At 40.4% G+C, this 130,219-nt stretch overlaps 10 protein-coding genes across 16 annotated transcripts; 6 read left to right on the top strand and 4 right to left on the bottom strand.

The window, feature by feature from the left end:
- Positions 1 to 203: 203 nt before the first annotated feature.
- LOC120413926 (ATP-binding cassette sub-family C member 4-like) lies at positions 204 to 50,270 on the bottom strand. 5 transcript variants are annotated; one of them, XM_039574911.2, is made up of 7 exons: positions 50,152 to 50,270; positions 24,744 to 25,063; positions 5,217 to 5,384; positions 3,512 to 5,153; positions 2,841 to 3,457; positions 876 to 2,156; positions 204 to 813 (listed from the first exon to the last, which is right to left on the bottom strand). In XM_039574911.2, the coding sequence occupies exons 2-7, from the start codon at positions 24,926 to 24,928 to the stop codon at positions 546 to 548; spliced, it is 4,161 nt and encodes a 1,386-aa protein (XP_039430845.1). In that variant the 5' UTR covers positions 24,929 to 25,063; positions 50,152 to 50,270; the 3' UTR covers positions 204 to 545. The 5 variants fall into 5 exon arrangements, with proteins under 5 accessions (XP_039430845.1, XP_039430846.1, XP_039430848.1 ...); XM_039574912.2 differs by having other exon boundaries at positions 24,744 to 25,039; positions 50,152 to 50,259; XM_039574914.2 differs by having other exon boundaries at positions 24,744 to 25,039; positions 50,200 to 50,223.
- A 14,821-nt stretch (positions 50,271 to 65,091) lies between these two features.
- Positions 65,092 to 73,881, top strand: LOC120413930 (probable multidrug resistance-associated protein lethal(2)03659). Its single transcript, XM_039574921.2, has 9 exons — positions 65,092 to 65,590; positions 69,613 to 69,801; positions 69,856 to 70,238; positions 70,307 to 71,240; positions 71,302 to 71,506; positions 71,565 to 72,061; positions 72,122 to 72,462; positions 72,514 to 73,459; positions 73,518 to 73,881. The coding sequence occupies exons 1-9, from the start codon at positions 65,406 to 65,408 to the stop codon at positions 73,762 to 73,764; spliced, it is 3,927 nt and encodes a 1,308-aa protein (XP_039430855.1). The 5' UTR covers positions 65,092 to 65,405; the 3' UTR covers positions 73,765 to 73,881.
- Positions 73,882 to 74,029: 148 nt separating this feature from the next.
- Positions 74,030 to 75,320, top strand: LOC120413931 (sex-determining region Y protein-like). The gene is made up of 2 exons (XM_039574922.2): positions 74,030 to 74,166; positions 74,233 to 75,320. Exons 1-2 carry the CDS (start codon positions 74,161 to 74,163, stop codon positions 75,181 to 75,183), a joined length of 957 nt encoding a protein of 318 aa, XP_039430856.1. The 5' UTR covers positions 74,030 to 74,160; the 3' UTR covers positions 75,184 to 75,320.
- A 3,630-nt stretch (positions 75,321 to 78,950) lies between these two features.
- On the bottom strand, positions 78,951 to 80,382 carry LOC120413941 (sex-determining region Y protein-like). The gene is made up of 2 exons (XM_039574941.2): positions 79,993 to 80,382; positions 78,951 to 79,926 (listed from the first exon to the last, which is right to left on the bottom strand). The coding sequence occupies exons 1-2, from the start codon at positions 79,996 to 79,998 to the stop codon at positions 78,976 to 78,978; spliced, it is 957 nt and encodes a 318-aa protein (XP_039430875.1). The 5' UTR covers positions 79,999 to 80,382; the 3' UTR covers positions 78,951 to 78,975.
- A 3,049-nt stretch (positions 80,383 to 83,431) lies between these two features.
- On the top strand, positions 83,432 to 85,777 carry LOC120413911 (uncharacterized). Its single transcript, XM_039574886.1, has one exon. The coding sequence runs from the start codon at positions 83,432 to 83,434 to the stop codon at positions 85,775 to 85,777; it is 2,346 nt and encodes a 781-aa protein (XP_039430820.1).
- Positions 85,778 to 86,684: 907 nt separating this feature from the next.
- Positions 86,685 to 88,770, top strand: LOC120413910 (uncharacterized). Its single transcript, XM_052709956.1, has 2 exons — positions 86,685 to 87,885; positions 87,971 to 88,770. Exons 1-2 carry the CDS (start codon positions 86,685 to 86,687, stop codon positions 88,768 to 88,770), a joined length of 2,001 nt encoding a protein of 666 aa, XP_052565916.1.
- A 2,091-nt stretch (positions 88,771 to 90,861) lies between these two features.
- On the top strand, positions 90,862 to 91,857 carry LOC128093389 (uncharacterized). Its single transcript, XM_052709955.1, has one exon. It carries the CDS (start codon positions 90,862 to 90,864, stop codon positions 91,855 to 91,857), a length of 996 nt encoding a protein of 331 aa, XP_052565915.1.
- Positions 91,858 to 92,669: 812 nt separating this feature from the next.
- On the bottom strand, positions 92,670 to 96,353 carry LOC120413953 (protein Mpv17). Of its 2 annotated transcripts, none has more exons than XM_052710912.1 (3): positions 96,023 to 96,353; positions 95,736 to 95,922; positions 92,670 to 93,299 (listed from the first exon to the last, which is right to left on the bottom strand). In XM_052710912.1, exons 2-3 carry the CDS (start codon positions 95,919 to 95,921, stop codon positions 92,859 to 92,861), a joined length of 627 nt encoding a protein of 208 aa, XP_052566872.1. In that variant the 5' UTR covers position 95,922; positions 96,023 to 96,353; the 3' UTR covers positions 92,670 to 92,858. The 2 variants fall into 2 exon arrangements, with proteins under 2 accessions (XP_052566872.1, XP_039430890.1); XM_039574956.2 differs by having other exon boundaries at positions 95,736 to 95,951; positions 96,023 to 96,352.
- LOC120413952 (glomulin) lies at positions 93,328 to 95,448 on the top strand. Its single transcript, XM_039574955.2, has 2 exons — positions 93,328 to 94,149; positions 94,274 to 95,448. Exons 1-2 carry the CDS (start codon positions 93,363 to 93,365, stop codon positions 95,389 to 95,391), a joined length of 1,905 nt encoding a protein of 634 aa, XP_039430889.1. The 5' UTR covers positions 93,328 to 93,362; the 3' UTR covers positions 95,392 to 95,448.
- A 4,824-nt stretch (positions 96,354 to 101,177) lies between the features above and the next one.
- Positions 101,178 to 121,945, bottom strand: LOC120413935 (cAMP-dependent protein kinase inhibitor beta-like). 2 transcript variants are annotated; one of them, XM_039574933.2, is made up of 4 exons: positions 121,723 to 121,945; positions 114,162 to 114,215; positions 105,373 to 105,621; positions 101,178 to 105,072 (listed from the first exon to the last, which is right to left on the bottom strand). In XM_039574933.2, exons 3-4 carry the CDS (start codon positions 105,593 to 105,595, stop codon positions 104,972 to 104,974), a joined length of 324 nt encoding a protein of 107 aa, XP_039430867.1. In that variant the 5' UTR covers positions 105,596 to 105,621; positions 114,162 to 114,215; positions 121,723 to 121,945; the 3' UTR covers positions 101,178 to 104,971. The 2 variants fall into 2 exon arrangements, with proteins under 2 accessions (XP_039430867.1, XP_039430866.1); XM_039574932.2 differs by lacking the exons at positions 114,162 to 114,215; positions 121,723 to 121,945 and adding an exon at positions 113,557 to 114,146.
- Positions 121,946 to 130,219: the final 8,274 nt, after the last annotated feature.

Raw genomic sequence — 130,219 nt, 5'->3', positions numbered from 1 at the left:
CGGCACGCCAAACAATTCGCCGCCAGCATGCAGACAAATGCTGAGAGACGACGCGACTAACGCAGGCGATAGATGAGTTTGCATTAAAGTGGAATTGAGCTGCGGCAGAATGTGACCATCATGATGATTTGTCACACTTGTTGAAATGTGATTCTAATTTGATTTGCGGGATGCTTTCGGAGTGTGGAATTGTCGAGCGGGCGTTTTTGTTTAAATACATTTATTATTTGCTGTTGTAAATAAGGTTGTACGTACATAACATTCGGATGAATTCGCGCCTGTTTGTCTTAAAATCGAATTAACATAATTTCAGATGAAGCAGATTGATCACATAATGATGATGATACAACTTGGCCTTAAGTAACTACTACCTCGGTAACTAGTCGAGTTTGACACTCAAGTTCCGTTTAATAATAAGTTAAAATATAGATTCATAACAAATTGTTCTTTGTTTGATCACTGGGTTTCATCCATTCGAACACGATGAAGATTGTGTGCGCATTAATCTTAAGGACACTTTTTGTACCTTCCCCTTGCTCCGGGACTCACGCCGCGGCCATTTCCTCGTACTTTTGCTTCGCCGTCGCAATGAGTCGTTCCGATTCGGCGGGCCCGGTCGCCAGGACCATCTCCTTGAACACGCCGACGGGCATTTGCAGCAGGTCGTGCGGCGTGCCAAACTCGACCGATTCGCCCGCGTCCATCACCAGCACCCGGTCCGAGTCCATGACGGTGTGCAGGCGGTGGGCGATCGTCAGGACGGTGCACTCGGCAAACTTGATGCGGATCGTCTCCTGGATCAGGCGGTCGGTGCTGGAAGTAAAGGTTGAGGTTAGGAAAGGGGTTTGTGGGAGGGATTGAGTTTGGAAACTTACGTGGGATCTACGTTTGCGGTCGCCTCGTCCAGAACCAGTATCCGGTTGCTTCTCAGGATGGCACGAGCTAGGCAGATCAGTTGGCGTTGGCCAACGCTGAAGTTGGAACCCCCGGCGGCCACCGCCATCTGCAGTCCCAGCGGACCGTTGGCGATCTCCTTCAGTTCGACCTGCTCGAGGGCACTCCAAAGATCCGAGTCGGGGAAGTCCTCAAACGGATCGAGGTTTCTACGCAGGGTTCCGGAGAAGAGCACCGGATCCTGGGGGATGATTGAAATCTTCGACCGAAGCGTCTCCAGCGAAATTTCACCGGTGTTGACTCCGTCAATCAGCAGATCGCCCTCGACTTGGGCCAATCGGAACAGGGCTCCGATCAAGGAAGATTTTCCGGCCCCAGTACGTCCAACGATCCCGATTTTCTCCTTCGGGTTGATCTCAAAGTCCAGGTTCTTCAACACCAAGCTACCGCCCTCAAAGTAGCGATAGCTGACGTTCTTGAACCGAATCCGCCCCGACTCCGGCCAACTCTTGTTCATCGGCCTCGGTTGATCGGGTTGCTTTTCCGGCTTCAAGTCCCGGTACTCCAGCAACCGCTCGACGGACATCATAAAGTTGGCCACTTCGGCGCTCTGTCGAATACCCCACTGCATCATACCGGTGAGGGTCATCGCCTGCGTTATGGCCAATCCGACGCGATCGCCGAGTATGCTGGTGTCGATCAACAGGAAGCTAAACACCACGATCAGCACGAATACCAGGCAGAGGAGATCCAGCGCAAATCCGAACGCCGTGGCGCTCGTAATGAACATGTAGAACGACGCCGTGTGCAGGTCCTGATGCGAGTCAAACTCCTTGATCAGCTCGCCCTGCGCCGCGAAGGCACGGATCGTGGGAAGACCCGCCAGCGAAGCTGCCAAATGTGAAAACACCGGCGATCGCGTAATTCCCTCCAGCCGCTTGATGTTCTTCGACGTCTTCAGGTAAATCCTCCTCAAGTAGATAAAGATCACCCCCAAAAATGCCAACGGGACCAAAAACATCGGATTGACAATCACCGTCACGACGATCGTCCCGACCATACTGAGGATTATCTGGGTCGCGTCCAGGATCGCCTTCGGCAGCAGCTCGTCCACCGAGCCCATGTCCTTGGAGAAGCGGTTCAGAATTCGACCGGACGGGTTCGTATCGTAGAAGCGCATCGACGTGGACACGCACCCGTTGAACATGCTGTCGTGCAGGTTCTGGGACGCCCGCACCGACGTCTGGTAGAAGCTGATTGATCTGCGGGACAAAATGGCATTCAGATTTGGTTAAATCAAATTTCGGTGATTCGTGCAAGGTGGGACACCCGAAAATTGCATAAAAAGGTTGTTCTTTTGAAATAAGAAAAAGCTGAACACAGCTTGCAGAAATATGGCTGATTGATTAATGGTGGGACGGCCACATGAAATGAGATGGAATTTTGCATGTTGTAATGAAACTCATTGTTGCCTGACGGGTCACCAACTCAAATCTGCAGGAAATGAACTTTTTTGCGAGGCGGAATGTAGACATAACATGACAATGAGACTGATTGTTTTATGGTGGGACGCCCACTTTCAATGAGTTTGATTGCAGCGAGCTGGGACAAGAAAAGTGCATGATCGATAGCGTGGTAACAAGTCAGTAACGAAATTTTATAGTAACGAAGTGGGACGCCCATATGGAACGAGATGGCTTGGAAGGTGGGACGCCCGCAGGAATGAGACTGACCGTTAAATTTTTAATCGCCCACGTGTAGTTAGTTTGATCGTTTCAAAGTGGGACCCATATGGATTGTCGATTACTTTTCTAAGGTGGGACGCCTACCATGATTATACTGGTATTTGTTAGGTGGGACGCCAACATGGGTTAGAGTAAGAGTCAAGCTATGTTACTGCTTGTAGTAAGGTGGAACGCTCGTATGAAACAAAGTAAACTACTCACCTTGAGATTGCTATCAGGAAGACGCTGATCACGAGGGCTCCGTGCACGGCCATGCACAGTTCGGTGCTAAGAAGTGGTTCCTCCACGAAATCTCCCTCCGGCACCGTCGCTTCCAGAACTCCCGAGCTGTTCGCCCTGACCGACGCCACTGCATCGGTCCCGTTCTGCCGCAGGAAGATTCGCTGCTCCTCCTGACTGGTCCAATAGGCAACCCAAAAGTCCGCTCCACTGGCCGCAATCTGCGTGGCGATAAACAGCAACAGCAGCCCAAACACGACGAACGGATTCGCGCCGCAACGCACGTAGTTCAGCAGTACCGATCCCTGCACCGTGCCCTTCGAGCTCATCTCAATGTTCTGATTGTCCTCGGGAGATTTGGACTTTTCCTTCTCACTCTTGTCGCCTTCAAGCGTTTCATCGTCGAAATCGTCCAGCGACTGCGACGACGAAGCGATCGATCGCGAAGAGGCACGGGAATCCCGCCTGCTGCGCTTGCCGGACGTTACGATCGAGCTTTCGCCATCTCCCGTTTCCTCCTCCAGCTTGGCCAGCAGTTCGACAAAGTCGATCCCGTTGCGGGACAGATCGTGCGGGGTGCCTTGCATCGTCACTTTACCCTGAAAAGAGAATATTTTGAGTTGATTGTTTTGAAACAGCTTTGAAGAACTCACCTCATTCATCACCACGATCCAGTCGGCCTCCTTCAGGAAGTGCACCTGATGGGTCACCAAGATTCGAGTGGTTTTCATCTTGCCCAACCGCCCGCGCGGTCCAATACAGATATCGAACAGATGCCGTCCCACGTGGGCATCCACCGCACTCAGCGGATCGTCCAGCAGGAAGATGTCCGCCCTCCGGTACACGGCCCGTGCCAAGCTGATTCGCGCCTTCTGCCCACCGGACAGGGCCGCTCCGCGCTCCCCGATGATTGTCTTGTCCGCGTGTGGCAGCTGCTCGAAATCGCGAACCAACGCGCAAGCCTGCACGACGGCGTCGTAGCGTTCCTTCTCCATGGGTTGGCCGAACAGGATGTTCTGGCGGACCGTGCCGGCAAACACCCACGGTTCCTGGCTGACGTAGGCGTGCTTGCCTTTGCTGACGATCGACCCGGACTCGACGGGGAGTTCCTTGAGGATGGCTTGCAGGAGGGACGATTTGCCGGCGCCAACGGGACCGATGACGCCGATAAGGATGCCTTTGCGGAAGTCCAGGTTGACGTTGGCGAGAGTCGCCGACTTCCACGATTCGTCCTCTTCGTCCATTTGTTTTACGGTTTCGACAATTTTAGGAACTTGGGCGGTTCCGTTCTTTGACGCCGGATTGGATGGATTTTCTTGCTGTTTCACTGCACCCCACCGCGCGGTTACGTTCTTCATTGAGATTGCTACATTCGGTGGGAGTTGGGTGTCGGACTCGATCAGTTTCTGCTTTTCTGAAACGTCCCCGTTGACCCCAAGTTCCTGGAGGAACTTGTCCTTCACCGAGGGAAGCTCGCCGGGTTTTTCCTCGTACTCCAAGAATCGCTGCAGGCGCTTCATCGCGACCATGGCTTCAGCAATCTCGGCGATACCTCGCACAAACATGGCGGACATTGTGTTGGCGAGGATGCCAAAGTACATGGCCACCACGAATACTTTGGCCGCGGTGAGGTCATTCCCTAGCAGGACCATCGCCATCATCGTACAAAACAAAGCCGTCCTCGTAGTGAACAACAAAAATGTCATGTACAAACCCCGCACGTACGCACTCTTCTTGACGATTTTCAACTCCATCCTACGGGCCAACTTAATCAACTTTGCAAACGGTTTCTCCCAAGCGTACATCTTGATCACCTGAATCCCGGAAATAATCTCATCCATCAACCGGATCCTCTCGTCGGTCCTCAGCGCCGTCTGCAACCGAAACCGCGAAGTCAACTTGCCCGTGTACGCCTGAATCGGCGTTACGATAAAGATCACGATCATCCCGATCAACCCGGCCACCCCAATCTCAACATACAACAACACTCCCACGATGATCGCCAGCAGCGGCGCGGACCACATCGAGTGCAGAAACACCGACACAATGTCGAACCGGTTCACGTCGTTCGATAGCAGGTTCACGACCTTCCCGGGTGCCGTATCGCCCAGCGCCGTCCGCGACAACCGCAGCGCCTTCCGGTAGATCACACTGCACACCGCAATGCGCACCTTCATACCGTTCTGGAAGCTCCCCAGAATGTACTGGTTGATCGAGATCACGCTCAGCGCGTTCAGCCCCACGATCACGCCCGCATAGTACAGGGCACTCTCGCGGCTCACGTTACTGTCGCGCCTGGAACGTGCGAGAATTTCACGTTAGTCAACCTGTTCTACAATGTCGTAAAGCCCGCCTTACCTGAAATACTGCAGCAGCATGCCCAGGAAGATCGGCTGGGCCAGCCGGATAAAGATGTCGTTGAAGACGGCGATGAACCCCAGCACGGTGTACTCCCACCAGAACGTCTTGAAGATGGCCTTGATGAGGGAGGGTCGGCCCGGGCCGGACTGTTGGGCGAACCATTTTCTGGAAAAAGCGGCGAGAAAATCATCATCATTTCAATTATCATCAATTATTAAAAAACAGTATTTTTGAAAAGCTGAGAAAATGTTCTATATTCTGAGACTTTAAAAATCGGGCAATTGGTTCCTGAGATACAGATTTTTATAAGTGTTTCTTAATTGGCCTGTAATTTTTAACCTTTTCAACTGACAATAGGTCTATTCAACAATAGGCAGTGCGTGGCTGAATGGTTACGCTGTCCGCTTTGTAAGCGGATGATTCTGGGTTCGATTCCCATCTGCTCCAACCTTCCATCGGATGATGAAGTAAAATGTCGGTCCCGGCTTTGGTTGTTGTTAGGCCGTTAAGTCATTCCAGGTGTAGGAGTCGTCTCCATGCCCTAAGTACAAACAACACACCAAACCAAACCTACTCCGGTGGAATCGCTGGCGGCGGTTGGACTCGCAATCCAAAGGTCGTCAGTTCAAACACTGGGGTGGAAGGTTCCTTGGAGTAAAAAGAGGTTTGGGTGCTCTCCCCATTCAAGCCTTCGGACTCATAGGTTCAAGCAGAAACTTGCAATAGAGACCACAAAAGACCCGGGGGTCGTTAATGTGGATGGTTTGATGTGTTTTTTAGGTCTATTCCCGTACTAAAGAATTCTGCAATTCTGCACGAAATCGGCAGCAGAGCGTTCCTGAAATGTTCTGCAACAAAAGTAATTTTTCTCTCAGACAGAACTTCTGCAATGAGAGAGGCTGAAGTTGCAGCAGAATCGTTCCCGTACTTTTCTGCAAGCACTCTCTTCTCTTTCATGTTGAAAAGTATCTGCAAGTTGGTGTGATGGATGTTGAGTACACACAAAAAAAGGTTGAATTTTGGAATGTTGAAAATTTGGTAGGTCAAATATTACCTCTTTTTTGAGTAATATTACATAAAAATGTTTAAAAATGTAAACCTGATGAATATTCATCACAAATTGATGAAAATTAATCATTTTCTGAGGTAAAATTAACCTTTTTTTTGACTCAAAATCTGTCACCATTTCCTCATGAATATAACCATCCTTTTTTCTGTGTACACGCTACACATAAAATTTGCAAGTTGGGTGAAATCAAGCATTTTATTATTTGTTGTAATAAATTTGATGTCTTTTTTATTTCTAAATTGAAATAGTCTTTTCAAGGGGACGTTTGTATATTTTGAATTGATGGATTTTTTTTAATCAGGTTTTATTAAGAACGATATTTTTTATAATAAATTTCAAATTAATATTTGTTGAGGGAATAATTTTTGATCTTGAATTGTTTTTTTAACAGACTAAATATGTGTGTTAAAATAATAGGTACATCAAATTGGAAAGTTATTAATCATATCTGTAACGGTCCTACCAATCTGTACTCTAATATGAACCAAAAAAATAAAGTAATTTTGTCGAACTTTCAATAAAGGAATCATGAAGGAGGTATTAGTCTATGCCAGACAAACAAACAGGCTGACGTTTCTGCAAAAAAATCAGGCAAACTGTTAAAAAGTGCAAGTTTGTTTGTTTGTCATAGTCTAATGGGTAATTCTCCGCCAACTCACACAGCAGTTGCCCTGACCCCTCTTCGATTTGCGTGAAACTTTGTCTTAAGGGGTAACTTTTGAAAAATTTCGAAAAAACGTATTTTTCATCGAAAAAAACACTAAAAAAGTTTTAAAAATTCTCCCATTTCCGTTACTTGACTGTAAAAAAATTTGGAACATGTCATTTTATGGAAAATTTAATGTACTTTTCGAATCTACATCGACCCAGAAGGGTCATTTTTTCATTTAGAACAAAATTTTTCATTTTAAATTTCGTGTTTTTTCTAACTTTGCAGGGTTATTTTTTAGAGTGTAAAAATGTTCTTCAAAGTTGTAGAACAGACAATTACAAAAATTTGCATATATAGACATAAGGGGTTTGCTTATAAACATCACGAGTTATCGCGATTTTACGAAAAAAAAGTTTTGAAAAAGTTGGTCGTCATCGATCATGGCCGTTCATGGTCAACCGGCGACAGTTACGGACGACGAAACAAAGAGAAACGCAAAAAGTAACTTTTTAAAAACTTTTTTTCGTAAAATCGCAATAACTCGTGATGTTTATAAGCAAACCCCTTATGCTTATATATCAAAATTTTTATTATTGTCTGTTCTACAACTTTGAAGAATATTTTTACACTCTAAAAAATAACCCTGCAAAGTTAGAAAAAACACGAAATTTAAAATGAAAAATTTTGTTCTAAATGAAAAAATGACCCTTCTGGGTCGATGTAGATTCGAAAAGCACATTAAATTTCCCATAAAATGACATGTTCCAAATTTTTTTACAGTCGAGTAACGGAAAATGGGAGAATTTTTAAAACTTTTTTAGTGTTTTTTTTTCGATGAAAAATACGTTTATTCGGAATTCTAAGTACGCCATCAAATCGGGCGTCTACTTTTACATAAAAGTCCCTTTGACACCAAATTTCTATCTCATCACCGTTTCAGGCTGCAAATTATTGAAAAACACCTCTTTTTTCGCATGTTCAAAAATGGAAGGGGTCGTACCGCCCCTCCGTCACGAGATATCGAAAAACGGACCTCGGATTCGTGATCAAAGACAAAAGTTACCCCTTAGGACAAAGTTTCACGCAAATCGAAGAGGGGTAAGGGCAACTTTTCCCGATTTCGTGTGAGTTGGTAGAGAATTACCCTAATACCTTCTAAGGTTATATAATTGACATACATAACATTTTTGCTGAAACGAATGTTTCGTTGTTTACACATTAGAGTGTAACAAAAATGACTTTTTGGCGGGCATTCAAGGGTTTGTTCCGGTGGGCATACTAAGCCCAAATCCAAAATATGAGCTTGATTGGACGCAACAGGAGCTGGCGCTCCGCCCTTCAATTTTAAATGGGATTTAACCCGTAAAAAAACATTTTTTTCAAAAATGTCACTTTTTGAGGCATTTTGGCTACCAATGCGTTTACCAAAAACATCACTGGCGTGTAGGCCAGATCCTTGCGCATCTTTTGGTATAAATAACATTGACATTTGGAGCACCCTGGAGCTCGGTACAGGCCTTCAAAGTTTGGCATTTTTTCGAAAAATCGGTCCCGGCAAAAAAGATATGCGTCGCGCCTCGCGACGCCCTAGACGCCATTTGATTTTGCCAGGGCCGATTTTTCGAAAAAATGCCCAACTTTGAAGGCCTGTACCGAGCTCCAGGGTGCTCCAAATGTCAATGTTATATATACCAAAAGATGCGCAAGGATCTGGCCTACACGTCAGTGATGTTTTTGGTAAACGCATTGGTGGCCAAAATGCCTCAAAAAGTGACATTTTTGAAAAAATCTTTTTTTACGGGTTAAATCCCATTTAAAATTGAAGGGCGGAGCGCCAGCTCCTGTTACGTCCAATCAAGCTCATATTTTGGATTTGGGCTTAGTATGCCCACCGGAACAAACCCTTGAATGCCCGCCAAAAAGTCATTTTTGTTACATCCTATTACACATCATATTTATATCCTTTGTATTAAAAATCTAGACTTTCGGTATTTCCAATTCTAAAATTCTTAAATAATTAATTATTAAATTATTAACCTTTCAAATTCTTAGATGCCGCCATCTTGAATCACAAAAAATAGACATTTTTAGAGTAATATTTTAGGTTAGAAACTCAAATTTAGCGGATTTAGAGATTTGAAATTTCAACGAGGTCTTCGGACAGTATAATACGAACCGTTTCATTTTTGAGTTTTTTGTGCAAGATTTTTAAATTTTAATTATTTTTGAAATTATAATTTCTTTGTTTTTTAACTGTTGTTTTTGATTTTTTTTGATCACAGGGTGTGACAACTGCCCCACCATCCTCAGAAATTTGTTCTAAATTTGGTCAGGGGGTGTCCACAAATGACGTATGTTACAAAACTTCCAAATTATTGCCCCATCTTCCTCAAAGAGCTGAGCACGCTAGTGGGTCTGATCTCTCATTTTTTTTTTTAATTTTGATATTGGATTTTATTTCGAATTTTCAAATATTTGAATTTAAATTAAAAACCTATTAATTTTTTCAAGTCTAGATTTTTTTATTTAGATTTTTTACACCCAAAGGAAATATATAGCTCAAAATCTGCAGCAGTGGATTTGCTACAGAAAATGTTATATTTTATAACATTTTTTGCAGCAAGCTCATAGTTCAATTTTGCCCGTGTGTAAACATGTCAGCGATCTGCAGATCTCACCAACACATATAATGCTGGCGCGTCCCCGAGCAACACTCCAGAGAGAACATTATGTTCGCGCTTTGTCCCTCACAATTCATCAAGCGTCTTTGGCGCAGTGGTAGCGTGTCGGATCAGCAACCTAAAAGTTGATGGTTCAATCCTCGTTCTGTTAAGATTTTTTTTTCTGCAATACAATCAATCAGCCGTCGGTAATGTCGATAATTGTCGGTAACGGGCAAAAATGTCATACCCCTATATCGCAAAAAATGCATGAGGACAGATTTCATGCAGATTCTGATATACTTTCATGCCGCCATGTATCACAATCATGCGACCACCAGTTGGGTGTAGAATCAGGCTTTTTAAATTTTGAATTATGAATATGAATTATGAACTCAACTAATGTAAAAGTTTTGAACTGTTTGTAATGTATAGTTTCTACCAATGCATAATTGATTTCTAGTGAATAATAAATGGTACTTGCTTGATTTTTAAAATAAAATGTTCAGTTGCATAAAAATAATACCACCGTTCTTGAGATAAATTTCTTTCAACATTTTTTGAAAATAATTAAAAAACTTAAATACCCAATTTGAGTAAATACACTCAACTGTGTACAATATTGCAGAAAAGTACTGGAACGCGCTGCCCAGGCAAAAGTTTTGCCGCTTCTCTTCTTGCAGAACTACTGCAAAAAAGAGAGTTGAAGAGAGCGAGCTGAAAAGAACGGGAACGTGCTGCAAAAAAGTGGCTGCAGAAATTCTGCAATTCTGCAAGTACGGGAATAGACCTGATATCTCGGAAATTATAGGTCCGACTTTCAATGTTAAAAAACTTAACTTTTGTCAGATTTTTTCAATTCAATTATTTCGAGATTATTGTGGTTTAGTCTGCACTATGAAATTAGGAAAATTATTTATTTGCAGACATTTTCAAAAGTAAGGCTTGATTATAAAATTTTGAAATTATTTCTGCAAAAGTGTTCAAAACTACAGGATAATTAGGTAACAATTAGAAAAACTCATTTTCATCCATTCGAATTTCGCAAAATCAAACTTTTTATCAGTAAGTTTGCTGTTTCTCGTCAATGGTTCATTTTAGTTTGGGTTCTCATTGATTTTTATGTGAAATTGTCCGGGAAACACAACGTTTATAACATAAAAAATCAACAAAAAAAGGGAATGGGTCTAAACCGCATTTTAAAACTTAAAGTGTAAAAAAATAGTTGGAATTTAATTTTCATTAATCCCATGGACAGTTTCCTATAAAGGCAACTTGAAAAAATTCTTATGGTATAATAGTTGCAAATTTTTATGAGAAAAACAATTTTTTTAAAGGGGGATGAGGATTCCCATCGGCACCAAACTTGGCATTTCTGTTAACTATCGATAGATGAACGTTTTCTCCAAATTTGGTCAAGCACGGTGAAAATAAAAATGTGACTATATAAATGCACAGAAGTGCATTTTTTTATTGGATATTTTTAGTTTCACGATATTATCCAAATTCACAGCCAAGACCAAATTACACGGAAACGATTTCGGTAAAATAGTGAACAACCACTAGTCCTAGACTTCTTTTTTAATATGTGCAATGTCCATTTTGGCATTTATAAAATCTATACTCCAAATTCAAATTGAAAATGTGTTAAAAGTAACCCTTCAATTTTCTTTTAGCACAGCACAGAAAAAAAATGATGGTAATATTCATCAGGAAATGGTGACAGATTTTGTGGCAAAATAAATGATAAATTTTACCCCAGAAAATGATGAATTTTCATCAGTTTTTGTTGAATATTCATCAGGTTCACATTATTACACATTTTTTATGTAATATTACTCAAAAAAAGAGGTAATATTCAACCTACCAAATTTTCAACATTCCAAAATTCAACTTTTTTTTTCTGTGAGTAGTATTGCTAAAAGCCAGCAAATTTTCAACTCATCGGAGGGTTACACCTTTATGCCAGAAAAAATGTGTAATTTTACCACTTTTCTGGTTTAATGACACTTTTTCAGTATAAATTGAGATAAAATTACATTATAAAAGAGAAACGATTCAACCTTCCAAAATTAAACCTTCCAAATTTACACACTTTTTTTACTGTGTACGCGTCAGAATAGTGGTGAAATTACACATTTTTAGAAGAAAAATTTCTGACGCAAAAAATGTACCTCTTCCGAGATGTAAAATTACCATGACTTTTTTTATGAGTAGTAAGAGAAAATAATGTCGTCTTCCAAGTACATTTTATCGCAAATCGACATACAATTAAAACGAGCAGCACTTTTCGCAACCTCACATCGTACTGTGAAATATTCCCACACCCAAACTCACACACTCGTCTATCATGTCACTCAAATGTAACGGTTTTCTCAAATTCAGCAGACATCATCATCGTTGTCATGATCGGCGAGTGCGAATGTCCTCTCCGCTCCGGGACCACGTGCCAGGTGCTAATAATTGCACAAATAGTACAGACAAACACACACACACACACTTGTCGAAACGGGCCCAGACAGTGGTGGGTACCAAATCTGCCTAGTCATCGTCACGCCGCCCGGCGGACGACCGACATACAGTAAGAGAACTCGTAATTTTCGATACTTCTTTTTTTTATTCTGTTTGGCTTATTTAAAACCAGTCGGTTCAATCCCTAGGGGAAACTTGAGATCAAGCCAATTAGTACAAAAGAAAAGTATTAATTTTAGTATTTTTGAAACAAAATTTGAACTGATTAAAGTAATTACAATCATCTCAATAAACATGTCTTTTAAGTTATACAAATTTTTAAAACAACAAAAAAATCCAATTATTTTACACCTTAGCTTTCATCCACCCCGGGATTCGAACTGACGACCTATGGATTGTTAGTCCAACTGCCTACCAGCGACTCCACCGAGACAGGGACCCAGGGAGACGACTCCTACACCTGGACTGAGCTAACGACCTAACCTTTTTAGGTTAGTCCGGGGCCAACATTTACTTCCCGTCCGACGGAAGGCGTGATCAGACAAATCTCGTCTCGAAAAATGCCACCGGGACCGTCTGGGATCGAACCCTGGCCGACTGGGTGAGAGGCAATCACGCTTACCCCTACACCACGGTTCCCGGCAAATTTTTAAAACATGTATTTGAAAACTTCTTCACAAATTGCCAAATCATCGCCGATTTCGCTAAAATTCTAATATTATTTTTACTCATCAATATTCTATAGGTGCGCAGTAAAAAATGTGTAAACTTGAGAGGTGTAATTTCGGAAGGTTGAATATTATCACTTTTATCGTGTAATTTTACCACCAGCAATTGCAATTCCGGCTTGAAACTTCCTACTTTTCCTGTCATTCTCGCGTGACGAGCAGCCTACTTTTATCTAGGGTATATGACCCCAGCGTTGCCACAAGTACAGATATTTTTGGCACAGACCAAACACTCAAACGAATTATTTTTACAGTTAAAATACACTTGAGTAGTTTTTGTAAACTGCACTAAAAAGATAAACATTTTTTGCATCTTTTTACTTGTTTAGTTTTTGATAAAAATGTTTTTCTTTAAAGTTATACTTGATTGAGTGTTTGGTATGTGCCAAAAATATCTGTACGTGTGGCAAGCCTGTATGACCCTATTTTGGACCTAGTACCTATTTTGGACCTATTTTTATTAATCGAGGTAGTTCAGGCTTTTAAAGTACGAATTCACTGAATCCAACCAACAGAAAGTGTAGGCAGGATCGTTTTGTATCTTACCTCTTCCAAAAATGTTAACATTTTGGATTATTTCCGCTTTTTCAGCCACTTTTTCAAACGCCATTCGAACTTCCTTTCATTTTCCTAGCACATCGATTAGGTCCAAAAATTCCGGCCTCGTTGCTTATCAGATTTGGCTCGCGACACCTTAATGATTTTTTCTGTTTTGCACTGACACCAAGCAATTTCGTCCGGTTTCCGAGCAATGTAACTGTTGTTTATTTAATTCTTTCTTGTTTTCCGTCACTAAACCATTGAAATAACTATTCTATTATCGAAAAACACTCATTTCAAAATATTTTTTCAAATCAGCCGCGTTGGATCAGTTTTTGGACCTACTTTGCCGTCGATTCAAGGCTATATATCACCAACACATGCATAACAAGGTGTTGCCAGTTTTGTTTATCAATTTATTTCGATATTTCATTGAAATTGATTGAATTTTTTTAATTTAATATTTTGAATTGAATTTCTTTACTGTAATTATTTGAATGAAATCCAAGCTTTAAAAAGCAAATAATTAACAGAAACAATGAAAATATGTTTTTTAAACGATAAAAATGCAAATTGATTCTAGAGATTTAGATGATTGTTAGGACCGATTTCAAAGTATCCCAAAATTTAAACTGATGTTGATTTATTTTTGTATTAACATCATTATCACCAATTTAGCCGCATATATTTTTAATTTTTGCTTCAAAAAATCCAAACTGGCTACCCTGTTGGAATTGAAGGGGAAACGATTGAAAAACCTAAAGGGTCTAGTTCATTAAATCGTCAGCTGTCACCGTGACAGGAGTTGTCAACATCGCTTACGAGTGGTTTTTGAAAAAGTCGTAAGAATTAAATTTAAAAAAATCTTGAGTTAGTTTTAAAAAGATCCTAAGCGCTAGTTTTAAACAAATCAATTTTTCGATTGGTTCTCGATCAATTTACAAATTATAAATAAAAAATGCTTTGAATTATCATCTGCACGTCTTTTAAATGCTCTTTACTGGAAAACAAACAAAATTTGGTTTGGTTCAGAAAACAATCAAATATGTGTCGGAGATCGTGATGGCTTTTAAGACGTATTGCAAACTAATCAGAAAAATATACATATGGAAAATATATTTTTGTAAGTTTTATCTGATTTTTGCATATTTATCTATATATAATTTTTAAAAATACAGGTATAACGATTTTTTGCGCAATTGGCAGCGTTGGTTTATAATAAATTACACTTTTAAATTTTACCGTGTCAATCATGTTAGAAACACAATTAAACCAGCTAGAAAAATAAAAATCTTCGAAAAAGAAATAAGCATAAGAGGTTAATGCGATGTTAACATTATGAATATTATGATTTGAGATATATAGCCGGGGTGACTTTGATAGGTTTGATATTTTTCCGCAAAATGAAGAGTAAAAATTGAATACGTACGGAATGGTATGGAATCATACTGACCGTGGTAGAGAAGTGCTCAAAGTACCTCATAAAGAACTTTTTATGAAATTTTGAAAAGTTTAAAAAGTTAGTTAACTATAATTAAGAAAATGTTGATAAATACCATTATTTTCATCTTCTCAACGTGTCATGATTTTTTCAATGAACATGATTTTGAATCGTAAAACGGAATGCATTTTCGGATTCTTCGGACAATCTTCTACTAGGAAAAGGTAAAATAAGTAATATAAATATTATTAAATATTATTTGTTTTTGAAACATAATTTAAAAAAATCTCATAATTTAAAGGCATTTCCAGTAAAACAAATTTCATATAAAATGTGAAAACTTTTGATTCATTCTTTAAATCCAGTTAAACATGTGATTTAAATCCATAATTTAATAAACAAAACTAGTTTCAACGATTTCAGGCAAAGTTCTGAATTTTTAACAATATTACCTAAAATTTATATGTATTATGCACAGCAAATAAAGTAGTAATCCAGCTGCGTGTAAAAGGCCTGGGTGTAAAATAAATGTTGCATTATTTTATGGAATTCTATGTACTATTACACCCTGAAATATGTAGCCCATCAGTATGGGAAACCTACTTGACCGAAATGTCAAGCTCATATATGCGTTTATCCTTTCAATTCTTCATCGGTTTGATGGCCGAGCGGGCTAAGGCGCCAGCCCTTACTGTTGGTGCTGGGTTTGAATCCCGTCGGTTGCAACTTTTTTTTTGTGAATAGAAAGATTGTACATGCAGTGTGTAATATTAAGTGTTTATTTTGACGAAGGTGATGTGCATGCTTTTGCATGCGATTTTACCATCGGATTTTTTGCTGTGTGTTAAAAAAGCTTAGAAACATAGTTAACTAAGTATTGACATAAATGATTTTCTTAAAAATTATATCAGCAACCTGAGTGATGGTAAGTTCGAAGTAAAAATAATGTTTGAAAACCTCAAATCTGCTTTTAACAAGACAAACTATGACTAACAAAGGCACCCTGGTATTCAAACAAAGATTTTTTTCAAATATTACATTGATTTTAAAGTGCACCATGTAGTTAAACTTTTTGTCAAGCAACTGTAAAGTTTAACATGACAGATGAGAAAGTTTTACACCAAGTTACAAGCTATAATCTCCCTTTAAAATTTCTTGATTGTTTAATAATGTTTGAACATAAGCTCTGCGTAAAATTTAGAGCCTTTTTTCATTATAACTTGTTATGTATCTGTGTCATTCATTTAGTTTTAAGATAAGGTGTTTTTATTGCGAGTAATAACGGGTTGTCTTTTATGTTCTAATGCTTGAACAATTAGGTCGTAAGAATATGCAAATTGTAAATAGGACAGAGACCTGCTAAAGATGCGTGAGTTTCCATTCAATATGATTAAAACACGTTTTCAAATTCAAATCCATTGTTTCATCATAATTGTTTAATTTCTGAAATAAATATTTTCCAAATTATAATCGTGGATAGGCCCTTTGGTTTATCAAATCGAGTTTTTGTAAATGTGCGTGTTGCCGCCGCACGCCGCAATACGAGTTGTCCAAATTTCAACCAATCAGAGTGTGGGTCCAAAATAGGTTCAGCGATGTCTCCAAAATACATTCAATAAGTCCAAAAAGCATCCAAAAAATGTTTTACTTGAAATGCTGAAATGTCCCGCCCGTGTGGATCAATCGGACCGCGCACTGGACTCCAATCCAGAGGTCGCCGGTTCGAATCCCGCGGCGGGCGCTCTAAAATTCTTTGTGTAAATATGGGTATTCGGCGCCGTCGCTCCGTGCCATACTTTCATACACTTAGGAGCCCAGGGCGGCGAAGTCCTTGTAGATAAAAAGGAAGACATTAGTGGTTGGTACTAGCAATGGTGGCCGACAGCTATAAAGTCAACTTCGTCGTTTTTCGTCGCTTATTGCAATGGAATGGTTAAATTATTTTAAATTTTCAATAGTACACTTTGTTAAGCATAAATTAAGGCACAAAACAATCCTGAAACGAGCCAAATTAGTTAGACCGTTCCTGAGTACTATGCGAAATATGTTGACGCTTTGCATAGTAGGTCCAAAATAGGGCCATACACCCTACTAAAAATAACAGAATCGAATAGAAACACATTTCAAAACAAATGCTGAACATACGACTTATAATTTCACTCACTGGGTGTTTTTAAGAAATGCAAAAAATGTTGTATGGAACTCGTTGCAAACCCTGACTTTTTCAGCACTTGTCGTATTTATCCAACTCGGTAAACCTCGTTGGATAAATGTACGACACGTGCTGAAAAAATCTTCTTTTTGCAACTTGTTGCATAAACTACTATTTTCTGACATAAATGATTTACACCAGGGGTGACCAAAGTATGGCCCGCGGGCCAAACGTGGCCCGCGAAGTGATTTTTTGTGGCCCGCGGACCAATTTTGAATGATCATGTAAAATGGCCCGTTAATTGAAAATAAACCATGATTGTATACTTCTCAAACTCAAGGGTTATTTTTAAGTTATGTTTTTTTTTATTTTATGTTATTGTTAATTTTCAAAAACCTTTCTAATTTAAAACAATTTCACACGTTACAATATGAATAAAATTAGTAAATATCAAAATTTTCAATAATTTTTTTTGGAAATGTATGTGAAATGTTTAAATTTGACTGAAGTAAAAAAAAGGAATAAGACTGTTGCAAATATTTTTCAAAGCTTTTTTCAATCCAACTCTTCCCCGGCTCGAAAAATCAGAGACAAAAATATTTTTTCAGGCAAACTTACAAATTTCAATTGAAAATAATGTGCAATCAGCTGAAACCATTTTAAAATTCTTACCTCTGCGTTTATTTTCAATTTGAGCATGTTCGGGTTTACTCAAAAATATCTAGAAATCTAGAGCGAAAGAAAATTCGCATAAATTTTTATTTTCGTTCAAATTTTACACTTTTTGAAAATAATACATTTTCTATTTTTTTTTTTCATTGCAAAGTTGTTTAGGTATTTGAAAAAATACAAAAAAAGCAATAAAACTGATGGAAAACTGTCTTTTATTTTTTAAATAACGAAAATCTAGAGTTTTTTGAAAAGATCCTATAAGCTATTGTGTTTCATTTGTTTATAAGACCTAATCAAAAAAAGTCTGGAAATGTTCAAAAAGTAACAGCAAATTCTCAAAACTTCAATTAATAGATGTAGTTTTTTGCCTTTTAAATTAAAATGAAGTTATTTTTTTTTTTTAAATTACCTTTTTAATACATTTGGCCCGCAAGCTCATTTGAGCTTCAAATTTGGCCCGGCATCCAAAAACTTTGAGCACCCCTGATTTACACGGTAATGTGTGCACCGTTAAATGTGTGTTTTTTTTCGAAAATTGGCAAGATAATCATTTCGGGGCATGATCCCCTAGGTGTACTGAGCCTGAATACCAAATATGACCTTGATTGGTTGCGACCGGACCTGCAGGCCATGGCGCTTTGACTTTGAACTTCGAATGGGACAACACGTAAAATCGGTGCGTTTTGGGTTTTTGCCTGTTTTGAGTCCCCTAACAGTTTTTGCATTTTTCAAAAACCTCATGAGCTCGATTAATCAGATTGTAATGAATTTAGGGTCTCGAATGTACCCTAGGTTAAACTCAAGTCTCAGGACTGCGTACTCGAGAAGACACCGACTTCAACAACCGCTCACATCCGAAGAGGTTGAAAACTGTTCAAATCTCCCCTGTCTCCCCTACATCACGTTTATTGCAAACAACTTTTTTGATGAGAGGAAGATTCATCAGTCAGTCTCAGTTTGGTGCGGTTTTAACCGGTGTTTGCTAATGTCTAGGCGTACCTGCGACGTCTAAACGCGAAGTTGATGGTGATGGGGCCATAGAATGGGATAGATTTTGGAGTGAGAAAAAAAGCTCGTAACCAGTTACCATTCATGGCTGGTTTCGTTGCTAAATGACGAAACCGCAGTGACCACATCAAGCGAGGTTACTGTTTCGGAAGTAATTAAATTTGGCTTGTAATGTTAGACTTGACTTTGTCTTTTTTCTTCAAAGGAAAACATGTCCTTTTTAATCAAGCTACAACTCAATTGGATAGATTGCCAATTATCAAATAGTATCATTCCCTGTTCTATTAGTATCAATATATCAGAACTCTTCCCCTCAACGACAACGACGATGATGTGGCAGTTTGCTTAATTGATTGTTTTTATTGCATACCGCAGACACTCACTTGGGGAAGCAAATTTAGACTAAGAACCACATCGGAGTCGACGTCGTCAACGATCATATTTCATCGTGACTCGCGGCATCACCAATAAATACTTTACTGAAACTCCGTTTCATTTGCGTACATCGTTTCGCACACTCTCATATTCGATGAGAATGCATCAGATGGCGGACTATCTATTTGCGTTTTTTGTTGTTGTTGTTGTTGCATCCATCGCTGTGACCTTATAATTTCCCGCGATGCAATTGTGTAATATACGCTGCTGATGATGGGTGCGGTCGTGGGATGCACTTCGAACGATGACGACTTGACAATTTTAAGTTGTTGTATTCTATTTAATAATTTAATCAAGTTTGTATACAGTCCAGACTCGATTATCCCATGTGACACTGTCGATTACTGACCTACAAAAAATGACAAAAATGACTGCGCAGTAGGCTGACAAAAAAAGTTTAAAATTTTGGCAAATCTGAAGATTCTTCAGGCAATAATAAGTTACTGTGTCAATTTTGAGCTAAATCGGTTAAGGTTTAAGGGTCGCTTTTCGATTCTCTGGTTGTCAATATCCAAGGGACCGTCGAGGAAGAGAATCATCAGTTTACAGAACGATGCAAAATGAAGACTCGATTGAAAATATTTTTTTTCTTGATACCCTGCTATGGGAGAGAATCATGGCAACGTCCATCAAACAAAAACAAACTTATGTCAAACACGCTTCAAAGCTTCATTTCGCGAAGAAAAATGTCTATGCAAGCCATGAGAAGGTGAAATTATTGACAACCGGAAGAGATTTTTAAAGCAAACAGAATCCAAGGGACCGTCGAGGAAGAGATCCTTCAAGCAAGGGAAAATATCGAGGAACGAAGATAATTGAAGTATGCAGATTGAAGGAACTGAATAATTCATCGATAGATGGAGAATTATTGATATCGAGAAGATCGACAGCCAGAGAGTCGACTGTAGTTGAAGTTTATATGAGAAACATCGCGAAAATGTATGGGAAAAACATCGCTTCAGGGTTTTGGTAACAGGTGGTGCAGGTGTTGCCCAAAATTGTTCAAGTGTGAGATTCTTGTAGGAAATTTAATTCCCTACAACTTTGTCGAAGGGTGCAAGAAGATCTGAGTTGACGTAATTTCCACAAAAAAGGTTTAAAATAGATTTAAGATCGCTTCCATTATCCGTTACTCAACTGTCAAAAATCGTGAGACATGTCATTTTATGGGAAATTTAATGTAATTTTCGAATCGAATTTTTTCGTTTAGAACAAACATTTTCGTTTTAAATTTACGTATTTATTAACTTTGCGGGGTTACTTTTTAGAGTGTAGCAATGGTTTACAAAGTTGTAGAGGAGAATGAAACTAAAAAATTTCGGTTTGCATGTATTCTTTAAGAGTTATTAGAATTTGACGAAAAAGTTTTTCAAAGTTTTACCCCGAAAACTCAATCGTGTGCTTTTGAATGTATTTTTTGGAAAAGTTCAGCCAATTTTGCATAAGAATGACCCTTTGGACGATTTGTGTGGCTCGTGCAGCCAATATGAGGTATTTGAGTTCAATGACCCAAAACAAAACAACGGATAATCGAGTCCGGACTGTAATTCTTTTTGTAAGTAAATTTAAGGTGCACAGAACTAGCAAACAGTGAAAGGTGATTTTTAATGCTCATTACAATGTTGAGTCGTTTCAGTTAACCCTCTACTGCCCAATTTTTTTCGATTTTTTTTATTTTTCCTGTGTTCAGGCTGTCAATTTGAGCAACTTTTGTTCTACGAAAACCTTTACTTTTTTTGTTTTATGTTTTTCTTGTTTAATTTTATTATTTTAATTTGCGTTTATCTTGTTTAGTTTATGTTTGTTTTTGGTAGTACTTAGCTTAATCTACCATTTAATATATACATTTTGCCTATCTATTTTTTCACGTTTTTACAGTCACTTTTTCAATTTTTTGCTTGTTTTTACATTTTCTGCTATACAATGGCACCATCATTATTTAAATTGTAAAAAAAGAACCCGTAGAGGCTTAGTCTGGGACACTACAAAAATTACTGCTGTTTTTTTTACTGTTTTCAGTAAAAAGAAGTGTCAAAGTTGATCCCTTAAAAAATGTCATTTTTAAAAACATTGGCAAAGTCACATAAAACAAGTTAAACTTCCAACCCTAAAATTTCCTAAAATTTTAAGAGTTTTTCTTTCCAATGCTTTCAAATATCAAAAACGGGTTGAAAAATGAATTTTTGGTGATTTTTTTAGATCGAAGCCCGTCTAGAGGCGGGGTTATGTTGTAGAGGGTTAAGATTGAGCATAGGTTATGCAAGGACGAAGTTATGCAAAATAAGGTTAACGCTAACGATAACGTTCCCAATAACGTTCAAATTTATGTCGCCTCCCTGTTTCAATCAGGCCGTTGCAAATATTTAATGATTTTTTTTTATGAAAATAGACATGCTATGAACTGAAAATAATTTGGATTGCATTTTTCTCCGTTGATTATCATGTGTAGCAGTTTTTTTATTTTGTTATCTCGCATTTTTTTGGGTTTGGTTTTTACCTTGTTTTTACTAACATTTCCTATATTTTTTGTATGTATGTAGTTATTTTTGTATTACACAGGGTTATATTTTTGAATTTGAACCCAAAAAAAATCAGTTTCAGTTTCTTTTCAGTGTCGGCATTCTAACAGAGTTCTAACAGAGGTGGATATTCTAACAGCATTCTAGCTGGATTCTGGAAGAACCTCCTCTGCTAGAATATTTCGTGACTAGGTTAGGATATTTTAACGATTAATGGACATCTTAGTAGGATCAGCAAGCATTTTTTTAATATTTTAAGCACTATTGCATAGCACAACAATCAATTTATTTTATGCTATTGCTATTTAAAACATTAATATTGATGTTTAGTTAAGTTTTGATTCAATGTAAATTCTTACGATTTCGGCAATTTTGGTACCTTTCATAAGCGCAAAAAAATCTAACAGGTAAAACAGTACTTGTTCGATAACAGGGTCGAATTGAAAAATTAAAAAAAAAGTTAAGACCGTTGCAAATATTTTTCAAACTTTACGTCACCCCTCCGCCCTTTAATCGGCCCGAAAACTCAGAGAACAACAAACATATTTTTTCAAAAAACTTCAAAATTTTAACTAAAAACGATTTGAATTGCATTTTTTGGCATTATATATAAATATGATTATTATATATAATTTGTAATTTTAAAATCTGTATTTGCAAAACCACACTTTTTCATTCAAATTTAGGAACTGTGGCTTGCAATTTCAGTTTTTTTTTCTCGTTTAGTTAATTTTTCGACTGATGTTATAGCCTTTCCTCAGTGAAGAGAGCAAATAATACCTTTCCTAAATTAGCACGATGATAAGGTGGTAAAAAAATTCCGAAGCAGTAATCTCTTCCGAATTTGTGTTGACTCTTTATCTGTCGATCGACACGAAATTAGCCAGCTGCTAGACACGCTCGATGAATGACACGCGATAACAATGATTCACCAGAATACCCATTACGGTACTGCAGATTTTACGAGCCAGAAGTTGTAATCGATAGGTAGTAGCACTGTTACAAAAGTCCACCAAGTAACCAAGAGAGAAAATTAACACCAACTTTTTGTAGTAAAATGTAATTAGTAAGTGTACGTGCCGGTTCATTCAAAGCAAACAGACGATCGAGCCCCTGGCATCAGTTACGCTAGGACAACATATCTAAAGTGAAGAGTGTTTTCTAGTACTTCAGTCGACTCTCTGGTTATTGTTCTTCGCTATCTCAATATTACTCCATCTTTCGATGGTTTTTACCAGGGCTGTGGAGCCGGAGCCGGAGTCGAAGCCGGAGTCGGGTTGTTTTGGGGACCTGTAGTCGGAGTCGGAGTCGTCTAAACTCTAATGGAGTCGGAGTATTAAATTTCGGATAGATCCGGAGTCGGAGTTGTCAAAAAAAATTAATATAATTTACGAACTTATTTATTGTTCAATATTTGTTATAATTCAGGTTAATTCCCATTTTTTTTATATTTCAAATTTATTTATTGAATTGCGTGCACTGCGTTGACATTTTTTTGTTTAATTTATTTTTTGGTTCAAGATATTTATCTGATATCATGATGTTTTCGAAGCATTTTTATTGTGATTGGAAAGCTCACTACCAGTATTTAACAAAAATAATTATGTTTTTAAAACATTATCAACTAGGGGAACAGCATCTAATTCCAGCGTGCCTCTAATGTTGGCAGGTCAGAACTTTGACATTCAATTATAGCTAATTAAAAGCGTTTTCAACTGAAATCGAGTGATAAATAGCTCAGTAAGAAGTGAGCAAGCAAGATTATATCAAAAGTTTTGCAAAATTAGTTGTTTAAATAGTGAAAATCAGCAAATTGGATGGAGTTAGGAGCAAAAGCTTAACCTGCCAAACATAGAATTTCCCCTACTATTATATCAATCTTCTACTTGGAACGCAACATGCTCATTTTGTATGTAAATAAAAACAAATCAAAGTGTCGTGCTGAAAACATTTCAAGCTGACAAAAAATATCGAAAATAAGTTGCAACTAATTTTGAAATACAGCTAAACCGGCGCTTTTATGCCTTGCATATGCAACTTTGCATATACGAGTTATTGAATTTATTAGATAAATCGATTACCCCAATGTTTACAATTTCTCTACAAAACTCTTTAAGTGATGATCCTTAAATAATATCGTTGAACAAGTCTAATTTTTTTAGATGCCCTAAATCGGGGTGATATAATTGATATAATTTAATTTATTTTTCAAATATTAGATTTTTCTCATGATTTGTATGTTTAAATTGTGTACTGGGCTGGATCACACAATGTCTATGTACGTCTTCTCAAATAAATTCAAAAAAGCTTTAAAAAATAGTTACTTTGAAAATTGTTTATTTCAAAACCAGGGCATCAATTTCTCATTTCTCAGTTAAATTTATTGAAATCTACTAAAATTTTCAGTAAATGAAAAATTGCTGAAAAAACAATAATTGAAAATGAATGTAAATTTAAAATAGTTAAATAAAATGTTCCACTTTTTCAAACAACAAAATTCAAATTTACTCAGAAAATTGTTGTGCTAAAAATGCGTTTTTTTTAATATTTAAAATACAGATTAGGTGTCGGAGTCGGGATCGGAGTCAACAAATTTTGGAAAGCTGGAGTCGGAGTCGGCTAGAGTTGGTAAGCCGGAGTCGGAGCCGGAGTCAACAATTTGTGGAAAGCCGGAGCCGGAGTCGGCTTAACTCAGAAAGCCAGAGTCAGAGTCGGAGTCGGAGTCGCTTGAAATATGACCCGACTCCGCAGCCCTGGTTTTTACAGTCCCTTCAAACTGCATGCTCTTCTTTCCTCGATATCCTCTGTAGCTCGACGGATCTTTCTCATGGCTTGCACAGTTATTTTTTAATAACAACCAGAGAGTTGGCTGTACTAGAAGTCATAATTTGACAAAAACGGTTCCAACAAAGTAATTATGTTATCGCCTAATGACGATGACGCGTCGAATTTCATAACACCATGAAATATCTCGCGCCTTCACGTGGAGATAACTCAAAACATTCTGACGTTCGCAATTCGATCCCTCGACGGTACAGTACAATCTTCAAGCAAGCATAACGTACACTTCGCTAAAATACCAGTTTCCGCGTCATCGTCCCTATCATTAGACCCGGCGCGATTATAGTATAGCAATTCGATCTAATTAAATCCCCCCCTTAGCCTGCTCTACTTACTTCTCCAGCCGATCGCCGAGCGCGTCCGATTTGTCCACCTCCAGCGGCCGGAACAGGTCCTGCAGTTCCAGCACTTTGGTGTAGCCCTTCTTGAACAGGTCGATCGTCCACCAGAACGTCAACACCGACAGGAAGTTGGCACTTTCCCGCGGATTCGGAGCCAACTTGCGCCGAATTGACTCCATTTTGGCATGGTAATTAAACCTAACTAATCACTTTTGGGTTGCAACTTCGTGCGTTTCACTTGACTTAATCATCTACACTTTGGCCGACACACTGATTAACGCTGCCTGCCTCTGTTGGGGTAGGGAAATTCCAAACTATACACGGTAAAGTATCACTCGAACCTTCAAGAGAGCTCCCGAACACGAACTTGACTGCTCGGCAGCCACTGGCGGAATGATAACACTTGACTTGGGCAGGTCCCCTGGGAGCCGCGTGAGTTATAGTCTTGTCACGGGCTCGACTCGCGGGTGACTTGCACATTGTGCTTATCTTGCTCGGCGCTCTAACTGAGCGAGCTGTTTGAGGTTCGTCATCAGGTAATGACCGCGCGGAGCAGATTGCGGGTCAAAAATTGACACTTTTGTTTGAATAATTTTTAGATTTCTGGTAGAAAAAAAAAAGACCAGCGATCAATGAATTTGTGGTCAAGGTTAAATTTATTATCTCCCGAGTGGTTGAGACGACGTTGAGAGAGATAGAACGTGAGAGTCAATTAGAGCCAAGTCACTTGTAAAAGGAAGTGTACCTAAAAGTTCGTTATCTTATCTCATATGAATGTAAGTTATTTTTACTTAAAGTTTATGATTTGTGGGTTTCACGTGGAAACTACTTTTTACTGGTTGTTGGCGGAAGTAATCTTTTCGTGTGATGTAGTGTTGTAGGAGAGCAAAACTGTTATAGGAGAAATATACCCTTTCTAATCAAACACCTATCTTCGTCATATGGAGAGTTTGATGCTCGATTATAGCTCCAAAAATACTATTTGGGCTATAAACTTACCAGCAACAGCACCGCCTCGAGTAAGCACGCAAATTTATGCCATTTACTGGCCAAAAAGATCAAATTTAATGCACTTTTGATTATAATTTCTATTTTTCGAGACCATTTCTCATCATTTTTTCCCATTCCCATTCCAATCGAAGATTAGAATGCATTTTTGAAATATTTTTTTTAAATGCTTGTAAAAGGAATAGCATAACTTTTAATAAAAGTGAAAATAAACAGAAATGTTCACAAAAAGTTGCTCTACTCGTTGGTGTACTAGGTTTTAGTGAATGTCAAGGAACAATCCAGATTATCCAGCATCATTTAATCACGACCGCTTATTAGGCTTAAAATGGGCATATTTCCCCTATGCCAATTTGCTTTTGTAAGATACCTCTTACAACAATATGTATAGCAATAGAGTATAAAAATGGTTCTAGCTGAGGACAGTTTTAAGGCTCTGGAAGGCATCATTCCCAATCGATCATTTGGCGGCCATGTTTGTTTTAGAAAAAAACATTCAAATCTTGATTCAGAATGTTTGAATCAAAAAAAGGGTTTCTTTGTGATGTTTGTAGAAGCATTTTACAAATCGTGATTAATTTTTCATTTCAATTTACTATTCTTGGACCCTGAATTCAGAACCATCATTGACAGTCATTGCCCCAAAAGTGAAAGATACCATCTACCACCTTAAGAGCTCCAACAGGGAAGGTAATCTAGAATCAATCAGATTTGTCCATTTGCATAATCGATAGAGGTAACAACAGATTTTGCTATGCCTGATCATCGATTTTGAACTCCAAAGTTCCTGTCCAGGGACATTTGAATCGTTCTTTTGTTAGCCACTTGTTTCACACGCATCACGCCAGATAACCAGGTACCGCCGCCGTGACAAGACAAAGTATTCTATTTGAACGCGCTGATTTCGCGTCATCGGCGACGACTCTGTAACCGTGATGATGATGGTGATGATGCGTCACTTTTTGGCCCACCACATTACGGCACCTATAACCAAATCGCGCGCAGCGTTATCAGTTTGCGCTCGAAAATGACTATCACGACAACGTCAACCGAGGCTCTCAGTAAGTGCAAATATTTGCGCCACTTTTGGTCCACTCACGGCGATTGTGGGTTTGTTTTTAGTTGAGGTAAGAGCCCAAGTAACATTAGGAGCGGCCGTGGCTGACTGGTTACGGTGTTCGCTTTGTAAGCGAATGGTCCTGGGTTTGATTCCCATCTGCTCCCAACGAGAAAGTATAGGAAATATAAATCTTGAAACTCTGAACATGAACGAAAAATCAAAGTCGCTCGAGTCGGGGTTCGATCCCTCGTCCTTTGGATTGGTAAGCAAAAATGCTAACCACTAGGCCATCATGGCTTGGTGAGCGATGCCTGGAATTAGGAAATACTGTTACTACCAACTATATACGCGCTGGGTCCTTGTCCATTTGACAAGGGTTCGGAAGTTCTAAATAACGTTTGAACCTGATTGGTGCAAACGTTCTTCAGGGCGGGGCTTGTCGATAAAGCTGAAGTACCTCGCGCTCGGCTAGCCAGCGTAGAAATGGGTCACCGAAGCTCGGCAGAGCTAACACCTTCCAAATGCCTATGCGAGTTATTTGCATGTATAGAATGTAGATCTAAAAATACATGGAAACAACTCAATTTGTAAGAAGCGACCGCGTGGTCCCGTTTGGTTGGTTGCACACACACACACAGGTAAGAGCCCAAGTAACATTTTTTTCCAGGAGTTCTACAAGAGCTCTTCAAGATAGCTACAGCATAGCAGTTTGGACCGCGGTAGGATAAAATTCTCTTCAAAACTTCTTCAGGAGTTTGGAAGAGTACATGAAGAGAGTTTTATCCTACCGCGGTCCAAACTGCTATGCTGTAGCTATCTTGAAGAGCTCCTGGAAAAAAATGTTACTTGGGAGTGCTTCGGTACATTTTCTGTTTTTGCCATCTTCACCTTAAAAGGCTTTACCTTCTGCTAGACCCACCTTCACGTATACATCAAGGTTGTTAACGTTAAAATGATCAAGGTTCGATAACGATAACAATTTTTCGACGAACAGCCCTGATCCTCCATACAAACATTGGAGAAAACCCATTTGGCCTGGCCTAAATATTTTTGAAAAAATGCTACGTGCACATGTTTCAGGGGACCCCAAAGTACATAAAAAAAATTAAATTATTCGCTCTACAGCATTGCCTTGGCGTTCTCGATTGCGAGATTTCTACTCGATACTAGGTGTCCGAAGGCTTGGTTGTTGAGGCAATTGCAAACCTCTTTTTACACCTAAGCTTCCATCCACCCCGGGACTTGAACTGACGACCTTTGGATTGTGAGTCCAACTGCCTACCAGCAACTGCACCGACCCAGGGAGACGACTCCTACACCCGGACTGGTTAGTCCGAGGCCAACATTTACTTCCCGTCCGACGGAAGGCGTGAACAAACAAATCTCGTCTCAAAATTTGCCACCGGGACCTTTTGGGATCAAACCCAGGCCGACTGGGTGAGAGGCAACCACGCTTACCTCTACACCACCATCAAACGAATTTAGTATGCATTTTCACTATTTTAGAGTTTTCGCAAAAAAATGATCAAATTTTCTCAAAATATCTTATATTTTCAAAAAAATTTAAATATTCTTAATTTGCATTTGGTATCAAACAATTTGAAATTTCGTTTGCGTTTTCACTGTTTCAGAGTTTTTCAAATAAAATACTAGAATTTTCACAAAATATCGTATTGTTTCAAGTACTCAAGTTTTCATAATTTGCAATATGTGTATAAAAAGCTTGGGAATTGAAAATTGAAGTACTTTTAAAAAAAGTTATAGTTTTAATTTCAAAAACTCTAAAACAGCGAAAATGCAAACGAAATTTCAAATTGTTGAATAATTGCAAATTATAAAAACATGAGTATTTTCGAAAAAAAAAAGTGTTTTTGTGAAAATTTTAGTGTTTAATTACAAAAACTCAAAAAAAAATATGAAAATTTCATGTTTAAAAAAAAAAAAACACGCTATTCTGTAAAAAAAATTAGTATTTTACAAAAAATCTCTAATAAAAATGAAGAAGCATTAAAAAATTGTTTCGTTTGATACCTTCATTGCAAATTAGGATTGATAATTTTAGTATTTTCGAAAAATATGGCATTTTGTGAACACTTAATATTAAAAAAAATCTCTTTTAAAAGTGAAGCTTCATTTGATACTCATATTGCCAATTATAAAATTTATGTACTTTCAAAAAAATACGGAAATTTTAGTTTTTTTCAAAAAAAAACTCTAATAAAAGAGAAAAAGCTTTCACAATTTCGCTTCGTTTTATACCAAAATTGCAAATTATGAAAATTTTCAAAGTATTGTTGAGTATTTTTGAAAAAACGGAGTTTAGTGAAAAAAATGAGAACTTATACTTTTGTAACGATTCCTTTTGCTCCCTCCGAAACACCCAACAGCTTCTGCACTAAGTGCGGCGCCACTCCAACAATTGTGGAGGCTGTTGGAGCAAGATTGAATCCCCGGCGAGACTCTCTGGGCGGGTTTATAGAAAACAAACAGATCGTACACTTTAACTTCCGGAAACGTCTGACCACAACACCAAATTTAATGCAAAAACCAAAGAATGAGCGGGACCTAAAAGATGTCGGAACCACTGGGCGTGCTTATTTAAAAAAAACAAGGGACAACCAAGTCAGCCAAGCCACGTCAATACAACCCGCCAATTACTCCATCAGAACATAGCGTTTATTGCTGTCGGTTGGCCTAATTCTGTTTCTGGACAGCTTGGGGGTTGACGTCAACTCTAACTTGTCTTGAGCTCTTAATTCTAACAATTTTGGGTCTGACCTTATTTACAGCTACTTCCGGTGCGTCCGAGGCACCTCCAGGAACGCCACGACCAGCACGGGTCGCGAAGCTTGCTCAGGTTCAGCGGGATGATCACGTGCGTCTACACGTGCAGATCGGGAGGCTCGGCGTCGCCGCAGCGAGGCCGGTTTCGTTCTCTTTCCCACGTGTCCCGAGACACGTTGCTCGACGTGACGCGCTCGGTAGGCGTCAGCAGCACGCCAGTTCGTCGTCCACGTGCACCAGCCCGGGTCGCGCGCGACGGTTCGCTCGTTCGGCAGCAGCCAACGGTAGATGGCGCTTCTCCCGTGTCCGCAGACACACCGACTGGCCGAAAACACTGGTTTGGATTCCACAACCAATCCCCGTTGCCGCACGGCGGTTTAACAGCGTGCAGATCGGTTGATCGCACGGCCCACAGGTCCCCGTCACGTGTATCACTTTAACGCGCCCTCTGGCTTCGGTCCTCTCCAGTTGATCTTCTTCTCGCACGTGTCCCAAACACGCGTAACGACGTCGTCACTCTGGCTCCGGCGTCGGTTTTCCACGTCGCAAGCCGCCGTTAGCCGAGACACACACCCGTCGTTCGCCGCTGCCAGCCGCCCTTGGGACGACTCCACTTCCAAGATGGCGCTCCACCGAGGGGTCCAAGCACGTGTTTCGTCGACTCGAGGTTTGGCGATGATTTTCGACGAAATCCGGGACTGCAACCAGGCGCAAGTGGGTTCCGCGAGTGCAAGGTTCGGTTGCTCACAGGATTTTCCGACGCTCACGCGTGGGCGGATGCTCGAACGTGGGTGGCGGAGATGTATCGGTACCGCACAACGACCACGTGTCACGAATTCGAGGCTGGCTTTCGGCCCCAGATCAAGACCCACGTTGAACAGTGGGAAAGACGCTGTTCAACGACCACGGAGTTAGTTCTAGCTACATTTCTGGCACAATTGATTCTTACCTGAGCACTAATCTGACCAAACGTCGCGCCAAATCGCGGGCTTGATCGAAGATCAATTTGTTGACCTGATTTTGGGAGAATTTCTTCTAAACTAGTTGTTATACAATGTAAATTGTTTCTAACTCACGTTTAACCACTCGATTTGTCTCCTGGGCGCTACTAATTTCAACTGTGCACTAACTCGCGTGGGTTTAAAGAACGGTTTGAACTTCTGAAGTCACCAACGAATCGCACAGAAATGACACGACCTTCCCAATTGTCCCATAACCGAGCCGATAATCAAATCGTCCGATTATAGTATTAATCGTATGCTACGAACACCAGCGAGATGCATCGTCTCCCCTGTCCCTCGTGTGCAAAGCTATATCTTCTACTCATTCTAGCTCAAGCAGCTTACGCTGGGCTCTTTTAATAGACAAAAGCGTTGGGAAAATAGCAAATCTTACTCCCAACTCGCTGGATGCTGTGGTCATACGAACAAGAAAATTAAATGAGATCTGTACGCGGCACTTTGAGTGGATTTCAAATCACTCACTTTCAGTTAATAAGGATTCAAAGTCACTCATTTGCATTTATCGTCCGCCACTATAGCGCTGCGGCTGTTGAGGGGAGGCGCAAACGAAAACGTATTTTGGAATTCAAATTGATTGTTACATTTCGCCTATGCAAAATTATAAAAATTTTGAAATTTTAAAATTTCAAAATTTTTATACGCTAGGAACACACTTTTACTTGATCATTATTATGTTTTATAGTGCTGGAATAGCAGACCTCAAACTAAAGGCTGTATTTTAAAATGTTTTTAATGTTGAAAACGAGTTCAGTACATTGGTTGATTTAATTGTTAACCAAATACTTATTTTTTTCTTTACATAACAGATTAAATTCAATTTTATTTTTGAGAAATATCTTAAAAGAAAACTGCGCAATTCATAACTCATTCCATTTGTTTTCCAAACTTTCACTTCAGTCCAACTCATAATAAATTCAACCACACCTACAAATCTAACTTAACCTGAATTACCGAATAACTTCAGAAAAGTCTGAATTATTTTATTTTTTTCTTAGCTTAATGTCCAAGTGACTTCAGATAGTAATCTGAAAAGATTTATTTCTTCTAAACCAATTAACTTCAGTAACAACTGAATAAATTTATCTCAAACTAAAACTAATAAATTCGCATTCAGTAATCTAAACTTGCATACAATCTTTCACGCCAAATTCTAGCCCATGCAGCAATAAAAAAAAACATCGCATCTCTGAGGCACAAGCACAACCCTACTAAACGTCAGAAAGGCTGCCGTCGTAAGAACTGTCAAAAACTAAAGGAAAAAGATACAAAATGGGAATTTAGTTTTCGTTGTCTGCATGATTTGAGCTATATTTTAATTTTTATGGCCAAAATTGATGGATGAACTCTAAATTAAACAAAGAAAAAAGGTTTGGTAAGCTATGTACTGAAAAATTGATATGAAGGAAAAGGAAACTATTGTAAATTTTTCGAAACTGAAGTGATAAGTGTTTTGTTTACCTCTGATGGGCAACCTCTCGTCTTAGCTGGCTATTTCAAAAAATGCATTTTAAGGATCGATTCTAACTTAACCGTGAATGTTATGGTGAGGAAACACAACTAGTGACATCTCAAACCGGAAATTTTGATTGATTTTTGATTTTTCCGAGCGAATTAATCACTCTACATGTCTTCGTTCTTGTGAAGGGATGAATAGATCCACCCATGACGTGAGGAAACAACAATGTGACGTCTCAAACGCCCGGAGTTCGTTCTTTATCAGAAGATGTTTTTGTTGGAGTTTCACCAATTAGTTAGAGTATAATCCGGAAATTACACTCTACATAGCTGTAGTATTTAAACCCGTTTTAGGAACGAACCGTGGTAACTTCCGGGAATTCTGGTACCATTCAGTTCTTCCAAGACATAACAGTTCGTTCCAAGTTTATCTCGAATTCTCACCCGCCGGAACTTGTTGCCAAATTTTCCTACAAAACTACGATCTTTATCAGACAGATGAACGTTCTTTTTAAAAACTTCTTCTCCTTTCTTGAACGTGTGCTTTTGATTGGCGCGCAGATTGTACGGGGTTGAATATCGTTGATAGGCCTTCAGCAGGTTCTTCTGTACCAGGGCGAACAGCTGTTTCATCTCTTCCGAACGTTGTACTGGCCCCTGATCTTCCGATTCACGTAACATTTCATATTCGGCACCCGAACTGACCATCGTCCGTCCAAAATTGATGAAGAACGGTGTGAAACCCGTACTGTCGTGGACACTTGCACGAATTGCTTTGGCAATTTGGTGAACTGATTCATCCCATTTCCGGTGGTCCATCTGGCGGTTTAGACAGCATCGTATCGCCGTCACGATTACCCGGTTTACCCGTTCCGTCGGGTTTGGGGCGGGATGATATACGGCAAGATTCCAGTGGGTCACTTCGTATTTTTGAAGTAATTTTTGAAAGAGATCCGCATGGAAAACTTTGGCGTTATCCGTGATGCACACTGACGGCGCCCCGAACACGCTGAAGATGATATTTTCGACGAATTGGCAAACCGAACTTGCAGTGGCAGCGCGTAAACATTGAACCATAACGAATTTGGAAAAATAATCACACACCACAAGTAGCCAGACATTTCCTTTCTTGGACCTCGGATAAGGACCAAGAAAGTCCATGGATATCATCTCCCAGGGACGAGTACAGGCCTTCGGTTGACCACAGACAGGTCGTACGTTACTATTCGGGATTTTGGATTCTTTACACACCTCGCAACTGGAACAAAAGCGTTTGATGTCGGAGGCCATCCTCGGCCAGTAAAATCGCTCTCGTACCTTGGCCAGGACTTTGACAAATCCCAGATGTGCCTCTTCGTGAATCTCCTTAATGACCGGTTTTCGTTCGATCATGGGTACGACATACTTCCATCTGAAAGCTGGATCTTCCATTTCCGTCGCGTTCGTTACGTATTTGTACACCTTTCCGTCCCGCACTGTGAAGTCTGAGTAACGTTCTGGTTCTTGTTCAATCCTTTCTTTCAGTTGAACGACATACGGATCCGAGAGTTTGCTGTCAATGGTGTAAATGGATCTCGAAAGAGCATCTGCTGGAATATTCTCCGACCCCTTTTTGTATTGGAGTAAGATGTCGTACTTTGCCAATTTAAGTGCCCACCTGGCGATGCGGGGAGATTTAGATTCGATAGACATGCTTTGGAGGAATGTCAAACTCATCGCGTCGGTTTGAACTACAAACTGCGATCCCTCAACAAAGTGTTTGAAATGCTCAATACCCAGGAGTACCGCCAGGCACTCCCGCTCGGTGGCGCTGTACCGACGCTGCGTACTGGAGAGCTTTTTTGAAAAGTACGCGATCGTCTTACGTTCATCGCCCTGTAGTTGCACCAAAACCGCACCGATTGCCAAATCCGAACTATCGGTCTCGATGATGAATGGCAGCCGGAAGTCGGGATTGGCGAGAATCGGAGCACTAACGAGTGCACTTTTGAGTTTTCCTAGCGCGATCTCAGCTTCCTCACTCCACGTGAACTTATTACGATCTTTCTTCAGCAAGTTGGTGATGGGCGTGGTTATTTCTGAGTAATTTCTTATAAATTTCTGGTAAAATCCAGCCAATCCCAAGAGCCGGCGGATATCTTTTACCGTTTTCGGAGTAGGATAATCCAAAATCGGCTGAATTTTACTCACGTCCATCGACAAGCCGTCCTCTGATAAGACATAGCCAAGGTATCGAATCTTCGTACGGCAAAAATGACTTTTCGCCACATTGATGGTCAAACCGGAACGCTGCAATCTTCTGGCTACTTCCCGAATCAGCTCCAGATGTTCTTCGAACGAGTTAGACAAAATGATGATGTCATCTAAATAGACGTAAACTCTCGGCTCGAGATCGTGACCCAATACTTTCACCATCAACCTGGTCATCGTCGCAGGTGCATTAATTAGACCGAACGGCATCACCACAAAGCGGAACAGACCTTTATTCGTTCTGAACGCGGTCTTATCTTTGGCTTCCGGCTCCAGCGGGACCTGGTAGTAGGATTCGGATAAGTCAATGACGGAGAAGTACTTTGATTTTTGAATTCGTTGAAGAATTCCCATCATATTGGGGAACGGAAAGTCATCTTTGCGAGTGCATTGGTTCAATCTGCGACTGTCGAGGCAGATCCTCCACTTTCCGTTTGCCTTTTTGATCGGGAGAAGTGGGTTCAAAAAGTCGACGACCCCGGGGCACTCTTCGATGACCCCTAACCGCATCATCCGATCCACCTCAGCATCAATGACCTCCTCGACCACAGGGGACCACCGATAAGACGCCATCCTCCTCGGTTTGGTATCCGGAAATAGTTCTATAGCATGTTTTAGTACGTGGGTCCTTCCTAACGACCCATCCTTAGTCGCTGGAAGCTGAAGCACAGCCTCGAACAATTTAGTCCGTTCCTCGTCCGTTAGCTGGTGCTCCGTTTCAATGTCGCTGGGCTGAATCAAAATGTTTTCCGGAATTTCAACCGTGGGAATCTCCAAACTTTCGTCGATTTCTATCTTCTCCTCCGAGACTTCGATTTGTTCGGATGTAGGTTGGAGTTGAAAGCAAATTTTCTCCTCCTCATCGCCAAAGTAATCCTCTACCAAAGCAAAATCAAGACTATTAACACAACCTTCCGTTACAGGATCTCCGGTGTTTGGTGCCAGCAATTGAAATCCAAATTTGTTCAAAAAATCGATGCCCAGGATCAGATCCTTCTTCACTTCCGGAACAACGATAGTTTTCAACACGTGAGTGGTGTCTTTAAAGGAGATCGGCAGGTTTACGTAGCCGAGACAGCTGTACGATGTTCCATCAGCAGTTGAGATGCGCAAATTCGCAGGATGAATCAGCAAACCGAGTTTGTTAATCAGGTCAACAGCACTAATTATCGATAAGCTGGCACCCGTATCGGCAAGACCTTCTACTTCTTCTGAAAGAACCCGTACCTTGATGTGTGGGCAGCGATGCACAGTGGTTTCGATCTGATGAATTCGATCAAAATAAGAGTATGTTGATGTCGGAATCTGCGCGGGGTGGCATGAGGAAGCTCGATTCCCGAAGCGTTCCTCTTCTATTCGTTTTTTTGATCTTCATCCTCTTCCGCAGCTCGAAGTTGGTGACGACTTGGGCAACGCGCAGCGGTTGTCCCATCATAACCACAAATGTGACAAAAGACTGCTTTCCTTTTATCACATTCCCGCCACATGTGACCTGTTCCACGACAATTCCAACACATCACGGATTCCATGCGCTGCTCCGCCGATCCTGGCTGGTTCTCCTTCTTCGATCGGACAAACTTTCCCTGACGTCCCTGAAGTGCGTACACGAGCTCAGGGTCGTGCTCGTCCTCCAGACAACCTTCCTCCAAGTCAATCTGATGTACGGTCGATTTGTTGAGACTGGCCTCCAGCGCGTCCATTCTAGAGCATAGATTAGACAGGTGATCCAGTGACTCAATTGTGACCAAGACGAGACGGCGTTGATAACTCAACTTCATATTCGCCTTCGCCAGCTCGAAGATTTCTTTCTCCGGCACGCGGTATGTCAATCGTTGAGCCAAAAATTCCAGGTCAGTCAAGAACGCGCTAAACTTCTCATTCGGACGCTGCTTACGGTTGTGCAATTCGAACTTTATAATGCTGTCCTGATTGGGGTTGTCATATCTCAGTCTCAAGTAGTGCTCCAAAGTATTCCAACAATCGAAGCGATCATGGTACGTCGTGTACCACGTGTACGCTGAGTCCTTGAACAGGATGTGCGCGTGCATCCGTAGGTCTTGTTTCGATATGGCGTACGACTCAGACAGCATGTATATTTGACGCAAATAATCAGACACCGGAATCGGGTTCGAATCTCCCGAAAACTTCGGCCACTTCTCGATGATATTGCATTGTTGATGGGGTAAACATCGAGGGTATTCTGGCTGGTCATTTGCCCAAGCGGAATGATGATTTCGCCGTGAATGTACCTGATCATTCGCCGATGGTCGCGGAGCGCTTCGAGAATTGTCCCGAGCACGAATCGGTAAACTTGCGGCCGATCTGGGTTCATATCGATTCCAAATCGATTGACCAGTTCCGAAGGGTGTCCAACCGACGCGCCTCTCCTCTTGATGGTTGTGCGAATGGTCCACTTCCGGCGGTCTGGTATCCGCACGTGCTGCACGAAACTGAAAATCCTGTCCTCGATTTAACGGTTCCGGTCGAAACTCACTTTGATCCTCCCATCCTTTTTCAGCTCCTAACACCTGAGGTCCTGGTTGCTTTGGAAATGTTCGACGAAAAGAATCCGGAACGTGATTAGCAGGTCCCCGTCCAAGACCCTGAGAGATCTGAAGCATCTCCGAATCATTCCGAAGGTTGACATTTGCAACTTGTTCGGCTATGTTATCAACAGCTTCAGTTGGGACTGGTTCTCCGTTAAGTTCCTGCTTCATCAGCTGTTCAAGGCAAGCGCGAAGGTAATCTTTCACATCCGACACGTGAATGTACTCATTCAAATCGGTTTCCTCGATAGGTTCATTGCGGAGGGTCGGAGTGGGCGAAGATGTAGCTGCGGAGCGACCCATATTCACCTGAGATTGCGGTTGGTGCGTAGGTGGAGGAACACTCCCGGACGTGTGTCCAAACAAGCCTCGCACGTAGTTGCTTTGAGGCTGTGTCCTGCGCGGTTGATCCTCCGGTAGTGTAAGGGTCGAGTTATTCCTGTCCGTTGTTGCTGGTTGCCTCCATCCCGGTGCGTTCGACCCCAACGGTCTGATGGACTCATTTGGGCCCGCGTCAGCTGGTGAAAATCCGTACAACCACTGATTGTAACTCGACTGACCCCCTTGCCGAGGGGCAGGGACTGGAGCAGCTAACAGATCGCGAGAAGCTTTCGGTTTGGTCCCCGTGTACCGTGGCTGAAGCGTCTCTTGAACCATTGCAGTGTTCACGGGTGGAGCGTTGGCCGCACGAGCCGGGCGATCTTCCAGAATGCCTCCAACAGCTCCTTCCCCAGAATCAACCGTCATATCAACTAAATCCTGACCAGACTGTACCGGGTTCACAGGGGCCCAGTTTGATTGTAGCGTATTGACTCGACTGAGGGGAACTTGGCGGCCGACATGTGCCAGATCGATTTGGTAATATTTCCTTGAGAGTCGTTCTATGCCGTCCAACAATATCTTTCGCTGCTGGAATAATTCATCCGTTTCCGGTACGTAACGCCGAAGTCTCTTGTGGTAATGCACCAGCCTCGAATAGCCATCATCACCGAGTCCTGCTTCCAGACTGCGTTCGATTTCCTTCAGCTGCCTTGGAATGTTGATTAAATCTTCAGCGAGAGAGTATGCTGAGAACTGCACTCTGTCCGGGTCTTCGGGTTGGCGCAGCAACACACCCAAACTCCGCTGACGCTCTTGAACTCCCCCTCGAACAGGTGTGGCCCGAAGGCAGAATTCATATTCCATTTCCTCATCTTTGAGGCCGCTAGGGTCACTTATGTAAACCGTATCCATAGTTAAGTTACGAATCGTCCTTTTGCAACTGCTTTTTGTAATGATAAAATAATAACTAATCACGACCGAAATAAATTCAAACTGCAACACGCCCGAATGGAACTGAAGTTGGGATATGGATTGACTGAGTTTACTATTTGACTAAAGTTCTAAATAATGATAAATAAAGTGATAAGTGAAGATGATATCAAGTTGTATGGTTGATAAATGATAACTTAAGAAAGGTTCACCAAAGTTGTAATCCGAATACCAAATGTACTACTATTTCCGAATTAGTCCAACTTAAGTGGCAATTCAATTTCAAGAATAACTATTGTTTTCTATTGTCGGGCCCCACGTTGGGCGCCAAAATGTAACGATTCCTTTTGCTCCCTCCGAAACACCCAACAGCTTCTGCACTAAGTGCGACGCCACTCCAACAATTGTGGAGGCTGTTGGAGCAAGATTGAATCCCCGGCGAGACTCTCTGGGCGGGTTTATAGAAAACAAACAGATCGTACACTTTAACTTCCGGAAACGTCTGACCACAACACCAAATTTAATGCAAAAACCAAAGAATGAGCGGGACCTAAAAGATGTCGGAACCACTGGGCGTGCTTATTTAAAAAAAACAAGGGACAACCAAGTCAGCCAAGCCACGTCAATACAACCCGCCAATTACTCCATCAGAACATAGCGTTTATTGCTGTCGGTTGGCCTAATTCTGTTTCTGGACAGCTTGGGGGTTGACGTCAACTCTAACTTGTCTTGAGCTCTTAATTCTAACAATTTTGGGTCTGACCTTATTTACAGCTACTTCCGGTGCGTCCGAGGCACCTCCAGGAACGCCACGACCAGCACGGGTCGCGAAGCTTGCTCAGGTTCAGCGGGATGATCACGTGCGTCTAAACGTGCAGATCGGGAATCTAATCTGACCAAACGTCGCGCCAAATCGCGGGCTTGATCGAAGATCAATTTGTTGACCTGATTTTGGGAGAATTTCTTCTAAACTAGTTGTTATACAATGTAAATTGTTTCTAACTCACGTTTAACCACTCGATTTGTCTCCTGGGCGCTACTAATTTCAACTGTGCACTAACTCGCGTGGGTTTAAAGAACGGTTTGAACTTCTGAAGTCACCAACGAATCGCACAGAAATGACACGACCTTCCCAATTGTCCCATAACCGAGCCGATAATCAAATCGTCCGATTATAGTATTAATCGTATGCTACGAACACCAGCGAGATGCATCGTCTCCCCTGTCCCTCGTGTGCAAAGCTATATCTTCTACTCATTCTAGCTCAAGCAGCTTACGCTGGGCTCTTTTAATAGACAAAAGCGTTGGGAAAATAGCAAATCTTACTCCCAACTCGCTGGATGCTGTGGTCATACGAACAAGAAAATTAAATGAGATCTGTACGCGGCACTTTGAGTGGATTTCAAATCACTCACTTTCAGTTAATAAGGATTCAAAGTCACTCATTTGCATTTATCGTCCGCCACTATAGCGCTGCGGCTGTTGAGGGGAGGCGCAAACGAAAACGTATTTTGGAATTCAAATTGATTGTTACACTTTAAATCTGCAAATATTTTACAAAGTTTATGTTATGGGGAACTTTCAAAAATATTTGTGCCAGTCTTATCTCACAAAAAAAAAGAAATGGCAAAATATTCAGGAATTCTTGAAAATATATTTCTCCTGAGGTTTACGTCTTTGCTCAGTGATACCAAAATTTTAATATTTTGTAACTATTGGTAAAACTAGGCCAAAGACTAGCTCAGGTTAAGGGCATGAGACACTTAAGGGTTTATCTTAGGGTCGGCTGCGCTACGGTGGTCAACAGAGGAGATCGCGGACAAGGACTTAAACGTTCACTTTTCTTTGTAGGTCGGGTTCAATAATTTAATAAATTCTAAATCAGTTTTAAAGTGTTTTATTGTAAGTGTATGTGTGTGTAGGAAAAGGGGGGGGGGGGGGTTAGACGCTGCCGGTACGTACCGCTGCTACCTTGATGACGACGACGACTTCTTGGCCGAATCCTTTCGGCCGGCGAGCGCTCGCGTTCTGGTGGACACCGGTTCTCCGGAACAGTGTCGACGGTGGTGGTGGTGTAGAGCACGGCTGGAATCTCAGGCCTTCCCTCCTTGGCGCAATCGGGCGACCTGGGACCTGCCCAATCCGGCCAACCCGAGAGGGGAATAACGCTCCTTGGGAATTAGGACCAGTTCCGGTCCGAGCGTGCTCCTTGGTGATGATGGCCACCCTGGCCAGAGCGAAACGACGATCCTTGACGGGTTAGACGTAGCAGCTGGCTCCTCCGCTCTTACTGCTGCTAGGCCGAGAGTGTGCGATCGGGGTGTCGGACCAGCTTCCTGCTGACCGACAAAATGGCCGTTAAACGGCAACACAAAAGGTCCTGTGGACGGGGAGTAGTGAGTGGACCAGCCGACTAATTTGAACTTTAGCCGCTGGCAATCGTTCATCTGCAGAGCCGTACTGCAGGGTTTTAGACGTACCTGAACGACGTAGGGTGCTTCGCGCACAATTCTCCACCTTCGCACTCACTACTTATTTTAAGCTCTACTTTCAACTTGTTGATCGCACACTTGCCTGGTTTGGAATAGACCGATGGTGGCCTTCCAAGGTTCCTTTAAGCCTCCGATGCCAGTGACACGGCATGACGTCACAGAGGGAGGTCACACCACCCTCTGGAGTCGTTCCATTTTCCACCCACCGGAGTTGGATTCTGTAGTTTGTTATTCTTGTTGATATTGGTCCCACCTTGTTGTTGTGTTGTATCAGTGTGTTAACAAATTGTGTTTTTCAATCGTTTTGTACCAAATCCCTACTAGCTGATTTATAATTTCATTTATTTCCCTTTTCCCTACTAACCATAACCTCAAAGATCGTGAACGTTCGTATTTATTTATTTATAAGTAAAGGAAACCTGTAACAACGGTTACAATTTGAATATTACAATTTTATTATAACCAAAAAAATGTAACTTTTACTGGGCCGTCAAAATGTATTTAATTTTATGCAATACAGTCGAGCAATTCCAGCCAAAAACATGATTTTTAAGGAACTTTTTCTCGACCCTCTCCTATTCCAATGAAAATTTGTAGAAGCTACACTTATATAAGCCAATTTTTTGTATACGGAGCCAGTTATACTCGATATTGACATTCGAGAAGGACGTAAGTGTTTTAAAAAAATGTATCGAGAAATTAAAAGTGAGAGTGTGTGCAACATGGAGTTAAACTTTCTGTGAAGTTGCTGTGAAGATTACCATGGCACTTTGAAAAGTTTAACTCCATGTTGCACGCACACACTCTCACTTTTAATTTCTCGATAGCGTAATTTTAAAACAATGCTGTATCTCGAAGCCGTTGCATCGTATCAAAAAGTGATCAAAGGCAAATTTTACGGGCTTTCTGAAAAAAAAAAAAAATAAACTGAAAAACACGTTTTTTATGAGTTTTTTTATTCTTAAGTTCAAAAGTCAAATTTGAAGGTGGGCCCACACAGTTAAAAAAAATCATGGTAATATTACATCTGGGAACCTCTGAAAATGTGGAATTTTACAATTTTTCTGATGTAATGTCTCATTTTAGTCTTAATTGAGATAAAATCAGAAATCAGAAAAATGTGTAGTTTTTACTCTGAAAATGTGTTATTTTACTACTTTTTGTGTAATGCCACTTTTTCAGTCTTAATTGAGGTAAAATTACATCATGAAAGAGGTATTATTCAATCTTCCAAAATTACACTTTCCAAATTTACAATTTTTTACTGTGTTAATCACATTGCTCGTAAATGAACACATAATATATTTTCAGTGTAGTTCAGTGGATGGTAGTAACCTTGATATTAAATTAGCTTTGAATTATCGAGTCATTTATTTTTAAAACTATGAACACTTTTTTCAGAAAATTTTACAAATGTTTTGCTTTGTAGACAACTACTCACTATAATTTTTAATTTTTGACCGTTTTATTAAGGTGACGACTTTTATCATTGTCATCAAATCTAACAGACTACCGTAAAACGGGGTGACTTTGATAGCCGGGGAGACTTTGATAGGTTTGCGATTTTTCCGCAAAATGAAGAGTACAATTAAAATACGTACGGAATGGTTCAGAATCATACTGACCGTGGTAGAGAAGTGTTCAAAGTACCTCAAGAAGAACTTTGCATAAAATTTTAAAATGTTTAAAATGTTAGTTAACTATAATTAAGAATATGTTAATGGAAGTCATTATTTAAAACTTCTCAAAGTGCCATGATTTTCTCAATGAACATGATTTTGAATCGGAAAACGGAATGCATTTTCGGGTTCTTTGGACAATTTTCCACTAGGAGAATGTTACATAAGTTTGTAAATAATAAAAATCATGTGTCCTTGAAACACAATTAAAAAAAATCTCCAAATTTATAGGCAATTTCAGTTGGACAAATTTCATGTAAAATGTGAAAACTTTTGATTCATGCTTTGTATTCAGTTTAAAATGCAATATAAATCGATAATTTTATAAACAAAACTAGTTTTAACAAATTTCAGGCAAAATTCCTACTTTTAAACAATTTTATGTTAAATTGATTAGTATTTTGATAAAAAGCTTATAAACTTAGTTAACTAATTATTAAAATTGATTTTTTTTTCTTAAAAACTTCATCAGCTACTTAAGTGATTGTACATTTAACGTACAAATAAAGTTTGAACACTTTAAATGTGATTTTAATAAGAAAAACTATGACTATCAAAGTCACCCCGGAATTTAAACTAAGAATTTTTAACGTAACTATTTTTTTAAACACTATTGAAAAAACTTTTTTTCCAAAATAGTGCTTGGATTTTGTGTGGCCTACCCCAGTTCATGTTTTAAAAATAATAATCTTGAGAAATACCTTACCTGTTGGAAAATATTTCAAAAACAAATTGAAATCCTATCAAAGTCAACCCGGTTTACGGTATATCAATTTAACTTCGTTTACAATATTTTCACGACATTCCTTCTACAACTAGTTTAGAATACTATATTTGATTTATACGTTTTGATACTGTTTGGAAACGATTATCTCTTTCTTGTAAAGTTAAGAAAATCGTCATGAATTAATAATGATCAGCCTGGAAGTCAATGATTGGCGGAATAGCTTTACAAATTTATATAACTCTTGAGACACATTTGGTTTAGATCAAAAAATCCTTCAAGGCCTTCAAGAAGTGCACGGAAAAAAAGTCAATTCCCGAAATCTTGAATTTTGTCCATGATTTTAGAACCACGAAGCACGTGGTTTTTAAATTAATGAACACAATTAACGAAACCAGGAATTGATTCATCTTCTTATTTCTAAAATTGAAATAAATACAGAGCATTTTGAGTGACGATCTGTTTTCTTTGAAAACTATTGATCGTATTATCTTTTCAAATGTAACTTTTGAATGTAATTGAAAAAAAAACAATTTGAAAAGCAAAAAAATCAGCACTTTCGAGAAATTTTACATCCACTCTTCCACAGCACATGGGTGCACGCGTTTGTTGATATTGAGTTTTGTTTACTAACCACTCAAATTTATCGCATTCGAGCGCACCAAGAAATGGAACGTGTTCTGCTGCATGTACGATATTTTAGAATCACTTCACATAGTGTTCCAAGTTTCAAGTCAGATTCTCTAGTTATCGTTGATCTTCTTTGTAACTGTTACATCGATCGACCTTTTTTTTTTTTTTTTTTAAGGACCCTCCATCACACCCCCACACCAAAAAGCTCATAATTGAGCCCCCTGGTAGTGGTCTCCTTAAATGCTCAGCTAACAAATGTTAATGTAAAGGACGAAAGCAAACTAAATTTATGCTGAGAACATTGTTTTACAAAGAAATGCTAATATTGGTGGGCAATGAAGAATAACTACTGCTAATACTAAGGTGAAATCCCAGTGGAAAAAAGATTTCCTTTTAAGGGATCCACAAAACTAAAATAAATGAAAATAGCTCGACTAATAAAGAGAAATATAACCTATTTTATGTAATCGGTGTTAAGTGTATTCTATTGGAACAGTTCGTGTAACTTATGTTTTAAATGCTGTTTTAATCTGATTTTGAAAATGGAGGTGCTAGTGGTTTGTTTCAAATCAATGGACCAAGGTTGGTTGAAGCTTGCTCACGTCGCAGGTGGTCATTTTGTCTAGTTGAATGAAAATGTGGTGCACTTGGTAAGGTTATGTTATGGTGCATTACAGGATTATTTAGAAGATTGTGCACAAATACTAATGTTTGATAATCCCTTAGGTAATTCAAGGGAAGTATTGTATGAGATAATTCGGAATACAGTTGTAAAGTTGGGTACAGTAATGGTTTGTAAAAAATTGTTTTGAGACAGCGATTTTGGAGTGTACGAATTTTCTTTAATGAAGTACTGGAGGCATAGCCCCATGTTGACACAAGGTAATTCAGTTGGGAATGAAAATACGCAAAATAAAATTTTAATAGAACATGCCGAGGAACAAAATTTCGCACTCGCCAAAGCATGCCACATAAAGGGGCCAATTTCTTTTCAACGTGATTAATTTGGTATGCCCAGGAAAGTGTCGGGTCTAAGTGTATTCCCAAATATTTAAAGCAATTAACTTTTTCAATTTCTTGATTCCCTAGTCTTGGATGTTCGTGTTCTGTTATGACTTTACGAATTGAATGAAATATCATGTACTTGGTTTTACTAAGGTTTAACGACAAAAGATTAGCATCAAAGAAATTTTTGAGTACTCCCAGATCAGCCTCAATTGATTCAATTATTGTGTTAATATTTTTATTTGGATAAAATAGAGCTGTATCGTCGGCAAATAACCTAGGAGTACCGCATAACTGTAGTTTCCCTAAGTCATTAATATAAAGAAGAAATAGCAAAGGGCCAATGTTGCTGCCTTGAGGCACACCAACTCCAATTGTTTGATTAGAACTGCGGGCGTCATTTATTGCAACAAATTGCTTACGATTTGACAAATAACTTTTAATTAAATCATTGGCAAGGCCTCGGATGCCATACATTTCAAGTTTTTTTAAAAGAATGCTGTGATCTAACGTATCGAACGCTTTCTTGAGATCCAAAAATAATGCGCCTACAGATTTTTTAGAGTCAACTTCTTTAATTATATCATCAACCAATTCAAGTATCGCTGTTTGTGTGCTTGATCCCTGCCTAAATCCGTACTGAAATTTATACAATATTTTTCTTTTTGACAAGTATTTAACTAACCTATTGACAAGAAGTTTTTCAAATATTTTATTAAAAACTGATAATGTTGAAATTGGACGATAGTTATTACAGTCGTCAGGATCACCAGCTTTAAAAACCGGTATAACTTTGGCAATTTTCAAACATTCTGGATATTCTCCAGTGACCAACATCAAATTAAAACATTGTGAGAGAATTTGAGCAAAAATACCACAATTTCTCTTAAGAATATTCACAGGAAAATTATCAGGCCCGCAACTTTTTTTGTTCTTGAGAGATTTTATTAAAGTAATAACTTCATTTTCATTCGATGGCCACAGTACAATTGTGTGATCAATTCGACTTAAGTTGTTTATTGGATTAGAATTCAAGTTCCGTGGTATGTTCGCTGCAAGTTGACTACCAATATTGGAAAAGAAGTTGTTGAATACTTCGCAGACTTCAGCATCGTTGTTTGTTCTTGTCCCATTATTACATGGTGTCGATCCTAATCCCAAAATAAAATTCCCTGACTTTTCCCTGACCTCTCCAGACCACCAATTTTTTTATTTTCTTTTTTTTACTAACATATTGTTTGGAGCGTTTTTATGGTTTCATGCATTTTCCTTTTTGAATATTGCAAATTTAAGATATTGAAAAAAATCAACGACTTTTTTATTTTGATTTTTTTAACCATGAATTCTGCAAAAACTTGAAAACTTTTTTTTTATTTTGCCAATCATTTTTTTTCTAATCGAACATCCAAAATGAGCAACCATAAAATCTAGAGTTTCTTTGTTTTTTTTTTTTAATGGGTCCTATAAACATATGAAACACAATAGCTTAATTTCAATTGTTGCAAATTTCAAATTGCGATTAGTTAGTTTCACTTCATTTCCTAAAGAAAATTTAAAGTTAAAAGTTTTCAAAAAAACAATTGAAAATTTGAATTAAAGTAAGAAGTCATGTTTAATTTTAAAATTGTTGCCTTTTGCGGAATTTTCAAACGAATTAGGCCGATGCCATTTTTGATTGTGTTTTTATAAAAAAAAACTAAAGGTTTTGGAGACAAAAACTTAAAAAAATATGTAATTTTGTAGAACCTTAAGAAAGATTAAAACAAAACTGAAAAACTAAGAAAATGTACAATAAAATGAAATTTTTTAAAGTAAATTTTTACGGTTTTAAAAAAGATCTAGGTCTTTTTCAACAAGGATTGTATTTAAAGTAAACGGTTTTCTGGAAAACATCTTCTTAAAAAATTAAAAAAAAATTTTTGCTGTAAAATAAAAAAAATGGTTTCTACCTTGACCAGAACCTATAGACGATCATTCACACGATCAATACATTTTATAAAAATAAAAACAAAATACAACCTGCTCGAGCTTTTCAGAAAGTCATTATTTATCAAACTTAGATATTTGGGTGTTTTGGAATAGATTCCAAATTTATGCTCGATCTGTCCAAGGGAACTCCTCCTTGTAACCCCTTGAATGTTGTTTGGGTATTTTTGCTAGGATTAGGTAATTAGAGGAAAAAGCCAAAACAAACATTTTGGCAAACAAAAAAAAATCAAAAAATTACAACGTTTTGAAACTTAGACCTAAAAACTCAATGAAATCTTAATATAAAAATAATAAAATTTAAAAAAATTGTTATAAATTCTCGATTTTGAGGTTTCAAATTTAAGATACAGTTCATACTCGATGATCTTACCAAAGCGTAGCTTAGAAAAATCGAAGCAAATTTTCCTACATCTTCTTCTTAAAATTTTAGAAGAATTTAAGAATTTAAGAATTTAAGAATTTAAGAATTTAAGAATTTAAGAATTTAAGAATTTAAGAATTTAAGAATTTAAGAATTTAAGAATTTAAAAATTTAAGAATTTAAGAATTTAAGAATTTAAGAATTTAAGAATTTAAGAATTTAAGAATTTAAGAATTTAAGAATTTAAGAATTTAAGAATTTAAGAATTTAAGAATTTAAGAATTTAAGAATTTAAGAATTTAAGAATTTAAGAATTTAAGAATTTAAGAATTTAAGAATTTAAGAATTTAAGAATTTAAGAATTTAAGAATTTAAGAATTTAAGAATTTAAGAATTTAAGAATTTAAGAATTTAAGAATTTAAGAATTTAAGAATTTAAGAATTTAAGAATTTAAGAATTTAAGAATTTAAGAATTTAAGAATTTAAGAATTTAAGAATTTAAGAATTTAAGAATTTAAGAATTTAAGAATTTAAGAATTTAAGAATTTAAGAATTTAAGAATTTAAGAATTTAAGAATTTAAGAATTTAAGAATTTAAGAATTTAAGAATTTAAGAATTTAAGAATTTAAGAATTTAAGAATTTAAGAATTTAAGAATTTAAGAATTTAAGAATTTAAGAATTTAAGAATTTAGGAATTTAAGAATTTAAGAATTTAAGAATTTAAGAATTTAAGAATTTAAGAATTTAAGAATTTAAGAATTTAAGAATTTAAGAATTTAAGAATTTAAGAATTTAAGAATTTAAGAATTTAAGAATTTAAGAATTTAAGAATTTAAGAATTTAAGAATTTAAGAATTTAAGAATTTAAGAATTTAAGAATTTAAGAATTTAAGAATTTAAGAATTTAAGAATTTAAGAATTTAACAATTTAGGAATTTAAAAATAATATTTTTTTTTCTCTTGATTGTTCTTATTTAATTTTAATTTTTTTGAATATTGATATCTTTGATTTTTGTTTTCAGATATTTTTAATTTTTAATTTAAAAATTTCGGATCTTATAATTTCTTTTTTTAATATTATTTTTTTTTTGTTTTTTGGTACCATTTTTTTTATTTTTTTCCTAATTTCTGAATAATTCAATTTTGAAAGTTGGAGCTGTCATTTTTGAATGTTTTGATTTTTTATTTTTCTTGAAGAAGTTCAAATTTAAAAAGAAATTCTTCTGGTTGAATCCCATCTAAAATTCAAAGGCGGAGAAGCTTTTGTTATATCCAATCAAGCTCATATTTGGGAAAGAAGCACAGTACACCCACTGGAACATGCCCAATAATAATTTTTGTTACATCAAAATGTCTGTATCTTCAGGAAAAGTTTAAAATTGAATGTATCCAGTATAAAAAAATAATAATAAGGATAAAAAACATTCCTCAAAACTTTAAAGAAATAAAATATTCAGAGTCAGTATGTTTAAAAATAAGTTGAGTGTAGTCCGTAAAAACCCTGTTTTTCCATAAGTTTTTTTGTTTTATTTCTTTAACTCTTGAATTTAATTCTTTAATTTTTAATTCCATTTAACCATCACTAGTTTGCTTACATTTAAGATTACACAAATTTAGACTACTTTGGATCATTTTTAAATCATAGTCCAGTTTAATTTTGAGAAAAATAAGAATTTAGATAACGAATACTCAAGTGAAATTTTGGAAAATTTTCTAACCTTACAATTTTTGTTAGAATTTTAGAATAAGAATTCAAAAAATTAAGAAATCAACAATTCCAAAATATCAGAACTTCAAAATTTTTAAAATTTAGAATCTTTATGCTTTAGAATTTTAGATTTTTTTTTAAATTTTCAAATGTTCTAATTTTTTAACTTTGGATTTTTTTAAACATTCAATTTTTCTGACAAAATGTATGATTTTCAAACAACCAATTTTAGAACAAATATCTGAGGATGGTGGGGCAACTGCCTCATATTGTCCCACCCTGTGTGCGCTAGTAATTTGTATTTTTCAGTTGAACAGAAATCCAAATTATTTGATTTTTAAATCTAAACATTGCAAACAAGCTACGCGCTTTTCATCGTGACCCTTTTCTTAAGCATTTTTTATAGGGAGTTCTGCGTTCCTTCCGGACTGACCAATTTAAAAATTAAATATTATCAATGTTGCAAAGTTTGGCCTGGAAGACATTCAAATACATCATCAAGGGTGAATTTTTAAAAAGAAATGAAATTTTGTAGTAATATTTTTAAGATCATCGAAATTCCCTGACCCAGCATAAAATTCCCTGACTTTCCCTGACTTTTCCAGGTCAAATAAAATTCCCTGACAATTCCAGGTTTTCCCTGACTTTTCCAGAAATCGACACCATGAATTATTAACCAAGCAGATTTTGTTGTTTTTCTTCCCTACGCCAAATACAACCTTAATATTACTCCAAAGCTTTGAGTGATTAGTAACATTAAGTAATTTTTCATAATACGATTTCTTACATTTCGTTTTCGTGTCAAGAGCGACCTTGAATCGACTATTCGCTGACCGCTTTATTCTAATTACGGATCGTCGGGGTCAATCACCTAATTAGACTGTTACAGCGCTCAAGTAAATACACAAATTAGGAATCCACACTATCGCAAAAAGAGCCGCAAACTAGTGACAAATATCACCACCAATCATGCAACCATGTGTCGTGCATACATCTGGCTGTAATCGAGCGTGGCACACGACACTCGATTTAGAGTCTATTCATTGAGATAAGATAGCAATTGGGTATCACAGAGTGGTAAAACAATCCAAAAATAAGTTTAGATTTAACAGTTGCGGTTTTGCTGATTTCATGTATTAACAAAGAACCTTGCGTAACTTTAATCACAACCTTCCCCGACACACACGATGAGAGTCCAAAGATCATCATCAACGACCAGGGTCACTTCATTGCCGCGAATCGGCATCTCTTGTGTTTAAACACCCCTCGAATCAAAAACCCAACAATTTACTTCAAACAAATTTTGACAATTCATCGTTCCAAAATAAAAACACACCGCCACTGACTGCCAACCAGGGGACACTTGACGCGAGAAAAGGGGGTGGTGGCGGGACACCGTCGCGACGGCGCAACTGCCAAAATTAGTACTAACAACCACAGTAAAACAACAACAACAGCACAAAAACCCGCTCTCACACACAGTATACAAGTCGAAAATCGCGAGCGAACGTCCGAAAACGCGACCTATCGCGACGAGCCGCGAACCAACACTGACTGTGTGAAACGCCAGAGCGTCGAGCAAAACGCGGTGAATATTGCGAATATACCTATGCCGCGCGCCGATAAACAGCCGCGAGGTTTGATTGTTGATGTGGAATACTGGTTTAGAGTGACTGGGAATTAACAATTAATCAAAAAGGTAAAAATTTGAAATTTTCTCAAATGGTCAAACTTTAGCACAACATTAACGTTACAAACTTTGCCAATATTTGATATTTGTCTTAAATCTTCCGATGGGCTGATAAAAGGAAAACCATTGACAAACTTCACTCCATTCATAAAATTGATGGGTCATTCTGACGCTGTGAACAGCTGTGTATGAGTGCAAATATAATAAAGCGCGCGCGCGTGTCGCAGTAAATTGCACGAGCACTGCTTTAGCTCAGAGCGACATGTGCCGACTCGTGCAACACCAAAACTGATTGTGTGCGAATGGATGTGAATGTATATGAAACAAGTCGCCGCTGCATTCGACATCTGTGAGGGTGAAGCGTATGGTCATTGCAATGCACTGAGTCATGTGGTGGTGACCGTTGGGTGGAGTGACTTGAACGAATCCGTCGAATTTGGAGTCAGAAGAAAACTAAAATTGGAATAAAAAAGTTTATTTATAAATATTAAATGTCTTAAAATTAAGTAATATTTAAAGCGTTTTTAAATGATTTTCAAATGATAGTGTTTTTTAGAAAGAAAGTGGTAATTCTCCGCCAACTCACACAGCAGTTGCCCCGACCCCTCTTCGATTTGCGAGATACTTTGTCCTAAGGGGTAACTTTTGTCCCTGATTACGAATCTGAGGTCCGTTTTTTGATATCTCGTGACAGAGGGGTGGTACAACCCCTTTCATTTTTGAACATGAGATTTGCAGCCTGAAATTTGGTCTTTTATGTGAAATTAGACGCCAGATTTGATGGCGTACTCATAATTCCGAAAAAAATGTATTTTTCATCAAAAAAAAACACTAAAAAAGTTTTAAAAATTCTCCCATTTTCCGTTACTCGACTGTGAAAAGTTTTGGAACATGTCATTTTGAGGGAAATTTAATATACTTTTCGAATCTACTTTAACCATAGTTTTTTCATTAAGAACAAAATTTTTAATCTTAAAATTTCGTGTTTTTTTCTAACTTTGCAGGGATATTTTCTAGAGTGTACAAAAATTTTGATGTATAAACATAAGGGGTTTGCTTGTAAACATCACGAGTTAACGCGATTTCTACGAAAAAAAGTTTTGAAAAGTGAGAAAAAACACGAAATTTCAAAATGAAAAAAATTTATTCTGAATGAAAAAATGACCCTTCTGAGTCAATGTTGATTCGAAAAGTACATTAAATTTCCCATAAAATAACATGTTTCAAAAAATTTTACAGTTAGGTAACGAAAAATGGCAGAGTTTTAAAAACATTTTTAGTTTTTTTTTTCTATGAAAAATACGTTTTTTTCGGAATTCTGAGTACGCCATAAAATCGGGCGTCTAATTATACATAAAATTATCAAATTACTACCTCATCACCGTTTCAGGCTACAAATTAAAAACACCTCTTTTTTCGCATGCTCAAAAATGAAAGGGGTCGTACCGCCCCTCCGTCACGAGATATCAAAAAACGGACCTCGGATTCGTGATCAGGGACAAAAGTTACCCCTTAGGAAAAAGTTTCACGCAAATCGAAGAGGGGTCGGGCCAACTTTTCCCGATTTCGTGTGAATTGGTAGAGGATCCAAATACTATATTTTAGTCATATTTTATTTTCTGATGTTTTCTGAAAATAAACACAAAAAAAAACCTATTAATTAATTAATATTAATAACTTAGTTTTTCTGAAGCATTAGCGGGCCGTCTATTCCTTGTTTAATTTTTGCAGACGAAAATGAAAACAAAATTACTTCTGTCCAGACAGGATAATCGAACCACGATTTTTTTTCCCTTAAACTACCCTAAAGTGATTGAGAATTTTTAAATCCAAAATGGCGATGATGAAATATTGAAAAAAATGATTTTTTTTAATTTTACAGGCAATCAACCATTCAAATTCGACTAAAATTGGTAGCAGAACTAGGATTTTATGTTTGAAGCATAAGAAAATGAAAAGAAACTTAGGATAGTCGAGTCCTTGAAATTAAAAAAAAAGCTTCATTTTTCAATGTTTCATCACCACCATTTTGGCCGCCATCTTGGATTTAAACATTCTATTGCTTTAGCGTAGTTTAGGAATTATACTTAAGCGATAATCGAGCCTGTACTGTATTATTTTTGTTCTCAACATTAAAAGTAGCAAAAAACACTGACGAAGAAGGATCAAAATCTTCTAGTATTTTGTTTTTGAAACATACCGGTTTTAATTTTGTGTTCAAATATCTAATAAAATGCTATTTGAATACAGTGAATACGGTTCCAGAAACACCCAGAAAGCAAAAACTAAAAATTTGGTTGAAAGGATCTTTAAAAAAAACTCCAGACTTTATCATTTCTTAAAAAAAATTAAAAAGTTTTTTACACAACAGACATACGTCAGGAATAATAATATCTGAAAATCCAAATCATAACTGAAGCATGCTAATTTTTTTAAATTCTAGATTTTACAAAAATGCGAAAAATAAATTCTCATGATAATTTCCCAATTATGTTACATTGAATGCTAACGCAAATAATGTTCATAAATTTTAAATCATTTTGGAAATTTTTATATTGTATAATTTGTATAAGGACTACATGGAAAAAAATTTCCGATCTTTTCGAAAACAATTTTTTTTAATCAAGACTAACATTTCAAAAGGGCGTAATATTGAATGTTTGGCCCTTTTGAAATGTTAGTCTTGATTAAAAAAAATGAAAATATTGTTTTCGAAAAGATCGGAAAATTTCACGAATGTTTCATATTTTAACATTGAAAATCGGACCATTAGTTGCTGAGATATCGACATTAGAAAATGGTGTGTTGTTTGGGTGGGACTTTAAAAAACATCAATTTTCCTGCGTTAAAACCTTTTGCATGGCAATATCTCATTAACTAAAGGTCGTATCAACAAAGTTCAAAAAAATAAAATATAGAGAATTTCCTCAGATTTTCGAAAAGATTTTTTTTCAAAGTGGGCAAACATGAGAACTACGTTTAAAAAAAAATGAATTACTGCGACTATTTTCAAAAAATACCGAAAATGGCAATAACTTGAAAACGGTGCTCTCTATCAAAATTTCACTTGAGTACTTTTTGATTGCAAATTCGATTTTACATCGAAAAATGAAGTTGAAATATTTTTGCAACCAATAGTTCGATTTTTTTACGTAAAAAACAGTATTAATTCAAAAATTCATAACTCGGTCAAAATTTGTTTGCCCATTTTGAAAATTTCTGAAAAATTGGCATTTGGCATATCATAAAATAAAAAAAAAATAAAAATTGGGTTTTTTTTTGCAAGTCTAGTTTTTGTGACAAAAAGTGAAATTAAAAAATCACCACAATTTTTTTTACTGTGTATCATTTCAATTCAGTGTATTCTTTTTCCATACCTGCAACTTTCCCGAAGACACCAAATCTCGATCAAAAGATACAGATTTTTGATTTTACACATATCATTTTTGTATGGACAGCTGCTAAATTTGTATGGGAAATTATATGGACAAACTAATAATGTAAAATGGCTTTTTTGGGCTTACCGAAGGCACCAATAAAGTTTCAAAAATCGAATAACCGAAATCTCAGAAAATTGCTCTAATGTAGAAAATTTAGCTTGAAATTGATTGATATTCCAGTTTGTAAATTATCACAGTTCAACAAAAAATCAAATGTTTCTTGTCTCTGAGACGAGTATATGTGTTCCTAGTAGAATTTTGCCTGCTGAATCCGAATCTGGGTCCAGAATTGCTTCAATTGGTCCCAATTTTGAGATACACCCGTTTGAAATGCTAGTTTAGGTCAAAATTAGCTACTTTGTCGACTATTTTACAAAAGAACTATTGAATAAACAACTAAACCAATACATGTATCTTATAGTTCACGTTTTCCCCTTTCTGAAACACCCCTGGTTTTTAAAATTTGATTGTTTCTACGCATATTTATAGCCATTTTTAAATTATATTTTCAGTTGGTTCTCATTCAAGTTTTTCCAACTTGCATGCAAGTCATATTATGCTGGGATATCAATAATAAAAATCAAAAATGCTTTGCAGAACGTTAAATAAGTATGTCTCGGTAATCTAATTGATCATATTTCATGTAATTTTGTCTGCTGAATCCATTCCTATCATTAGATTTTTTCAAAAAGGTCAGCTTTTTGAGTAAAAATTGAATTTTCAATGATTTTTTTCAAAATTAAATCTATTTTATGCTAAAGTATGACTCAGAGATGATTAAATGTCGATGTCTCGTCAGTCTAATTGATCATTTTTATGTATTTTTGTCTGCTGAATCCATTCCCATCATAAGATTTTTTCAAAAAGGTCAGGTTTTTGAGTAAAAATTGAATTTTCCATGATTTTTTCAAAATAAAATCTATTTTATGAGCAATTCTCTTTGAAATCGGCCGATATCGACCATTTTTTTTTGTTATATTTTTTGATTTGGCTCAAACTTTGTGGGGGCCTTCCCTATGACCAAAGAAGCTATTTTGTGCCAGACTTGTATGGGTGAACATACAACCCAAGTAGCAAGAAAAACATCGCTCTTTATTTTGTTGTTCAACAATTGCTCCATAAGTGTTTTTATTCGTTAATTATTGAACAAGTGTCAAAAAATTTGGTAAATTGTTCACATTTTGACCAAAAAACCATTGTTCAACATGGCTGTGTAACACAAATGCCAAATCTAGCAACGGATTACGAACAGTTCATTTTGAAGTTTATTCTGACCTCAATGCAACATGCTTGTAGAACTCGAAAAGCAAAATGACATTTGCAGACATGATGTTTCATTTCAGTTTGCTAAACGTGATAACATAGTAGATTTGACCTTTGGCTTCGGCTGGGATTTCTCGTAAACTAGTTGTTTATGTGAAGTTCGCTTTCGTGTTCTAAACACCGAGCAAGGACATGTTGACGAAACAAGCAAGGATAGTTCTAAAAATAGAAACAACTTATGTTCGAAAGAAGTTTTGGCAAACTGTTAGTGAACTTGGTAAAACCTCTAGATGACCGCCGACTTCTTATTGACGTTTAGGCCTGCTCATCCAACATAACCCCTCGTGGAAAGAAGCAGACGCGCGCCCGGACTTGATATTTGGAGTGATCTTGGGTTCGATACTTGCCCTGAGCATTCTTCATCAAAAAGGAAAACTGAAAATGCAGCACCGGGAACCAGCAGCAGTAGTAGAGTAGTAGTAGTAGCAAGCGATGTTAATTAGCACTCAAACATAATTGAAAAAAAAAATCCCAAAGGCATAATTAAGAAATTGAATGATTTTTTATGGTTGATATTTTTTTATTATCCATCATTCATAAATGGCGTATCCCTGTCCGAACTAAAAAATTACAAAAAACTGGTAGTTAAATATCGTAAAGCGACATTTCTCACAAATAAAGGATTAAATGAAAAAAAAAATAACTTTTGAGCGAACACCTTGAACATATTTTATGAAAAGCCTGTTAAACATTCTTGTCTGCCACGATATGTTCTTGAACGGTTATAAAAACGTTTGCCTAACTCCCTCCTGAATCTTAAAGGCAGAATGTTGCTAAACGATTCTAACGACGTTATCCAACCCAGTTCAGAATCTTATAGTCAAGAGTTCTTATGACATGTTCAACAAACGTTCTCTATGCAAGTAGGACATGCGCTGGTAAAACTTAATTAAACCACGCACATTTCTAACGGGTTAAGAGATGTTCTACAACAGAAAAACGTGCGCTTTTTCCAGCGTTCAAGAGTTCTCAGGGACGTTGGGAAAACATAGTAAATGAGTTCAACAACAAGTTCGGAAACCTTTTGGCGAACAAAGTGTGCTACTTGGGAAGTCTCCATACAATTTTGGCAGCTGTCCATACAAAAATGGTACGTAAAAATTTAAACAGCTGGAACTTTTGAGTGAATTTTCTGATCAAATTGGCGTCTTCGGCAAAGTTGTAGGTATTGTTGAGGACTATTGAGAAAGAAAGGTACACGGAAAAAAATTGCCGAATTCTTTATTAACATTTTTTTTACAATTACTCAAATTCCCAAATGTTGAAAAGTTTTAGAGGACAAAAAACCCCATTTTTTGAGCCATAGAGAAGTATGGTCAAAAAATCTGCCGCCTTGTTATGAATTTTTGAAAAGGCAGTTATTTTTGGAAAAAAATAAAATTTCATACAAAACAAAATTTGACTTAATTTTTTATGTTAAATTTAATTTGCAATCGAAAAGTACAGATTTTTGTTAAACGGCTCCGATTTCAAGATATAGCCACCCAAACATTCAATATTGCGCCCTTTAAAAATGTTATTCTTGATTTTTTTTTGAAAATTTTGTTTTTGAAAAGATCGGATTTTTTTACGAATGTTTTATGTTTTAACATTGAAAATCGGAACATAAGTTGCTGACATTATAAAATTATGGGGTTTTTGGGTAAGATTTAGACAACCTCAATTTTTCTTTTTTTTGTTTAAACCGCTGTTCTATGTCTCTTTGACAATTTCATAGAAAATCAAAGATCAGAATCTTTTAAAAATTGATATTTTTAGAAAAAGTCACTCATGGTCAATATTTTTAAAAATCAAAAAACTGCAAATATTTCGCTTAAATCAAACTTTGGGTGACTATATCTTGAATACGGAGTCCTTTATCAAAAAATCTGTAAAGTACTTTTCGATTGCAAATCAAATTTAACATAAAATGATTAGGTCTAATTTCGTGTTGTATGAAATTTCGATTTTTTCCAAAATCACATTTTTTTCAAAAATTCATAACTTGGCGGCAGATTTTTTGACCATATTTATCTATGGCTCAAAAAATGGGGTTTTTTGTCCTCTAAAACATAAAAAATCTCGAAAATCAAAAAATACGTATTTTGGGAATTTGAGTTTTTGTGAAAAAAAGTTAATAAAAAATTCGGCAATTTTTCCGTGAACCTATTTTTTTCTTAATAGTCCTTAAAAAAACCTACAACTTTGCCTAATACGCCAAATTGATCAGAAAATTCACTCAAAAGTTCCAGCTGTTTAAATTTTTACGTACCATTTTTGTATGGACAGCTGCCCAAATTGTATGGAGACTTGTATGGGTGAACCAATGGCACAAAATAGCTTCTTTGGTCATAGGGTAGGCCCCACAAAGTTTGAGTCAAATAAAAAAATACAACAAATAAAAATGGTCGATATCGGCCGATTTCGAAAAGAACTGCTCATAAAATAGATTTTATTTTGAAAAAATCTATTTTTACTCAAAAACTTGACCTTTTCGAAAAAATCTAATGATGGGAATGGATTCAGCAGACAAAAATACATTATAAATGATCAGTTAGACTGACGAGACATCGACATTTAGTTATCTCTAAGTCATACTTTAGCATTAAATAAATTTTATTTTGGAAAAATCATCGAAAATTTAATTTTTACTCAAAAAGCTGACCTTTTTGAAAAAATCTAATGATAGGAATGGATTCAGCAGACAAAATTACATGAAATATGATCAATTAGATTATCGAGACATACTTATTTAACGTTCTGCAAAGCATTTTTGATTTTTATTATTGATATCCCAGCATAATATGACTTGCATGCAAGTTGGAAAAACTTGAATGAGAACCAACTGAAAATATAATTTAAAAATGGCTATAAATATGCGTAGAAACAATCAAATTTTAAAAACCAGGGGTGTTTCAGAAAGGGGAAAACGTGAACTATAAGATACATGTATTGGTTCAGTTGTTTATTCAATAGTTCTTTTGTAAAATAGTAGACAAAGTAGCTAATTTTGGCCTAAACTAACATTTCAAACGGGTGTATCTCAAAATTGGGACCATTTGGGGCAATTCTGGACCCGGATTCGGATTCAGCAGGCAAAATTCTACTAGGAACACATATACTCGTCTCAGAGACAAAATCTTGTTGGACTGTGTTATGTTTGAGTGCTAATTAACATCGCTTGCTACTACTACTACTCTACTACTGCTGCTGGTTCCCGGTGCTGCATTTTCAGTTTTCCTTTTTGATGAAGAATGCTCAGGGCAAGTATCGAACCCAAGATCACTCCAAATATCAAGTCCGGGCGCGCGTCTGCTTCTTTCCACGAGGGGTTATGTTGGATGAGCAGGCCTAAACGTCAATAAGAAGTCGGCGGTCATCTAGAGGTTTTACCAAGTTCACTAACAGTTTGCCAAAACTTCTTTCGAACATAAGTTGTTTCTATTTTTAGAACTATCCTTGCTTGTTTCGTCAACATGTCCTTGCTCGGTGTTTAGAACACGAAAGCGAACTTCACATAAACAACTAGTTTACGAGAAATCCCAGCCGAAGCCAAAGGTCAAATCTACTATGTTATCACGTTTAGCAAACTGAAATGAAACATCATGTCTGCAAATGTCATTTTGCTTTTCGAGTTCTACAAGCATGTTGCATTGAGGTCAGAATAAACTTCAAAATGAACTGTTCGTAATCCGTTGCTAGATTTGGCATTTGTGTTACACAGCCATGTTGAACAATGGTTTTTTGGTCAAAATGTGAACAATTTACCAAATTTTTTGACACTTGTTCAATAATTAACGAATAAAAACACTTATGGAGCAATTGTTGAACAACAAAATAAAGAGCGATGTTTTTCTTGCTACTTGGGTTGTATGTTCACCCATACAAGTCTGGCACAAAATAGCTTCTTTGGTCATAGGGAAGGCCCCCACAAAGTTTGAGCCAAATCAAAAAATATAACAAAAAAAATGGTCGATATCGGCCGATTTCAAAGAGAATTGCTCATAAAATAGATTTTATTTTGAAAAAATCATGGAAAATTCAATTTTTACTCAAAAACCTGACCTTTTTGAAAAAATCTTATGATGGGAATGGATTCAGCAGACAAAAATACATAAAAATGATCAATTAGACTGACGAGACATCGACATTTAATCATCTCTGAGTCATACTTTAGCATAAAATAGATTTAATTTTGAAAAAAATCATTGAAAATTCAATTTTTACTCAAAAAGCTGACCTTTTTGAAAAAATCTAATGATAGGAATGGATTCAGCAGACAAAATTACATGAAATATGATCAATTAGATTACCGAGACATACTTATTTAACGTTCTGCAAAGCATTTTTGATTTTTATTATTGATATCCCAGCATAATATGACTTGCATGCAAGTTGGAAAAACTTGAATGAGAACCAACTGAAAATATAATTTAAAAATGGCTATAAATATGCGTAGAAACAATCAAATTTTAAAAACCAGGGGTGTTTCAGAAAGGGGAAAACGTGAACTATAAGATACATGTATTGGTTTAGTTGTTTATTCAATAGTTCTTTTGTAAAATAGTCGACAAAGTAGCTAATTTTGACCTAAACTAGCATTTCAAACGGGTGTATCTCAAAATTGGGACCAATTGAAGCAATTCTGGACCCAGATTCGGATTCAGCAGGCAAAATTCTACTAGGAACACATATACTCGTCTCAGAGACAAGAAACATTTGATTTTTTGTTGAACTGTGTTATTTTATGGCAAAAAAGCCATAGCAAATATTTTCGAAGGTTATGTTTGTTCCAGGAAAAAAAAATTAAACATTGTTTGTTCCACAGCTTTTTCTAGATCTCCAGGGGAGCCCGGGGGGTGGTCCCTGTTCCACTCAGAAGTAACTTGTGGTCAGGGGGGGGGGGGGGCGGGTCTCCACGGTGCACGGGTTCTCCTAATAGACTGACAAACATTGAGCTCACTGCCAAAACAATGATTGAAATACGTGCGATTATTCGATCTACTGTCCCTATTCTTTTTGGACGCAATTAAATAAAAATTTTACAAGCCTCAAAAATATTTAAAAATACAAAAGCCCCTTTAAACACATTTTTCAATCGCTTTGATAAAAGTTGCCACTGTAAAATTATATGTCAGCTGTTTACAATATTTTTGATGAGGTGCTTTTAAATTCGAAAATTTTGAGCAGAAAATTCCTATAAATTGAAAACAGTCCGTAAAGTTATTTTTAATTGCAAGTTAAATACTGCATTAAAAATAAATTCGACATTTATTTAATGATTTAAGCTCGGGTAACTTTTAAAAAGGTCCTAAACGCCAGTTGTAATCAAAGCCGTTTTTTTCAAAATACTTTCAAGTGCTTTGATTTGTTTTAGAGAAAATAAAAATAACTGTTGTACTGGCTGTTACGACGTGTTGTAAATTAACCAAGGATATGGTCAATACATTTAATAAAGCCTGTCTCAGAAGAGTCGCTGGTCAACAGTTCACATGCCCATTTTTTATGACAAGCCATCAAACTTGTAACCGAAAAATATCACGAAAAACCCCGATTGTGATATTGTAATAACAAAAGAACAAGATTATTTTTATTGGAAAGTGGTCCCGACACCTTAAAAACAGTGTTTTCAAAAGTCAGGTAGATTTTTGAATCTCTCCATTTATTTTTTCTTAAAAATCGACCTAATAACCTTTCACTATAGTCCAAGACAGGTAAAATCGGTTGAAAAGGCGCGGGGTTGGGTTTTTTTTGGAAAATGTGGTTTTTGAGAAAATCGACGAAAATGGTCATCTTTTGGACCACCCTAAAAAGGCGTAAGTCACCCTAATGGCCAACAAAAAAAAACGGGTCTAATTAGTTCTTAAAGGGGCAGAAAAACTTTCAGCCCAATCGGAGTATTTTTTTAATTATGCTGTTTTCGTGAGGATTTGCTGTTTGTTATTGCAATATCATGATATGATCATAGTTTGATAATTGCAATTCAAAGTTTTGAGCTAATTTAGCTCGCCACTAAGCACGATTGTATGAAAAGGAAGGATTCGCTACTTACAAACTTACCCGTCGGCGTGCCTTTCTATCGAAGTAGATATGGGAAGGACTACCGCAAGCATTTTTGTTATAGATGGATCAAAATTTAACGAAAAACTTAGATGTTTTTTTAAAAAGAAATTAAAAAAATCGAAAGTAGACGATGTTGTTTACGTAGCATTTATAATTATAACATGAGATGGAAAAACGTCCAAATCCTCTCATCTTAAAATCTTTTGAAACGATTGTATGTGATGAGAGTTAGTTCAGGAAAAACATCATTACACTCACCAACACTGCTCGACTGTTTATATACAGCTCAATACAAGCACAAGATAGTGCACAATGTTTGCAATGAAACTCACCGCAACTCGTGGTCTATCTCTCGTGAAATTAGTTTTCCTTCAGCCGCCAGCTGGTTCGCACATGAACCTGAATTCATTTGTGATGTGTTTGTGAGAGAGACTTTTTTGCACATAAACAGCTGATTAGAAAGATTTTGGCTTCCTCTCCGAGGAATGCCATATAAAATCACTTGAAAATTGGCCAAAAAATGTCACTGCGATTTCTCGGAAATGGCTGAACGGATTTGGACACTTCCGGTTGCATTCGATCCCTCTTAGCTTCCGATAAGTCGCTATTGAAAATCTTCCCCGTAGCCCTTTCCTGTCAAAAGATATTTACGAAAAACGATTTGCAAAACTAAAATCAAAAAACAAAAAACGATGAAAAATTTTCAAAATTGCTTCATTTTTGCACAACTAGGTAGTCTGGAATGTCCTCCATCCCTGGCTGAAACGGGACAAAAATCCATTGAAATTTGCCAAAGTTACAGCCACTTTAAGAAAACTGTTAGCATTCAGACGCCTCCAAATCGACTAAAACGAGGCCAAAATCAACCAAAATGTTGGCATGTTGCACATTTTTGTAAAGCTCTTTCAAAACCCAATCCACTGAGATACATATCTCGACGAATTATTAAGCTTAGTCGTTAATATCTGCGCTAAACTGGTATTTTTGACGATACCAAGGCATTATCACATGCTGGTTCGCCCATCCGGCTAAAAAACCCAGAACTATTATACTTCACTCGAAAGCATTTTTCATCGTGCTTCGAATGTCATCTTAGGAAATAAAATTCCCTTTGTAAATCGCGTCCAGCATGCAAAGATTCCACCCGACCTCAAATCAGGTCCAGAATAGCCTCAAAAGTCGAGCGGCCGGAAGATTGCTCGAAAACTCAAGTCGAGCACCTTCCGGCCGGAAGATTGCTCGACTACGCGCAGAGAGAAAAAAAAAACAAACATATCAGCTCAGAGAGCGAGCAGCGGGAGAGAACGAGATTCGAACCCACGGGGCACACACCGGCCAAAAATAAAACTCTGGTGCGCGCCCTAGCTCACTACACCGACTCGACTTGCTGAGAAGAGTGCAACAAAAACGCGACCAACTGGTCGCAATTGGTTTACGGCAGATTATTTTATTTTGAGGGAACCCGAGTTTTGGCTTCCTCTCCGAGGAATGCCATATAAAATCACTTGAAAATTGGCCAAAAAATGTCACTGCGATTTCTCGGAAATGGCTGAACGGATTTGGACACATCCGGTTGCATTCGACCCCTCTTAGCTTCCGATAAGTCGCTATTGAAAATCTTCCCCGTAGCCCTTTCCTGTCAAAAGATATTTACGAAAAACGATTTGCAAAACTAAAATCAAAAAACAAAAAACGATGAAAAATTTTCAAAATTGCTTCATTTTTGCACAACTAGGTAGTCTGGAATGTCCTCCATCCCTGGCTGAAACGGGACAAAAATCCATTGAAATTTGCCAAAGTTACAGCCACTTTAAGAAAACTGTTAGCATTCAGACGCCTCCAAATCGACTAAAACGAGGCCAAAATCAACCAAAATGTTGGCATGTTGCACATTTTTGTAAAGCTCTTTCAAAACCCAATCCACTGAGATACATATCTCGACGAATTATTAAGCTTAGTCGTTAATATCTGCGCTAAACTGGTATTTTTGACGATACCAAGGCATTATCACATGCTGGTTCGCCCATCCGGCTAAAAAACCCAGAACTATTATACTTCACTCGAAAGCATTTTTCATCGTGCTTCGAATGTCATCTTAGGAAATAAAATTCCCTTTGTAAATCGCGTCCAGCATGCAAAGATTCCACCCGACCTCAAATCAGGTCCAGAATAGCCTCAAAAGTCGAGCGGCCGGAAGATTGCTCGAAAACTCAAGTCGAGCACCTTCCGGCCGGAAGATTGCTCGACTACGCGCAGAGAGAAAAAAAAAACAAACATATCAGCTCAGAGAGCGAGCAGCGGGAGAGAACGAGATTCGAACCCACGGGGCACACACCGGCCAAAAATAAAACTCTGGTGCGCGCCCTAGCTCACTACACCGACTCGACTTGCTGAGAAGAGTGCAACAAAAACGCGACCAACTGGTCGCAATTGGTTTACGGCAGATTATTTTATTTTGAGGGAACCCGAGTTTTGGCTTCCTCTCCGAGGAATGCCATATAAAATCACTTGAAAATTGGCCAAAAAATGTCACTGCGATTTCTCGGAAATGGCTGAACGGATTTGGACACTTCCGGTTGCATTCGATCCCTCTTAGCTTCCGATAAGTCGCTATTGAAAATCTTCCCCGTAGCCCTTTCCTGTCAAAAGATATTTACGAAAAACGATTTGCAAAACTAAAATCAAAAAACAAAAAACGATGAAAAATTTTCAAAATTGCTTCATTTTTGCACAACTAGGTAGTCTGGAATGTCCTCCATCCCTGGCTGAAACGGGACAAAAATCCATTGAAATTTGCCAAAGTTACAGCCACTTTAAGAAAACTGTTAGCATTCAGACGCCTCCAAATCGACTAAAACGAGGCCAAAATCAACCAAAATGTTGGCATGTTGCACATTTTTGTAAAGCTCTTTCAAAACCCAATCCACTGAGATACATATCTCGACGAATTATTAAGCTTAGTCGTTAATATCTGCGCTAAACTGGTATTTTTGACGATACCAAGGCATTATCACATGCTGGTTCGCCCATCCGGCTAAAAAACCCAGAACTATTATACTTCACTCGAAAGCATTTTTCATCGTGCTTCGAATGTCATCTTAGGAAATAAAATTCCCTTTGTAAATCGCGTCCAGCATGCAAAGATTCCACCCGACCTCAAATCAGGTCCAGAATAGCCTCTAAAACGTCTTAGCCAAGCCAAGACAAGTCAAGTCATTTCGGGAAATGACAATATGTAATGTGTTCTTAGATACCTATCCTTGAGCCATCGATCGACTCCGTTAGCGATACACTTTTTACCCTTTCTTAAATTTTCGCTTTAGCTACGGAATGTGAGAGCGGAATGCGAGAGAGGGAGAGAGTTTACGGAAATTATGAATCGTTCGAGCACTGCATTAGTTTTTAAGCCGTGACAGCATTAGACAGCTCGCGTGCACTGTTTACATGGATTTTCGTCGACAGACCGTAGGCCTATTTTACTTTTACTGGTATAGAATATCATTCGATTTAGTAAGTCTATAGACTATATACTTTGTAAAGTAATATTCTTTCTGTCAAAAAGGATCACAAAGTTTTTTCTTTAAATTGTTTTAAAAATCCATTTTAAATCCTTTGCGGTCGTATAAAGTGTCATGGTACCCAGAAAATTAAGCTTTATCATTGTGAACAATAATATTAGCAATTTAGTTGAATCAACGAATCGTCTATATATATATATATATATATATATATATATATATATATATATATATATATATATATATATATATATATATATATATATACAATGTATATTATACTTGTACATTCTCAATACACAAATTTTTGTATGAACCGAGAAGAGGAAGCCCCCATTCACCTAGGTGGATTAAGTAACGTTTTGTTTGTTTGTTTTGGTTCCAGCGATGAAGTACCTGTTAGAAATCATCTCCACCGCAGTGATAACAGAAGAGATAGGTGTTTATACTGAGACTGCTGAAGGAACTGACATCTAGCTTTGGGGACAGGTCCAGTTTCTGGGAGCTGCTTCACAATCTCGCTGATTCCTCGCTTATCTTGAAGAGGAAGAGCCAACAATACCACACAAACTAACAGTGACAGTTAATATTACCGATTTGTTTAGACAAACATCGGTCAGTAGTCGCAGAGCTTTGGTTGAGTCGTGTTCGAAGTGTCGTGCGTGCGTGCAAAATGGAAGCCCCCAAGGTCGAACTGTGCGAAAATCCACGCCAAAACGCGAGCCTGCTTTCGGTGCTGACGTTCTGGTGGACAAAGGACATGTTCCGGAAAGGGTCGACCAGAACGCTAGGCCTGTCGGATCTGTACACGCCGCTTGAGGCCGATCGGTCCGACACGCTGGGAGATGGCTTGGAAAAGTAAGTAGTCGGAAGTTTTAGTTGTAGGTCAAATGCTGGTAAAATTATAATGATGCAATAGTTGAAACGAACAATGGACAATGTGCTGGGATCGAATGTGAATATGTTAACAGCAAAAAATGAATGAAAAAAAAAACAATTCTAGGGTAGCAACATGCTGGACATCGTGTGCAAAACGTTTGAACGGTTTGTGTCGTCTAGCAAAAGCCAATAAAACATCATTGATGAGTAAGCGTATCTTTATTGTGAATGAACGGTTGGTGTGAGCTTTATATTGAAAGCATAAAAGGGTAAATATTTTTGTTATCAATTTGCATACGCTTGTGAAATTCGCATATCGGTTAATTGTTGACACTGATGAGCAAACTTGTATTATTTGAACGCAACGTTGTACCTCAATGGAAAACAAAAAACGATACATCTATTACAGATAAAATGAACTATTTGTCAACTGTGCGATTTTAGATTGGCTTAATTGTTGTAATAAAGGTTTCCCAATGTCACCATACTTAGAATGGAAGGGAGAATCAAATCATTGTACTTTGAAGTTAGTTCTGTGTAATCGTCTGTATCACTCGTAAAATCATGTTTTTACGTATGGGACCATCCATAAACTACGTGGACACTTTTTTGAAATCTCTCTCTTTAATTAATGACGTGTAAAAATGTTACAGGATTAATGATGTAACATTATGAAATATTTTTTTCTGTGTACATTAAGGTGTTTCAACCAAACAAAAAAGTTCTCAGTTTACGACAAACCGAGGTTCCTCTTGTAGAGAATACACCATCTGGTATGTGGCGTCGCGGTTTTCACCAAGCCGTCATAGCATACTAATGACAATGCTTACTTTTGAAGGGTGAATCGTTGATTCTGGAGACACCGGACGTCGATCCAACGCGCACCTTGGGGACAGAAGGGATATCCCTAATCCCTTGTGGAATGTGTTCATTGGACCATCCCCTACACACCTGTCTTTCGAGTGTGTCCATGTTGTCCCCAAACCTGTAGGAATGGTTTAAGAAAAAGCACAAAAATCCCATAGTAATTTCCATGTAAACATTGAACCGCTGGGGACAGGCCAATTCTCAACCAAATGGGCTGATATTTGGCATGAGAGTATGGCCATCACAACCTGTTAGATGTTTGTTTTAAAAAGTTTAATGACGTTAATTCATGTTTTGATATTATTGTGTCTAAAAGTGTGTTTGAACCTAGAATTAGCTCATAGTATTTTAAAAAAAAAGCAGCATGTGTAAAACTGTAAACTGGAGCGTTTGTTACGGTATGTCCACGCATCCTTCCCCCCTGTAGATTCTGTGTCGAAGTCTTTGTAGAGATAAAAGGAAGGCACTAGGCGTTGCACAAGTAGCAAGTGAAAAATCGCTTATTTATATAAGTGTCTTAAAATTAGGTCAATTGTTCACATTTTGATCAAAAAACCATTGTTCAACATGGTTGTTGAACTCGAAAAGCATTTCAGTTTGCTAAGCGTGCTAACATAGTACATTTGACCTTTAGCTTCGACTGAGATTTCTCGTAAACAAGTTGTTTACACAGCAAAAAGTAGTAATCCAGCTGCGTGTAAAAGGCTTGGGTTTAAAATAAATATTGCATTATATTATGCAATTTTATGTGATTTTACACCCTGAAATATGTACCGTCAGTGGGGGTGACTATGGGTCAAAAAACGATACACCTCTCGTATTTTCTTAATAACAAAAACAATTTAAATAACATTGAAAATCTTTCAACGTAGATTTGTTCTTAGATAGTTTACTATCATTTTCCCAAAATATGGTGGATTTTGATGAACACTACCTTAAATGCCAATAGTTTGAAAATTGACCCAATCTCACCCCTTAGGGGGGGTGACATTGGGTTAAATGAAACTAAAATGATGCTCAAATACAACGATATGGTAAAAACAAGTCATCCAACAGTGTTTCTTGTTCGAGGGAATCGTATTGACACGCTACAATGTTTGAAGTGGAGATTTTCAAACATTTGGGTAGCTTTTGAGCAATTCTTACAAAAATATTAGAAAAATGATTTTTCGAGAGGTCATTTTTGGCAAAAAAGTACCCCAACTTTAGACATCTGCCGGAACTGGAACGAGATTTTTTCAGCGAAGTCATCTTAAGATGTCCCCTACACAACCCTTTCAAAAGATTTCATTTTCATTGAGAAGAACCTGAGAAATGGTAAAATCCGTAAAAAATCACTTTGACCCAATCTCACCCCCTAGACCCAATGTCACCCCCACTGACGGTAGCCCATCAGTGTGGGAAACCTACTTGACCGAAATGTCAAGCTCATATATGCGTTTATCCATAATGCTATCCATTGGTCTGATGGCCGAGCCGGCTAAGGCGCCAGTCCTTACTGTTGGTGCTGGGTTTGAATCCCGTCGGTTGCAACTTTTTTTTGTGTTTGAAAAAATAGAACATGCAGAGTGATATTAATTGTGTTTATTTTGACGAAGGTTTATGTGCTTGCTTTTGCATGCGATTTTACCATCGGATTTTTTTGCTGTGTATGTGAAGTTCGCGTTCGTGTTCTAAAAACCGCACAAGAACATGTTATCGAGCGCCCAGTAAAAAAGCAGCCCAGTTAAACAACGCCCAGTTACCGAACAACTACTGTACTTGCCCTGGGGATTCTTCATCAAAAAGGAAAACTGAAAATGCAGCAGAAGCAACAGAGTAGTAGCAAGCGATGTTGATTAGCGCTTAAGCATAATAATGAAATTGACTGATTTTTTATTTTTTATCTTAAAAATCTTTTGAGCGAACACCTGGAAATGAAAAGCCTGTTTAACATTATTGTCTGCACGATATTTTTTTTTTTTGAAATTAAATATATCTGTTTTGAATATTGTTATAATAACAATATTTCTTTTACATTTTTAGAGGTATGGCTAAATGCTCTTCATCTTTGTTGTACTTTTCGTTTTATTATTCACATTTATTTTATTTACTTCAAATTGTTATATATTTTTGCATTGAATAGAATACATTTAGGTAAGAAGAAAAAGTCACTATAACAACTAATCCTAACTTAAAACTAAAAAAAAACACAAAATCTCGATTGCGAGATTCCTACTCGAAACTAGGTGTCCGAAGGCTTGATTGTTGAGGCAATTGCAAACCTTTTTTCACACCTCAGCTTCCACCCAACCTGGGATTCGAACTGACGACCTTTGGATTGTTAGTCCAACTGTCTACCAGTGACTCCACCGAGGCAGGGAGGGAGACGACTCCTACACCTGGATTGAGCTAACGACCTAACCTTTTTTTTAGGTTAGTCCGGGGCCAACATTTACTTCCCCATCCGACGGAAGGCGTTGTCAGACCGTCTGGGATCGAACCCAAGCTGACTGGGTGAGAGCCAACCACGTTTACCCCTACACCACGGTTCCCGGTAAAAATACACAATTCATTGTAATATTCAAAATCATTAGAACGAGTAAACTTCGAACTGTATTTCAAGATAAATCCTCCAAGCGTTCTTACTTGTTACTGGCGAGTTTTGCACCCACGCAAAGTTGTTGTCATCTCGATGAAAATGTTTAGAAGTTCATTTGGTGAAAACAGGTCACTACTGCATTCATCCGTTCATCTGACTGAAGCCAGGAGGTGTTGTATTCTCTGCAACTTTTTGCCGCTGATTCAACGGCAATGGCTGCAGATTTGGAACCACTCGAACAGAAACCCGCTCCTGGTGACGCCAAAGCAGTAAAATCCACGTCCGTGAATGCTGGTGGTGTTTTGCGACGATTTGGCTGGTAATTTTTACAAACTCAGCTCGTTTTGGGCAGCTCCGAATCTTGGTCGAATGGTCGCCACCGCAATTGAAGCATTTGGCTTCGATGTTCTCGTTGATTGTGTTGCAAGCTTGAGTTTTGTGCTCACCTCCGCACTTGGGTGGAACTAGCAATAGTGGCCAATAACTATAACGTAAACTTAGTTTTGTGCGGAATACCTGAAAACTAACATTTTCTTTTTTATCTCCCACCAAGACACTGGAAGCAACAACTTCAAACGGACCCAAAACGTCCCTCCAAGAGCGCCAAACCCTCCCTGGTGAAGGCCATCTTCCGCACTTTTTGGCGCGAACTGATGCTCCTGTCCACTGTGACCCTGTTTGGTGAAATCATCCTTCGGATCGCCCAACCCATCCTGCTGGGACGACTGTTGCTTTATTTCAGGTGACTTCACCTCTGTTTATCCAATAATTTAATTCTAAAGTTTCGATTTTCCAGGCGCCAAACCGACATGACCCACGAGGAGGCCCTCTACTACGCGATCGGCATGATCGCGGCCAAGGCGGCCAGCGTGATCCTGGACAATCAGTACTCGGTGATTGCGTTCCTGACGGGCGTCCGCTCGCGGATCGCCGTGTGCAGCTTGATGTACCGTAAAGCGTTACGTCTTTCGCGGAACGCCCTCAGCGACACTTCGCCCGGCAAGGTCGTCAACCTGATGTCGAACGACGTGAACCGGTTCGACATTCTGTCGTACCTGCTGTGCTACATGTGGTCCGCCCCGATCGTGACGATCATCGTGCTGGTGCTGCTTTGGCACGAGGTCGGCTGGGCGGGACCCATTGGGATGGGGGTGATCTTTGTCGTGACGCCGATTCAGTGTGAGTATAGAGGATAGCAGCGTGCTCGGGTGGCACCGTCGACTGAATGTTTACGCTTTCTTTCGCAGCCGTTTTCGGCAAGTTAACATCGCGGTACCGACTCGAAACGGCGCTCTGTACGGACAAGCGGATCCGCTCGATGGACGAGATCATCTCCGGGATCTACGTGATCAAGCTGTACGCGTGGGAGAAACCGTTTGCCCAGCTGATATCGCTGGCGAGGAAGCTAGAGCTGAAGACGGTACTCAAGAGTAACGTAATCCGTGGTCTGTACATGACCTTCCAGCTGTTTACGACGCGGGCCGCTCTGCTTGGCACGATCGTGACGCTGATTCTGATGGACGAGGAAGTAACGGCGGCCAAGGTGTTTGTGGTGGCCAGCTATCTGAACATCGTGTCGCACGTGATGGCCGGGATGTTTATTCGGGGTGTGGCGGAAATTGCCGAGGGATTGGTCGCGACCCGGCGGCTGCAGGACTTTCTTGAGCTGGAGGAGATCGAAGGGGGACACCAAGCGGAGGGAAAGATCGTTCCCGATCTTTTGCAAAGTGAAAAACCTCACGACGATATGGTTGAGGTGCCAGCGGACGTCGCAATTTCGTTGCGGAACGTTACGGCTCGCTGGGAGTCGGATAAAGACAGTCCGGTGACTCTGAACGAGCTGAACATAGAGTTCCGTAGAGGTCAGCTTATCGGGATCGTAGGGGCTATTGGATCCGGAAAGTCTTCAATACTGCAAGCGATCCTCAAGGAACTCCCTATAGAAATGGGTCAAATCCTAAGCAGAGGATCGATCTCTTACGTCAGCCAAGAGCCCTGGCTGTTTTCAGGAAGTATCCAGCAAAACGTCCTCTTTGGAATACCAATGGATAAAAAGCGCTATCGGGACGTACTTCGTGTGTGCGCGCTCGATGCGGATCTGAAGCAGTTTCCGGACGGAGATCGGACGATCTTGGGTGATCGAGGTATCTCGCTGTCGGGCGGACAGAAGGCGCGAGTTTGGTGAGTACACGACACCGATTGAAATTTGGGAACTACCTTTAAGGTGGTCTTCTCCAAACAGCTTGGCACGAGCAGTCTACAAAGCTTCCGACGTGTACTTGCTGGACGACCCGTTGAGTGCCGTGGACGCCCACGTTGCTCGACACCTGTTCGATTTGTGTCTGGGCGCACGAGGTTACCTCGGGAAGCAAGGAGCGACGAGGATCCTGGTAACGCACCAGGTTCACTTCCTGGTGGAATCCGACTGGATCGTGGTTATGAATGAGGTATTCCACGGTTTGATCAGCTTTTTGATTGGGTTTAGTTTAAAATGATTGTTTGCAGGGTAAAGTCCAAGCACAGGGAACACCTCACGATCTGATCCACAAGGGCATCGATCTGCTCCAAATCAGTGAAGAAGAGTACCACGAGAGTCACGGACCGGACATTCAACGGCAAAACTCCGTTTCGTCGGTAGCTTCGTCCAAATCGGGCGTCAGTCAACCCGAAGAAGATCACACCAAAGCGGTCGAGCAGGCGTTCGAGAAGTCCTCCGAGGATACGGTGAAGGGGTCGATGTTTATGCACTACGTTTCGGGAGCCGGAGGTATTGCTGTTTTTACGATGTTGATCGGAATGTTTGTTGGAACGCAGCTGATCGTCAGCTTCGCCGACTATTGGGTTTCGTTCTGGGTGTCCCAGGAGGAGTTGAGGACGTTTCTTAGCAAACAGAACGATACCAATGCCCAGAAGGAGGAGTTTGGAGGTCCTCTTGGTACGGATGTCTGTTTGTACGTGCAGACGGCGGCTGTGGCCGGAGTTTTCATCATAGGGTTGACGAGGTAAAGGTCACATTTTTTAACAATGACCATAGAAATGATCGACTAACAGGTTTCTTTCAGGGCAACCACCTTCTACCGGTACTGTGCGCGAGCATCCCAATCCATTCACGATTGGTGCTTTCGGAGCTTCATATCGGCAACCTTGCGTTTTTTCGACACAAATCCGGCAGGCCGGATGTTGAACCGCTTCTCCAAGGATATGGGCGCGATGGACGAGCTGTTGCCAAAGTCAATTATGGACTCCACCCAGACCATTCTGACGATCATCGGCGCCATGGTGGTGGTGATGGTCGTGCAGCCGTACTTTATAGTGCCGATTTTAGTTCTGTTGGCGATCCTGCTTTACGCGAGGAGTATTTATATGAAAACGTCGCAGAACACCAGAAGACTTGAGGGGATCAGTAAGTGTTGGTACATTACATAACCTCAACAAATTCAAACTTTCTTTCCAGCACGATCACCAATCTTTTCGCACATTGCAACGACCCTGCACGGACTGTCCACGATTCGATCATTCCAGGTGCAATCCCTGCTGATCTCCGAGTTTGAACAGCACCAGAACGTCAACACCGGCGCCAACTTCATGTTCCACAGCGGAAGGTTCGCCTTCGGTATGGTTCTGGACTTGATCTTTTTCGTCTTTCTGGCCATAGTCGTGTTCACCTTCCTGCTCATGCAGACGGATGCCCTGGGCGATAAGGTAGGCCTGGTGGTGACCCAGATTACCGCACTTGCCGGCAGTATCCAGTTTGGGATTCGACAGAGTGCGGAAATGTTCAACCATCTGATCGCGGTTGAACGACTGCTGGAGTACCGAGGTCTGCCTTCGGAGAAGCAACCCACTCAGGATTCAACCACCCTAGCCAAGGTCAAACAGTGGCCATCGTGTGGCGGAATTCAGTTCAAAGGTGTCAACTTCAAGTACTTCGAAGAGGCGCCCTTGGTACTTCGCAATCTCTGCTTCGAGATAAAACCCAAAGAGAAAATCGGGATCGTGGGTCGAACAGGCGCCGGCAAATCGTCCATCATTGGATCCCTCTTTCGGACGGCACTGATCGAGGGAAGCATCACAATCGACGAAGTGGACACTGCCGAACTGACGCTGGAAACGCTGCGATCAAGCATTTCGATCATCCCCCAAGATCCGGTGCTGTTCAGTGGAACGCTGCGCAAGAATTTGGACCCCTTCGACCGGTACTCGGACGAGGTGCTGTGGCGATCGTTGGAGTTGGTCGAACTGAAGGACATTGCCGGTCCGCTGGGTCTGCAGTCGCACGTCGCCGCTGGAGGGTCCAACTTTAGCGTTGGTCAACGACAACTGCTCTGCTTGGCGAGAGCAATCCTGAGAGAAAACAAGATCCTCGTGCTGGATGAAGCTACTGCCAACGTGGATCCGGAGTAAGTTATTTACAATTTCCACACACCAACCAAAATTAATACATGATCCTCTTCGTAGAACCGATCGCCTTATCCAGCAAACCATCAGGGAACAGTTTGTGGATTGCACGGTTCTAACAATAGCTCACCGGCTCAACACCATCATGGACTACGATCGGGTGCTGGTGATGAGCGAGGGGACGGCGGTCGAATTTGGAACGCCCAGGGAACTCCTGGAAATACCAAACGGTGTGTTCAGGGATATCGTCCTGGCGACCGGACCCGTTGAGGCGGAGAATCTTATGAATATGGCTAGGAAGGTTTAGCCAATTTTAGGGTGTTTTATACGTGTAGATTTAAGTTTAAAATTGTTGTACTTAGATAACTGTGATTTCTTGCCACTGAGTGCCGAAATAAATGTTTTAATAGTAAATTTAACAAATTAGCTAAAATTTTCTTGATAACAATTCAATCTTTAGATAACATAAAATACCTATTCGTTACAACAGTCTCACGCACCATCACACCAAGATCGTAAAGCCGCGATAGATGGCAAAAGAAAGGCTCAGTAATGTATGCCGCGCTTGTGCGCTCGTCCGAGACGGCACCCACGACGACGACAACGGTGAGTGTGTATAAAACGCCCAGCCGCCCCAGCAGAGGACATCATTCAATTGTGATCACCTGCCTTGAGCACACACCTCAAGCACGGAAAGGTTAACATGAAGGTAAAGGGTGTTTGGATTTATTTTGTGATTAGATAATTGAACGGGTCGTTTTGGGATCTATTTCAGGCGTTTTTGGCAATTGTCGTGACCGTGGCCATGGTTTCATGTGCCGCAGCATCCAGCCGTAGGAACATCCGAAGCATCAGCGAGCATGGATCGCAGCAGCCAGGATACAACAATCACGTGCAGGAGCAGCAGCATGGGCAACATCAGCCAGAGCAGCAGTACTATGTGATGTACCAGCATGAAGATAACCAACATTACGATCATCATGAAGAGCAGTCCTCCAAGGGGAAGTGGTCTCAACCGGACGAAGCCCTGAACGCGGCCCAAGAATACCAGCACTACATCCAGCAACAGCATCAGTGGGAATCGCATAAGCTGCATCCCGATGCTGGACACGAAGCTCACCACCACCATGACGAACCTCAGTACGTCCACCAGGAGCAAGAACACCAACACCAGCATCACCAGCAGCAACAGCAACAGCCGCAGCCAATTCAGTACAGCAAGATCAAGTACCATTACGCTCAGCTGCAGCAGCAACCTCAACATATCCAGCATCAAGAGCAGCAGCACCAGGAACAGCCCCAATACGTCTGGGAACAGCCTGAGCAGCAGCAGCAGCAGCAGCATCACCACATCGAGAAGCACGTTGTGACCCAGAAGGTGCCCTACCCGGTTGAAGTTTCAAAGCACGTCGCAGTTCCCGTGAACGTTCCCTACCCAGTCCCGGTGGAAAAGCAGATTCCCCACGTGATCGAAAAGCAGGTTCCCGTGTACGTAGAGAAGCACGTTCCATACCACGTCGAACGGCAAGTGCCCTACCCGGTCAAGGTCCCGGTTGAGGGTCCAGTCCATAAGGACATCAACGTAGTTCGCGTCCCGAAGCCAATCGCAGTTCATGTCGAGAAGCCTTATCCAGTGTACGTGGATCATCCGGTGTACGTGGAAAAGCCCGTCCCGGTGCAGGTGTTCATTATGAAGCAGAAGAAGAAGTCCTTCTTTGGCTTTTAGATTGATAAGTTTAGGCTAAGCTTGATAGCATTCATTGTTGATAGATGTGTAGCTTGTTAATATACCTTAGGATGTAGATAAATTATTTATATTGTCATAAATAATAAATGCGCCTTTACTTAATTTCCTACTGAAAATAAGTTTTTTAAATGATTTATCACAAAAATCCAATCTCTATTATTAATTACTAACCAATGGTTAGTACTTAGTACATCGATTGAACAGCAAACAAAGTTGTAAAACACTTGCGTGCATGGAGAGAGTTCTTTAGATTTTCGCATTTTTTTTTTTAATTTGTAATTATTAGTTTGGATGAAGCCTATCAAAAGTTTTTACTAAGTAAGGGTTAACTATACACTTTTTTGAAGCCAGATCTCAGATATCGATGTGACATCAAAAGACATTTCTAACGCGTCCAAAATATTGAACAACTGATAACTGATATTCAGAGTATAGTTAATAATTCAAATCATTTAAAAAATTATGCAAATTTTTAAAATTATTAATTTATTTTTATTAATAGGTTTAGAGAATTTCTCAAAATTTTCGGTTTTTTAACGTTTATATTTTAACGTGATTTTATTTTTTTCTGAATAGTCCTAATTTAAATCTACAACTTTGCCGAAGACACCAAATTATCCGAGATCCCATCTCAAGAAACAGATTTTCATCTATTTATATACCCATTTTGTTTGATCAAACATTCAATATTACGCCCTTTTGAAATGTTAGTCTTGATTTGAAAATTATGAAATAGTAGTTTATGCAACAAGTTGCAAAAAGAGGATTTTTTCAGCACGAGTCGTTCATTTATCCAACGAGGTTCACCGAGTTGGATAAATACGAAGAGTGCTGAAAAAATCAAGTTTTGCAACAAGTTCCATACAACATTTTTTGCAATTCCAAAAAACACACACTGAGTGAAATTTTATGTCAAATTTTCATGCATTTTGTCAATAAATCGTTGAAAAGTGTTACTTTTCGAAACAAGTGCTGAAAAGTTCAACTTTTCAGCACCCATTTGAGTGCTGAAAAGTAGAACTTTTCAGCATTTATTTTGAAAGTGTTGCTATTCGATTCTGTTATTTTTGGTACAGAAAAGTAGGCTATTTCGTAGTTCAAGAATGACAGGATGAGTAAGTATTTTCACGACGGAATTGCAAAAATATAGTAACATTCCAAAATACATGAACATTCCACCTATAATTTCACTCAGTGTGTGTTTTTTGGAATTGCGAAAAATGTTGTATGGAACTCGTTGCAACACTCGATTTTTTCAGCACTCTTCGTATTTATCCAACTCGGTGAACCTCGTTGGATAAATGTACGACTCGTGCTGAAAAAATCCTCTTTTTGCAACTTGTTGCATAAACTACTATTTTGCAATTCCACTGTGAAACTGTCAACTTTCCCTGTCCTTCTGGAGAAACGAAACGGCCTGGTACACAGTTTATACTAACAGGCTATCGTAACCAATAAAACAACAAATTACAAATTACTTTTCCCTACCAAAAATAACTGAATGGAAAACTAATACCTTTCAATAACAGTGCTGAAAAGTTCTACTTTTCAGCACAGAAATGGGTGCTGAAAAGTTGAACTTTTCAGCACTAGTATCGAAAAGTAACATTTTTCAATATTGTTTTGTTTTGAACGATGAATTTACTAAACACATGAATGTTTGACATAAAATTGCATTAAATAAGCGTTTTACGGAATTGCAAAAAATGTTGTAAGCAACTCGTTGCAAAACATGATTTTTTCAGCACTCGTCGTATTTCTCCAACTCGGTAAACCTCGTTGGATAAATGTACAACTCGTGCTGAAAAAATCTTCTTTTTGCAACTTGTTGCATTAACTATTATTTCGAAAAGATCGGAAAATTTCATGAATGTTTCATATTTTAACTTTGTTATTCGGACCATCATCGACGTTAGAAAATGATGGGTTGTTTAGGTGAAATCATTAATTTTCCTGTTTTTTAACCTTTGCATGGCAATATATCAGCAACTAAGGGTCGTATCAAAAAAGTTCAAAAAACAAAATATAGAGAATTTTCTCAGCTGTTCAAAAGTATTGTTTTCAATAGTGTGCAAACATGTGCACTAATTTAAAAAAAAATTAAAGCTGCTAATATTTTCAAAAAAGTTACCTAAAAATGGCATTAACTTGAAAACGGTGCACTTTATCAAAATTTCACTAAAGTACTTTTTGGTTACAAATTTGATTTTACAACATAAAAATAAACTGAAAAATTTTTGCGACCAATATTCAGATTTTTGAGAAAAATCTGTATTGATTCCAAAATTAATAAATCGTTTAAAGATTTTTTGCACAACCTGGAAATTTCTGAAAAGTTGGCATTTGTGTCCTTTAAAACGTATCAAAAAATAAAAATTGTGTTTTTTTTGGCAAATCAAGTTTTAGTCTAATCTAATCAGACCCTAGCGCAGCCAATCTTTCGAAGGGATCCTGGAGAGTGCCTTAGGTTAGATGACGCCTAGCACTCTTCTTGTCATTTATTAACATTTGTAGTGCGCCATTGCATCGGAATGCATTGAAACATCACAAGCGTTAAAGTGGCCAGGCCTACTGCGTAAAGCCGTATCGCAGAGATGACTCGTAATTGGGTTGAGTTTGAGCACAGAGTGTCCGAACAACAACACAATTCTGAATCGACAGGGGAGGAAGAAGCGTGGGGACACACAACCATACGCTCCGAGATTTGGTTGTATTCGTTGGGAGCACCATGCTAAGAAGGTTTGGTACTCCGGGACCCTCTGGGATGGGACATTGTATTTCCACGAATGCCCTGGACACTATTTGCCGTGGTTATAGCGCCACAACTCGCTCTCTGTAACAGTATTTTCCTAATTCCAGTCCAAGTTCACCAAGTCGTCATGGCCTAGTGGTTAGCATTTTTGCTTACCAACCCAAAGGACGGGGGATCGAACCCCGCCTCGAGCGACTTTGATTTTTCGTTCATATTCATCATTTCAAATTTATGTGTTCTTAACTTTTCGCGTTGGGTGCAGATGGGAATCGAACCCAGAACCACATTCGCTTACAAAGCGAACACCGTAACCAGTCAGCCACGGCCGCTCCTAAAGATTGCTTTTGGCAAATCAAGTTTTAGTGACAAAAAGTTTAATTAAAAATATTTTTTTAACCGTGTATCATTTTTTAAGTGTGGTTTTTATCCATATCTACAACTTTGCCGTAGACACCAAATCGATCTAAAAAATCATTCAAAAGATACAGATTTTTGAATTTTCATACATCATTTTTGTATGGACAGCTGCCAAATCCGTATGGAAAATTATATGGACAAACTAATGATGCACAATGGCTTCTTTGGGCATACCAAAGGCACCAAAAGAGTTTCAGCCTGATTAAAAAATACAAAAAAATAATCGAATGACCGAAATCTGAGAGAATTGCTCAAACGAAACGTATGGACAAAGCTTCATCCAAATCAATAAATACAAATTAAAAAAATGCGAAAAAAAAATGGCGAAAATCTAAAGAACTCTCTCCATGCACGCAAGTGTTTTACAACTTTGCTTGCTGTTCAATCAATGTACTAAGTACTAATCATTGGTTATTAATAAATAACAAAGATTGGATTTTTGTGATAAATCATTTAAACAACTTATTTTCAGTAGGAAATTAAGTAAAGGTGCATTTATTATTTATGACAATATAAATAATTTATCTACATCCTAAGGTATATTAACAAGCTACACATCTATCAACAATGAATGCTATCAAGCTTAGCCTAAACTTATCACACTAAAAGCCAAAGAAGGACTTCTTCTTCTGCTTCATAATGAACACCTGCACCGGGACGGGCTTTTCCACGTACACCGGATGATCCACGTACACTGGATAAGGCTTCTCGACATGAACTGCGATTGGCTTCGGGACGCGAACTACGTTGATGTCCTTATGGACTGGACCCTCAACCGGGACCTTGACCGGGTAGGGCACTTGCCGTTCGACGTGGTATGGAACGTGCTTCTCTACGTACACGGGAACCTCCTTTTCGATCACGTGGGGAATCTGCTTTTCCACCGGGACTGGGTAAGGAACGTTCACGGGAACGGCAACGTGCTTTGAAACTTCAACCGGGTAGGGCACCTTCTGGGTCACAACGTGCTTCTCGATGTGGTGATGTTGCTGCTGCTGCTGCTGCTCAGGCTGTTCCCAGACGTATTGGGGCTGCTCGTGGTGCTGCTGCTCTTGATGCTGGATATGTTGAGGTTGCTGCTGCAGCTGAGCGTAATGGTACTTGATCTTGCTGTACTGAATTGGCTGCGGCTGTTGCTGTTGCTGCTGGTGATGCTGATGTTGGTGTTGTTGCTCCTGGTGGACGTACTGAGGTTCCTCATGGTGGTGGTGAGCTTCGTGTCCAGCTTCGGGATGCAGCTTATGCGATTCCCACTGATGCTGTTGCTGGATGTAGTGCTGGTATTCTTGGGCCGCGTTCAGGGCTTCGTCCGGTTGAGACCACTTCCCCTTGGAGGACTGCTCTTCATGATGATCGTAATGTTGGTTATCTTCATGCTGGTACATCACATAGTACTGCTGCTCTGGCTGATGTTGCCCATGCTGCTGCTCCTGCACGTGATTGTTGTATCCTGGCTGCTGCGATCCATGCTCGCTGATGCTTCGGATGTTCCTACGGCTGGATGCTGCGGCACATGAAACCATGGCCACGGTCACGAGAATTGCCAAAAACGCCTGAAATAGATCACAAAACGACCCGTTCAATTATCTAATCACAAAATAAATCCAAACACCCTTTACCTTCATGTTAACCTTTCCGTGCTTGATGTGTGTGCTCAAGGCAGGTGATCACAATTGAATGATGTCCTCTGCTGGGGCGGCTGGGCGTTTTATACACACGCACCCACAAATATAAGTCGATCTTTCTCTCTTCGATTCGTGTGGTTACAATTTCCTCCTCGGATGGGAGCCCAAATGTGGCATAAAATTATCGAGAGCCTTTCTTTTGCCACCTATCGCAGCGCCCGATGAACTTGGCGTGACGCGTGCCCGGGCTCGTGGCACTGCTAGCTGTTGTTACGAATCTTAGTTTTTTGGCCAGAAACAGTCCATGCGTGTCATTTGACCGTGCGGCGTGGATCGGAGATGTAAGCGCTTAGTTTGGCTATTTCCAGTGGAGCATCGAGATAGTTGTTTTGGTGTTATAAATTTAATACATAATAGAGTATTTCAGCGCAATGGTCGGCTAGAGCCTTTGGATCTAACAGTTTCAAATTTATAGTTTAAGTTGTCCATAAACTTTTAATTGGTTGAACTTACTTTGAGCATTACCGCAATTTTTATTGTGCTCCGACATTCGACATTCGTTGTGAAAAAGTGAAAAGTATACGCTAAACAAATACAAAATTCTATTTTTTGATTAACTGATGTTTAGTGTGATTTTTTGGTTTTTAAATTGCCACAAAAGATTCTACGTGGTTTGATAATGATTTCTTGTGAGTTATGAAAAATGAAATTAAAAGATGAGGGTCAAAGTTTTTTGCCTTCTCAGCTCTTTGAGGAAAGGCTATAAAATCACTCGAAAAATGAACTTCTTTATTCGACCTCGTAGACCGCCCTTTACGTATACCTATCGACTCAGAATCAAATTCTGAACTTATGTGTGAGTCCGTGCACCGAAAAATCGACGGTAACATTTCAAAAGACATCATGTACATTTTGACACTTTCTGGGTTATTGTATATTCTAAAAGTACTTCTAATAAGCTACCTCTCCACCAAAAATGAGCAAAAGTTACTTCAGTAAAGTCTGTTTAATCATGATTTTAAATAAAGTAACATAAACAAAATCTTTGCCATCAGCAGTCCCTGTTTATATAGCCCTGTCAACCTGTCAAACAAAAGGCTACATAAACCTCGTGACGAAAAAAAAGCAACATGAAAAAAACGCCATGTACATTCGGCGAAGAAAAACGAATCATAACAAAGCGCCCCCCTCAGTGACAGCAGGGTGATATCGACGTTGGTGATTTCAAAAGAAGTTATGTTTGTTTTTCTCAAATAAAATTACGGAAATAATGTTTTATTGAATATGGATGATCAAGTACCAACAAAAGCAACGTTTTTCATCGTTTGTTATCATTAGAACATCTTATTTTGCTTTTATATAAAAATGGTAATTGAAAATGGATGCTCAACATTCAAATGCGTTTTTCTCAAAACGCATGATTTGTACATGATGCTTTTTGAAATGTTGGCATCGAAATATGCACACGATTATCTCCGGACTGGCTGAACCGATTGGGACCGTTAAGGTCTCTTTCGATCTGTCTTGGAGTCCCCCAAGTCACTATCTATAAATGGTGATGTTTAGTTAAGTATGCTTAATAATGCTTATGCTTAAAAAACGATGTTAACTAAAGTCCGGAAGATTGTAAAAAGGGCGTTCAAAAGATTGAAGATCTGACAACCCCATCAAAAGTTATGAGCACTTAAGTGTTATTTATACATTTTTTTGAGGCCGTAGCTCAAATATTTTGATGAAAAAGTTGTCCAGATCTATCATATAACCCATCGTTGGATAGGTAATCAAAAGACCTTTCCAACAACCCCAAAAGATTGAAGATCTGACAACCCCATCAAAAGTTATAAGTAAGAAAGGATAAGATATGGAAATAAAGTGCTTTTGTATGTTCTGTTTTAGACTATTGAGCATAAGTTTGAGAGACCACCCATGGTTGCCCCTCCGATGATGAACAGGACCATTTTATTCTCTATCATCAACGAATACAGTTAAACCTCGTAAACCTAGCATATGCAACTTTGCATGTACGAGTCATTCCACCTGATTCGGTTTTGTCGCAAGAGTTGCATATGCGAGCCACAGGGCTTATGGGATTTTGGCAATATCGGAGACATAGACTATTTTTTATAAAAGAAATCATCTTAACTATACAAATTTAGAGTGTTTTGGAATCGTTATGAAGTCAGCTATATAGCTACATAAAATTTATAGTGTTTGCGATGTTCTAGGTCATCCGAAACTTCCTCAAGTTAAGGCCTATGTGTTCAACGCCGTGCAAGTATGAGGTAGGAGATTTTCGACTTAAAGGTACTGCTCGCGTAGCTTCAGGGTGTCTCGGGACCAGAGATTTGATATGCTGAGATGTTCTAGGTCATCCAAAGATACTGTTGAGATATTTTAAGTTGCCCAAGAACTTCCGGAAGATACGGCCGATGGGTCTACCGCCGTAACTAGGCAGAGGTCAGTGGTTTTTGACCTCAAATCATATCCGGATAGCCTCAAAAAGGTTCAGATACGAAGTTTATCGGGTTTAGCTTGTTATATTTAAGGAAAATGAACATAACCCCTTTTGAAATTACAAACATTTGTATCACAATTTGGTCTTAGTAGAGAAAGTTTTGTTTTGGTTTAGAATACGTAAAAATCCAGAAATATTGAAATGTACATGACGCCTTTTGAAATGTTGGCGTCGATGTGTGCAAAACAGTAGTTGTTCGGTAACTGGGCGTTGTTGAACTGGGCTGCTTTTTAACCGGGCGCTCGATAACTGGGCCGTAACCCAGTTAAAAAGCAGACAATCGTCAAAAAACCAAAGCAAACCAAAATGACCGAGGGGTTAATGGATGCAAAAATTATTGTACGCTGAGCGAGAAAACGTTTGACACCTTCTGTGTAATTACTTTTATTTGTTTAGCCTTTTTTCTATTTTCCGTGTATCTAAAGTTACTTCAAAATAAAGAGACAGAGTTTAGCGTGTAACCGAAAAATTAAGACGCGCGTTTTTTACTCGATCCGTGCTCCGGAAGAAAAATCGGGAAAAAGGCCGCGGAAAATACAGTCCACTCGACGAAACGGAGGACATTGTGGTCCTACACGAGCCGGATGCTGTAGTAGTGGTCCGGGCGCGAAGGTTGACGGATTTCGACGGGAAATCCGACTGAACACGGTCGACGTGTCCGTGTGTGCGCGTGTGTGAGACGTCGGGGGCGTAGCACCCACGCCGTGAAAAAGTGCGCCAGTGTTGGTGGAAGACCGGGGAAGTGCTCCGGAAGACCGGAAAAAGGTTCCGGGAGATCGGAAAAGGTTCCGAAGACGGACAAGTGGTCCGGAAGTGACGGAGAAATCCGAGTCGTTCGCGTGCGTGGTCGACGTGTCCGCGTGTGAGAGTGTTTGTGGGGCGTCGAGGCGTAGCACCACTTAGCGACGAGCATGGAAAATGCTGAGAACGCCCAAAGGTGGTAAGAAGAAGACGCCGAAGAAGAAAACTCCCGCGAACAGTGCGAAAAAAAGTGACGCTCAAAAGAGCGAGACGAAAGACGCAAAAGAAGAAAAAGTGGTTCCGGTGACGCCGATTAGCGAGCAGCTCCAAGAACAGCGCCGAAAAGAGGAAGCGCGGAAGATGGAGGAGCAGCTGAAGGTGCTGATGCGGCAGCGGGACGCGGTGGCGGAAAAGCTGGAGCGGGTGAAAGCTGCGATCAGGACGACCCCGGAGCAACCGAACCAACACCTGAAGAATCTGCACTTCCTGAAGTTGCAGTTGAAGACGGTGGAGGCCTGCTACGGGGAGTACAACGCGTTTCAGAACCAGGTCTACGGACTGGTTCTTACACCGGAGCAGGAAAAGCAGCATCGAGCATGCTACCTGAAGTTTGAGGCGCTGCACAACAATCTGACGATCCAGCTCAACGAGTTGATCGAGAGGCTTTCGAAGCCGAGCGTCGCGCTCGTTCCGGCGGGGCCCGCGACTGCGGTTGCCCCGCAGTACCTGCCGCCCCTCAGCGTGCCCTTACCGAAGTTCGACGGCACTTACGAGAACTGGTTCTCGTTTAAGTGTATGTTTAAGAGCGTGATGGACCGGTACCAAGGCGAGGCTCCGTCGATGAAGTTGTACCACCTTCGGAACTCGTTGGTTGGGAAGGCGGAAGGTGTGATCGATCAGGACATCATTAACAACAACGATTACGATGCGGCGTGGGCGCTCTTGGTCGAGACATACGAGGATAAGCGAGTGATTATCAACAAGCATATCGATGCTTTGTTCTCGCTGCCCAAGGTCACCCGCGACAACTTCCTCGAGTTCCGGAAACTGATCGAGATCTGCGCCAAGAACACCGAAGCCTTGAAGAACCTCCAGCTTCCAGTGAGCGGCTTGGGAGAGCAGATGCTGCTGAACCTGATTGCGGCGCGAATGGACAAGGATACGCGGAAGTCGTGGGAGTCGCTGCGAAGGGCCGGAGAGTTGCCGAGCTACGCGGCCACGATGGCGTTCCTTAAGGAGAAGTGTCGAGTGCTGGAGTTGGTGGAGCAGTGTAGTGAACCCGTTGAGAAAGTGAAACCGCAACGTTCGGTTAAGCAGACGAAGACCCTGGTGATTGCAAGTGACGAGAAGTGTACGATGTGCGACCAGCAACACGACCTGCAGAAGTGCGAGCAGTTCAAGGCGAAGAGTGTCAACGAAAAGTACAACCACCTGAGGAAGTGCGGTTCGTGCTTTAACTGCCTCAAGAAGGGACACCGCACGGCTGCGTGCACGTCGACGCGCACGTGTCAGCAGTGCAGCAAGCGGCATCACACGATGTTGCACACCGACAAGAAGCCGGAGGTCGCTCCGAACACGGCGGCGGCGGATGCGCCGAAAGCGAATGCCGACTCCCGACCTCAAGTGGTGCCACCAGTCGTGGCCGGAACGTCGCAGACGCAGAGTTTGACGCTCTGCGCTACAACCGAAGCTCCCACGAAACAGACCCTCCTCTCGACGGCCGTGGTGTTGGTCTACGGCGGAAACAGCGTCCCGTATCTGTGCCGGGCGTTGATCGACTCGTGCTCACAAAACCACTTCATCACGGAGCGATGCGCCAACCTGTTGGCGATCAAGAAGGAGCGCACGGACTACCAAGTAAGTGGGCTGAACGGAGGGACTACGCGAATCAACCACATGGTCCGAACGACGATGAAGTCTCGAGTTGGCAACTTCACTGCCGAGCTTGAGCTGCTGGTAGCACCGAAGATCACCGGCGACGTGCCTACCAAAACGATCGACGTTGCTGGATGGGATCTGCCCCGCGACGTTGAACTCGCCGATCCAAGCTTCAACAAGAGAGGTCGCGTCGATTTGCTGCTCGGCGCTGGCGTGTTCTGGGACCTCATGAAGTCTGGAAGGGTCAAACTCGCGGCGAACCTCCCGTCACTCAGCGAGACCGAACTTGGCTGGGTGGTTGGTGGCGTGATGTCCGAGTGTACACCCGTTATCGCACGTACGTTCTGCACCGTGAACGAGGACGAAGAGCTGAACAAGCTGCTGAACCGGTTTTGGGAGATCGAAGGAGTTGAAGACCTACGGCGACCGGTGACTTCGACAGCTGACGAGTGCCTCGAACAATTCCGCAGCACGTACAACCGCAAGCCTGACGGGAGAATTGTCGTTCGACTGCCGTTCAACGAGCGGAAGAGTGACCTGGGCGACTCACGAGACATGGCGATCCGTCGTTTCCTAAGTCTTGAGCGGCGGCTGGACCAACAACCCGATCTGAAAGGAGAGTACGCCAAGTTCATCCACGAGTAGGGTAGAGTAGTCATCAATGAGACACGGGGAACAATGATAAAATGGCTCTCACAAGTCGTAGTTTCAACCAATCAGACTCATATTTGGGGGAAAGGTGTGTCTACTGGATACACGTCTGCCATATTAGTGGCTTTGGTTATGGACGCTCCTTTAAAAAGTTATTCATAAATGTCTTATTCTGGGGTGTAAAAGTAAATTATGAACAAAAAATACTTTTTCGCTCGTAGGCTGCCATTTACACCAAAACTAATATTTCTTCAAATTTCTTTCGACGTTCCATAGGGATTGAGTTGGGCTACAATGTCCTTTCATTAGATTTGGCCAAAATTTTGAATATACCCAGAATCCAGGGCTGTCTCATTGTTCCCCACTCATTTCAGCCCATGGGTAACAATGAGACACTTTGATTTTTCTTCAATAAACTTTTCAAAATCAATGGAAATCTTTCAAAACATGAATTAAAAGTTATTTTTGGCATATTTATAGAGTTCAAACTTCATTTAACCAATAATACTAAGTTATTTGGTATTAATATATGGATTTTACATAATTTCAATACTTTTTAGTGTAACTTTTGTTATTAAAAGTTTCATGTTGGCAAAATTGCTCTAAAATGTTCAAGGCAAGTCACCTGCAATGGAACAATACAAAAACATGATGTTTTACTAGAAAAATGTTGATTTTCGTAAAGTGTCTCATTGTTCCCCAGCTGTCTCATTGTTCCTGCCAAGTGCGTCTACAATGAGACAGTTGAATAACTCTGGCTGTAGATGTCGGATCGATCTCATTTTTTGGTCAATGTTAGAACACATTAAAAGAAAGATAATGCAACTAAAAGCACATTAAAACATGCTTATGAAAAAAATAGAAAAATCGTTGAAAGTTGAAAACCAAAAGTGTCTCATTGATGACTACCCTACCCTACGAGCAGCTTGGCCACATGAAAGAAGTCGAGGTCGGTCCGTCCGACGCACCTGGATCCTCGTACTACCTGCCGCACCACTGCGTCTTGCGGCCCAGCAGTTCAACAACGAAGTTGAGAGTCGTGTTTGACGGCTCAGCGAAAACGACGACGGGAGTGTCCATTAACGACGCGCTGAAGGTTGGTCCAACGGTGCAGAACGACTTGCTGTCGATCCTGTTGAACTTCCGCTGCTACCGGTACGTCTTCACAACCGACATCCCGAAGATGTTCCGCCAGATTGAGCTGCACCCCGAAGACACGCCGTACCAGCGAATACTGTGGCGCGACGACCGGTCGCAGCTGCTGAAGGTGTTTGAACTGAAGACGGTGACTTACGGCCTGGCCTCATCACCGTTCCACGCGACGATGGCGTTGAACCAGATTGCAGAAGACGGCGTGAAGGAGTTCCCGTTGGCGTCTGCAGCGTTGAAGAAATCGTTCTACGTGGACGACGGGCTCTGCGGAGCGCAGAGTGTGGAGGATGCCCGATTGCTGAGTCGGGAACTGCGCAAGCTGCTGAACACCGGCGGCTTCGACGCGCACAAATGGTGCGCGAACGATCCAGCCATTCTGGAAGATATCCCGGAGGAGCTCTGGGGTACGACGTTCGACCTGAAGGACGCGGCTGCAAAGTCAGTCGTGAAGACGCTGGGTGTGGCGTGGAACGCGTCGCAGGACTGGTTCACCTTCAGCGTGCTGCCACCCGAAGAGGAGACGAAGCCGCTGACGCGACAGAAGATCCTCAGCGAAATTGCCAAATTCTTCGATCCACTTGGCCTGGCTGGTCCGGTGGTGACAACGGCGAAGCTGATCTTGCGGAAGGTCGGCACTTTGAAGAACATCGGCTGGCTGGATCCCGTTCCGGAGAGCGTTGCCAACGAGTGGCGTCGATTCCGGAAGCAGCTGCCAGCATTGAACGACTTCCGGGTCTCCCGGTGGGTCTACGACGAAGGAGCCGAACGCGTGGAACTCCACGGTTATTCCGACGCGTCGGACGATGCGTACGGCGCAAGCGTGTACGCACGCAACATCTACCCGGACGGCGAGGTCACGATGCGGCTGATCTGCAGCAAGTCCAAGCTCCTCCCGAAGAAGGTCAAGAACGTCCCGAAAGAAATCAGCACGCCAAAGGGCGAGCTCGAAGGTGCGCTGCTTCTTGCTGAACTGATTGACAAACGTCGTCGTCGATGTTTGCTTCGATTCGGTGAACTTGTGGTGCGACTCGCAAGTGGTGCTGAGCTGGATTGCGAAGAAGCCCGACGACCTGGAACTGTTTATGGCCAACAGAGTGAGGAAAATCCAGCAGCTGACCAGTAAGTACCGGTGGGGATACATTCCGACGGATGACAATCCTGCCGACCTCATTTCGAGAGGGGTGATGCCCCAGAACCTGCTCCAACGGGTGATTTGGAAGGACGGGCCGGTGTCGATGAACAATCGCACTATTGAGGTAGTGCAGCCCCCTCTTCTCGACGGCGCGGACCTCCCGGGATTGCGATCCACGAAGTGTCTGGCGCTAGCGGGGCCGACTCAGCGATTGCGGATCTTCGACAAGCTTGGAGATTTCCGCCGACTGCTTCGCAGCATGAGCCTGGTGGTGCGGTTTGCGAACTACATCATCACAAGAAGAGAAGTCCTTGTGAAGGGAGAACCGTCGAGCGAAGAACGCGACGCGGCGTTGAAGCTGACCCTGCGGCTGATCCAACGGGAAACGTTTCAGGCCGAGCTGCTGGCGTTGAAGGAAAACTACACGCACCGCCTGCGAGGACTGAACCCGTTTATTGATCCTGACGACGGCCTTCTGAGAGTTGGCGGTCGAATCAAGCAAGCTTTCGTGCCGTACGACAGCCGGCACCAGATCCTGATGCCTGCCAAGCACCCGGTCACAGAATCGTTCATTCGCCACGAACACAAACAGAACCTCCACGTGGGCCAGAAGGGCCTGCTCGCGCTGATTCGTCAGCGTTTTTGGCCGATGAACGTGAAGACGACAATCCGGAAGGTGATTTATAACTTTCGGGTCTACTAGGGTGACCCTCTTAGTTATTTTATGCTACAAAGCAAGGGGATCGAAACATAAAACTCAATGGGGTGAGTGGGTGGTCCAAATAACTCCCTTTTTGAACCTCAGGGTCGGCATAAATTATGCTCACGAGGCAGGAAAACACTGATGTTCGCTTTGAGATAAACTCCTCGGTTTTCTCGTCAAGTCGTCACTTTATTGGCCACGGCTTCCTCCTAAACCTGACCTTTCCTTCCGTCCTAACCCACTTCCTTAATGTCTATCTCCTACCTTAACACTCTTTCTTCCTTGTCCGTGGGCGGACCTGCTGCTCGGGGCCCCTCAGCTACTGCTGCCGCTGCTGCTGGATCTGCTGACGCGATCGCTGTCTCCGACCTCGGCCTGCTCGCGCTGCTCGCTGGCCTGGGGTGGCTTGTCGTGGCCGTCGGCGTTCCGACGCACGGGTTGATGCTGCTGCAGCCTTCGCTGGACCCTCGTTTGCCTGCCCTCTGCGCGTCCTCGAGTTTGTTGACGGACTCGAGCTTCAGCAGTCCCCCAAGGTACCGCTGGTCTTGCCCGGTTTCCGGCGCAGGGTTGGTTGATGTAGGGCAGGTCTTCGGGTGTGGCTCGTGGTTCCCGGATGGAGGACTCACACGACTCAGCTTTGAGCGGCTGGTCGCTGGTCGACACCGATTGTGCACGGTGGACGGGTTGGGGATACCACTGGCGAGCCACGGGTTGTTCCGGGAGATCCGAGTCGCGGATTCCGGCTTTTGTAGCTAAACTACGGGGTCCTGTGATGAGATGGGGGAACAAGATGGCGGTTACACTGGGCGTTGGTTTCGGGGCACAGATCAGGGTTATTGACGGGTTTGCGGGTTTACCTGGATGTCCTGGGGTGTCTTGCACGGTCTTTCCGTGTCCTCCGTGAAGTCCTTCTCCTTGGTGAGTCGCGGCACTTCACTTAATCACGCCGCGGAGCTTTAAGCGTAGCTCGGACGGCTTTCTTCGCGATCTGTACGACGCGTACACTTTCCGATACACCGGGCAAATGGCCGATCTACGGCAGGACATGGAACCGCGAACCTCTGATCCGGCGAAGTCCCATATTTCGCCCCATCATCATCATCATCCTTTTCGCCACCGCTACCATCCTTGCGATGTTCTTCGGCCCTCTGGTGGTGGCTAGCGGCGTTACTCCATCTCATTGGCGATCTCATACGGGGTGGTCGCGCTCGCTCTCCGTGGGTGACACAAACCGAATCGTCTCACTCTCAACGAACACACTCGCTAACCTGCCCCTGTGTCACTGGAATTCACTCACTACACACCCACTGGTTACACTCTCCTCCCACTCGGGTAAAAAAATATTAGTGAAGCTAATATTTTTTTTTTACATTCACTTCAATAAGATGTAGCGTCCTGCTGAACCTACGTCGTAACCACTGCATTCTCACAAAATCACTTTACACACTTCTTATGTTTTGCGCGCAGTAGTTGACAGGAATTTACTCGAATAAAAATGCGTTTTACTAGGTCCTGCAGACGAACACATGAAAGGAGACATTTCGCACAGTGTGGGTTGTGTTGGGGTCATAAGGTTTCATCGTTGTAACACAAGTGTTCAACTCCACGCTGTTTAATCGGTTTTACCAATGTACTGGCCCTCAATGTTTCTTCAACTCCGGCCTCCAGCAACACATCACAAAGTCCTACTAACCAACAAAGATGAGGAACAATTTAAAACCGTTACTATTTACAAATTTTACAATTTACATCACAGAATAAATAAATAAATAAATAAATAAATAAATAAATAACAAATAAAATATGTACAAATTAAAACTAGCATGCAACATTTTTCTATTTACATCAGTCCTGAATTGGATCGGGGTCATAAGTTATCATCGCTCGAAAGCTCCTCTCTGTTTCAAGACTGTAAGTCTCTACTGACCATCAATGTCTTATCGACTCCGGTCTCCATGGGTGACACAAACCGAATCGTCTCACTCTCAACGAACACACTCGCTAACCTGCCCCTGTGTCATTGGAATTCACTCACTACACACCCACTGGTTACAGATTCGAGGGTGCGTGACGTGCTTCCGAGTCAACCCGATGAAGACGGCCCAGCTGATGGGAGACCTCCCATCTTACCGAGTTCAACCAGCCCCTGCGTTCTTCCACACCGGTGTCGATTTCGCAGGGCCATTCCTGATCAAGTCGCTAACCGCAGCACGAAGGCCGATGATGACGAAGGGGTACGTGTCCCTCTTCGTGTGTATGAGCACGCGAGCCATACACCTGGAACTGGTCTCGAGTCTGACGACGGATGCCTTCCTCGCTGCCTTGCGGCGGTTCACTGGACGTCGAGGTTTGGTGAACAAGATGCACTCCGACAACGCGACGAACTTCGTTGGATCGGAGACCGAGCTCGAGCGACTGGCCAAGTTGTTCGCCGAGGAGCAGCACATCGAGAAGGTGGAGGAGTTCTGCAGCAGCCACGGAATCACCTGGAGCTTCATCCCGCCACGCAGCCCGCACTTCGGTGGGATCTGGGAAGCGGGGGTGAAATCTGTTAAGCATCATCTCAAGCGAGTCGTCGGCAACCAGAAACTCACCTTCGAAGAGCTGACTACCGTGCTGGTGCAAATTGAAGCCGTGCTGAATTCGCGGCCCTTGACGCCGTGCTCCGACGATCCGAACGATCTGTCCGCAGTGACCCCAGCACACTTCTTGATCGGGCGAGAGATGCGCGCGGTTCCCGAGCCGTCCTACATCCACCTGAAGCAGTCGACGCTGTCCCGCTGGCAACACGTGCAAGCAATGCAGCAGCAGTTCTGGAAGAGGTGGATTGCGGAGTACTTGCCGGAGCTGCAGAATCGCCAGAAGTGGTTCAAGATCACCAAGATACAACCCGGCGCGTTGGTGCTGATCAACGACCCGAACGCTCCGCCGATGCAGTGGCAACTCGGCCGAATAATCGCACTGCATCCCGGCAAGGACAACATCACCAGGGTGGTGACACTGCGAACGGCGAAGGGGGAGTGCAAGCGAGGCGTGACGGAGATTTGCCTGCTTCCGCTGGACCAGGAGACGACCGAGGAGGATTGAAACGCGGACGTGCATTTCAACGTGGGGAGGATGTACGCTGAGCGAGAAAACGTTTGACACCTTCTGTGTAATTACTTTTATTTGTTTAGCCTTTTTCTATTTTCCGTGTATCTAAAGTTACTTCAAAATAAAGCGATAAGAGTTTTAGCGTGTAACCGAAAAATTAAGACGCGCGTTTTTTACTCGATCCGTGCTCCGGAAGAAAAATCGGGAAAAAGGCCGCGAAAAAATACAGTCCACTCGACGAAACGGAGAACAATTATATTCAATAAACAAAAAAAAACTTTTTTTAAAAAAATTGTTTAATTTCAAGGTACAATTAAAGAAATATGAAAAGTAAGCATTGTAAATAAATTTGAGTAACTTTTATTTTTTATATTTCATCTGGAAAATATTATGCATCGGTGGTCCCCTCGTTATTTTTTGTTCAGCCCAGTTAACGAGCAACATTCGGTGACTGGGCTACGTTCTCAGCCCAGTTACCGAACAACTACTGTAGTAAAAGTCGTCAGTCACCAACGGCACCCGCCATGCCAGTTTTTAGACCTTGGGGGAAAGAGAATGGATTGTTAGTATGCTGCCTCGTAGTTGATAAATCGTCAGTTCAATCCCCAACTCGCACCACAACAATTAGTGATCGTTTCCTGTCTGCATTCGATTGTTCAATAAAGGGAAGGTAGTGTATCATCACTAGCTGGACCTTAAGGAAGGCAACCTATAGAATGTTAAGTATGCAAAAATTGGCCACGATAATCTAGTTACTGAGAAAGATTTACTGTTTTGTATAGTTCGGAAAAAATAAACAAACTAAACCAATAGCTCTAGCGTTAATTTATTTCATTGAATCACTGATACTACATTTTCAAACAATCGTTAAAACTTTCGCCCTAAGGAATAATATGTCACGTTAAAGCAGGATCAACCTCTCTATCTTTTCAGCAACGGCTGTTTTGTTTGTTATCACATTCACCCATCTCGGAGGCAACAACCGGGGTTTACTTTCAGAAAGCCTTCCCCTCGACCTCCTCCACTACCACCGCCGACGACGACGACGCAGCAACCTTCTCCGTCCGGACGGCCATCACTTTGCCCGCGTCACCACAGTTGGTCTTCCACGAGAGGTACGTGTTCCAGAACACGGCAACGCTCTGTACCAGCAGCACCTGGTAGTTTAGTGGCACGAGATAAAAGTTGGCCAGCTGCACCCACGGCCAGATGTAGTAGTTGGTCAGCAGGATGTCGGTGTACTCGTTGCGCAGCTTCCGTTCGATCTCCGCCCGGTTGTTACCCTGCAGGGCGCCGATCGTCCCGATGAGCGTTCCGAGGAAGATCGGCGCGAAAACGAGCTGATCGAGGGCCACCTTTTTGAGCGTGGTTGTTGCCTTGGTGCGACCGGTTACGTGTTTGTCCAGCACGCCGTACCATTTGCGTAGGCCGGGACCCTAGAATATAAGGCAAACGGTTTAAGTAAATTTCACTGCGTGACGTGTCTTTATTTTCAGTCTATGATGTCTATTTTGCTAAATTACCCAAATTGGTTAGTTTCTTTTCGTCGTGTTTTTGACGTTTCTGCCCCATTCGTAAACAACAGTGAGCAATCAATTTTGAAACACCGGCACATCGGGCAGTGCGAAATGTCTCTCGTCGAAGCGGTGCAGGAAAAGTTGCAGGCCGCCCGGTTCAAGGACGTGGCCAAGTTGCTCCGGGATGAAACGAACCGGGCCCAGCTGCAGGACGAATGCATGGACGTGGTGTCCGTGCTGGCCGATGGGTTGGTAGAAGGCAACGAGGGTGAGCACTTTGACCGGTTCACCTGCTGCGAAGATTTGCTGAAGCTGGTGGCGGGCGTTTGCTCGCCGCAGGAGATTCTTCTCGAAGTTTTGGACCGGATTGAATCGACCAAAAACGACGAAGTGTTTACGAGTTTGCTGAAGGTGTTGCAGGTTGTACTGCTCCGGCTGGGAGAGCAAAAAGCCCGTTCCCTGGAGTGTGGCTTCAACACAATTTTGAGCTACATTAATGGAATTAAACTGCCGGACTATGTGGCCTCGGCGGAAGCCAAGGAAGAGAGGCTCATTGAATGTGATGAAGTGGTGAGGCGCATTCTGCAGCTGTACATGACGGTGCTGCTGTTTCTGGAACCGATAGTGAAGGATAGCTGTGCTGTTCCGGCGGACACGTTCAAGAACATGGGAGTCACCCGTAAGAATGTGATAATATGCTTTATGCTGCGACTGTTGGACGGTCACCTGCTGTACTTGAATGCACGCCAATCGAGGGGGGAAGCCAAAGGTAATTACATAATTGACGAAGTCCAACCATATTTTTTATAGTTCTAAAAATGATTTAGTAGCTTCTGCATTTTTCAAAAAAATTAAATCAGTATAAAGTTAATCAAATATCTCTATTCCCACAGCCTCCAAAACCTACATTCGCCAAACGGCCGAGGACATCGTACTGGCCCTGGCAAAACTGCTAGGCGATCCACTACGGTTGCTTCAGTACACCGAGGAACGAATCCGCACGCCCCGGAAGGAACGCCAGGCGAAGGATTCGTCCCACAATAATGTTTTCGCGAGCGAGGCCAAATGTCCACTGCTCGCGCTGGCAATGTACCACTACCTGCTGGTTGGCGAAGACTTGCTTCCATCTACCAGCTGTCCGAAAGTTTACTCAAACAAGTACATTTACGAAATGTGCTTGCATTATTGTACTCAACTGATTAAGCACGAGAAAACTGCGGTTCAGTACAAAGCAATTCTTTTCGCTGGACAATTGCAAAATCTCTTGCAGAAGGAGCCTTTCCAAGCGATCGATCTGGAACGGCCAGTGCACAAAACCTTCCTGGAAAGCCTGTCCAATGTGATTGTGTACTCCGGCAGTGAACGAAACCGCAAGCAGAGTTCCGTCCTCATTCGGCAGTACATCATGCAGTTTGATCCGGAAGGAAGGTACATGGTCATTACGAACCTGTTCAAGGTGGTTTCCCACAACGGTCTTCAATCGTACATCGCAACCATCTACAAAGATCTGGTTAACGCCGAGCTGGCATCCGACGGAGAACCGTCCCCGTGGTACTCGGGCAAGCGCCTCAAGGAATTTCTGCTGAAGCAAGTGTGCGTCCTGAAGAAGGGCGTCGAAACCGACCTGACCGAAAGTGCCGACATGATCATCTCCGCGCTAAACATCGTGCGCTTCCTGCTCCTTCGTGACAAGTCCAACCGAACGTCGATCTGGGACTACGTCGGCGAGCTGAACAAACAGTTCCTACACCCGCTGAGAAAGTCAATCGACCTGTCCAGGGCACACTTTGAGGAGGAAAAGAAGTCCGTCGAGGAGGGCAGAGAGGACGCCAAACCCGGGTTCGAAGTGAGCGTAGACGTACTGAACGGAGGCGATCAGCTGGCAATGCCGAACCGCGACCGGAAGCTGCAAATGTTGGCCGCCGCCATGAACAGCTTCGATCTGATGGACTGTCTGCTGGCTCGGGTAACCGAGTGCGTTGACGGCGGGAGGATTGTTGGGAGGGAGTGAGTGGAATAGGCGATTTGATTGTATCATTTGAATAAACTTAAATTATATCGTTGCAAATAGTGACGCTCTTCTCTATTTTATCCAAATTACCAAATTCTATTGTTTGGCTCGCGTATTTAATATGAGAAGAAAAGAATGCCCATCACTACGGAATCTCCTGATGGCTGACAGATTAGCGTCCTTGACCACCAATCCAAAGGTGCGAGCGCGAATCTCACGGAGCCGGATAGTTTTAACCATGTTAGAGTAATCCCAAAAATAATTCGCTTTGGACGATTTTAGCAAAACCACCCACACTTTTAATTAAAATCTTAATTAAACTAGTTTTTCAAGTAAACACTCACCCCAATGACAAATCCGATGCCGAAAAAGCGAATTGCTCGCATGCCGTCCAGCTGGTTGAGCTGCCTCTTCTCGACGAGCGTCTGAGCGATAACATCGCCTGTTCCCATCAGGAGGCCCGACTGCACCGACTGCATCAGCACCGGATACTTGACCAAGGCACGCTTGTACAGGCTGGACAGCGACATTCTGCGGATTTTTTATTTTTTGAGTCGAAACTAGAAAATTACCAATTCAATAAATTATGTGATATAGGTACACATCACTATGCTCAATTATTCTACCTTACCTTTGAAAGACCTTTTATCGTACGTTTTAACTTGCACCAATCAGGAAGACCAATTTACAGCAGATCACCGGCAGCGACGACGACGACGACGACTAAGTCTTCTTGGTTGAGATATTTCGCACTCTCTAGTCAAATCAACCTACCGCGGACGATGGTTTTCTGCTCGCCGATCGATAAGTTTATATTCGTATCATCGTCGTGTGTTTTGTCTACTCTTCGCTTATATTTTTTTCTGCTGTGTTGTGTTTTGAAGGTTCTGTGCGGGGCCCAGCCAAGTCGCGTGTTTCTTCTCGTGTGGTGTCAATCTACCAGCCGAAAGGCATCGCACACGATGTACGGATAGGGGAATAAAAACAAAAAGCGTGAAAAAAATCTGGTCAAAACAGTTTACTGGTGAGGTACTGTACTCGACTGTTTCACTTTTCCATAGACGGAACTGAAGACTGAATAATGCTTGAACTTTTGAACCAAGTGGCCCATTTTTAGCGTAGCTATTTGGGGGTGAAAGTGTTTGGATCCGGCTGAAATAAAAGCCGCCTTGTAAATAAATTTGAGCTCATTTGGTTGAAAACTGGCTTGTCGCTAGCGGGTTAAAGTTTACATGGAAATTACTATGGAAAACACGTGCTTTAACTTGAAACGCGCCAACAAGCTAAGCGTCAAACTTTAGTCCACACTTACACTAGGTAGACGTTTCAGGGGTTGTCCGAGGAACCTTTTCTCTAAGGATTCATGGTCAACCGTTCAACCGTCGTCGATTCGATAGCCGAAACATCCGGCGACGCCGGAATTTTTCCTAATCTAAGTTTCAACTGTCAATGCATTCTATGAAACTGTGAAAAAATGAAAAACACGACGCCAAATGTCACACCGGCTCGGCTGTAGGAGATTGTCACGGCTTGCCTCACCGGAACGTCGCGATTGATATTAAAGCAGCCCTCTGTCACTGCCGCCATGTTTATGAAACCAAAATATTCGATGACGAACATCAAGAAAACAAAGAAGCAAACGAAGGTGTCTACTGTCAGATTTTGAATAATGAACAAAGTGCACAGACGTTTCTCAAATTATGTTTTTGTTACACTTGCCGCTTGTCCCGGTCTCTTTTAAGAATGTTCCTTCCGCGTGGATTCCAAGAAGTTCTCGATCCTCGGTCCTAGATTTTCCCGGTCGATTCGGATTTTTCCTTAAAATTTGTTGATCCTTTTTTGCTTTTGTGGAAGGTTCTTTACTTACTCCACGCAGCTTCCTGACGGGTTCTTGCTCCGAAACAACGAGAACCGGTTCCGGTACCAGTCTTCTGAAGAGGTAAAATTACTTCTGCTTCTCCGGTTGCTCATCCCACCAGCCGATCCAAGAGCTCCTTCGATTCCGGCCTCATACACACACGATATACATCCGGAAACATACCCAAGATAAACCGGACCACTTGCGTAACCACTTAAACCGAATTTTGTAATATTTTTCACACAACAATATTATTTTTGGTTAACTTTTTTCGCGTTCGCCATTTCCATTTTTTACGGTGGGCTCTTCACACATACTAATGCGTGGGCTCTTCGAGGTTTTGGTGACTGTCAAACGTTCTAGACATTTACAGTGGTACCAGAGGGCTGTATTAAAGCGGTTTCCGAAGACTTCCAGCGTTGGACATTTCGACGGCAACATTTTAAAAGGCATCATGTACATTTTGACACTTTCTGTGTTATTGCATATTACGAAAGTACTCCGAATAAGCTACCTCTCCACCAAAAATGAGCAAAAGTTACTTCAGTAAAGTCTGTTTAAGAACGAGTTTTTCATCAGTGTGTAACAGGTCGTATCGAGGTGTTCCGATTTGGATGAAACTTTCAGCGTTTGTTTGTCTATACATGAGATGGACTCATGCCAAATATAAGCCCTTTACGACAAAGGGAAGTGGGTTAAAACGGGCATTGAAGTTGAGGTCCAATAAACATTAAAAATAATAAAATTACTCCCATTTGCGTAAAACTTCATCAATTCCAACTCTCATAGATGCATTTGAAAGGTCTTTTAGAGCACTTCAAAATGTGCTAAATACATCTACGATTGGTTTGACTTTTTCTCATAGCTTTTGCAAATTACAGTTAAAATTGATTTTTTTGAAACCTTAATATCTTTTTGCAACAGCCTCCAACACCCTTACTCCCATAGGTCAAAGATAGGTAATTGAATGGACTATAAGCCTACGGAATTAACTTTTTTGCCAGTCGCAGTTTTTCTCATAGTTTTTCGATTTTTCTATAATAAACATTTTACAACGTTAGTTTTTTGCCCTGTAGCTCAAGAAAACGGCACTTTTTGGGGTCAATTTTTACATATTCGGAATCTTCGCGAAATTCCACTTAAGTTTGAAGTATTCGAGTCCTAAATTTGATTTTTTAAATAATTAAATAAAATGTTAAAAATTATTTTAATTCATTCTAAATTTCAATCAAATAAACAAGCTAACGTGTAATTTCTCGAGGATTCCTGCCGTCTTCTTGGGCTACACTGCCGTTCTACGCATAATTGTCCCATGTTCAAAAAAAGCAACTGAGAAAAACGCGATTGAAATTTTTCGATCGATTTCTGTGTTTCTACGCATAATTGTCCTGTGGATCCCTATTCGCCCTATATGCCCCTAATCATCCCTGTTAACATTGTATCACCCTTATTTTACGTAAAATTATACGTAAAACTAAACTTAAAAATGATATAAAGTCAGAATCGTCCAAAAATGACATGGGACAATTATTCGTAGAACGGCAGTACAGGGCAAAAAACTAACGTTGTAAAATGTTTATTATAGAAAAATCGAAAAGCTATGAGAAAAACTGCGATTGAAAAAAGATAATTCCGTAGGCTTATAGCCCATTAAATTACCTATCTTTTGACCTATGGGAGTATGGGTGTTGGTCAAATTTTTAATAGTAATTTGCAAAAGCTATGAGAAAAGGTCAAACCAATCTTAGATGTATATAGTACATTTTGAAGTGCTTCAAAAGACTTTTCGAATGCATCTAAGAGAGTTAGAAAAGATGAAGTTTTACGCAAATGAGAGTAATTTTATTATTTTTCATGGTTTTTGGACCTCAAACTTCAATGCCCGTTTGAACCCACTTCCCTTTGTCGTAGAAGGCTCATATTTGGCATGAGTTCATCTCATGTATAGACAAACAAATGCGGAAAGTTTCATCCAAATCGGAGCTCCTCGATGCGACCTCTAGAACAAACCAAGCAAAATCTACAAATACTGCCTCTTAATAATGATTCTAAATAAAGTAGAAGTTATGTTTGTTTTTATTAGGGGAAATATGCCCATTTTAATCACTCTAAGCCGTTCGACCAATTGTCATCACTTTTGCCGTTTTCCGCTATTAAATCAACATTTTCAGATGAATCAACAATGGAGAGTTGCTTGCTCACTTTTAATTGAGCTATTTATTACTTTGGAACAGTCAAAAACACATTATGAAAGCTGTAATTCGTGATCAAAGTGCTGATAGGCCGATAATAGAAATAGGCTGAAAAAGGGTATAGTTCCCCTAAATAAATTGACGAAAAAAATGTTTTATTGAATATAAATGATCAAGTTTCAATAAAAGCAACTTTTTTTCATCGCTTGTTATCATTAGAACATCTCCTTTTCTTTTATATTAAAATGGGAATTGAAAAATGATGCTCAACATTCAAATCTGGAGTTTTTTTTTGAAAAGGTCCAATAAACCAAATTTTCAGTTTTTGCTTTTTGCGTGTTTTTTAATACCCCTGACTCAAGGCGGGTTCAAAAACACCCAAAAAGCAAAAACTGGAAATTTGGTTTATTGGACCTTTAAAAAAAACTCCAGAAATTTTGCATTTGCACATGGTGCTTTTTGAAATGTTGGCGTCGAATTTGCTGATTATCCGAGCTTTTTATGTTGTAAACTGGAAACATTTTCAATGACAAGCAAAATCAAAGTTTGATAACTGAAATATCAGCAACGATTGCTGAATCTTCCATATCTTTGACAACCATTTTACTGAAACTTCAGTAAATCATCTGTCAAAGTGACAAATATCAGTTAACTAAGAGTTCATTAAAAACTAAATTACTCAAGAGCAATTCCATGTCAAATAGGGAATCGGTTGTACCCAATTTCAATGAAACTTTGTAGACATGTTACATGTTATAAGCCATTTTTGTGTATATGGAGCCAGTTACACTCGATAATGACATTTGAGAAGGGCGTAAGTGTTTTCAATATTTTTGTATTTCGTAATTTAAATATAGCTATATCTCGAAGCCGTTGCTTCGTATAAAAAAGTGGTCAAAGACAAACTTGTTGTTATCCAGACAATTTTACATAAATGTCTCCATATTGACTATTGTCCTAAGTCCAATCCTTGTGAAGTTACAGCGGTTTAAAAAATAAAAATGTTGAAAAATAGGTTTTTTGATGTTTTTTTTTGGCAATTTCTATATGACATTGGAAATTGGACGAGCTTTCCAGTAAACATATTTTCGAGACTGAAAAATCAAGTCTGTCATATAGAAATTCCCAAAAAACCATCAAAAAACCTATTTTTTCAACATTTTTATTTTTAAAACCGCTGTAACTTCACAAGGATTCCCACATAGTCAATAACCATTAGGATGTAACAAAAATGACTTTTGGCGGGCATTCAGGGGTTTGTTCCGGTGAGCATACTGAGCCCAAATCTCAAATATGAGCTTGATTGAACGTAACAGGAGGTGGCGCTCCGCCCTTCAATTTTAAATGGGATTTAACCCGTAAAAATACTTTTTTTCAAACGAATGCGAATACTTTGGCCAAGAATGCGCTTACCAAAAACATCACTGGCGTGTAGGCTAGATCCTTGCGCATCTTTTGGTATATATAACATTGAAGTTTAGAGCACCCTGGAGCTCGGTACAGACCTTCAAAGTTTGGCATTTTTTCGAAAAATCAGCGAAATCGAAAATATGGGAATCGACTAGAACTCAGTAAAAGTGAAAGAATCCTGCACAAAAACTGCATATGAGTGAATAATATATGTTTGTAGAAAAAAGTGAATGAAATAAACTAATTCAAAGGAATTTCTCATATTTTCCATAAATGAACTGAGCCCACTGTGTTTCGCCTTAAACGCGCTTTCTGATTTCATGTGATTTCTTTTTTGAATGATCTTTATTCACAAACGTATCGTGTAATAATAATGTTGTTGTTGTTGTTTTTTTCCTTACTTCATTATCTGACAATAAATAATTTGTAATTATGTAAATATATAAATATAACTGTTACCTATAGCGTTAATTTTGGTTAGGTGTCAACATATAAAATGCTTGCCTTCTTCATTGGATAATTTTTGTTTCACTTCTTCTTTATGTGAATGCTTTTTGTTTTCGTGCTTAGTAATAAATTTTGTTTTCTTCTTTTGGTTTCTTTCTACCAGCAATTTCTCACAACGTGCTTTTGAGATTATTACGTCAGTAATAAGTTTTTAAATTTCCTTGTTGTTGTTTTCTTTTGTTTGCTTCATTTCAATTGACACAATATAATAAGATTTGATCGTGTGGCTCTCTCTCTCTCTATCTATCTTCCCTGCCTTTAAGTATGATGTAAAAGTTAGAAAAGGTCGAAAGATGATAAGATTTATCTTTTGTCCCAAATATTTGACTCCCTCTCGCAAGCAAGCAAACTACGGCAGCTGCTGCTTGGTGGACCGAGCTTGGCTACTTTTAGAGAATGCTTTTTTTTCTAAGCGGCGCGATTGTTCGTTATCAATTTTGAATTTTGTGGAAATTTACTACAACGAAAAACAAAGCGAAAAATATATATACAACGCACAACATTATTCGTTTAGAAAATTCGTTAGCTTCCAAAAGTTTGGAGTAAATGTCGAGAGAAAACAATTTCGATGGCGAACAGTTTCCGGAAAAGGCTAGAAAACGTTTGTTTGTTTTAGTTAATTTCGTATTTATTTTTTTAGTTTCAATTACGGTATTTTGCTTTTTCTAATTTGATTCCCCAATCGAAATTTGGCGATAAATCGTTTAAAAGATGGCATGTTATTCTAAAGGGATCATCCTGTGGCACGTGCCAAAATTGACAAACCTGCTGCTACTACTCAACTGTCAATAAATATTGTTTTCGTTAACTTTTCGTTCTGAATACCAGATCGGTTGTTGCCGCGCGGAGCAAATGGGGATGGTCTGTAATAATACTAAGAAAAATGTCATTCAACCCAACGTTACGACTAAGACCTGCAGCATTCTCTCGCTGGAAACGCGAAATAAAGAAGATGAAAAAAAAGTCAAACCACTTTGAACTCGTTAATCCTCGTGGGATCGCAGATCAATATGACCAGCGGCAGCTCAGAGCTCAGTTTAACTAGAGTTTTGTTTGATAACCATTGATTAGACTTAACAACGAAAGATGTGAAGTTATGGTTTTGCTGGATTGTTTGTTGGTTTCTTTTCAGTACGGGTAATTTTTGTTGAAACTTATCTTGCTATATAGAAGAATTGCTACGCAATTGCATTGTATAATTACTAAACGAGATTTGTTTTGTTTTTCTGATTTCTTTTTTCACACAACTAAGGTACTCTTAACACTAAGGAACAATGGTGATGTATGTGCATGTTTTGGTTTTAAATTATTATTTTGTTGAATAATAACTTGTTAACTATAGCCTTGCTTGCGCGCTTTGCTAGATCTGCTGAATAAATTTTAATAATGTTGGATTTGATTATACAATGTTTAATTTAACATGACTTCTAATTGACCCAACCACTAGCTAAAGAATCTATAAATTGATGTGTTAAAGGCTTCTTAAATGTTGAAATTACTTTTTCAATAGAGCATTTAAAATTGCCAAATAAATTTATATTTTTTTCTAACATCCACCGACGTTTGGCAAATTAGCACATAACATATTCGCTTAACCAAATTCACATTGAATTGAAGTATGAAAATCATATACAACTGTTCATGCAGAATTGAGACACAAAAATAACTTGTAATTCACTCTGAATACAACGTCGAAGGGAAATTTAAACAAACAGTTCATCCTGATCGTCGGTTAAATGGTCTCATTAGTTTGCGTTCGCTATTTCGAGTGCAGTTTTATTTGGCAACTCAAATTGCATCAATTTATCAAATGCTTTCTTTGTAAAATATTAAAAAATAAAACATTTTCTAAGTAAGACAGGCGTTCAAACATTACTCAATAAAGATTTCTAGGCCCTGTGACAAAAATATAATTTCACTCAAAAATAACGAACTCCTCGTCACAGTGCCTTGATGCTAACAAAGATCGACTTCCAACTGTCACTGCTCCTGCGAAATATGTTAACTGTCAAACTGTCAAACCAGCTATCGAGAAATTAAAAGTGCGACATGGAGTCAATCTTTCTGTGAAGTTTTCCATGATAGCTGGAAAAGTTTCACTCCATGTTACCGGCTCACATCTCTCTTTTCAATTTCTCGATAAGGCGCATGAGGCATGACAAACTACTTTTGCGAGAAAGAGAAAGCACATTTTTATGCAGACAAACAAACTTCTGTGGCACTCAAGCTGGTATTGGACTATGACAAACAAACAAACAAACTTGCACTTTTTGACAGTTAGCCTGAATTTGTTTGCAAAAACGTCAGCCTCCATACATTTTGAGTTGTTGCGGCAAACTGTCAAACACGAAAAAAGTGTGAGTTTGTTTGTTTGATTGTCATAGTCTAATACCAGCTTTAGAGGTGTTAATTTTCGACTAGAAAACCCTATATCAAGACTGACGAGAAATATGCTGACATTGAAGGACAGTTTTTACTGAAAATTAGTGTCAGTACGTGGCAGTCATACTGAATGATTGTAGTCCTAGATTTGGGTGTACTTAAAAATTTGTAGTAGGATTTAGTTCCGTTACATTATCGAATTATATTGAAAAAGTAATTCCATTTGAAGCCTTTATACTTAAATTTCTCTGATAAAGGGATTCCCTCAGTTTCCAACAGAAAAAACAGCTTTTGAAATAGACTCCTTTGATTTTTAAGGAACATATTAAGGATCATGAATCAATAGAACTTACTACATGCTAAGCAGTAAATTTACTTCTGCGCAGCGAAACACAACTAAGATTAAGCGAAACTAATTTGTACTCTAAAGAAATACGAGCAAGATCTAGTTCTGGATACTATAGCTGGATTTTAAGAAAAACCAGTGGTGCTGTCATTGCTTAACCATTTTGTTCTAGCTTGCTTATTCCATACCTTAAATAAACAATTCAAGTAATCTCCTTGATCGGCGTGAATCCTTTTCAACGCCTCAGCGATGGCAATTGCGGTTACATTTTAATGTCAAATCTAAGAGTTACAAATTTTAACGCGGTACTACTATTTGACTCAACTGTGTGACGATGATCATCAATCGTCGTTGCCCGATAACTGCACTTGTTTCTCCTCTCCAAAAGAAAAACAAAAGCGAACAGTTCAACCTAAACGGGAACGTAACAATTTCTTTGGTCGACAAAAAACACAAAAATTATACAATGCTTGTTTTGTTTGTTTGTTTTGTTTCATAAATAATATGTTGTGATGTTTCACGCTTCAAACATTGTTCTCAGTCAGTTGACGCACTCGCACTTTTTTTGTAATTTTTTCTTGCTTGGACAAAATACTTGATTGCTAGCTAAAACGAGATCCGTGAGTGTGGTGTGTGTTTATCCCTTTCTTTTTTTTGTAATACGAAAAAACAGACTGCTAATTCCATACAAAACTCACACAGTTCATCCGCCTTTGTCGTGTTGTCGTGTTTGTGCCCGCGAGCAGGGTGACGCTCTAAAATGGCCTGTTTTGCTTTGTTTGGTTTGTGTTTGTCGTAGTAAAATGTTGGCTTACAAATCAAATGGGCCTTAGCTTAAGCAAAGATCGCAGCTCTCGAAAGAGAAGGGGGCGGAGGGTGGGGGTTTTAGGAACCGCCACCCCCGCCACCGCCGGTCGCCGATGTCGTGGCGGTATTGGACACCATCGGGCTGCCGGCCTGGGTGTTGGGTGCTTTGGTGGGACAATCTGGGGTGGGTGGAATCGATATGTTTCAAAGCTTTCAACCAAAAGCTCGGAAAAATCAACGTAAAACGTTGATTTACGCTTACTATTGTTTTTGGCGAGCTCAGTACTAGTGTTCAGCATGAATTTCCAATGAACCAAATTCACCCTGAATAGTAGTATAACCTAGTTATACTACTGTTCATGATGAATTGTAATATGAATATGTGTTTACGTCCAAACTACGTTTCACGATGAATTGAAACTCCAATATCAGCTGAATACCAGCACGAACTCCACATGAAACCAGCGCGTCCAACTTACCGGAGGTAGACAGTGCGCCCAGCTGCGTCGGCAGGTCCGCCGTCGTGGTTGTGCAGTGTGAGCCCAGAATGTCCGGCAGGGCGTTCCGTCGGCCGATGCGGCCCGTGTTGTAGAACTCACTGTGAAATGCGTCTCCTCCCTCGGTGGTTCCGCCGCCGCCGCCACCCGCAGTTCCACCTCCTCCCACGCCACCGGCCCCTTCCGCTTCCTTCATCTTATCCATCGTGGCCAGTTTGATTATATTTAGCACTGTTGAAGTTGTGTGTGAGCGCGCGCCAGGGAATAGATAAGAAAAATAAACGCACGAAAAATGTGAGATGTGGTTAATACGGAAGGTATACAAGGTGAGATTCTTTTTTTTCGAAATGGTTAAGTTAAGGTGTGTGGGTTCATGCACCAGTCACGCAATGTACCAAATCGGATCGTGTTTGTGATTGGAATCGATACACAGGAGAATACGTTGGCGGGATTTTTAGCTTGTTTAGTGGGATGATGCACGCATCGATGAAGCATGATTGTCGATAACAGATAATAGAACATAATTATTTGATTTGTTTACTTAGAATTTTTTGTATTTGTATAAGTATGTTTCGGAAGGCAATTCCGTCCAAATGTTTAACCATGTTGATAAATTCCGGTTGAGTTAAGATACCTCAGGGTTTATAAATCTTCAAAAATTAACCTTGTTGCGACGAACGCGTCCCTCGTACGCCCCCTGTATCACGTCAGTTTAATTGTTAGTTATTGTTTACGTGGTGCTCGTGCTGTCGCTTGGAAATCCATCAAAAGTTGAAAACTTATTGAGCAAGCGGGAGCACGGGCAACGAAGGATTCGTCCGGCTGTAAAAAGATACCGAAGATGTAAGTTTATTGTTATTTGACCACTCCGCTCATAGAACCGGTGCCCGGTTCGATCTCCCCCCGCTTCTCAACAAACCTAATTTAAAAAAAAATCACAATCAAAACATGGCACAGATATTATCTTTCAAACATCCCTAAAATATCAGTTTAGTTAAGGTTGTGTGCTTAAATGCAAAAATAATTGAAAAATGTGTTTTTATCAGTACACAGTGCACTATGGTACATTGGGTGACCAAGTTTCAAAAAAGTGACCTTCTCCAAATATTTGTTGGTATTTTTTCTCGAAAGTAAACATTCTAGCTAAGAAAAATCCAAATTTTCAAAGCTCTAAGTTTGTTCATTACGGAGATACGCAAGCTGAAAGTCAAAAAATGGAGTAAAAAACAAGCGTTTTTCGTAAAAAAGGCTGATTGTTTAATTTTAGCATAGCTCAGCCATTTTAAATATTTTATTAGGGCAATTATAAATCGTTGGAAAGGTAATGAGATAAGCTTTGAAACTATTAATACAGTCGACTCTCTGGTTGTCAATATCCAAGGGACCGTCGAGGAAGACTGCCGTTTTACGGCGATATGATGTATACGCCATTTTGGACATTTTCAATTTTATTGTACAGTCTGATAAAGAATCTTAAAAGCTACCTCCTGACGAAAGAATTTTTCAAAAAACTGCTCTGGGGCCCATTTTATTAAGCAAACAAACAATGATGTATACGCCAATTTTACTCATCATGATGTATGTATACATTGAGAATTGATAGAAGTCAAATTCAATACTGTTTGAATGTTGATTTGAGGTTTTAGGACCAATTTTGAGCCAAATCGGTTAAGGTTTAAGGGTCGCTTTTTATACAGTCGATTCTCTGGTTGTCAATATCCAAGGGACCGTCGAGGAAGAGAATCATCAGTTTACAGAACGATGCAAAATGAAGACTCGATTGAAAATATTTTTTCTTGATACTCAGCGATGGGAGAGAATCATGGCAACGTCCATCAAACAAAAACAAACTAATGTCAAACACCCTTCAAAGCTTCGTTTCGCCAAGAAAAATGTCTATGCAAGCCATGAGATAGTGAAATTATTGACAACCGGAAGAGATTTTTAAAGTAAACAGAATCCAAGGGACCGTCGAGGAAGAGATCCTTCAAGCAAGGGAAAATTTCGAGGAATGAAGATAATTGAAGTATGCAGATTGAAGGGACTGAAGAATTCATCGATAGATGGAGAATTATTGATATCCCCACGAAAACAGCATGATTCGAAAAAAAAGTTCTCCGATCGAGCTCAATTTTTTCTGGGGGATCCTTGGCCGAAATAATTAGACCCGTATTTTTTGTTTGGCCATTAGGGTGACCTACGCCGTGTTAGGGTGGTTCGAAAAATGGCAATTTTCGTCGATTTTCGCAAAAACCACTTTTTTCAAAAAATCCTATCTCCGCGCCATTTCATCCGATTTTAGCTGTCCTAGACGCAAAAGAAAGGTGATTAGTTTGGCTATTTGGGAAAAATAGTAAGAAGTTTCAAAAATCTTGCTTAACATTTGAAAAGGTCGTATGAAAACTTAAAATGATGTTTTGAAGGTCTCGGGACCAAAGAGCCTATGTCTGAAAATATTTTTATCGGATTCCTCGGAAAATTTCACATTACATATCAAAAAATGGTGAAGTTATGTTTTCGATACTCTGAGATACGATTTTTTGAAAATAAAAACTGGATTTTTCGACGCGCCACGCGCAAAAATGGGAAAATAACGAAAACGACTTTTTTCACTAAAACTGCGATAACTTTAAAATTTCAGCGATGACCTATAGATGTTATGGTACCAAAAGTTGCGTCTTTTAATTACAAAAGGTGGTGGAGTTTGACCTCGCTATTGGAAGCATCTGAAAGTACACATTCTAGAGTACATTTGCTGAAAATATCTCGCTGGTCTTTTTTGTTTCACTCTTTTAATTTCAATTTGAAAAAGAGCATTTTTAAATAGTTTTTTGCCCAGCGATATAAGTTTTAGCTGAGGTTTCTCCTTTTACAACAACTAGATCGTTTTGTATATTTTTGGGCCTTTCTAAACAATTGCAGAGCTTGTCAAAATGAACAACGATAGGTCGCAAGATTGATCCGGACATCGTTTCCATCGAAATATCTGAGATCCGGCTTCCAAAAAGCGTATTAATTTAAGTGTTAAGCACAGAAAAAAAAAATCATGGTAATATTACATCTGGGAAGGGGTACATCTTTTATGTCAGAAAAAAATGTGTAATTTTACCTCTGAAAATGTGTAATTTTACCACTTTTCTGTTGTAATGTCGCTTTTTCAGTCTAAATTGAGGTAAAATTACATCATAAAAGAGGTAATATTCAACCTTCCAAAATTACACTTTCCAAATTTACACAATTTTTTACTGAGAGTGCTAATAACTTTTGATAGTGTTGTCAGATCTTCGATGTTTTAGGCTCATTGGAAAGGGCTTTTAAATTCCTTTTTAAAAATGTATAACATTGCAAATTATCTTACAAAAACCACCCTTTATACAATCTTCCGGGGGCTTTTGATCAATCGTTTTTTTAGCATAACTTTTGAAGTATTTTACAAAACATCATAATATTAACTAGGGTCTTGTGGGACCCCAAGACGGATCGAATTAGAAAGTTCATTTTTCGAGTGATTTTAAGCCTGTTCTGAGATGATGAGGAATTAGAGCAAAAAACACGTTTTAGACCAGTTTTGAGCACGCTGTATCTTTTATCAGGGGGAAGCTAGCCACATACTCTCTTCGGGAAAGTTGTAGAGCACCTTTCAGAGCATCCGAATATGGATCCGGTTTTAGTACAGCGTGAAACGTGAATTTTATAAAAAATCAATATCCAACAAAAAATCCCATACAAATTCCTATAGAAAATTGAATCGCTTTGCGCAAAGTGAGGACTAAACCGATCGTTCCCAAACTTTGGGGAGTTGTTTAGGACCCCAAAAAGAACTTAAAAAGAGCTGTGTTTACTAAATTCGGTCAACTTTTTTTTTCATGCAACCATATTACACCCTAATGTAACATATCTTCACACAGGTCCTAACGTTGAAATTAAGTTCTATTTTCATATTGGGTTTTCGCTAGCTTTGTTGTTGTTTAAAGTTAGATTTCAATTTTTATTTGATAAACTTAGTTAAAAATATCATTTGATTAAAAAAAATATTATGATTTTTTTTTGTAAAATTCATGCCATTAAAATCATATGAAATTGAATTATTAATTTCCTAACATTCTTTTTATTTTCAAATAGCCTGAAATTATGGAAAAGAACCAAAGTCAAGTGCTAAAGACGAAATTAATTTTAAATTGTACAAAATATTGCAAAATTATTTAAGAGTTAGGAAGTAACTTTGAAACAAGTATGCTTGGGATTTCCGACTATTGAGAAAAAATCACAAATTCCCGAATCTGCACCAACTCCTTGGAACAACAGCTAAAATTAAAAAAACTTCATGTTATTTGTAACTTTGCAGGTATTGATATACTGGGAGAACGGCCTGCGATGACCTGAAGACCTCTCGACTCGCTGTAGGTAATAGAATTTTAGCAAAATATAAAACAGTTCAAATCGGGAGTTTTTTTAAAGGTCCTATAAACCAAATTTTCTATTTTTGCTTTTTAGGTGTTTTAGAACCGCCTTGAGTCAGGGGTATTCAAAAACACCCAAAAAGCAAAAAATAAAAATTTGGCTTATAGGACCTTTTCAAAAAAAAACTCTGGAAATCAAAATGAAAGTATCTTGCAGCTCTCAAAGGGCATTTGGTTATCGAATATCTAATTATTAATTCAACCTTTTATTTCGCTGATATTTTATTGTAAGTAACTAAGATGATTTGTCCAACTACTGACAAGTAATGCCCTTTCAACCACCATTTAGAATTGTACAAATATTGTTTAGGATCGCACTAATCAGAAGTTGATCTGTCAGAATCAGGGATGGAATAATCGCAAAAAAATCAATTGGGTCCTAAAATGAAGCTTAGATTGCTGATATTATTGTTCACAGCGATAAAGCTTATTTTTCTGAGTACAATGACCCTTTGTACGACCATAAAGAGCTTAAAATGGATTTTTAAATCAATTTTGGAAAATTATCCTCGCGGTCCTTCTTGACAGAAAAGCTCCTACTTGACAGGTCGTTCCAAGGGGACCATAGTTGATCCATCGAAAAAATGTTGTCTTGTCAAAAAAAAAGTGCATTAAAATGAAAAAAAGTGATCAGAAATGGTTTTTAATCGTGTTTTGTACCGTTGTACATAAAAATTGGCATAGGGCTTTAGTACCCAATTTTGCTAGCGAACTTTCTTCACCCGTGAAAGAGAAAGGAGTCAAATCACGCAAAAGAAAATCGCTCCCGAAATTCTCCAAGAAAATCAATCTGCGGATGATTTTTTGTGAGTTTCTTGTCAGCACCACTAAAGAATATTTATTCCACTTTGTTTACACACATTGCCCATCTACAAAATGTGACAGGTCATATTTCGACGTGTAACGTTACACTTGCGAATGAGTGTTGTAGTGAAAAAGATGTTCCGCCGAATAATCAAGATGATGATTTTTCTAGATTCCTTTTACCGATCTTTCGTGCGCGAGAGAGAAGAGCCATGCTCCCTTCGGATTTTTTCTCTTGATGAACGTCCAATGATTTTCTTTTGATGATGATTATTCCATCGCTGGTCAGAATAGAAGGTGATGGCTATCTGCAGGTCATCAAGATTGTAAGCCCCAGAACGTTTTAAGTTCCAATGAATCCCATTGAATCCCAATCCCACTCATTGTACCAATGTATGGATTTATATTATAGCTTAAAAGCAACGTTTAGGACGAAATAAACAAGTTTGCTAAGGAGTCTCTGACTGAATTTCATTTCCCGGTGGCAACAGCAGGGTTACTTTTCAGAGTGTAATTATGTTCTACAAAATTGTACACAATTTTGAATGTTTTTATATGACTTTTTAATCGATTTTTTAAATATATTTTGGGGGACACAAAATGCATCTTTCACGAGAATGATATGAGATTTTGAAGAAAAAAAAATCATCGAATAAAATCGAAAATTTGTCAAACGAAATTTCAAAAATCATTTTTAGATGCTAAATCAAATTTTAAATCGAAGATGACTTTGCACACATTTTTTGATAAAGTACACTGTTTTCAAGTTATAGGCAAATGCCGGTATTTTTTTCGAAAATCATTCAGTTTTAATGTAACTTATATTTGTTTTAAGTAAAAAAAGCACTCCTGTGAAAAATATTTTGAAAAAGCTGAGAACTAAAAAAAATCAAAAATAAAAAAAATTATTTTAAAATGTCATGTTTTTTTTTAATTTTGCAGGGTTATTTTTTTAGAGTGTATCAATGTTCTACAAAGTTGTAGAGCAGACAATTACAAAAATTTTGATATAGGGGCAGGGGGGGAAGGGGGGGGGGGTGGGGTAGAATGGCCCATGGGGCAAAATAGGCCACCTTTGGTTTTGGGCTTTAGAATGAATTTAAACCAACTGTAAGGCAAGGGTCTTATAAAGGACGAATTAGGTTTTACAGCGTGACGTCGCGAGCGCACACGCACACACATTTTTACAGAGACACACGTGCAAAAAATGTAAACAGTGCAGCCAAGCTATCAAATTTCTAACCTCAAAACCGAGTCGGCGTAAAACCTAATTATGAACAAAAATATAAATTTATTGACAAAACCACGCAAATGCTGTTTATTTCGAGGTTCTTAAATAAGCTTTCTCAAAAGTTAGATTGTTTGAAAAAGCCCTTTTCCTGCCTTATAAAAACAATCAAAAGTTATGAAATTTGAAATAAATGGATGGTAGCTTCACAAATCACGTTTAATGCAACATGAGTTGATTTTTTAGTTGTTTTGATGCTTGTTTGTAAAAATAGTGTCTTATTTCAACATATTAAAACTATTTTCAAAAATGTTTGTTTTGGTAAGTGACTATTTTCATAAAAGTGGTCTAACTTCATGAAAGCTATGTTAGAAAGGTCCCTTAAATCATTTATTATCTCCCTCCAACGTTTTATTAGACAAAATGGCTTGTTTTCTAAGGTGGCTCCATTCTGCCCCACACCCTGGAAAAGTAGTCGAAAAAACTTTTTTTTAAGTGGCTCAAAAATAGTTTTAAGCTAAAAATTTTCATCAACCAACATTGAAGGGAAATTCCCAAAGCATAAGCCTACTACACTGAATTCATAAATTTGTTTTCTATGGTTTTTGGCGCATTTTACTTAGGCGGACCAATCTAATGAAAGGGGTCGTACCGCCCCTCCGTCTCGAGATATCAAAAAACGGACCTCGGATTCGTGATCAGGGACAAAAGTTACCCCTTAGGACAAAGTTTCACGCAAATTGAAGAGGGGTCGGGGCAACTGCTGTGTGAGTTGGCGGAGAATTACCCAAATAGCATCTTTATGATAAAATCAGATCACACAGCTTTTTTTTATCAAACTTGATTTTGTCATTTGTCACAATTGTCATTTGTTCGAGGACCCCGTGGCGCGGTGGTTAGCGGCTTCGGCTGCCGATCCCTCATGTGTGCTAAGGGGCCCGGGTTCGATTCCCGCCCATCTCCTCTGGGTGTTCTGTGTTTGTCCCGTTAGTTAGTAAATTCAGTCTGAAAAGACGGTGTGATGTCTATAACATCCCCTCTCAGAAGGCACGTCGTCGGTGGAGGGTTTAAACTCATCCATGGTAAACCCCGAACAAAAAAAAACCCCTCTTAAAGAAAAGTAAATCACTTTCAAACTCGCTCAAGCGACCACTTGCTCGCCGAAAAGCACTTTTTTCCATTTAATTCAATCCAACACTCCCCAATAATCGCATTCCTCCTCGACGCATTGACGGAAGAAAGAGACAACCCGCACCCTGCTTGCTGACTGGCGCACACGAACGTACGTCACCGCAGGCCAGGCCAGAATCAATCTGGGCCGTGACGACGTCGACCGCGTGCGTCAACAAACCGGTAGATTGCCGTCGTCGTCGTCGTCTTCGCCATATTATCAAGAGCGCTAGTCTCACTGTTATCAAACAAATTGAACGTGAGCGTGTGTTCGAGCACCGCGACATGTGGTCCACACGCGATTTCGTGACGCGAGGTTTTAGTATATCTCAATCTCAACAACAGCATCGCAATGGCTAAGGGTTAGTACATTCACTTCTAGCAGCTTTTCTAGTTTTCGAGCAGGGGTAAAACTTTTGTTTAATGTGGGCAAGCAGATTATTGGCGAATTTCAAGCGGGCAGCAAACTTTTGTTTCTCTCGTTTTTCCGGATCATTTGTGTACCTTTTAACCGGTTGAACCTCGGGGCGAGCTTCTGTTTGCCAATCGGATGATCGTTGACGGCGTTCGGCATCGTGCTTCAACTTCAACACAAACTCCGCACACAAAATAAAAACTTGCTTCTCTCGACCTGGACCTGCCACAACTTGGAAGAACAACACGCGGCCTTGGCGGCCTGACTCCGGTCGATGATCTGCTGCTGTTCGCTGGACGACGATTTACCGTGAACTGAACGCAACTTCAACGGGGTACGCGCGCGGAAAGATAAAGAGCGACCAAGTCTTCGCGGACGGGTTTCTTGTGTTCTGCTCGAGGCGCAAGAGGCAACTGAGCGCGCGTGAGTTGAGTTGTTGTTTTCGGCAGCAACTTGTTGTCGCTGAACGTCGGTGTGGTATTTTTAGGGAGGGTAGACAATTATTGATTGCTTGTAGGACCTCCTCGTCGTCGTCGTTGATAAGAAAGATAATTGCGTACGGGCGTTTATCAGACTAAAGTTTGCAATTAGTTCATTCGGCAGCGTTTGCTTTCTTCTGTACAGCGCGATGCAATCTTCTTCATTCTCACTTTAAGGGCTGATTTAGTGCCAAAGAGATGGCTGAGATACTCACCAAAGGATGCTGACCTCGCTCAAGCTGCGTGATTGTCCTGGCTCAAGTTGTGTTCTGCAATAGAGGAAGAGAAATTCGTCTAATTAATTGCCGCAGTTAAAATGCCCTGTTAGATTGCAGATTAAATATAAATGAGTAACAACTCTTTCGTCGGATTTCGTGCATGGCAGCCGGCAGCGATTCCGTAAATTGATTGTCAACGTTATTTCCTCGCGTGATGCCGTTAGCGCAGAGGAGCCACCATGAACTAGTTTCGGGCGGACGCGCCATAGCTATTTGCCCGAAATGTGCGAATGAAAGTCACAAGACGACCTTGTGGAGCACGCCGGCAGGGCAATAACCAAATTCTAGGAACTAAAATGTAATGACACAAATTGCAATTAATTTTCTGGTAATTCGGACAAGAATCAAAACTAACGTAAAAAAAAGTTTTGTCGGGTTTGATTTGTTGAAATATAGGACAAACTTCGATGCAATACTCTTAAAAACCACATTTTTTTAGTTCTCTCGAACGGCTCACTAAAAGAATTGCACGCAGTGTAAACACGGCGTACAAAACCTCTGGTGCAACGTGCAACGCCGTGCTACCCAGTTAATAGTCAGGACCCGGTGCCTGCTGTTCCCGTTACAGTTTATATGGAATTCCAATAAGAATGTAACAGAAAAATCAGGCTTCGGGTCCAGACTGTTAACTCAATCCGAATTCTGAAACGGAATCTAATTAGAATCGTATACAAATTCCGTTTCAAACGCAACAACCGGTTCCGTGTTCGAACCGGTTGTTGCGTTTGAAACGGAATTTGTATACGATTCTAATTAGATTCCGTTTCAGAATTCGGATTGATTTGACTGGGTAGCGAAGCGCCTGTAAAGAGAGGAACAAAAATTGTTTCTCACTCTCTCCGCCGCGACATAATCTTGTGTGAGTGTATTATTTTTTCACTGAGATCTTTTAAAACACGCACGAAGCAAATTGTTCATCGTTTGTGCAAAACGAGAGAGAATTGAGAGAAAAATGTCCATTTCCGGTCTCTTTTCGCTCAATTCTCTCCCATTTTTCGCCGAATTCGTTCATTTCGTGACATTCGCGTCCTATTATTTTTTTCACTGAGATCTTTTCAAACACGCACAAAGCAAAATGTTCATCGTTCGGTCAAAACGTTCATCGTTTGTGCAAAACGAGAGAGAATTGAGAGAAAAATTTGCATTTCCGGTCTTTTTTCGCTCAATTCTCTCCCATTTATCGTCGAATTCCGGTCTCTTTTCGCTCAATTCTCGTCCATTTGAACAAAAAATGAAAATGAACGAATTCGGCGAAAAATGGGAGAGAATTGAGCGAAAAGAGACCGGAAATGGACATTTTTCTCTCAATTCTCTCTCGTTTTGCACAAACGATGAACGTTTTGACCGAACGATGAACATTTTGCTTCGTGCGTGTTTGAAAAGATCTCAGTGTAAAAAATAATATTTCCTACTCCCTGATTCCTGTTTGTTACTTATTACTAGGCTTAGTGATTTTTCACGCTCAAAAATAGAAAATTTCACGGGGACCTCAATTTCAAAACACCAAATTTCACGCAAATTTCACGGAACGTGAAAAATGTTAAAGTAACTCTGAAAAGCTTATGTTTAAATCACAAAACTACTTTTTAGCTTCATTAAATATTATTCTTCAATAAACTTAAAAAAATCCTCACTAAATTTTAACTTGGCACAAAAAAATGTCCTTATTTTCAAAAAAGTTTCCATCTGGTTAATGGATGGGCTCTATTTATATTTTGAAACAAAATGTAAGCATGCGTATTATCATTTGTTGAACTGCTTTTTTTAATATTTGACTTATAAAGCTAAAAAGTTTTCGCTGATTTGCTTCTGTTTTATCAGTTTACATTTTATTGAATTTCATATCAAAGCAAGATTCAACATTCTTGTCCAGCCAAAATGAGTAAAATAGTTTCAATTTTCCGCGACAATTAGTCCATTCAATATATTTTTTAAGGTTTTCATCTCCATTTTCAAAAGCTTAATTTAAAATCAATAGGCAAAAATTATATAATTGGTAACGAAATAGAAATTTTTATTCAAAATTAGAACAGAAAACAAAAAAGGTGCTATTTTTAACTTTCTAGAGAATCATCCACCCTAATAAATAATCAAATATCGTTGAAATTATTTAAACAGTACTCAGAATTTTTTTTAAAGGTTCAAAGATAAAAAATACTCTTAATTTCATTTTGAATAAAACAAAGCTGAATTATTTTAATTTCTTTTGAAATTATACCTTTCAAGTAAAAGAGTAGTATTTTAATAAATTTAGTTAGTTTCTAAAATACTGAAAAACCTGAACAATTCTTCAAATGGTTCGAATCAAGCTTTTCAATTGAAAACTAATAAAATTTACTTAAATAGTCTTTATTGTTGAAATATTTATTATGATGCTATTTGAAAAAAAAAATATATTTGAGAAAATTGATAAATTTCAAGAGTTTTATACCGTCGGCGAACATAAATCGTCAAAATTCACTAACCCTATGTTAGTAATGTAACAAGGTTATTCACTCGCTTGATTCTACAGAAGTTCTTCCGATTATTTTTATTCCTATTTGAGTTTGATACAATATTTTTCACGCAAACATGAATTTCACGGGATTTCGCGAAAAAGACAAATTTCGCGGATTTCACGCTGTCCGCGAAATCGTGAAATTTCACTAACCCTACTTATTACGCTTATTACAAGCATTGGAGTTCATCGCTCGTAAATTTGAGTTCATCGAGAATATTCTCGATTTCATTGGTAGGTTTTCAGACGAGCACTTACGATGAACTCAAATTTAATCCCACCAGGGGTGAGATAGAGCCTTTCTAACTAAAGAATATAACTTCTTTCAATTCACAACATCGACTTGATACAAAAAATCTTATAATGAAAGCAAGGTAATATGAATGATGTGTTTTCTAAAAGAAATTGAAAACGCAATTTTCACCAATAGAATATTTTTAATCGTACAAATTCTTAATCAAAAAAGCGTTTATGACAAACGCTAGCCTAGCTAGCTTCCAATGCGCAAGTGACGACACACACCGCGGTTTTGGTTTTCTAGTTTTGGTACGAGCCCAAAAACCGAACAAAGCAGGCGCAAAGCAAACCGAGTTAACCGCACAGTGGGAAGCTTATCATTCAGCATCTACGAAAGTGAGAGAGTCAGATATAGCTATTTTTACAACCGCACCACTACACACTCAACCGCGAGAACCTTAGGTAGATAGCCATTGGCGTCGCGAGCATTGAAAACTTTGAAAACGATGCTTAGAAGCTTTGAAAGCTCGCTCCTATTGGAATCCAATGAACTCTGTTAAATAAACTTACGAAATCACGACAAAATGAAGCCTACTTAAAGGCGATTTAAGGAGCACACGGGAAACAAATTGTTTGTACCCGGATGAATGTTCTATGTCAAAAAAGTTTTTGCATAAACATTGGAAAGTTATGCAAAAACGGAAAGAGCAAAAGAAACCGAATATCTTACATGTTGAAGGACACATCGGTAGACAAGCTACTACAAACGAGTATAAGTCAAGCCAAAACATATATGCGCCAGCATTCTCGCGCAAGTATTCGAAGCTCAACTTGACAACTTGGCGACTTGGCGACGAAGCGTCGAAAATCGATGCAGTGTGATTTTTTGACGATTTTTCGGATTAAAATTCATGCTGAATCGACATAGGTATTTACGAAGATGGAAATTGTTAGGTGGCAACCGCGAGCAGCTTGGTGGCAACCGCTAACAACTGCATGACAACGATCATAGGACACCGGCAAGGTGTCACCTGAAATAATTTTCATTCTATTCTCAAACCTCTTTCAATAAAGATTGTTTTATTAAAAGCTCCGCCTTTTAGGTTATGGGCCCAGTTCACGTTTTGGCCTGAAGAAGTTTTCTCAAGAAATTTGCCCGAAGATGGCTGAGGAGAAAATCTGGCTGCTGAACGGAACAAACTACGGAAATTGGAAATTCCGGATGGAGGTCCTGCTTGAGGACAAGGGCCTGCTGCACTGTGTTCAAGCGCCCTTGGACCTGGCGGGTCTGGCGGAGTTGGAATCGGACTCGGCGAACGATAAGCAGAGGAAGCGAGCGCTGCGGGTGGAACGGGTGGCCAAGGATCGAAGCTGCCGAAATCTGCTGGTCAATCGGATCGCCGAAGACCAGCTTGACCACGTGAAAGACGCGCGGTCGGCCAAGGAGATCTGGGACACGCTGCGCGATGTGTTCGAACGCGTCGGAATCGCTGGAAAGCTCTTCTTGAAGAAGCAGTTCCAGGAGCTACGGCTGGTGGAGGGAGGCGATGTTCCGGCTTTCCTGCTCCAGTTTGAGAAGCTGCTACGCGAGTTGAAGGCGGCCGGGGTCAAGCTGGAGAAGGAGGATATCGTCTGCCAGCTGCTGTTGGCTCTGCCGAGATCGTTCGACGCGCTGATCACGGCGGTCGAGACGATCGAGCCAAAGGACTTGACGCTCGAGTACGTCAAGAAAAGGGTCCTGGACGAGCAGGTCAAGCGGAACGCGCAAGCTGCCCCGCAGGATCCAGAAGATGGAGGATTGGGTGAGTCTGTGTTCGTGGGAAAGAGACGGGAAATCAGGTGTTTCGGCTGCGGCCGGCCCGGTCACAAGCGAGCTGACTGCCCCGATGGACGATCTGACGAAAGGGAGCCAGAATTCAAGTCCGGCAGGTTAGCGCGAAACCCGAGAAGCGGAGCTAACGTGACGACCGAAAACGAGATCGCGTTTGGTGTTGCTACGGACAACGCTGGTGTTTTTTCGACGTCGCCTGCTGCGATGAACGGACGAATTGAGTGGTACCTGGATTCCGGAGCAACGGCTCACATGGTGCGAGACAAGTCGCTCTTTGCGGAGCTGCGACCATTGGATCGGAACGTGCGGATTGCTGTGGCCAAATCTGGCCAATCGCTGGTTGCAGAGTCGGCCGGCACCGTGCGGGTGAAGATGCTACTGAACGGGAAGTGGCAACATGCAGTAGTCAACGACGTGCTGTACGTGCCGGAGTTGCAGTGCGCTCTGTTCTCGGTGCGGCGGCTCGAGGACATCGGCATGGAGGTGAAGATCGCCGGTGGCATCGTTTCCATCGAAAAAGGTGGACGCGTGGTGTGCGACGGTCGGCAATCTGGCCAATTGTACGCGCTGGATGTTTATCGGAACGACGGAACTGGTGGCACACGTGCTACTGCGATGGCATCCAAGAACGACGATTACGAGTTGTGGCACCGTCGGTTTGGCCATCTTGAGGAGGCGAACATGAGAAACCTCTGGAGGGACGAGATGGTGGAGAGCTTTCCCAAGATCAAGAACTGGCCAAGGCGATGCACGTGCGGGGTGAGTCTAGCAGCGAAGCAGACGAGAACCGTGATAAGGAAGTCGGACGGGAAACGCGACATGGTGTTTGACGTGACCACTGCCCAGCAGAAGGGTTCACGAGGCGCAGCGAACGGGAGCGCAGAACCCCGGGTAAGTTCCCTGACCATTGTACACAGTTTGGCAGAAATACTGTTGGTGGACGTATTACAGATTCCAACGAGGACGTCTTGATTGTCTACGCACGGAACACTGAGGCATTCGTGAAGAACCTGGCGTCGACGATTGAAGTTTTGAAGCGAAGAACGGCATCAACAGTGAGTTGGAGTCGAGCGGGGCGAGGTCTACAACGTGGACCGGTAGCCAATCAAGAAGGCGATCCATGTGCCGACGAGCACGCGGACAGTTCGAAGCACTCTGGACCGAGCTCGGACTCCGCGATTGAGCGGGGGTGTTAGGTGGCAACCGCGAGCAGCTTGGTGGCAACCGCTAACAACTGCATGACAACGATCATAGGACACCGACAAGGTGTCACCTGAAATAATTTTCATTCTATTCTCAAACCTCTTTCAATAAAGATTGTTTTATTAAAAGCTCCGCCTTTTAGAAATGACGTCCAGCCTTAAAGTAAAACCTATACCTTTCTTTGTTGTGAAAATTAAAAATTTTGACCATATTTTCATTTGAAAACTGTGTATTTTGTTGAAAAGTCTGTTCACATCCGAAAACAGATGGATATTTCGAAATTTGAGCGGCAACTCGCCCAAGTTCAGCACACTAGCTTTCATCTGCATTCAGAAGAATCAAAATCGGATTCAGGGGAGCTGAGAACGACGCGACACAAAATTTGGCAAAAATTTACCACATACGAACATCACTCGATCTCCACGGAATTTATTTTCTCAAAATTCGAGGGTTGGAGATAGACTAGTTCTGTCAAGATGAATCGATAGAGCGTCGAAAATCGATGCAGTGTGATTTTTTTAGCGATTTTTCCGATTAATATTCCTGCTGTATCGTCTTATTTATGAAGATGAAAATGACGTCCAGCCATAAAGTAAAATCTATACCTTTCTTTAGTAAGAAAGGCAAAAAACAAAACTCTAGCAATAATCCGAGAAACATCTTCGAGAAACATCACTCTAGCAATATTCCGAGAAACATTTGGATTGTTATCCAAAAAGTACTACAAGTCATCTTTATTGATTAAGTGGTTATCATCCACCGATGATGATAGAAAGCTGTTGCTGTTAGTAATGGAAATCAGCATGGTACACGCAATAATTATAGTCTTCTCTCTCCGTCTCTGGTGTGGGACACGAAAACTTTGCCAGCCAACCAAAGTTCGCAGCAGGGTGCTCTCTTGGTCCGATCGAGTGGTGGGTGTGGAAAGCAGGATTTTCCTGCTTTTTGTCACACCATCAGCAGAAGCTGACTCACTGTGGACTACATGAGGGCACAGACCAATAGAAATGTTACCATCAACGAGGAGCAAGTTTCGGAAATGTCATGCTTTCCGATTCAAGTACGTTTTATGTTTCCGGGAGAGTTTGTACGAACTTTATATTGATGTTACTTGAGCTAGACAAGCTATCTTGTGATGTCAAAATTTACTTTAAATATAGAAGTTGCTCTTTGAATGCTTATTTTAATAAATTAAACAGAAATGTAGTAGACAAGTTCAAAATAAGGCTGATGACGCTTGAAATAGTTTTAGAAGAGTTGCGTTTCGTTCTTTTGTTTTCATCCCTGCAATTTCGTTTACATTTTACGAATCGCTGAATAACATTCAAAGCCTCAACCTGTCGGTTTCTCAGAATAATCCGTGCACTTCCACTCCCACTAGACCTCACTAGGCCACCCCTCCCACCACCCGAGCAGGCTTCCGTTTGACCACCCCCGAAAAGAAAACAGGAAAACATTCAAGGTTAAACAAAGATGAAGGCAGAGCAAAACTCCTTTATCCCCCCCTGCGGCGTTCGGCCGCCCAGCCCGCTTGGAATTCCTAAACTAACTAGAGCTATGATTACCGCCTCCAACTATCGCGTTGCGTTTATGCTAATTAGTCACAACGCCTTGTGTGTGTTTATACGCTCAGAGTGAGAGCAAGCCTTAATTGCTTTTCCTCGAGCCAAAGTCGCAGGCCCTCCATTTCCGAGGAAAATTTTGCGTTCCTTCCTTTCGACCAAGCTCACCTCTGTTCCGCAGCCGCCAAATATCCAAGCAACCGGTTCCGGAGGTTTCGCAAGCACTGAACCGCGAACACTTTTGCACAAAACCCTTCACTTTGCGAATTTTAATTCCACTCCAAGCAAGCAAAACGCACCGCGACGAGATTCTGAGCTCGATTAGCGAAAATGACTGCCGCGGATGACAGTTCTGGTTCTCTGGCATGTGTTTGTGCGCCGTATGTGCCTTTTGTTGTGACATAACGGCGGCGGCGGCGCACGGTTAGTAAACAAACCGCGAAAATGATACCACGAAATGTCAAAGATGGTGCAGTACTAGATCAAAACAACTAAACAAGGGTGGCGTCCAAAAATTACGGCGAGAAAAAGAAACTATAAGGCTAGTATGCAGATAGGAAGGAAAGGGGTCAAGAAACCAAAGGATCCGAAAGATAAACAGGCTCGTTAACAATCTACATCTCTCGGAACGAGTTTCGAAAGCTTCTTCGCCAGATCCCAACGCCGTACCAGCCGTCGGAAGATTTGGAGCCGCTGCTGCTATCGCCGGATAGTCAGAAGTCAAATGTCTCAACAACACGGCGTCACCAGTTCTCTTCGGACGGGATCGACGTAACACCTTATAATGTGGCCCTCTTAAACCTTGCGGTTTCGTCAACGGATCCACAGGCGTGTATCGTTCTTTTTGCGACAAGACTCCGCCTCCCGGGTCTCCTAAGTGTGAAGGTATGGGCACGCGGAGAGGGCACCGAATACCTATATTTACACTTAGAATTTTTTGCGTCCGCCCCGGGATTCGAACCGGCGACCTCTGGATTGTGAGTCCAGTGCGCGGTCCGATTGATCTACACAGGCAGGTTCTCTTCACGCCCGATAAAAAACATGGTTGGAGATTTTGAACGAATGGACGAATAAATAATTTGAAGAAAACAGCATGCTCAGAAGAAGAAACTAATATTAATGCTGCTGCAAATCTGAATCTGAATCGCGATGCCTTCCAGCCGGAAAACAATCCGGTCGATGAATAATTTTGCTTGAGAGATTTTTCCTGGTCTTAGCCGGGGTTGGTGGTGTAGTAGTAAAACGTAATTGCCTCTCACCACAGTTGGCCTGGGTTCAATCCCAGTCGACCCCGGTTAGCGTTTTTTGAGACGAGAAATGCTCGATTACGCCTTCCATCGGATGGGAAAGTAAAACGGCGTAGGAGTCGTCTCCCTGGTGTTGGTACAGATAATTTGGACTCGCAATCTAAAGATCGTCAGTTTGAATCCCGGGATGGAAGAAAACTATGTCTTCGGAAGCCTAGATTCGAGTAAAAAATTTGGGAAAGAGACCGCCAAGATCTGTGGGTTGTATGCAGACATGCATCCCACAGAGTAATCCAGAGAGAACAGTCCGAACAGTTGTCAGCTAATTTGGTGGCTCCGTTACGACTATCCAGGTTTTTAACAATATGGACGAATACCAAATGTAACGCTTGTAACGGTACGGGGGTACTGTCAAACCAATTTTGTAACGCACGCTCCCGTCACGTCATTCTTGAACTCCTGTCAAAAATTTTCACCAAGATGGCGTCTCACATTTTTGCTTCCGCACCGCACCGTCCGCACACAACAAAACTTTTTCTGCTGGAGTGTTGTCGAGGGTTTCGTTTCTCTACAAAAACAGCTTCCCAGGAGCAACCCACGGCAGATCCGTCTTTATCCGCTGGCCGGAACGTGAAATGATTGTGCCCGAGATAGTGCCAGAAATGCCAGAAATTAACCGGAGACAGCAAGGCCGAAAGATGCTCGTGGAAGAACCTTTACTTCTCGCTTTACTTCCTGCAACCTCCAGCCGGAACCGAGTCCGTGGCTAAAAAAAACATCCGAGGCAACATTCGCTGTCCACTGGCCGTGGAACAGTGGAAAAGTCAGTGTGAAGACACAGAACCTGTTGGTTTCGGGTAGCGGCTGCCGGTAGAAACTGGTTGTCTCGGGTGTTTTTCTTAACCACGGACACGGTTCCAGCTAACAGTTCTGTCGCGAGTTTCTTTCTGGCGTCCTGATCCGTGCATTTTTCTGGTTCTCGGGTTTCCGGCCAGTAGGTTTTATCTGGGGTATTTTCTTGCGATTTTTTCCACTCTTCAGCGAGCGCTACCTTAAACTAGAGATGGTGTGATCCTTCCGGAATGAGGACAACTTTTGGAAAATGGACCAGGAAATGTGGTTCGGTGGAATAGTTGGCAAATGTTTTAGAAAATTTGTTTTTATTTTGATTCTCGCCATGTCGGTAAAAATTGACGGGCGGCCCACCGTTTTTTTTGTTTCTAGCTGCAGAGATCCACCTGGTTTGGTTGACCCTGGGCAACCCACCAGCGAATAGAATGTGCACCAAATTGCTAAAAATCTCGAGGACAGAAAGAACCTGCTGGCCAGAAACACGCGACAGAACTGTTAGCTGGAACCGTGTCCGTGGTAAAGAAAAAAGGTGCAGGTGGTTATGTTCTACATGACCAATATGACAAAGAACTTTGTACAAAACTCTAAAAATCATGCTATTTTTATTTATATTTTTTATTTCTTTGCCTATTTATTTAATCCTGAATAATTAATTCGAATTAAATTTATTCAATCAATGGCACCGGTAGAACCATTTTCATCACCAGTATCAAAAACCATGAATTTTGATACCCATATTGCCCCAAGTCGTATGGTTCAATAAATGTCCCCCGGTAAAACCTTCCCTCAGGGCCATGGCCACTCCAGGTGTGGCAAATCCTGTCAAAATGGCCATTTTCATCACCAGTATCAAAAACCATGAATTTTGATACCCATATTGCCCAAAGTCGTATGGTTCGATAAATGTCCCCCGGTAGAACCTTCCCTCAGGGCCATGGCCACTCCGGGTGTGGCTAATCCTGTAAAAATGTCCATTTTCATCACCAGTATCAAAAACCATGAATTTTGATACCCATATTGCCCCAAGTCGTATGGTTCGATAAATGTCCCCTGGTAGAACCTTCCCTCAGGGCCATGGCCACTCCGGGTGTGGCCAATCCTGTCAAAATGGCCATTTTCATTACCAGTATCAAAAACCAGGAATTTTGATACCCATATTGCCCCAAGTCGTATGGTTCGATAAATGTCCCCTGGTAGAACCTTCCCTCAGGGCCATGTCAAAATGGCCATTTTCATTACCAGTATCAAAAACCAGGAATTTTGATACCCATATTGCCCAAAGTCGTATGGTTCGATAAATGTCCCCCCGGTAGAACCTTTTCCAAGGCACTGGCCACTCCGGGTGTGGCCAATCCTGTCAAAATGGCCATTTTCATCACCAGTATCAAAAACCATGAATTTTGATACCCATATTGCCCCAAGTCGTATGGTTCGATAAATGTCCCCTGGTAGAACCTTCCCTCAGGGCCATGGCCACTCCGGGTGTGGCCAATCCTGTCAAAATGGCCATTTTCATTACCAGTATCAAAAACCAGGAATTTTGATACCCATATTGCCCAAAGTCGTATGGTTCGATAAATGTCCCCCCGGTAGAACCTTCCCCAAGGCACTGGCCACTCCGGGTGTGGCCAATCCTGTCAAAATGGCCATTTTCATCACCAGTATCAAAAACCATGAATTTTGATACCCATATTGCCCCAAGTCGTATGGTTCGATAAATGTCCCCCCGGTAGAACCTTCCCTCAGGGCCATGGCCACTCCGGGTGTGGCCAATCCTGTCAAAATGGCCATTTTCATCACCAGTATCAAAAACCATGAATTTTGATACCCATATTGACTTAAGTCGTATGGTTCGATAAATGTCCCCCGGTAGAACCTTCCCTCAGGGCCATGGCCACTCCGGGTGTGGCCAATCCTGTCAAAATGGCCATTTTCATCACCAGTATCAAAAACCATGAATTTTGATACCCATATTGCCCCAAGTCGTATGGTTCGATAAATGTCCCCTGGTAGAACCTTCCCTCAGGGCCATGGCCACTCCGGGTGTGGCCAATCCTGTCAAAATGGCCATTTTCATTACCAGTATCAAAAACCAGGAATTTTGATACCCATATTGCCCAAAGTCGTATGGTTCGATAAATGTCCCCCCGGTAGAACCTTCCCCAAGGCACTGGCCACTCCGGGTGTGGCCAATCCTGTCAAAATGGCCATTTTCATCACCAGTATCAAAAACCATGAATTTTGATACCCATATTGCCCCAAGTCGTATGGTTCGATAAATGTCCTCCCGGTAAAACCTTCCCTCAGGGCCATGGCCACTCCGGGTGTGGCCAATCCTATCAAAATGGCCATTTTCATCACCAGTATCAAAAACCATGAATTTTGATACCCATATTGCCCCAAGTCGTATGGTTCGATAAATGTCCCCCCGGTAAAACCTTCCCTCAGGGCCATGGCCACTCCGGGTGTGGCCAATCCTGTCAAAATGGCCATTTTCATCACCAGTATCAAAAACCATGAATTTTGATACCCATATTGCCCCAAGTCGTATGGTTCGATAAATGTCCCCTGGTAGAACCTTCCCTCAGGGCCATGGCCACTCCGGGTGTGGCCAATCCTGTCAAAAATGCCATTTTCATCACCAGTATCAAAAACCATGAATTTTGATACCCATATTGCCCCAAGCCGTATGATTCGATAAATGTCCCCCCGGTAAAACCTTCCCTCAGGGCCATGGCCACTCCGGGTGTGGCCAATCCTGTCAAAATGGCCATTTTCATCACCAGTATCAAAAACCATGAATTTTGATACCCATATTGCCCCAAGTCGTATGGTTCGATAAATGTCCCCTGGTAGAACCTTCCCTCAGGGCCATGGCCACTCCGGGTGTGGCCAATCCTGTCAAAATGGCCATTTTCATCACCAGTATCAAAAACCATGAATTTTGATACCCATATTGCCCCAAGTCGTATGGTTCGATAAATGTCCCCTGGTAGAACCTTCCCTCAGGGCCATGGCCACTCCGGGTGTGGCCAATCCTGTCAAAATGGCCATTTTCATCACCAGTATCAAAAACCATGAATTTTGATACCCATATTGCCCCAAGTCGTATGGTTCGATAAATGTCCCCTGGTAGAACCTTCCCTCAGGGCCATGGCCACTCCGGGTGTGGCCAATCCTGTCAAAATGGCCATTTTCATCACCAGTATCAAAAACCATGAATTTTGATACCCATATTGCCCCAAGTCGTATGGTTCGATAAATGTCCCCCGGTAGAACCTTCCCTCAGGGCCATGGCCACTCCGGGTGTGGCCAATCCTGTCAAAATGGCCATTTTCATCACCAGTATCAAAAACCATGAATTTTGATACCCATATTGCCCCAAGTCGTATGGTTCGATAAATGTCCCCCCGGTAAAACCTTCCCTCAGGGCCATGGCCACTCCGGGTGTGGCCAATCCTGTTAAAATGGCCATTTTCATCACCAGTATCAAAAACCATGAATTTTGATACCCATATTGCCCCAAGTCGTATGGTTCGATAAATGTCCCCCTGGTAGAACCTTCCCTCAGGGCCATGGCCACTCCGGGTGTGGCCAATCCTGTCAAAATGGCCATTTTCATCACCAGTATCAAAAACCATGAATTTTGATACCCATATTGCCCCAAGTCGTATGGTTCGATAAATGTCCCCCCGGTAAAAGCTTCCCTCAGGGCCATGGCCACTCCGGGTGTGGCCAATCCTGTCAAAATGGCCATTTTCATCACCAGTATCAAAAACCATGAATTTTGATACCCATATTGCCCAAAGTCGTATGGTTCGATAAATGTCCCCTGGTAGAACCTTCCCTCAGGGCCATGGCCACTCCGGGTGTGGCCAATCCTGTCAAAATGGCCATTTTCATCACCAGTATCAAAAACCATGAATTTTGATACCCATATTGCCCAAAGTCGTATGGTTCGATAAATGTCCCCTGGTAGAACCTTCCCTCAGGGCCATGGCCACTCCGGGTGTGGCCAATCCTGTCAAAATGGCCATTTTCATCACCAGTATCAAAAACCATGAATTTTGATACCCATATTGCCCCAAGTCGTATGGTTCGATAAATGTCCCCCCGGTAGAACCTTCCCTCAGGGCCATGGCCACTCCGGGTGTGGCCAATCCTGTCAAAATGGCCATTTTCATCACCAGTATCAAAAACCATGAATTTTGATACCCATATTGCCCCAAGTCGTATGGTTCGATAAATGTCCCCCCGGTAAAACCTTCCCTCAGGCCTATGGCCACTCCGGGTGTGGCCAATATCCTACCAGTTTGGTCCCAACCCCATTGCCTTGAATCATTCTGGTTTCCGAGTGACCGTTCTTACAATGTTCTTTAGAACAGAATTCCTCCCAAGGTGGTGCACAACCTGTGTCTTTCAATGTATGTGTGTATGAGCAATAAAATTACCACCGTCGATCCGTCTCTGACGGATTTTCGGTCAAAACTAACTGTTCAGAGCAGGGTTGCCACATTTGATTCTGTATTTTTGAGGGTCAACTATCTGTATATCTGTATCAGGGGGACGAAAATCTGTATTTGGAATCTGTATTTACATTTTCAAACATTTTTTCAAAAAATAAACATTTTTTATCGTTTTTTAAATGCGTTAAAATGCCATACAATCTAAAATTTAATGTTTGGGCTCATTCAGCAATTAAAAAAAAAATACTTTAAAAATTAAAATTATTTAATTTTAATTAAAATTCAGGAAAATCTGTATATCTATATGTTTTCCTTAAAATCTGTATTTCTGTATATACAGATTCTGTATGATCTAATCCCTCAAAAAATCTGTAAAATACAGATAAATCTGTATTTGTGGCAACCCTGGTTCAGAGGCTATCTGTTAGCTTATATAGTCCGCATGAAATGTGGCAACATGGTGCAATTTTTGCCTCGTCTCCTGCTTGCTTGGAACTGTCACGCGAGAATGTTGCACCATTGTTACCACATTTCATGCGGACTATATAAGCTAACAGATAGCCTCTGAACAGTTAGTTTTGACCGAAAATCCGTCAGAGACGGATCGACGGTGGTAATTTTATTGCTCACACACACATACACACATTGAAAGACACAGGTTGTGCACCACCTTGGGAGGAATTCTGTTCTAAAGAACATTGTAAGAACGGTCACTCGGAAACCAGAATGATTCAAGGCAATGGGGTTGGGACCAAACTGGTAGGTTATTGGCCACACCCGGAGTGGCCATGGCCCTAAGGGAAGGTTCTACCGGGGGGGCATTTATCGAACCATACGACTTGGGGCAATATGGGTATCAAAATTCATGGTTTTTGATACTGGTAATGAAAATGGCCATTTTTACAGGATTGGCCACACCCGGAGTGGCCATTGCACAGTGTTCGGAATGGCAAAATTAAGAGGAATAAATTGATAACTCTTTTATTTGAAGTCCTAGCCAAATGGTGTCTTCGGAAGAGTTGTTGTACTTGATAAGGGCTATCTTTTGAAGTTATTGACATACAGGGTGACGACCTTCCAGGGTGTCTACCATAATTAACTTTGTTGGATGACGTTGTAGGGCAAAGTTGTAGAGGAGAAAAATTCATGAAGGTTGGTCGAAGGCGCCAAATTTGTAGCTCTTAATCTACTCGAGATATACGCCAGTTTTGCAAAAATGGTCCAAAAAGCACTTTTTTGTGATAACTTAAAATGTTAGCGTTTTAGCGGCCTACTATGTTTTGAAGAGTTGTTTATGACATAAAATTACATATCTTTGCCGAAAACAGCAAAATGTTTTGAGCCTTTATTGAGGAGTTATAACCATTTTTAAGTGATTTTGAGCCTATTTTCAAGTTGCAATGTTTTCAAAATGGCGCATTTTAGCGCAAAACAGAACAATGCACCTGAAAGTACACACTTTCAACTACATTTCCTGAAAATATCTCCGTGTATATATTTTTAGATATCTCAATTTGAATTTGCCGATTTTTAATCAATTTATTTATAAATGTTATTCGAAATCATAATGAATACATGGTGAAAATCGTTAAATTGAAGGGTAAATTGATCGATTTTTATGGAAATTACATTGTCTATGAAAAAATACGACAACCTTTCCAGAGTGACCACATATAAAAGGAAATACTTAATTTTAAATACGAACAATTATTTAAAATTTTCACTTACATTATTTTTGGGAAAAACATGTATTTATTCATAATTTTAAAATGTGTATCATAATTTTAAGCATGAACAATGTTTTACTGCGGGCGTCAATAATTAGAGTTCACGTGCGGTGATACGACCGTAAGATAATGGTCGCATGACAGCCGCAAGACAACCGCAGAACAAATTTTTGGCTGTTGTCAAAGGTTGCCTGGAGTTTTGAGCTGACTTTTTGGAAAATATTGAAAACAAACCAAGTTGACAGCCAAATCAACCAGAATTTCAGTTCAACTTGCTGATTTTTACACTGCGGTAATAAGGCGGCAATAATCTCCTGTCACTCACAGCGAAGGAGAAACGTGATTTTATCTCGTAATAAGCAATATTAAAATC

This window comes from Culex pipiens, chromosome 3, assembly GCF_016801865.2.
Source record: "Culex pipiens pallens isolate TS chromosome 3, TS_CPP_V2, whole genome shotgun sequence".
In the NCBI taxonomy this organism is placed as follows: Eukaryota; Metazoa; Arthropoda; class Insecta; order Diptera; family Culicidae; genus Culex; species Culex pipiens.
Note: the sequence above shows the minus strand (reverse complement) of the source record. Positions and strands in the feature narration are given on the sequence as shown.

Coding starts and splice junctions, on each gene's coding strand:
- LOC120413953 (XM_052710912.1), bottom strand. CDS start 95,921: ATGTCGCTGTCCAGCCTGTACAAGCGTGCCTTGGTCAAGTATCCGGTG. Junction 93,300..95,735: donor GCATCGGATTTGTCATTGGG/GTGAGTGTTTAC, acceptor CTTATATTCTAG/GGTCCCGGCCTACGCAAATG.
- LOC120413952 (XM_039574955.2), top strand. CDS start 93,363: ATGATGTCTATTTTGCTAAATTACCCAAATTGGTTAGTTTCTTTTCGT. Junction 94,150..94,273: donor ATCGAGGGGGGAAGCCAAAG/GTAATTACATAA, acceptor CTATTCCCACAG/CCTCCAAAACCTACATTCGC.
- LOC128093389 (XM_052709955.1), top strand. CDS start 90,862: ATGAAGACGGCCCAGCTGATGGGAGACCTCCCATCTTACCGAGTTCAA.
- LOC120413911 (XM_039574886.1), top strand. CDS start 83,432: ATGCTGAGAACGCCCAAAGGTGGTAAGAAGAAGACGCCGAAGAAGAAA.
- LOC120413926 (XM_039574911.2), bottom strand. CDS start 24,928: ATGGAGTCAATTCGGCGCAAGTTGGCTCCGAATCCGCGGGAAAGTGCC. Junction 5,154..5,216: donor ATGCTGCTGCAGTATTTCAG/GTAAGGCGGGCT, acceptor CGCACGTTCCAG/GCGCGACAGTAACGTGAGCC. Junction 3,458..3,511: donor GGATCGTGGTGATGAATGAG/GTGAGTTCTTCA, acceptor TTCTCTTTTCAG/GGTAAAGTGACGATGCAAGG.
- LOC120413935 (XM_039574932.2), bottom strand. CDS start 113,626: ATGCCGAACGCCGTCAACGATCATCCGATTGGCAAACAGAAGCTCGCC. Junction 105,622..113,556: donor GAGGTTCAACCGGTTAAAAG/GTACACAAATGA, acceptor CAACTTCAACAG/TGCTAAATATAATCAAACTG. Junction 105,073..105,372: donor GGGCGCACTGTCTACCTCCG/GTAAGTTGGACG, acceptor CACCCACCCCAG/ATTGTCCCACCAAAGCACCC.
- LOC120413910 (XM_052709956.1), top strand. CDS start 86,685: ATGACTACCCTACCCTACGAGCAGCTTGGCCACATGAAAGAAGTCGAG. Junction 87,886..87,970: donor GCCAAAGGGCGAGCTCGAAG/GTGCGCTGCTTC, acceptor GCGACTCGCAAG/TGGTGCTGAGCTGGATTGCG.
- LOC120413930 (XM_039574921.2), top strand. CDS start 65,406: ATGGAAGCCCCCAAGGTCGAACTGTGCGAAAATCCACGCCAAAACGCG. Junction 65,591..69,612: donor CTGGGAGATGGCTTGGAAAA/GTAAGTAGTCGG, acceptor TCTCCCACCAAG/ACACTGGAAGCAACAACTTC. Junction 72,062..72,121: donor TTCATCATAGGGTTGACGAG/GTAAAGGTCACA, acceptor GGTTTCTTTCAG/GGCAACCACCTTCTACCGGT.